The 144179-nt window shown below is 41.7% G+C and overlaps 8 protein-coding genes and 1 long non-coding RNA gene across 13 annotated transcripts; 3 read left to right on the top strand and 6 right to left on the bottom strand.

Annotated features, from left to right (window-relative positions):
- Positions 1 to 3102: 3102 nt before the first annotated feature.
- Positions 3103 to 7116, bottom strand: LOC308324029 (ADP-ribosylation factor-like protein 4D). The gene is made up of 3 exons (XM_080775931.1): positions 6946 to 7116; positions 5198 to 6090; positions 3103 to 4222 (listed from the first exon to the last, which is right to left on the bottom strand). Exons 2-3 carry the CDS (start codon positions 5639 to 5641, stop codon positions 4058 to 4060), a joined length of 609 nt encoding a protein of 202 aa, XP_080632057.1. The 5' UTR covers positions 5642 to 6090; positions 6946 to 7116; the 3' UTR covers positions 3103 to 4057.
- Positions 7117 to 21219: 14103 nt separating this feature from the next.
- Positions 21220 to 34291, bottom strand: LOC308323926 (transmembrane protein 106B-like). The gene is made up of 8 exons (XM_080775790.1): positions 34035 to 34291; positions 33182 to 33367; positions 32452 to 32515; positions 31883 to 32042; positions 31203 to 31343; positions 30447 to 30490; positions 28829 to 28882; positions 21220 to 24226 (listed from the first exon to the last, which is right to left on the bottom strand). Exons 2-8 carry the CDS (start codon positions 33360 to 33362, stop codon positions 24094 to 24096), a joined length of 777 nt encoding a protein of 258 aa, XP_080631916.1. The 5' UTR covers positions 33363 to 33367; positions 34035 to 34291; the 3' UTR covers positions 21220 to 24093.
- Positions 34292 to 35785: 1494 nt separating this feature from the next.
- On the bottom strand, positions 35786 to 60661 carry nbr1b (NBR1 autophagy cargo receptor b). 3 transcript variants are annotated; one of them, XM_080775342.1, is made up of 21 exons: positions 60412 to 60661; positions 57011 to 57073; positions 56184 to 56202; positions 56028 to 56050; positions 55473 to 55682; positions 54228 to 54305; positions 53688 to 53962; positions 50547 to 50672; positions 49503 to 49709; positions 48685 to 48844; positions 48247 to 48378; positions 47248 to 47433; positions 46346 to 46468; positions 46099 to 46174; positions 44601 to 44777; positions 43827 to 44265; positions 42576 to 42818; positions 42200 to 42273; positions 41104 to 41182; positions 40870 to 40963; positions 35786 to 39629 (listed from the first exon to the last, which is right to left on the bottom strand). In XM_080775342.1, the coding sequence occupies exons 1-21, from the start codon at positions 60511 to 60513 to the stop codon at positions 39456 to 39458; spliced, it is 3060 nt and encodes a 1019-aa protein (XP_080631468.1). In that variant the 5' UTR covers positions 60514 to 60661; the 3' UTR covers positions 35786 to 39455. The 3 variants fall into 3 exon arrangements, with proteins under 3 accessions (XP_080631468.1, XP_080631469.1, XP_080631470.1); XM_080775343.1 differs by having other exon boundaries at positions 48295 to 48378; XM_080775344.1 differs by lacking the exons at positions 35786 to 39629; positions 40870 to 40963; positions 41104 to 41182; positions 42200 to 42273 and having other exon boundaries at positions 42630 to 42813.
- Positions 60662 to 68157: 7496 nt separating this feature from the next.
- Positions 68158 to 69579, top strand: LOC308323985. The gene is made up of 3 exons (XR_013964860.1): positions 68158 to 68290; positions 68970 to 69088; positions 69495 to 69579. It is a non-coding gene; the product is annotated as an uncharacterized lncRNA (long non-coding RNA).
- Positions 69580 to 82436: 12857 nt separating this feature from the next.
- Positions 82437 to 89825, top strand: aoc2 (amine oxidase copper containing 2). The gene is made up of 6 exons (XM_080774973.1): positions 82437 to 83854; positions 84474 to 84655; positions 84987 to 85105; positions 86184 to 86350; positions 86508 to 86640; positions 87662 to 89825. The coding sequence occupies exons 1-6, from the start codon at positions 82455 to 82457 to the stop codon at positions 87944 to 87946; spliced, it is 2286 nt and encodes a 761-aa protein (XP_080631099.1). The 5' UTR covers positions 82437 to 82454; the 3' UTR covers positions 87947 to 89825.
- A 7493-nt stretch (positions 89826 to 97318) lies between these two features.
- LOC308324462 (uncharacterized protein) lies at positions 97319 to 112908 on the bottom strand (the record flags this gene model as incomplete). The annotated part of the gene is made up of 12 exons (XM_080776506.1): positions 97319 to 97660; positions 98017 to 98149; positions 98246 to 98412; positions 98832 to 98950; positions 100057 to 101689; positions 101795 to 101855; positions 107384 to 107387; positions 109201 to 109471; positions 110518 to 110650; positions 110741 to 110907; positions 111043 to 111161; positions 111309 to 112908. 12 exons carry the CDS (start codon positions 112906 to 112908, stop codon positions 97385 to 97387), a joined length of 4683 nt encoding a protein of 1560 aa, XP_080632632.1. The 3' UTR covers positions 97319 to 97384.
- On the bottom strand, positions 105481 to 107504 carry LOC308323599 (uncharacterized protein). Of its 2 annotated transcripts, XM_080775348.1 has the most exons (5): positions 107384 to 107504; positions 107126 to 107262; positions 106372 to 106435; positions 105828 to 105972; positions 105481 to 105761 (listed from the first exon to the last, which is right to left on the bottom strand). In XM_080775348.1, exons 2-5 carry the CDS (start codon positions 107259 to 107261, stop codon positions 105684 to 105686), a joined length of 423 nt encoding a protein of 140 aa, XP_080631474.1. In that variant the 5' UTR covers position 107262; positions 107384 to 107504; the 3' UTR covers positions 105481 to 105683. The 2 variants fall into 2 exon arrangements, with proteins under 2 accessions (XP_080631474.1, XP_080631473.1); XM_080775347.1 differs by having other exon boundaries at positions 105481 to 105972.
- A 2093-nt stretch (positions 112909 to 115001) lies between the features above and the next one.
- LOC308323193 (proteasome activator complex subunit 3-like) lies at positions 115002 to 123182 on the bottom strand. Of its 2 annotated transcripts, none has more exons than XM_080774860.1 (10): positions 123013 to 123182; positions 122099 to 122131; positions 121779 to 121841; positions 121165 to 121269; positions 119034 to 119088; positions 118334 to 118452; positions 117958 to 118026; positions 117494 to 117616; positions 116849 to 116935; positions 115002 to 116422 (listed from the first exon to the last, which is right to left on the bottom strand). In XM_080774860.1, the coding sequence occupies exons 1-10, from the start codon at positions 123052 to 123054 to the stop codon at positions 116342 to 116344; spliced, it is 777 nt and encodes a 258-aa protein (XP_080630986.1). In that variant the 5' UTR covers positions 123055 to 123182; the 3' UTR covers positions 115002 to 116341. The 2 variants fall into 2 exon arrangements, with proteins under 2 accessions (XP_080630986.1, XP_080630987.1); XM_080774861.1 differs by having other exon boundaries at positions 119034 to 119085.
- Positions 123183 to 124283: 1101 nt separating this feature from the next.
- Positions 124284 to 131568, top strand: LOC308324795 (apoptosis regulator BAX-like). The gene is made up of 6 exons (XM_080777090.1): positions 124284 to 124477; positions 124612 to 124642; positions 125302 to 125463; positions 126852 to 126993; positions 127269 to 127373; positions 129049 to 131568. The coding sequence occupies exons 1-6, from the start codon at positions 124450 to 124452 to the stop codon at positions 129187 to 129189; spliced, it is 609 nt and encodes a 202-aa protein (XP_080633216.1). The 5' UTR covers positions 124284 to 124449; the 3' UTR covers positions 129190 to 131568.
- The last annotated feature ends 12611 nt before the right edge of the window (positions 131569 to 144179 follow it).

Below are 144179 nucleotides of genomic sequence, written 5' to 3'. Positions count from 1 at the left end.
GTGGTTCAATAGGTAGCATAGCCATTTATCATGCTGGCCATCTTCATCAGTTAGATTATAGTTTTGCGATTCTAGCCCAAGAGGAAGCCATTGTCCTCACTGGCAGGAACGACACCTTAACATATGGCTGTTGGTATAATTGGGGATAAGGCTGCAGGATTTAACATAATGGTTTATGGTGGGAGTGATAAGGCCACTGAGCTAGCTCGTGGGGGGATGGTATCTGATTCTGACTAAACGTTCTTATATCTGAATTTTATTGAGGGATTTGCCAATACTGACATCTAGCTATATGCTCTATGGATTAGGCTGCCAGTAGAATAGGTGGTTGTGGGTGGTGAGGCACTGGTGAAATAGTTTGGATTCCACAGGCTCAAGGGTGGAATTCCAATCCTGTCTTCAGGAGGCAGAGCCTAACATGGAGGAAAAAATGTGTTATCTGTCTGGCTTTAAGCTGATTGTGTAAAACTTGACTTGAAAACTGATCTAAGTTGCTTACAATTACATCACTGTGGGAGGCCTCCAGCCAGCGGGCGGGGGCCGCACAGACAAGTAGCTGACTGATACTGGTATCAGTGGAGAGGAGGTTAAGAGTAGGGGGGTTTGGTATCAGAAAGCAGCCCGAGTTAGGTCGTTGGGGGCAGGGCCAGTATTGGTTGGCAGATCAGATTCCTCTGAGGCTGGCCCTTGATACCTGAGGGCCAGACCTGAATATAATAGCCAGCTGGTATTGTGACGTGGATGCAGCCCACAGTCACATTCATTGTTTCCTGTGTACATGTGTAGGTCACTCCCCAATCCCATAATCATTTTGGTTATGGGAGCAGGATTTGGGGCATTGGTTTGTTAGCATGCTGATGATACTGTTTCTCTACCAGTCACGCTTGCAACATGTGTCGACTTGTAGATCAGCTATTACATTTTTTAATGTATTAATTCAAAATATATGTATGTATGTATTCATTAATTTATTGTTGTAGAGAGATGGGGTGGTGTGCTGCTTGAAAAGGGTCTATTGAGCTTGTAGTACAAAAGACTACAGTGGAAATAATGTATGCTCCTGTACAATAATATTGTACAGGAGCATACATTATTTCCACCTTATATGGCAGGAATGTTGTTTTTACGAGCTTACAGTATGTGAGTGTGTGTGTTTCTTATTTATAATGTCTGTTTGAAGTATTCTCTGCCCACAGCCTTGCTTTCAAATATCCTTTAAATATTCATGAAAGCACCAAGTCTCTGCGATCGTAGTTTTTCTTTCTAACCATAAATCCTCCAAACTACTACCTAGGACCCTAAGGTTGGCCAGAATACACAGAATATAACAATATGCCCTGATGACTACCACCAGCACTGGATGAGTAATTACTAGAGAGCAGCCAGGAGGCATGGTTACGTTGGCTGTACTCCACTGCGGCTTACGGATTCCGTTTTCCAAATTTGTCTCTCTGTCAGTTTGCTACCAAGAATACTTGGCTAAGGATTATGTTAACTTGAAACCGTTTCATGTGCAATGGGCAGTAGTGGGTACATCATTCAAGGGAATATGTATTTGAGGCCAACCACTCCAACTGAAGATTTTCTTCTGAGAAGGAGCAACAAATGTCTAAGCAATATTAGCTAAACCATCATTAGGTGACATTTTAAACTAATTAAGTGTATTTTTTTCCAAGGCACAGCCGTTTCTAGATCAATGGTTCCGGATATACAGTTTACTTTCACTATGAAGTTATGATGCATTCTTCCATAAAGGGTGTTTAGTCTGTGACCCAGTCAACTTTTTGTTCATGACCCACTGGCACAGAAACCCTCATCCAGATTGACGGATGAGGGTTTCTGTGCCAGTGGGTCATGCGGAGGGCGATCACAATAGAGAAGACAGGAAATATGAGAAGCAGTTGGGGCAGAAAAACAGGAATGTATATTTACTTTAAGGGTTTTGGTATCAAAATTCTTTGGAATCAATATTCACGTGCAGCATGTTGACCTCCGCCTCTGGTGACATGAAAGTTGATATTCCAAGATCACAGATCTTCTTTGTCACTCCAAGACTGTTCATGGATTAGACACTTCAGGGCAAAGCCACCACAAAAGGGGAAGTAATGTGAAGGAGGCCCTTTACACTCTGTATCGTATGACAAGAGGTGGTGAGGGAAAGTAGAGCAGTGGTTCCCAAACTATGGGCTGTGACCCATTATTATTATATATAGGCTACAGCTGTATAAATATGGCATTTCCTAAAATAATTTTTAATTAAAACGCTTCAAAGGCATTTTGGGAAGGAAAAAAATCTTTATTAAATAGGGCTTATGTGGTTCATTCTATCTAGTTTGGGTGCCGGGGAAACACTATGGGCCCTATATCCATCACTGCCTTACCCCTTATCCTAAACTTTTTCCTTTTTAAACTATTTTGGAAAACATTTTTGAAAAGTTCAAATAGCCGATCTACAAGCTCACAACGTGTCGATAAAAAGTAATTACCGGTAGTAAAAAGTTAAAGAAGTTTAGGGATAATGGTTGGTTATAGGCAGTGACGAAAATAGTGCCATGTATTTCTACAGGAGTAGAGGACAGTGAGACCTATTCCATCCTACACTGATGAAATGATTTAATCTGAGCTGTAATTTGTGTGAAACTGAATTTGATACACATGTGATGAAATACTGTATATGGGCTACTACACAAGTGACAGGTCCTATTAGTTACTCATCCAAGTAGCTCAGCCTGCTAGTGTGAATCATGCAACTTCAGCTCATACCGAAACCATGAGCATTTTCAGAGAATTTGTCATAGCTCTCTGTATGACTATGACATAGATAACTTCAAGGCCAGTGTATGCCAACTGTGGATACAGCCAATAATTTTTTCCCCTTCTCCCACAGAGACCCTTGTGTATTAAAATCCTTGCTGACAACACGTGTTGCTTCTGAAAAGGCAACGTGACATTCGACAGGATAATGCAAAAGTTATTCAATAATTTATTCATTTATACAAGTAGGCCTATTACAAAAACAACATTATGTACAGAATGTAAAAACAACTTTTTGTAGCAACGGCTTCACCAAGCAAACCTTAAGCCCCCCCACCCTCCCTCAAAGAACACTGAACTGTATCAACCCAACAACTGCGGTCAGTGAGAGCAAAAACAATATGAAATCTCAAAAACTTGCATTGTTAGAAGTAGAAGCCTCAGTCCAGAGGTTGCTTGTCCCAGGTTATGACAGAGCAGGTTTTTCAACTTTTAGATTATTGGCACTTCTCCATTCGGATCTCAATGCTATAGATAAACCATACACCAGGGTGTTTTTGCTACTCATAACAATAATTATAACAGTATAATAGTCCTCTTTTGATCAACAAAAGGATCGTCTTAACACTCCCAAGCAGGTGTTTGGGCGAACGTCCATGCAACACAGTGAACTATAACAAAGCGTTAACAACAAAACGAAGTAAAAGGAACCGCCATATGCCGTAGGGACAGGAACAATGTTCAGGGGCCAGGCCTAGTTTTACATTGGCACTACAGTCAGTTATATGAAATTACGTGTTGCAAAAAGGGTACCACGTGGTACAACATATCCTTCAAAATAGGAGTGAGTGCATCAGTCTTCAACATATTGCACAGAAGTGTCCGGTCTTTGCGTTTGAATCGTCCTTCTGGAACTATCCCCTCACACCACATTCTTCAGCAGGATAGGGGAGATGAGAAGAAATAGGAAGGTTGTCAAAAATACAGAGACAATCCCAAAGGAAGTAGGGCCATTCAAGTGTGGAAAGGGTGCAGGCAAGTTCTTTAGCATAGTAGCCAAGCTCCAAAGTGGAACGTAAAAACCATGGCATTGAACACGTAGCCTGAAGTTGGAACTGTGTGGAAACGTCCAAACTTACAGTCTGAGGGGGAAAACGTTCCTCCGAAACAAACCCCTCGTGCTTAAAATGTCACCCTTCCGTAGTCCCCGATAGTGTCATTAACAGGACTGTGTTTAGTCCCCTGAGACAAGTAAGTGTGTGTGGGGAGGACCCACTAACCCCTCCGTCCATCATCATCCACTTCATCTCTTCTTCTTGCTGTGTCGGAGCATCTTCTTCCTCTTGAGGATCATCTCGTGGAGTTTCTCCAGGCCAGGCTGTAGCCCCTGTCCATCCAACGCCGAGCATCCCTGTGTGTGATGGAGCGTGGAAGAGCTCAGCTCGTGGAGTGCCAAGACTTTTTCCACCTGAAAACAGAGTACACAGGAAAATTAGAATGCAAATCTAATTATATTCTTGAAAAGATTGCACTGAAAATGTTTTGCCCCTAAAGCTGGCATCATACAATACAGCAGTTACCATTCTAGACACATAGACCAGTGTTTTCCTACGATCGTATATGGCCACCCATATACCCATCACAAGGAGATTCAAATTTTAATTTGTCCGGCCCAGTCATTTGTCAATTTGTGCTTCATGAGTTTACACAAAAGTTATTATTTCAATGTCAAATGTCAAAGTCAATGTTTTTGTAAACCAACTGTGGTAAGAACTAAGAAGACAAAAACTTTACCAATACATAGCACGTAAATAATTCTTAATGAGCTTTAGAAAACCGTATTGATAAATCACTGCTAGCCCATATAGTGGACACAGCTGAACTGTGCTTCTTTTGCAACCCGATACCCCCAAATGTATGTTGTTCTGTAAAGAAAGGTCACTGATGGCAATAAATCACAGACAGCACCCTGTAAACAAGACGCTGATAAAGGTTGCTTCATCAGCACATCCTACATGACGTTTCCCATAAACGGTCACATAATTTATTACCGACACTGCCCTGTAATGCTGACATGGCAAAAATGTGCTTGATTACTCTGTCCCAATACCACAAAATAAAATTAACCGTTCCCTGTTGTTACAATCCCTTTGTATGGACAGTAGTTCAACATCTGCTGGGTTCTGCCCCCTCCCCAGTCCCCTTTATAAATCACATCTTCAGCTTACGGTGCAGAATTTTGCCTAGGCAATGTAGATTTCCATGTAAACATATTTTTTAATTGACAGTGAGAAATCACTGATGAATCACGACCAGCAGCTCTCACCTACAGCACCGACAAAGTACCTATATCATCTGCCTAGCCTACACAATGTGGGCTCATTTTATAATAATAAAAAAAGTTAAAATAAAATAACTGATTATCACCCTCATCAATCCTCACCTCTAAAGCAGACATGGCTCCGTCCAGGTCTTGTTTGTTGGCCAGAACCAGCACCGGGATGCCCTGGTTCTCCGTTGACCGTGTGATCCGGTGGAGCTCCACCTTGGCCTCCTCCATGCGCTCCGCCTCCGCCGCATCCACCACGAACACCAGCCCGTCAGTCCGCCGGGTGTACGACTTCCACAGGGGCCTCAGCTTCTCCTGGCCACCCACGTCCCACACCTGGAAGGTGGTGCTGTTGGCCTTGGAGCTGCCCATGGACACCTTGATCCGCTCCATGTTGAAGCCTTTGGTGGGGATCGTCTCCACGAACTCCGTGAGCTTGAGCCTGTACAGGAGGGAGGTTTTCCCCGCTGAGTCCAGTCCGATCACAACCACATGCAAGGGCTGGAAGTTGGGGAGGAAAGGCGTGTTGGGGGCAATTTCTGTCAGGTGGTTGCCCATGTTTGTTTGCTGTTGTTCTTGTTTGGTAAGCTGCCACAGAATCACCTTGGCTGAGGATGTATTAAGCTAAATCCCTTTGACAGGATATGGCTTTGAAGTCCCCTTTTGGCTGTTTGGCAGGATAGACTGATGCCTTCTTGGCAGCAGAGGCACTCGGTTCTGGAAAAAGTTGTGGTAAAGCAGGGAGTGGACAAATGTATGTTTGTGCAAGTCTTCAGCCTTGAAACCGGTCAATTAGCCTTTTTGGGTCTTTGGTTTGTAGCTTTTTTCCTCCTCCTGAGAGCTGGTTAAATGGGGTTTCTGCAGCAAATTAATGGCTGAATTTTGAAGACAGTGTAGGTAATGATAGGTGGGAAGGGCGTCTCTTGGGTGGAGAGCATTCACACCTCTGCCCACACTTCAAAGGCTGAGGCTGGAGAGTAGTCAGTAGGGAGACACGCTGACTGCAGCTGAAGGATGGCGAAAAAAGGAAAACATTAGTCGGCTATTTTAACAAGAGCACTAGGCTGGCAGTAATGAGCTGTGACATTTAAGTGCAATAGAGTCCAGACAGCAGCAGCCACAGTTCAACCTAATTTCAGAGAGACCATATGGCATTTTTCGTAAGGGCGAGAAAATAACTAATACACAAAAAGTAATCTTAATAAATAAATAAACGGTTCTGATCATTTTGTCTACAGCATGATGGCAATTAGATTAGCTGCGCGTCGAAAAGCAAGGATGAACCATTCAAGCCGTAGTCATGGACGAGCTTTTGTCCAAAACTACCGGGCGGTGTTGTCAGATAGTTGAAGCTGTTTCTAGGTGCATCCCGTGCGTAGCCTACCCACCACCACAGTAGCCTACTAGAAGCAAACAATCACCATGCTACAACCTCTATTCTGGAAATAACGCACACAAACACCGCTGAGACTGTTTTGCACGTCGTAACGTTAACGTCTATGATACTAGTAGTAGTCGACAACATAGCCTACAAGACTTCCTACAGATACAAGATCAAATTTCGAATACTGATTATTTTCAAACAAAAATGCATTCAGCTTAGTTTGCGCCGTTGCAGTTCGCAAACAACCTCTTCTCTTTTTACAGCAAGCAGCTCAGGATTTGACCAAACAAACCAGCATTTCATTGAGTTTAAAGAATGGCTCGAGCTTTTGACTATGTTGTTATTCCAGTCTTTGGATGATCGCCCCGCAGGGAGTTGAGTCTCCTTGATCACAACACCCCCCCACCCACAGACATTGTACACCACCACCAAGTCGCAAAACTAAATCCCCCCCAAAATAGCAAAATCTGCATCTCACCTTTCAGCGCTTCCGTGGTCCAAAAAGGATTAACATTATTCCGGGTATGTAGTGGGCGGAAAAAATAAGTTGTGTAAATGAAATAGTCCTGGTAGAAAGCGTTGGTATCCGCGGCGTTTGTAATGTGTAGCCTACTCTCTGTGAAGACTTTTTCCAGCTGCGACTGACTGAACAAACAGCAGAGTGAGGAGGAGACAACTTGAGTTGAAAGCACCCTCGGCTCACACACCACGCCCCCTTGCGTCACGCCCTCTAAGCCACGCCCCGGTTCTACAGCCAGAGCATCTCCAAAGTAAACTACCAAAGAATCAAGAGAGCATGAGCCAAGAGCTACCAAACATTGTTTTTTTAAATTAAACATTACATTAAAATGATTTTCATGTACTTAATCATTTACTTACGTAAAATGATGATCATGTAACATCTACCTTGATATAACAACATATTATGCATTTTCTATTTTATTTATTTTATACAATACTAGGCATACCTATGTTCTACATTTCATCATAGTATGACAGACATAGCTGGAATGCTTTGTTTTTGTTTGTTTTTGGTTGTTCTCATCTTGAACAGCGACGAGAATGCAAAGACAAACAACGCTCACAGGCAAGATTGCGGTGTCAGAAATGTGTTAATTCTGGGTCAGATATTCAGGTCATTTTCTTCACAAGGCTCTCTTTATGTTTTACAAACAAACACTGCTCTAGGCCAGGCCACGTTTCTCCCCGGGCCACAACCTAAATAAATAGTAGTAGGCCTAGTAGTAATATGAGATGGAGAAGAAGAAAGGAACAGTGGAAGAAGGATGACGAGAGACTTTAACCCTGACAGTAAAAATACAGCACGTTATGGGTCTATTTGGTACCATTTCTACACTCTCATTAAATGAACACACTGTCCGAACTCACACACCTGACTCAGAGTTCGGACAAAAGAGAGGGATACACTGATATCTTAAAATGTCTGTCACGGTAGTCTTTATTTTTATTATTTTTAATCGCTGATGCCCATGCACCGTGTCAACCTCTCTGCATAAAAAAGGACATGTCTGTTAAACAGCGGGCATGTCAGGGCAACAGGTCAGCTCGGGACAACATGGGACTATTATGACATAATGGGACAACGGTGCTGATTTGCATGGCAATGGACTCTGGTCCTTTCCTTGAACACCGCCACTCATCATCATGAATGACCGTAACTGTGTGTGTGTGTGTGTGTGTGTTACAGGAGCCAGGCTGACTGACTGCTCTCTCCATTGATCTGATCCGGTATTACTATTGCCCCCCCCCCCCTTCCCTCCTTGGGTGAGCATCGAATCTCAAAGCATTTTTTATTCCATTATTATTTGACATAACAGTGACAGATGGCAGGTTGTATTTTGTACAAGGACAGGTGGGTGGTACACTGTCGAACCACTTTTCCACAGTAGGATAAAATGTGTTGGCATCTGAGATACCGGGCGGTAGGTTAAAACATGTGCTGTGTTACCATACAGACTGAGTCAATGCAAACTGTATAAACCTCAGTCCAACTTTAATAGAATGTCCGCCATCTCCATTTGTAAAAGTTTATTTTATGCATTTAGCTGACGCTCTTATACAGAGCGTTATGCTGGACATGTTCGTAGAGACACATGGTATAATATACCATGTGTCTCTACGAACATGATCAGATCAGTCACAGGTTCAGTCTCCACACAGATACCATATTATGGTATCATCTGTGTGACATATTGTGTGACATACAGATGATACCATATTATGGTATCATCTGTGTGACATATAGAGTGTGTGACATACATATGATACCATATTATGGTATCATCTGTGTGGAGACTGAACCTGTGACTGATCTGTCACAGGAGGACAGAAAAACCCTAGATAGACATTATTGATCCCACAGGGTCCTAATACTCCTCAGTGTTAATTTATGTTTGTAACTCTGGAGACCGATTTATGCTTAGTGTACATTGTGTCTCGCACATTAAAATGGCAGTTCTACATTGATTGATTGAATTGTATTGACCCATTAAGGCCTGAGGCCGATTCTACAAATGCCTTCTGAATCAGTTCTAGTTCTCAAACCTTTTTCCAAGGACCCCCAAAATGACATGTATTTGGTCGTGGGCGGACCACCCACACCCATCTGAAAAGGTTTTGTGCCGGTGGTGACCCCCCAGAAGAGACGTTTTGTGTTAAAAATGTTAAAAATGAGCAAGAATAGTAGATGAATAGCCAATGCTAAAAACTAAAATGTCACAGATGCTTTCCCAGTAAGACACTAGACAGTAGACACCGAAACACTACAAAGTATGAATCAGACTTAAAGAGTCAGTGTACATAACCATTTGTATGTAACCATACATTGTCAGAATTAAATTAACACTGGTGGATGCTGCCACCACTGAGAGAAATGCTGCCTTAATGACAACTGATTGCCATTTAGTGACTATAGTGTACAGCTGTTCTGCTTATGAAACTGTTCTGATTATATCATAGCATGGAACGTTCAGAGCACAGATAGAGGACAGCCTGTCATTCTCAGTGAGCGATGTGTGTGTGTGTGTGTGTGTGTGTGTGTGTGTGTGTGTGTGTGTGTGTGTGTGTGTGTGTGTGTGTGTGTGTGTGTGTGTGTGTGTGTGTGTGTGTGTGTGTGTGTGTGTGTGTGTGTGTGTGTGTTCAAATTGCATTACATCAGCTGACATTTGTGCTTTGCATGTACTGTATGAGGAATGTAGCCTATATTATGAAGTATCAATCTATCATGCTGTCAACTCAGGGCAGTTTCTGTGTGTCACCATGGGGGGGGGGGGGAGAGACAGAGTGAGTGAGTGAGTGAGAGAGAGTGAGTGAGAGAAAGTCATGATGGAAAATAAAGTGCAGTAGTCAAATCAATAGTTTGTTATCAACTGGGACCAAGAAAAGATAGGACTCGGAGCATAGACTTTCCCTCTCTCTTTCTTTCTCTCTTTCACACACATGTGTCTGCTTCATTCTCTCCGTTTCCAACAGCTAGCAGTTTTCCAATAACACTCACACAGTTCACAAGGGCTTTGTTGCCTGGGGGCAGCACAGAATTAGAATTAATGAGACAGGCAAAATTACCACATCCATCTGGCTGTTTTCATAAGATACTGAAAAGGGCATTTTTAACTTCACACATTGGCAGGAGACTGCTCTGCAATAGTTGTCTTGGTTAACACAGGTTGTAAAAAAGCTCAGAGAAACAGGAATCTTTTTCAGTCACAGTATCCATAAAACCAACCAGGCCTGATTTTACATGTTGTACAACAGTGTATTAAGCATTATCTGTACCAAAAACCTTTATAACTATAATACACCACAATGTGCAACAGGTGAACATGTGGGAAAATGTCTTGTTTTAGAATACAATTATAGCAGGGAGAATAGAATACAACCCTGATTCTATCAGTTTACTTGTATCAAAGTCACTTTACTTGCCTTTCCCTCTTCTACAGGATATGAGCTCCCTCTACTGTCTGAAGGGAGGAATGACAGTATCATGAAGTTCTGGAAACTTGGTTTGTGATCAGTTTCCTCAAAGCAATTCAATGGACCTTCATGTGAGTTTATTACAGTGGCACATCTGTTGTGGTTTAGATGTTGCTTAAGGCTTTCTCTAATATTAGTTTATTTACATTGTCAGTTTGCCAGGTTTAAATATTCCACAACATCAACTAAAAGCTCACCTTTAGATAAAAACCATACCAGCAGTGGTTATGATGAAGTACTTTTTACACTATTAAATAGAATAGATTTCAATGGTTAGCTGAGATGGGTTTTCTCTGCTTGAGGTGCATTTATGGTGTTATGCACTAGTGTTAATTAAATAGAGTTAACTTTGAGAATGATGTGTCCTGAACTAATATATTACTCAGATCAGATCTGGTAGCATCTGTTAGCCTCTAAATATCCTATTTCAAACACACTGTTGGAATCATTGTTAGCAATCCGCAGGGGGTGCTAAGCAATGATTTAACCATCTCTTTTGTCTGACGACACCAGTGACTGTCTGCAGCCCCGGGGAGCTTTATGTTGCCTGGTTACTCTTAACAAGGTCAGAGATACCTGGGAGAGAGAGGGAGTGGGAGGAGAGACCAGTCCCAGGAGAATAGATATAGAGGAAGGGATAGAGGTAAACACAGAGTCTGCTGAGTTACCTGTGAACGTACTGGAATCGTCTAAGGGAGCTGCAAGACTCTTCTGTTCTCCTGGGAGGAACTGACGTAAGTACCATTCTTTTTGCATCAACTTCTTTTGCCAGGAGACCTTTTAGTCGTTTTAAAAATAAGTCTGCATGCACTGTCATTCTGTGAAGAACAAAAGGGAAAGATTGTTAAAAAAAAATCTCTGGGTTTGATTGTGGACACAAGCCTATACCTTAACTTAGCAAAAGAGTTTAATCTCGTCCAATGTGAGTTCCTGCAGTCTGTATGTACTTAATGCTGTTAAACACATTCTGCACCGATGTCAAAGCAAGTTCCTGTACAGCTGCTATAACATGATACTGTGTCTGATAGTGGTAACTGTAGGCAGACCGCCTTCTTACGGGTCAGTACCAAGGTGAACTTCATGGATCCTATCATTTAGTTAGTTCATTCTTACAATGAGCGAGCAGATTCTTTGTTCTGCACAATTCATAATATACCGTACTGATGCTGCACACACGCCAGTTTGTAATATCTACCATTGGAAAGAGAGCTTCACTGCTTTTAATCATAATAGTTCACAACATTATTCATAACATACTGTGATTCTGTGACTGTGACACTACTTTAACTCGAGAAGAGGAATCAGAAGAGGTGATAGCCTGCAGTGATATGTGGTCATACTGAGGATCAGGTGGCATGCACGTTGGTTCACTCCCAGGAGTCATTTTACAGGCTGGTCCTTTTTGATGGACAGGAACGGAAAGGATGTAAGTGTCAAACAATGCAAGCTGTCATTGTTTTGTCCACGGCTATGTAATGACCCGGATAATGACGGATTCAAACCCCAGACTCCAACACGGGAGACCAAACATCTAACAAAAGGAAATATCCCTGTGGCTGAGTGAGACAGATTGTGCTTCAGGGCAGGAGGGCAAGAGGTAATGGTAGTTTAACTCTAATCTAAACTAATAGGTGTGAATTGGTTAATTAGGCAAAGCACATAATGCATGGCGTTTACAAATAAACACTATGCAAGGTTCAAACCTGCACAGGGAAACCGCTCAGGTCACGTGTGATTGAGAATGCCACATGCCTCATTGAGAATACTATACTTCTAGCTAGCACATAGATAGAGATGAAGAGTGTGCATCATGTTTTTAAGATACAAAGATGTTTCTATAAACAGCTTTTGTCCCCACGCGTCTCAAGATTTGACAATGAAAGGGGAATTCCGGTCTCAATATTTGCCATTGACAATGAACGGAGAAATAATATAATGATATAATGATAATATAAATTAAACATCAAAACATTAACATTGACATTGAAGGGAAAACTTACGTCATATGTAAACGAGCAAATCGGCTAACCAATCACATGTTGGAAAGAGCGCTAACTAAACACTAACACCTACCTAACCTAAACTTAACCACTCGGTCATCACAGCTGTCTCTGAATGAATACAGGCAGGCTCATTCCCAATACTACAGACAGCCTATTACACAGGTACAAATTAAGTAGCTGAAATTTGTGCAATGAAGCCACTGGGAGCAGAGTTCAAACCTGCACAGGGAAACATTTATTTGATTCAAGTCCAATGCCTTATCCTCTTGGTAATCATATAATCAATATTTACACTACCAAGTTTAGCTATAGATAGCCATACAGATGAAGAGGGTGCATTATGCTTTTGACTAAATACTGTAGTAGATACTTTAGCAACTCGCTGTGAGCAGGGTTCGAACCTGCGCAGGGAAACGCGATTAGATTTCGAGTCTAACGCCTTAACCACGTACTCGGCCATCACAGCTGCTTCCATACAACATTGTTTGAATAATATGTAAATTTTGATCACAGAAGGGAATCACAGTTCAACGATCCATGACAGCATTGAGCATTTACTGCTTTCTTGAGAAATGAGGAACTTATAAGCTTTTACAGTGAGCAGGGTTTGAATCTACATAAGAAGTCCCATTGGAACTCGATATTCCTGATGCCTTAACCATCACATCTTGCACTCACGTGGATTGAATGATACGTAAACTAGGATTAAATGCATTGGTGAAATGGCAGAGATTGGGATTATGAAACATTGCAGGGGAGGGTTGAACCTGCACACATTTAAACTCCTTTAGCTTTCACGGTCACCAACACCTTAACGAGCGAACATCACCACATATGCTATACAAATTCAAATGGAAGAAGATTGCATATTATGAATGTTCAGCTATACTGCTACAGCATTCACAGTCTTGAAAAATGAGGCACTCAGAGTTAAACAAACGCAGGGAAACCACATTGGATTTCATGTGAACTGTCTAGTCTTCTAGTTAACTGTTGCAATTCATAATGGAGAAAGAGATGACACAAGTAACAGATAAGCACTCACAGCTGCTTTTCAGTTTGCATATAACAAATTACATGTAAATTACCATTAACTGCGTTAGCAAATGGTGTATTGGAGATGGTGAAACTCACACATAAGCAATGAATCTCATTACCTATTGTCTTGAGGAGTGAGGCTCGGATTTTCATTGCAACAATCTCTGTGAGCAAGATCTGAACCTATAATAATATTTAGTGAGACGCACTGAAACAGCTACCTCATAACATGTCAAGTTCTAATGGCATAGATGAGTGGTTTTCAACCTTTTACATATCATTATTTATTCTGCATTTCAGCCACGGACCACCATTTGATGAAATTTAGCCTCGGAACCAAAACATTTAATATTTTGTTGTCATTGGATATTTTGTCCACAATTCCATGCTGTATTGATGTGGTACCATAGATAGGAGAGATAAAAGGCAAATGTTGATCAAAATAACATTCTCTAATAGTGTAGACTTCTTGTAAATTAAGTAATGCAGATGTTTTGAGAGCGTAAAATGAAACCAAATGGACCCGTACAGGTCCATTTGGTTTCATTTTATGCTCTCAAGAGATCTAATAAGGGTCCATTTGGTTACCAACTCTCCATCATTTAGCTGAGGAACACCTGGAACCTCAAGGACCACTGGTGGTCCCCGGACCACTGGTTGAAAACCACTGGCATAGATTGATTTGGCTTTTATTGCGTTCCACTCAGCTGTCATTCTGTAGTTTGAGTGCATTCTATGCATTGTATGTTTACAGTATCAGATGTCTTCTTGTGTAATTCCTGCTCTCTCTAGCGCTGTACAGCAGGATGGCAGCTATGCACTGGGAGGCCAGGCGTCGACAGGGAATGGTGGACAGGATGACCAGGGAAAAAAACCAGGTGAAACAACAGCGTATCTGCAGTCTGAAAGCTCTGGTGTGATCACTCAATTTTTTTGAGAGTTTCAGTTTAACCGTGTGTGGTTTGTGTATTTTCAGAGTTACGTTAAATGAGCACCGTACTGTTGTAAGACATATTTTTGTTTAGGTGGCCAGCTAGCCTGATCATCATAGAGATGAGTGTCGTTCCATTATTGAACAGTAGTGAACAGGGTGATTAGAAACCAAGCAGTAAAATGTGACACCCCTGTGTGGGGTCAAGCCCATTTCCTGTGCTAATTTGACAGGTTGTGTCAGCTTGTGTCCTGTTGCTGGCACATTCCAATCCTGACAGGAGAGATCTTGTTTTGTCATATAAGACATGCTATAGGATTCATAAATACAGGAAAACATCTACAATGCATTACCCTATCCTATTGGCCTGAATATAAGACTACCGGTACGTTTTGATCCAATGAAAATATCCTAAAAAATGGGGTCGTATTATAATCGTGGACTAGTGATGCGTCGTTATAGTTCAATAGTTATCCAGTTAGAGATAGTCCAATAAACAGGCCGTAAACATAACTGATGGAATCATAAGAACTGGCATATTTTAATGATTGCCCGGGATACTTAATCCAAAATGAATGGTCCATGCATATAAACAGCAAATGCGACCCGTTATATCACGAATCAGATTGTTCGATCATATCAGTCTGTTGGTCGGGCGCCCCTTAACTGAAGCGCAGGCCAGAGGGGTCGTCTGTCCTGATCCTGGAGAGCTCCGTGTCTCACTTTTTCAGACACCTATAGAAAACTTTCTGTCTCTCTGTGACCTTGCTTGAGCACAGCTAGGGTGTAAGTAATAAGTATAAGTAATGGTAACTGCTTAATAGGTCTACTTTATCCCATCACTAGACTATTTGACATTCAATGTTCCTTTTCCACAAATTAGTCTTGAAAAATGGGGGTCGTCTTATAATCAGAGTCGTCTTATATTTGGCACAATACGGGTAATTACAAGGCAGACAAATCCAGGAAAACGTTAACCTTCATAAGAAATCAATGGGATTAATAAGAAACCATGAAAAAGCTTAATCTAGTACTGTAGTTGTATGATCATGGGTTGAATTTTAAGCACAGAAAAGGGCCAAGAAACGGCACGTCTCCCATTCACAGTAGAGAGGCCACAACACACTCCATTATCACACACTAATGACCCAACAAATGATAGTGGCTAGCGCTCAAGAGAACTAGAGGCCAGTGTCTTAACTCTCCACAATTCCTCCTTATTTAAACATGGAGTTTGGAGATCTCGTGCCTCAATGCTCAAATATTCAGGAAATGGCACATCTCTGACACTTGGTGTTAGGTGTGAACATGCTTGTAAAAGTGACCTGTTCCTACTTCCTACCAGCTTAAACTTTATCCACCCAACTCCATCTTGTGAAAGGAAACACCCTTGTTAGTTTTGAAAGAAGAATCATCTTATCCTTCAAGTGTCCACCTGCTGTTCAGGAGTATCCCGACACTCTGTCTTTAGTGAGAAGAGGACAGTAATGAGTATAAGAGGTTTCCGGTTCCGGAGGCTACTTGTAGATAAGTGTTTGCTTCTACAAACAAATTGAGAATCATCTGCAAACAATTTCCAAACAACCTCAAGCTGTAAGAAGATTCTATAGGGCATGAAGACACTGATATGATTCAGTCACTCTGAATGTGTAGGTTTGTGGACTGGACAGGCCTACAGTTATAGTGGCGTTTAAATATACAGTATAGTGAAAAGGGTGTACAACTGAGAATTACTCATTAGGTTGTCTGTGTTGTATTAATGGAAACTGCATCCGTATCATCTCATCATTCTCATGTCACTCCATTATGAGTCCTACAATCCAAGTCAACAATTCTGACATTTTTTTAATATACTGAAAACCAGTACTGGCACAAATGGAAATGGACACATTGAACTTAAGTTAATCATTCGATATAAACCGTAAAGAGTTCAGAGACAATTCACTATAGGTCAACTGATCTAAGGTCAGCAGCAAACCATACACCTGACCACACCATGTTTGAAGATCAAATGTCCGGATTGAATGACAGTCAGTAGGACACTGGTTCTCAAAGCTGGGACCAGGGACTTTTCTTAAAACTACTGTAATCCTGTATACATCGTCTATTTTAAAAAAGTGATAATATATTCATATTAATCCCTATAACACAAATCTTGTATGGTGGTCCCTAGCCCAAAATGTTTTAAAATGGGGTCCGTGACCAAATATATATTTGGGGGCCCCTTCACATGAAAAAGTTTGAGAACTACTGCCTCAAAACATGAGAAGAGAGTGGACAGCAGAAGGAAAACCGAGCAGCAAAGAGCGTAAAGTTAAGTAACATAACGTTAATTCATTATTAATTGATAATTAATTGCACTTAAATCTTTGATAATCTGTGACACTACACCCACAACATGTGTTAGTTGTGGTTCCATCTGTTTCTTCCTCTGCCTGGGTAAACAGTGCTTTGGTGGAGTCTGTGTGTGTGTGTGCGCGAGTACACGCACGTGCGTGGACATGTAAGCTTGTAAAATGAGGCTGTTTGAGATAAACTGGCCTTTGTCTCGTTGAGTGTTTGTTTGTGTGTGTGTGTGCTGGGTAAATTGTTCTCAGAGTAGTATTGCTTGTGTTTTGTCTGTCTGTTTGAAGTCCATAAAACACTAAGGATTGTGCTAGTTGCAAGTACAGTGTTTGAACATTTGTTGGTAGGCTACAATGTGGTGGATGTGGAGTGTTTGTTCATTGTTTCTGAGACAGTCTAAACGTTTGCTTGTCTCTTTCCCACAGCCGTTACGGGTTGCTCCAGAGTCCAAAGGAACAGAAGAACTAAAGACAGCAGACCAGAAACAAGGTACAGTATGTACTTGTAATTGTATCAGTATTCACCGACTGTACAGCTCATAGCATCCTTCAGCATACAGTACATTTTATAGCATAAATGACAAAATACTGAGTGTTAATTTAATCCGATACTGTATAATATACTCGTTTATACTATCAGAGTTAAATGAACACTCGTACTCAGTGACTTGCGTAACACCATACACTTGGTTGAAGCTCAAATGTACAGAATGACAGTCCTTAGGATATTGATGTAATTGGTTCAAAGAAATGAGAAGAAAGTGGAGGGAGCCAAAGGAAATCGAGCAAGAAAGAACATATAAAGGTAGAATTATCTAAATGTCCCATATTGCATTGGTTCTCAAGGTGGGGTACGGGGACCCCCTGGGGGTCCCCAGCAAAAGTAGTTAATATAGCATCACAATCCATTTATATGTTGGCCATTCAAAAACAGCAGATCTACAAGCTCACAGCACGTCACTTAGTGCCACGCTGCGAGCATGTAGGCTACATCTTCTATTTTAGATTTTTGGACTCTACTCCGAGTCTTCCCACCCATGACTCGCGTGACTGAACTTCTCACCCTATCTCTAAGCCACCTGTCGAAGAAAACTAATTCGGCCACTTGTATTCACAGCCTTATGTCTTTCAAATGTTTCTGATGGTCCTTGACATGACAAAGTTTGAGAACCACTGCCATATTGCCACGTTACAAGCAACCAGTAGTAAGCCTAGACTAGAGAATGTTCAAAATTGGAGCACCAAAACAGGCACTTTTTTTGTACTGTAGTGACAAGTTGCATTAGGTGTAGAAATAAGAACTAATCCAGACTGGAAAATCTAATGCTCGGAGAGTATAGAGGGTATGTGTGAGTCCAAGAATGCCCTTTTAGGGGTTTTTATTCACCTTTCCAGTCCCGTGCAGATTATGGGCGGCCTCGGCAAAGACAATGACGAAAAACAAGATTTGGCCAAAATAACAGACATCAACAAACATGAACACACTTGAAGACAACACTACTGAACAACACCTAAAACAAGGAGAAGCTGTAACAGGCCATACCCTTACTTTCCAAAGGGCCCTGGCAGCTCTCACTTAGGCTGTTACCTGTGTGTCAACCAAGGTCTAACTAACACACATCAGCTGCGGTCTCCCCTTTATAGGAGAGAGACATACCAAACTGTATCACAGCAAATTGGCAATTCAATTAACTCACCATAAGCATACAAAGGCCAATGAGTTAACACACCATTACTGAAGGTTTTAACCTGAACTTAAACATGAAATTCCGGACGTCCATTCATACACAAACTATAGTTTGGTTTTAAATAAGATTGCTCTCGAATCAAACACCCCTCCTCCTCTGCAGCACTTGGCACCTTCCCAGTCAACAGGAATGCCACTGCAGAGGGAGAGGTGACTCACAATCAATTCAACTTCAAATCAATAAATACATTTAAAACAATTAGTATCCTTCAGCAATGCATTTTCAGTTACAGTATCAATAAATAGAACATACACTTTACAACTTGAACCGCCACTTCCAAGCCGGCTAATTGATGATAATTAATTGGAAGCAGGTGTAAAGTTTATGCCATGTCCCCAATCATTGTCTGTGCATAGGGCACGGGCTGCCCCGTGACAGTATGCATCATCATAATACCCAGAAGTTATGAGAGAACGCCTACTGAGTGGCAAAATGACAGCCCATACATCCAAACAGAACATTCTGATTGCATTAAAACGACGTTAAACGATGTTAAACTCACTTTGCTATTAAATCTGCTAAATCTAACTAACTAAACCAGTCGAGAAAAAGGCCACTTTTGAGAAATGGGTGCTACAGCCATTTCACGCCAAAGCTGTTTGTAAATCTGTTTACTTTACAGTACAAATACAAATTCCCATTAGATCATGATTGATTGATTCTTTATTTAAGTGTCATCGGAAGAAGCCCAGCCCGTATGGACTTCCAGGACACTTTTTACAGTTTACATGAGCAATGACAATAAACCAACATGATAGTTCGCAAACAATGATCAAGTGAATACTAAACTAACTAATACACCCAAGATTCATGTCTGAACATGACTGGCTAAAATGAACGACACAAACACCCGGTTGCACTCACAAAGTGAAACCAATCAGTTAACACACCTCCCACTGACCCCATCTGGGAGAGAACAATAGTCATCCTGTTGTCTCTGTGATGAGCTCATGAATATCAGTGTGACATCAGCAGCATGACCCTAACTGACCCTCATTAGGTCAGTCATCAGCCAATGTCTTACCATTTCAACAACACATTGCTGATTTGCATGTGTCAGTTAATGAACGCAACGTTAACTCATGAATGCATGCACAGCACACACTTGCGCCTGCATGCACATACAGGTGAGCACAGACGCAAACAAACTAATGGATGCTCCTGGACTACTATAAGCACAAGGCCGTCATTGGTGGCTTCAACAGTCTCTCACACACGCACACGCACACACACACACACACACACACACACACACACACACACACACACACACACACACACACACACACACACACACACACACACACACACACACACACACACACACACACACACACACACACACACACACACACACACACACACACACACACACACACACACACACACACACACACACACACACACACACACACACACACACACACACAGCTGTTACGCTCCAGAGTGTTCCCATTAAGGAGTCCTGCTGAATAATTGACAGCGCCACACTCGGTGGCTTTTGCAAGCTGTCACCAGACTCTCTGTCTCTGCTGCTCTGGACCAACCAGCAGTGTGACTGGAAACCTGAGGTTTTTACTGGAATAAATAAACTGGGTCATATTCTGCAAACGAACAGAATGAGCAAACGGGAAGAACATCTTTGTCATCATCTCTGTCTGCCAAAGTCAAAGATGAAATTGACATAAACACAGTTTCCAGGCTATATTTGTGCTGTATTCACATTTCGACCACTTGCTTCTATATCCAAAGAAATGAGCGAGTGAGATGGCTTCAAGTGGGGGTGTCAAATTTGGGATATTTTTGTTTTGGAATAGCCACCCAGTCTGCCAGAGGACTATATATCCGTTGGTGTGTCATTCTTTCTTTTCCAACATATTTGATTCAGACAAAGCTTTCTGATCAAGCATGGAGTGTTTTCACCCTACAGCCCAGAGCCACTGTCCACACTGTCACGCCAGCCTGCAGCAGACGGCTCCTGTCCAATACAGTGCAAGGATCCCCAACAGATACAATGTAAGTGCGGTTGATGATCAACCTCGCCTTGAGGTCCACGACTCCCCTACGAGGTTGGTTTCATCACTTACAATTTCACTTGTATATAGGCCTACAGTGTATCCCAACATGAACATGTACAGTAGCCTATTTGCTATTTACTAAAAAGCTTGAGAGGCGGGTAGGCCGGTGACCAATAGCAATGATTACTAAATGATTACAGAGCTATTAACACTTAACAAAAATGTAAATTACACCTCATTTAACTCTGATATTATACAAAGAGTCTTCATACTTTATACAGACACATTTGTACATTTCAAATTCTATGGTGGACTGGAATATAAAATGGTACCTGCTCTTGTTTTCAGTCGATACAGTACAATCAGCAGTGGTGAGGAACAGAAGGCCAGGAGGAAAGGGAAGAGGATCAAGTTTTGTCTCTGGAGATAGAGGGAAAACTAAATTCAAGCAGTAATGGACAACAACACTAATCTCTAAGCCCTATTGCTAAACCAATTGCTAGTTAAAGCAATCACAAGAAGAATTACATCCAAAACATACCCATCGTCAATCATGCAGTAATTGAGCTATATTGGAATCAGTGGTCAACTTTCATAATCCATGATTAATGGCAAATAGACGACTAGGCTAGGCAGCTAGGCCAACAAAGTGATGTAAATCTGAGAACTGCATTGAAAATAAAGTTTTTTTATTGAAATGTATCTCCACAAGCAAGAGGCTTGTGTAGATTAAGTGGACATTAAAGGTTAGAAGGCTAAGGGAAGGAAAGTTAACAGGCAGCAAACCTGAAATACACTGGCGCCATCTGTTGGAGAGATGTATAGTACAGCGTCAGAAAATATATATATGCGCAATTTACATCGGTTTTATTTTTTTACTGGTAAGTAAGAGTTGAGTTATACAGCCTAACTAGGCCTAATTGAACAACAGACACAACCAGGATGTTATGAAATGTTGGTTTCATTGACTTTACAGTAATCCCGATCCCTACAGTTTCATTTGCAATATTCACATTATCAGATGGGATGGACCAAAACCAACACGTTCCCGATCTTGATGAATACAACAAAATCTTGTGGGTGTGTGTTAAAAATGTACAATAAATAACAACAAACGTAATTTAACTAATAAACCAACTAAGTGGAAAATGCAGCACTCCAGAATAAAAGATGCAAGAGCGGCTCAGGTTTATTTGAGAACACTGGCGCATTTCGGCAAACAGCCTTCTTCAGAGCAGACTAAAATGTGATACTGGGGAATGGGGATGTGGGTCCCCCTTTTAACACCCACTGCCTTAACCAAGGGTGGTTTCCAGAGGAAGCACACCTGCTTTTCTTTCTTAACCACTAAAGCAATATTTCATACATCGTAATTTCCTCCAATTTTATACTACAACGGTATTGTGCAAAAATAGCTCATCTAAAAGCTCACAACACACCACATTGTGACATGTTATGAGCTCGTAGATGTTTTTTGAGCTATTTTAGAACGTTTCTTTTTTTCTTTTTTCTTTTTTTTAGTGTTCACCTATGACATGCCCAAAATAGAGATGCCAAGTCTAAAGTGGTTGAAGGGTAATATTTTCTTAAAGTTTTGACATCAGGATCACATTTTTTATCAATCGTGAGTGACAATAATAAATCATTATATTTATTATTAGCCTTTGGGCAATATATTTGCCTTACATCAACATTTTTAACTACCGGTACACAAGTTTCAAATGAAAACTAGGTTAGAACATTTTTTCGTGACTACACTATACCCCAGGCCTTCAGCCATCAAATAACCCATAACCACATTATCCTGGTATCCCTATTTATAGCAAGTATTCTAAAAACGTAATTTTTAAAAACATTTCATTTTATTTTATTCCAAGCTTGTGGGTCAGCAATTTTTTGATATTTGTGAAGTATATATGGCTCCAGTGGTTAAGAGTCCATGAGAACGCTGCTTAGACAAACAGACACACACAACAAGGTTGGAAAAACAAAACCCTCCACAGAAATCCATCAACTATATTAAGACATGGGAGTCAGTCACAAGATGCCTTAAAGTGAAACAGAGACACTAACGGAACAGCTACCAGCACTGTAAATTACACCGTACAATCCTCAGGGCTCATTTATCCATTTGAGTGTACAAATGTAACCACATGGATCCTTACGGGTCCTAACACTGGATTTTACTGTTTGTACCTTCTTTGAAATGTCCCCCCAATTCCACACCTTACACTTGCTACTTGCAGATTTATAATTTTACAAAAAGATCATTGAATCCTTAAGGGGGTGCCAGGTGGGGGGCTTGCCATCACTCATCACCTGGGGGTGGGGGACATTCAAACAAATTCAGAAAAAGGTGTAGTGAGTTCATGAAACTCATAACCTATGCTTTCTCTGGCTTATGATTTACAAGGTTTGTGTAAGAACACATGACCATCAGGATGTTTTGAGCCATCCCATGACTTGTTTTTCCATTTCGAGGGAAAAGGAATGGGGTTATTATTAAAACATTTAACCCCCATACATAGACATTAACCGAGTGGTTTTGTGAATTTACTGTTACATACAGTATAAATGTTACATTGAGACGGTTTCATGAATAAAAATACAAATCTAATATAACATGGAAAACAAGGTCACAGAAAGTGAGAGACTATTGTGGACGCAGGCACTTGCTTGCCTAGAGTCTCGCTCGCCAGAGCTGGCAAGCCATGGTGGACGGAATAGGTCCGTTTCAAAATTGCACGTGAAACGGAACAAGTGCTCCCTCGTCCTCGACATACGCAGGATGTGGAGTAAAAACAAACAAGCACTCACTCGGACTGCTGGCTCATACATAACATCAGCAGGGTCGTGATACTGTGGGTAGATCGGACCGGGCTCCAGGTCCGCAGACACCCCAACCCGCTGTACCTTCTTCATGGCAAATTTATGAAATGCAAACGTTAAGAAAAATTTGTTGAGGAATCCCTCAACCATACTCCCCGTCTATATTTCCATTAGATTAGGCACAAGGGTTTTCTTATTAAAACTGGACGTCTCCTGTGATTCAGAGCAGTGCCCGTTTCCTTTGTCGTTGTTGTGATGCCGTTTAATGCATTCTACATCCAGATGTCGAAACAAGACAGAAACGTGCAGCAATGAATAGTGGTGTGTGCTTATCCATTCGTCCTTCCTTCAACCCAGCCATCCCTTTCCCTCCAGTGTCACATAACTGGATCTATTTGGACTTTTGGACTTTAGTATAACAGAAGACGGGGTGGGTAGTATCTGGCTCTTCACTTGATCATTTGATCAATCCATCAAGCTCCATCAGGTCAATCTATCCATTCAACTGTCTCTATACATCCAACCATTCGATAGGACAAGAGAAGGTGTCGTCCATCCATATAACATGTTAACACCGACTATGAAATACGTTGTGGAACTTGTGGTCTGCCAATGTAAAAAAATAAGGAAAAAAAAGATTACAATGGAAACAATGCATGAATGCATCCACCTGTCCACCCCTCCGTCCTACCATGGGTCCAACCATCTCTCTAGCCAGCCATCAGTCCTCCCATCGAGGGGGAGCAGGGTTGACACTGTGGGGCACGGTGGTGTTGGTTCCACAGTCAATGTACTCGTACGACTCCAGGGAGAGCTGCTCAAAGTGAGCCAGGTAGTACACGGTCATGGACATCCTGCAGAGGACAGACACAGCACAGCACATATGAAAAATAATTAGAATGATATGACAAAATCCTTTTTCTTACATTTCTGAATGAATGAATGGACTTACAAGAAAATACTCACACAATTAAAAAAACCTTAAATATTCAAATATTTCTGCTTCATTACTGTACAGTGTGTGTGTGTGTGTGTGTGTGTGTGTGTGTGTGTGTGTGTGTGTGTGTCATCCAGGTAATCTGTGGGAAACAGCTAACTCCACCTATACCTCTAGAGATAGGGATTAAGACTGGCTGCCCTTGGAGCGCAGTTAATTTTATAATTGCCCTCAACCAGTGGTTAAAGTGGTTATGTCTGTGTGCCCCCCACGGTGTGATTTCACCTAACCCAGTACAGGGCTACGCAGATGATGTCCAGTTGGCCTCCAGGGAGGAAGGAGTCATTAAAAACATGCTCGCCAGGACAGATTCATTTCTGGAATGGTCAGGCCTGGAAGTCAAGGACATTAAATGTGCTGTACTGTATGAGAGAAGGAGCGGAGGAAATAGGTGGTACCACTCTAACACCGACACATGCCCTGACTTCAGAATAGCCACCAAACCCATACGTGTGTTCTCCCTTCATGAGACATACTCCTACCTAGGGCATAGGTTTAACATTGCAGGTGAATGGAAGGAACAAGTTAATCTCATCTTGTCCGAGTTCACATCAAGGTTGGATCTTATTGACAGATGCTCTCTACCATTAACAATGAAGCTAGAGGCCATTAGACCAATAGCACTGTCTAAAGTCCAACACTTTTTCTCCAATGTTCACCTTATGCAGAAGGTACTAAGCGAAATGAACAACAAAACAGTGAGCTTAGTACGTAAGTGGTTTTCCCTGAACACACACAGCACCCGTGACATTATTCACCATCCTCAGTGGGGGGGCGGGCTGGGTGTACCGAATGTGTCATGGATCTATATCAGCATGCGCATAGCTCATCTATTAAGCATGCTGAATAATGATGATAAGGATGTTAGGGAGCTAGCCAGATCTTCCCTGTTCCTCGATATGAGGAGACGCAAGGTCCCCTTAGCCAGGGAGCCACAGCCGCACTTCCTTGGGTTCAAAAGGAAACCCAGTGGGAAACTGGACACTCGCTCCCCAGGCTTCGGTGTCTCGTCAGATTGGCCGGATCTGAACGACCTCTGCATCCAAGCCGGTGTGTCCCTGGAGTGGGCGCGGCCTGACTCTGACTGTGGAGGTCTCTGAGGACATAATAACTGACCTTCTCACCTCTGTTAGAGCAACAGTGACCTACAGCGGACACACCCACCTGTTGACACCTAAGGGTGCCCGGCGGACCCTGTTGGATATGTTCCAACATCGGCAACAACAACACTGGACTGGACTCAAACTCCAGGGGAAACTGGCTTGTCTTCCCCATGCTGACCACTCTGTTTCCCATTCATTCATAAGGAACACTGCTCTCAATGAGGACATTATCACCTTTACAGTAAAAGCCAGGCTACAGATCCTTCCCACCAAACTCAACCTCTCCCTCTGGTTTCCCTCCACCCATGCACCTCATTGCTTGCATCACACCACAGGGCTTGTTACAGAAACCATGTCACACATTCTGAATGGCTGTTTTGCCTATAAAGGGCTTTACATAGCACGCCACGACAGAATAGTTGATCTCATAACTAAGGACATATCCAAACATTTTGCACTGTCTGTGAGAATGTACAAACATTCCTGTGTCAAACCTTCCATGTTTCAACTCTGTACTGAAAATACTGACATTTTTGCACATCTCTCTGCTAACACACCAGATGTTGTTGTGGTTAATGAAGAGAACAAATCAGTTTTCATTCTTGAAATGGCCTGCACCTTTGACTCTAGCTTAGAGGAAGCCTTTATGACTAAGGTCATTAAGTACCAGCCGCTCCTCCAGTCCATCATTGAACTAGGCTATAGGTGCAATCTATATGTGTTTATCTTCGGCAGCCTAGGACATGTACACAGTTTGGTCGTAAGAGGCTTCCAACAACTTGGGATGCCGAAAAAAGCAGCCAAACGGCTTGCGAAATTCTGTGCAATATCTTCCACTATCGGTAGCCGCCAAATATGGCGAAGACGCTGTTACCTGTACCCCTGAAGGGTGTGTGGGTATTTATTTGTTCGGGATTTGCTGACTGCATTCTGTGCGGCACCTTGTAAATATTTGTGTCCTTGTATTTGTATCTCTTATGTGGACATAAATAAATGATTAAAATGTGTGTGTGTGTGTGTGTGTTTGAGAGAGAGATAGGAAAGGCACGAGGCCTTTCCTATATACTGTATCTAGGGAATGACATGCAGCAAAATGGGGTCAGACTTGAACCTAGGCCAGCTGCAGGAACAACCATAGCCTTATTTGTGTGGTAGGGGCAGTCTTACCAGACGAGAGCCACCCGGGCGCCATATTAATTACATGCATGCATGGTACATTGTTTACAGGCCAAGAAAAACTTCTGAGAATCATGTGAGGTCAAGTGAGGCTTTTGTGCCTGCAGGGGCCATTGTGTGGGTTGTGCTTTTGGCATAGAAACAAAGGAATATAATCACAAGCGGTGTTCCTTGCAGGAGGAAACAAGGTTATTATAACCAACTGAAACTAATCAAATAAAGTTAGATGTGAAGGGGGGGGAAGAAACATTTTAGGTGAAAGAGGCTTTACAGGATATAAAATGGGGTGGGGTAGCCTAGTGGATATGAAATGAAATCTTAAAATCTTATATTGTGAGTTTTTATTAAACTCAAATATTTTTATTTTGAATGTCACTCTTGAAAAATACTAGTATAAAGAGCAGGTGGCTAGCGCACATCCAGTTCCTGTCTGGTGCTGGACTAAGGTCAGTACAGTGAAGAGAAGAGACGTTCGGCCGCAGGCGGCCGAAACTTATATATTATTATATATACTTATAAACACCATTGGAGCAAACCTGTGTGCGGACTCTCTTCTCTTCACTCTTGAAAAATACACCATATAACACCACATAATTTAAAATAAATTAAAAATAACTAAATGAGCAAACCCACTTTTTTAATATCATGATTTTGAAAACAAAAATAAATAAGAATATGCAAAGAAATATAATAACCTAGTGTACTAATCAGATAAAGTTTGACATTATACACCATTCATTGTCTTTGTTGCATTAGCTTTAACCACTTAAATCCTAAACATTTTCTTGCCCAGAGGTAGGGATGGGTTCATGTGGTTAATCAGCATGGCGGAATGCACAATCCCTCTCACACAGTGAGTCATGTGAGTCGATGTTCAAGTCACGATGAAAACTTGGCTAGGAGTCAACAGGCAGATAAAAGACTACTCTACCTCTTGTCTCTACTCTGAGATCTCAGTTTCTCTCGACTGTTACCAGATCTCTAGTACCAAATACTTGACACGGTTTGACAACACGGTTCCACAGCTAAACATTGTGTAATAGCAGATCGGCTATTACACAATAGCCGATCTGCTATTGCTATCACAATCGGCTTTTTTTTTTTTAAAGCTTCGTTCTTATATCATTTGACAATTTGGCTAATGTCTGACCAGTTTTTATAGTATCTCTGTATATTATAGTAACGGTCCGTTTTGTTTTATTAGTCAATGGGCCTCATTTACTAAGCTTGTTCACGCACATATTTTGTATCTGCATTTAAACACCTTTCCACATTAAGTCTTACCATCTGATGAGGATAGTGTCCATTACCCCATTTCCGATGTAGGACAGTTGAGGATATGTTCCTCTCAGTAATCAATTTATATGTTGGCATAGGATATGTTCCTCTCAGTAATCAATTTATATGTCCAGCATCCTCTTTTTACCCCGACAAAGGTAATGAGCAAGTAGAAAGGACAATATGATCCATTCCAAGTTTGATTAGCCTTTTGTCATGACTTGTGAGGTTAAACATTGTAAACTAACTTCTTATTCTCATTACCAGTGAGAGTAGGCTATTAACTTAATTAACGTTCAGTGTCGTAAAGGAATATGTATCCCTACTCTCCTTCAAAACTGCTCTCAAAGAGCACTTACGGGTGGCTGCAATTCGAAACTGTCCCCAATAAAAAGTCAAAGCTTAGTTACAGTAGATGGCTAAGGAGCCTTTCTCGCAACACTTGTAGAGAGTTAATTCATAATTAACTTAAAAAGCACATGTGATAAAATCCCACCCTGTCTAACTCACTTTGTCACTAGGAATGGTACGGCTGTATCATCACCAAATCTAACTTGCGTGGTTTGATGAGAGTATAATCAGAAATGTAAAACACGTATTAAGTAGGAAGGAAACCTCTCACTCTCGTAGTTTTGCAAACAGTTTACCATGGTCAATGTGGCCAACGGTTTAAGAGGGTTTAAGTGGTTATGGTTAACGGTGTAATTAACAGTGCTTAATGACACATTTGTTAAACATATGTCAACGATATGTCAAGAGGCTAGCAGTCTGTGTGTTTCTTCCCATGTTTTATAGATAGTTTAATGTATCATGGAAGTCCATGGGGTTGAGATCAGGCTGAAACCTTACCCAAATTTAGAGTCATACGTCACAAGCCTGCAGGTATACCGGGTGATACTTACTGTAGGTGTATAAACAGAGTGTGGATCTGGATGGAGGTTTGCCTGCAGTAGTTACTGGAAGAGACAAAACAGGGGTAAAAAGTATTAATGAGGGATGTTGTTCAAAGGAAAGGAGTACATTAATGAAGATGATTAATTTAACACTAGATTATTCTGCATCAATATAGAGCGCCGTCGTCCTGACGTCACTCGCTCATCCCTCATAATTTCTCTATGGAGAATAACATGGGGTCATCTTCAAATCGTCTCGTATAAGCATTGTGGTCCAAAAATAAACATGCTGTCTCAGCGATATTGTCAGGGAGGTCTCTCTGTATCGTTTATGACAGTCAGTCACTCATATTTGATACTACCGATACTACTCATATTTGATACTACCGAAAATCGAACTAATTCAGTAGCAGTAACATTAGCATTTTCTCTGTCAGTTGATTCTTCATATCCATACGAGTGAAACAGCCGGGATGACATGTGCATTTTTCAAGCACAGGTCTTATATGAGACGATCTAAAATCCCCCTATGGGGATTACAATGCAAAGAAAAAAGTGCATGAACCCATAGACTTGCGCCATCTACTGATATTGACGTCAGACTTCGGTGCTCTATAGACACTGTAAGACAAGATCATTTTCAGGTAGATAGATCAATCAATTGAGAAAGTATTTAAATGCATTCCATTCAGGGTTGCTTAAATCCAATTTGATTCAATAATTTTAAAATAGGTTCATGTCGCTCCCTGTTTGTGTTCTATGTGCGGTTCTCTGCCTATATATATATATAAACTTTCAAAAGACTACTTTTGCAAAACTCACTTCTCCTTTTTGTATATTTAGACCACTAAAACCAACTGAAGAAAAAGCTTTCATCATAAACGTCTGTAAATACAACATAACAAAACACTGTAATGTAACAACAAGTCACACCAAACAGCACCATCAAAGGAAAACGATGTGCTGCACATATTTTACTCAAATACATTCAATTATTTAGAACTGGAGTAACTCCAGAGCAATCCGATCAAAGGTGGACATGGATTTTTGTCCATGTATACAAGTATACGATAATTATAGCTTCATAACAGAGAAAGTATCTCCCATCATAAAGAACAGGAAAGATTTGTGTTGCATTTTCTAAATTCTTCAGTATTATGTGCTTTAAATCTGCCATTGTAATGAATAAAATGATGTTTTGCTCTGCATGGTAGAATATGTTAATACAATATAGCTAGCACATCTGCAGTGGCTGCAGGTGGTCTCCCTACTCATCCATTGAGACATTTAGACCCTGTGTCTTGACAAAGTGGTACTGGATAATTGATCATTACTTAGGGGCATACAAGTTATGCAATGCAGCTTTAAAAGATTTCAAGTTCCCAGGGAACCACCACCCTCACTCCATATATAAACACCCAATTCAAGTAAGGAAAAGATAACTCCACAATAAATAAAACAACATGCCTGTCGACACATGCTTCATTTTGACAAGACACACATTAACTGTTAACAGCGTTGGCTAAAATATGACTCCAAAACACCTTCCCACATACACTATGAATGACACATCTGTACCCACTAAGGGTTTTTCCCATCAGGCAAATCAGCAACAGTGGCCACTCACTTAAGTCCCGGGTCTGTCAGTTTGATAGGGATCTCAAAGGAGTACTGTAGAGGAGAGAGAGAGACAGAGAGAGAGAGTGTCACACGCAGTCTGTCAGTCGAAAACAAACATTACCTCCGGGTTATAATTCACCTTATCCGATAAGTGAAGTTTACCAAGGCGTGACTCGTAGGAAGCGCTTACAACACAAACGTCCTTTATGTGGGGCAAACAAATGAAGCTGTATAGTGTGGGCTTTATAAGGCATGGTAACGGCGAAGCTATGGTTGAGAAGAACGGTACAGAAAGTCAAGCATCATCTTCACAGAAAAGACCTTCTTGACTTATTTTCATCTCAGAATGATTCTGTAGTTTTGCAGGTTCCTCAAAGAATATAGTACTTTTTTACTTTCCTTTTTTACTGCTGCTGAGACTTATTGTCCTAGCCACGGACACGTGTCTGAGTCCGATACACATACCAGGAAGGTGGTAACGCATGTAGAAGAACATGCTATCCTTTCCAGTTCAGTTTCCCACTGAACAGGTGCATGAATCAGCCCGCGGGAATGCCTAGTGCAACAACAGAGCGCCCTCGCCAATTGTCTTTCCACCCACAAGTACAGTCAATTGTGTTGGGGCGCCCTGGTCAAGGCTTTGAACCCCATTCTCCAATGTGGTGGGCAGAACTTTAACTTTAAGTGCATAAAAAAAACAGAGATTTCAATAACAGACACAAATACAGATATTTAAATCATTTAAAATGGAAGGAGCTCTCACTATATTATCAGACAGTGGTTTGACAGTGGTGACGTTCTTGATGAAGACCGTTCCCACCACCGTCTCGAAGTTCAGAGCCTGGACCGTCAGGTTGGAGGCCTTCACCTCGAAAAAGTTCTGATTGGTTATGTTCAGGACATTCTACACAGGAGAGATGAGATATGATTGGTTAACAATAACATTTTATCCATCCATGATCCTTCCATAGATCCCTCTATCTGGATCTCTCCCACTCTCCCTATATCCTCTCCCTATATCCATTCCTTTCTCCATGCTTCGCTTCTTCATACATCCATCACATCTGTTTTTCTTCTAGGGTTGGGTGATATAACTTCAAAATCCAAACCACAACTATTTCTTGTTTGCCTCGATTACCGGTATGTTTTTTGTTTTTTTTGAGGGGCGCTAGAGTCTCCTATGTCCAGCTTTGACGGTTTGTGTAAACACATTAATCAGACTAATCTACATCTTTATTATTAAGTCACAAGTGGTTATTGGTTCCAAATATCAGTTTCTGTATATATTTGGTTCATTTCCCAGACCTAGTTTCTTCATTTTTTTCCTCTCCGTCCCTCACACCCTTCATCCTCTAACCCTCCCACCAGTCTCCTGTCTTTCCTTCACTCATTTCTTCCCCCTCCATCCCTCTTTTGCCTCGCCTCTTCCTCTCTCCTACTCACAGTTACATGCATCTCAACCGTATCGTCCTCGTCCATGAAGAAAACAAAGACGGACTTCACGGCCACTGGCGACAGGATGACAGAACGAGGAAACAGGAAGAACAACACCAAGGTGCTAACCAATAGGCACAAGGCCACAGACACCGCCACATAGAACTTCCTGTTGAAAAACAGAGAACAGGTGACACCTCAGAGAGCTGCAGAATTTCATAACCGTTTCATCATCTAAAGACAGACAGACGCACGCACGCACGCACGCACGCACGCACGCACGCACGCACGCACGCACACACACACACACACACACACACACACACACACACACACACACACACACACACACACACACACACACACACACACACACACACACACACACACACACACACACACACACACACACACACACACACACACACACACACACACACACACACACACACACACACACACACACACACACACACACACACACACAGAATTGACAGGGCACTTTTATGACAGCCATCAAAACATCTATTCTGTACAATGTTGTGAAGTCACAACTGACTGAAACAATGATCCCTTACGTGTGTCTGGGTCTCAACCTCTGGTCATTACAGGGAATAACAGCCACCAGCTTGCTCTCCTGACCTGGAATACAAACAACTGATTAAAACAACGCTGGGCGTTTCCTGCACGATATCAACACACCTGTGACATTGCTTGAATGCTTACAACAACGTTTTTAATATACTGGCAATGAAGCCTGCATGTCCGTGTAGGGCAGGCTATAGCTGCCAGAACACGTTATGCTAGAGCAGGAAGCTGTTTGGCACATTTGTCCTTCCTTAAAAACTACACACAGTAAAATACCAAGTCAAGAGTTTACTTCTGGCCTGGGACAGTGCACTTTTACATTCCTGGAGTAATTATAATGAACACTCCCTCACGATTATATACTGCGAATATATGCAGTATGATAATGTCTTTCTTTAGCTTATGGTTTGGCTTTAATTGTTTGATAGTCTCCCGATAAAAATACTGGCCACGCTTTCACAATTATTATGAGGTTATTATGGATGTGGTGTATTGGTGGTGTGCGCAAGTGACCAACGTTGTGCAAGTTTGCGTTTGTGTCAGTGTGTGCATGAGTGTTACATTGCGTGTCGCATTATTACAGAGTTTTGCGGCGTAACAGTGATAGACAAATGTTGCAACGTCTCTCTCTCAACTTGCCTGAGATTGCGTTTCAAGAACTTTCAACCCATCTATGCATGAGTGCTGTGCTGTGCTGCTGTGCGTGCGTGTGTGTGTTACCTCTGGGTATCCGTCCAGTGCCCTGGCAGGTGGGACAGTCCAGGGTCTCCGCTGAGCTGTGCCTTCTGCTGCTGCTCCGTCTGGGTTTGACATCCACAATGATCGGTGCCTTGTCGTCCCCGCTGTCAATTCCTGCCGCCTCGCTGTGGCTGCTGGACAACCTGCTGGCAAGAGTCCCCATAATACCTGACAATAGAACAGAACACAGAATAGAATAGCGTGGTGGAGCAACGTTATAGTTATCAGATGATGCACATATTTGTGTGAAGCCTCCCATGCACTACAAGGTTTTGACAAGATTTTTAAAAGATTTTTAAAAGACTGCATTCTAGTGTCTAATGTAGTCTTTTAAAAATCTATTAAAAATCTTCAAAACTCTTAATGTATGGGACGCATAATGCTGTTGACTTAATGTTAATTATAAATTACAGCCGGCTACAGTTCAGACTTTGAACAGCCCATGACTTAATTTAACACATGAAACAGATAATGATATGCCTATATATAAAACAGGCCTAGATAGAGAGGTTATACTGTTGTATAACATGGAGTCTCTACTCTCTTTATGACACAATAACATAATGGGAGGCTGGGAGCAGAAGTGTGTTGGCCTATGGACCAACATAAATCGAATTCAAGTTTTGTTATGACGATCCATACAAGTGAGTTTAGTGCAAAACACATTATTATAAAACACAAAAACACACAAATCCGCTCACAACGCCATACTGTACTCATAATTTATTATAGTAGGCCTATAGTGGACGATGACCCAGTTTCTTTTCGTCTCAAACAACAAAGCTTCCTCCAAAACAAACGTGTTGCTGCGCGACAGCTAGCTTCTTAATCTTACCTGGTAATGATGTTGGATTAATATGGCGTTGACAGCAGCGTCTTCATCATCGACACGCTGCTTTCCTGCGTTCGGAATACAGGGTAGACATTTTATGTTCAGCTCCGACACAAGCAGACTTTGATTATGGTTACATACGGAGCGCAGTGTTTTGTTTTCCTCCTCTTTGGTCTACTGTAGTCAGTAGTGTGGAATGAACCCTGTGCTCTGATTCGACTCGCGTCACCCGTGGAAAGCCTGCCCTAGTGCCCTCGTTTCAGATCTACGCAAACTGCGTTCACTTCATGGGGCCAGTCCAATGGCGGACATGGACAACCAAAAGGGACAAGTCCTGGACGAGAAGTAGGCAGAAATGCATTGGACTCGGGCAACAGCCCAGCTTTATAATGAATGATCTATTAAATCCCTTTATTTTAGATTGTTTTGTAGTAATAGTAAAACATAAAGATTAAAGACACTTTAGTTGTTACTGTACAATACTTTTAAACAGTTGTCATGTTGCACACGTGCTTAAAATAGCTCTTGTTTGCGCCGCCCTCGCTGTAAACAATGTACAACTCCAGCTTGGCTCAGTTCAGGCTGCGTGAACAGCGCTCGAGCGCTCGGTTTCTGCCCCCTCAATATCGCAACTCTTCTATTAGATGGCGCTGGGCTTCATATCTATGCTGGGTTTACCCATTGAGTTTTTATAACTTTTAACAACTCAATCCGTTGTCGTTGTGTTGTGTACGTAGGCAATCGAGTCTTTCCCACACTGTTGACTAGCTCTGGTCAAGGCTGGTGGGCGAGGTTATGGTTAATGGACCAGAGCTAACTGTTGACATGACACAGCAGAAATTGTGAAATAGGCTTGAATTTGCTGCCTCCCTCAGGGCAGGAGGTTGGAAGAGTATTAATAATTCATGTATTGTTTTGTTATTGTGTTAAACATGTTTATTTCTTCAGTAATAATAATAATAATAATGTGTGTGTGTGTGTGTGTGTGTGTGTGTGTGTGTGTGTGTGTGTATAAATGGTGTGTATATATAGTGCCTTTATCCAAGGCGCTTTACATAGACTGCATTACATTGGCACATACACAAACCGCCGCGTGTGTGTGTGTGTGTGTGTGTGTGTGTGTGTGTGTGTGTCACACTTGTGTTGAGGAATGTGGTTATTGTGGTATAAAGCAATACTGTCCGGATGAATATGAGAAGAACTATTTTGTTGGGTGGACCGTGGACATATGGTCTATGGGTCAGTACCGTAGAGCTAACTGTTGACATGACACAGCAGAAATTGTGAAATAGGCTTGAATTTGCTGCCTCCACAGGAGGTTGTTTCATGTATGTTTTGTTATTGTGTTAAACATGTTTTTTTTCTTCAGTAAAATTGTATTAGTTTACTGTTCACTGTTATAACGTGTAAAAAAGCGTGTGTTGTGTGTTTGTAACTTCGTGCATATATGTGTGTGTGTGTGTGTGTGTGTGTAAATGGTTCATATAGTGCCTTTATCCAAGGCGCTTTACATAGACTGCATTACATTCTCTCTCTCACACACACACACACACACACACACACACACACACACACACACACACACACACACACACACACACACCTTGAGGAATGTGGTGTAAAGCAATACTGTCCGGATGAATATGAGATACTATTTTGTTGGGTGGACTGACCCGACCCCGTCGTACTAAGGGGGATCCTTGAAATGTTCATCTACCTGCCAACAACCCGTTTACTTTGCTCACCATAAAGTTAATGAGAAAACAAGTCGTACTCGTAAGTGTAGTGACTTTTTATTACAGACAGATTTGTACATCACATACCATGTTCATAAAGTGCAACACAGACATAAAAGCTTACATCTCCCCCCACACACAAATACTTCACTTTGTATACAGACACTGTAGGAAAATAGCTCTGACCTGCCCAGCCCTACCCTTATTGAAAGCATACAGTACATGGACTGAATACACTGAAGCTATGCATTTTCCCCATTCTGTTAAATGTAGAACAAGTGACCAGTTTGAAACCCATGGTTATGCATTTGACGTGCAAGGATTCTTTAAACAAATGGTCAATTTATGTTTAGTGGGTTTCCCAATGACAATAGAAGGAGGAAAATAACGGAACTGGGTCCTTGTTCATTATTGTTTAAGAAAACCCTCTTTGACATCATGACAATAAAACCATTTTTTTACTCTTGTAAATGTTAATAGACCAAAGATGCACTAATATGGCGATGCAACGCTAAACCTTACCATTGAAAGCAATATAAAGTTTGTAGAGGGTAACTTATAGTTGACTATTCAATGAGAAACACAGCTGAGACCTCAAATAAGTTAAAACATAAATAAAAAATAAAAGGGGAGGGGGGAATTGGGAGGGGTAGGGGCATTTTAAAATACTGGTCCAAATCCTCACTTAGAATCTATGAGAAATATACATAATCTTATAAAAACGAATTCAGAAACAATCAAATGATTTATCTGCTAATCCTAGACTTTCCGGTCAATGGCCATCAGGACTGCACATTGGAACAGTGATCTCAAGTGTTTTCGTATATGGTGGGTCTTGAACCAAAACTGGGACGCAGGACGTTCTGAGAGGGTCATAGATGAAACCTAAAACTAGCTGTAATAGAGGAATATTGTGTTATATAGTGGGTTTGCTCTTGACTTCACAGAGAAGGTAAAATTAGGGTAAATCCAGTTTAGATCCATCAATCGTAATCTATTCCTTCAACTCTACCCTCAACTCACCGCCTCAAAATCCCAGTATTGTTTGAGTGCAAAAACAATCTTTTCTTGGTAACATTCGCACCAATTGCACACCGGTCCTAAATTCTGAATCATTACTATTAACTTAACACATTCACATATTTTCCATATGGAAAATTCTTATATGCTCATACATAAAAATAAACCATTAAATAAAACCAAACAACAAACAATCTTCAATCTTGATACATATCATTTGACTTCCAGTGTTACAAGTTTGGAATGCACTCACTACTAGTCATGTACCCACTGACTGTACATTATTCACTCTTAAATAGAATATGTCATTTTCAAATATAATTAGTTTTGTGACTCATAACAACAATTTGCCTTACTTGTCAGTACAATGTATGTTACAACACACACTGAAACAATGCAAAGAAAATTGAAAATTGAGCATCTTTTTAGCATTAATTCATCCCAATATCGTCCATGACGAACTATTTATTTTCAGGGAGAACTGTCCCTCTATCCGTTGAATGGACAAACTCAAGTGAATTCACTGATTAACCTGTGGAATCCATTCAGTCATGAAGTCCATATTGATGTGTTCCTAATGTCTTGAGGTGTAGATTTTAGGAAGGAAGGATTGACTGTAATTGAGTAGCTTTTATGCAAACGTGTACGGTACTTACGTAAATGTTTTGACAAAGTATTGTACACAACTACTTTGGTAAAGGCAAGACTCATAGAGCAGCCTATAGTTCTGCTTTAAACTCCCTCTGTCTCGTAAGTCAATCTTTCAGAAAGCTTTTTGATAAAGAAGCTAGACTAAGCGCTTTAGAGAACGTCATCAGAGATTGGTTGGTAGGACATAGTTAGTCATAGTGAAATGATGACCGTCAGGATGCCACATTGGTCCTTTCAAAGTGACCATTACTGTATGCAACTAACAGTTACTCTGAATGTTCAAAAGTGTACAAAAGACTTGTATTATACTTGTATTGTACTTTTACTTGGGTAGTTTTCAACACAATTAATCATACTTCTACCTGAGTAAAATTTAAGTCAAGTAATTGTAGTAGTTCTACTAGAGTTTGATATTCTAGTATTCTTTCCACTCCTGTTGCCGATATTGTTCACGGTCCTACAGTCTTTTCCCCGTAAGTCTATATAGAAGAATAGAATAAGAGCCTGATTCACACTTTGTCATACGACAGTGTCAAAACCCCAAAGTAGCCTATCTACAAGCTCACCACATGACACATTTTGTCTATAATCTGCAATTTTTGGCGTGCAACCCTGTTGTACGACAGTGTATAAATGTAGTGTAAACTGTTAAGAATGTGTTGTTTGTATACAAATCTTTCAACTAAGATTCTCCACACAAATGATGTTGAGGAGTACATTTTCTCTCATAAGCAATGCATCTGTGGGGATGTTTTTGTACTCTGAATATTCATACATACACAGCAGAATATGAGTAAGGTAGGCCTACATAGATACTTTGTGTGTTTGTGCGTACGTTATTTGATTCTCCGATTTAAGTTCCAGTGATACAGACATAAACCAATGATGAATCCTCCGTTAGAAAAGAAAACACTAAAATGCTGCCCAGGCACAGAGACTCTGTACCGGCCTCTACCCGTTTCCAAACGTCTGGTCCAGGGCCGACCAATGAGTAACCGTGAGCGGGTACATTTCTCTTCATTTTTGAGAACCCCGAACTACACTGTATAATTCTCAGTGGTAAACTCAACCATGGAACAAACATTTTGTTCCATTTGTACACTCGCAGTTACAGACCATTTGGATAGTGGGTTACCCTGACCCGACATCAAGAACCAGTGGACTATAGCACAATTCAGTGTGGATATTCAGTCCCAATCTAATCACATTTGAACAACCTAGGGCTGGGGTGTTTGGCGATCGTAAAAAGAGACACCTTTATTTTGCCTACACTTTTACTGGCTTCCTGTAGATATGAACATTTAAATTATTTGAATAACAGTTCTCTCTTTCGCCTATCTCTGTGTTTGTCCGTGTCCTATGCAAAGCAACTGATCTACCACTATGAAGGCCTACGCTGAATGTACAGTAAGACTATATAACATGGCGGTCTTTATCCCAGAGAGCTCACCGGAATGTCTCTTGTCTTCATTATGGTCATAGAGGAGCTCGCTTACAGACAAGTCAACTTGGTCCAATCAGAGGAAAGTTGGGCAAAGAACAAGGGAAAAAAGACAGTTTTTGTTTAATCATTTGACAGGATATATCGTCCTCTGCTTCTTTCTCACCTTGTTCTTCTTCCTAACCTTCTGTCCCCTTCCTCCCTCAGATGCTGGAGGTGATGTTTCACCTCCCTCTCCTCTCTTCTCCTCTTTTAATTATGCCTCTTTCTCATTGATAAAGGGTGGATTGTCAGTCATTTGGTCTCCTCTCCTTAACTCCTCTCTCCTCTCCTCAGTAGTGTGGGGTTAGTTATTCCGGTCACTGTCTATCATCGGAATGACTCTGCTGACCACGTCAATTAGACAGTAGTTGTGTGTTTCTCTTCTCCTCTTCATTCCTCTTGTCTTGTCTCCTTCATCAGTAGCATGTGCAACAAGCTTAAATACCTCATTGATTGTAGTTATACGTCTCTTCCTTCCCTCCTTCCTCTCCTCCCCTCCCCTCCCCTCCTTCCTCCTCTCCCCTGCTCTTCTCCTCAGTAGCGTGTGGAGTACCAGTCGTTGTCCGTCATCTGAACAAGTTCATTGACCACGTCCAGCAGGTTGTAGTTGTGTTTCTTCAGGAGTCGCTGGTTCAGCGGCCGGTCGCTGAAGCCCATCTCCACCAGCACCGCCATCATGGTGTCCTGGGTGGACGCATCAACGGGAGGCTGGACGGGACAGAAGAGCAAAACTTCATCAAGCTGGCCACACATACTTCAAGCACACTTTGTGCGGCATAATGCAAGTTAACCCATTCTGAACGGGAACCCATTTTGGCGTTAGCATCACGTCGTGCTTTAGCTATTGAAAAATAGCAGATCTACAAGCTCATAGCGCGCCACCGAGTGGCGCGCTACGAGCTTGTAGGTCTGCTATTTTTGAAAAATCGAAGAACGACTGACATTTTTAGAATCTGATCTCAGGTCAGAATGGGTTAATCAGACCAGTGTGTGTGTCCACAGTGGAAACCTCGTATGTGAATCTGATCTCAGGTCAGAATGGGTTAAGGGGCCATGTCTGCAGAAAGCCTTTTATGAGCGGAGGATTGCTTTGGATATTGTCTCTTTCGGGTGGAAACATTTCAGGATTCAAATTTCCAAAATAGCAGATCGACAAGCTCCAGTTATTTTGTACACGTTTGTGTGATGCTGTAGTATGATCAAGTAGGGTGTTAATTTAGGAAAAAAAAACACACAAAAAGCGGTTTCTGCCCGATATAAACAAGATCATGTCCAGAGCGCTCAGCGCCCGCATGAAGTGTTTGTTGATGCGCCCAGCGCTTGAACCTGTAGTTGCTGTGCTCGAGCGTTGTGTCATCTGCACTATTAGCCCAAATAACCTAGCTGAAACAACGGTAAACATCAATGTAATAAAGCTGTATTATTTAAAACCAAGATTTACCCTGTTCTACAATGAAGAGTGAAATTAAATTATTAGGGAGGATATACAAAATTAAAGACATTAGGGAAACATGTCCGTTGTACGGTGAATATTTATGGGACAGTTGTTTTAAGCAAGCGAGACCGCCACGGTCGCACTACTAAATTAGGTGTAAGCAGGGATCATCGTCATGCTGGCTTGTGGTGGACAATTTTGTCAAGATTCCATTTTGGACACAGACATACTCTTTCAGAGCTAAGGGGGACCTTGCAAATAAAACAGTTGAGAACCACTAGTAGTAGTTTATAGTAAATACTAAATAGTGTCATAGTAAATAAGTGTCATACATATTCTGAAGAAAGCCTGGAGAATTGTCATTCAGTAATTGGGTCTTATGATCAAAGTAAGATTATAATATTATAATGGTGTGTAAAAAGTATTTGCCACAGACACATTTGTCCGTGTATGGACACATTGTTGACCCCTGTGCGTAACACCTGATCAAAAGCTGGGGAATATCTTACTGACCTGTGTGGGACCTTGACCAGTGAACAGGGCCTTGTAGGCGGACGCTGCTACTGACAGGGCTCCTTTAACAAGACCTCCTGTTATACCTGGATGTCTGGAGAGATATAGCACAGGCTCATTACAAATACATTATCCTCTTATACCTGATTGTTCAACGTTCAATGTGTGTGTGTGTGTGTGTGTGTGTGTGTGTGTGTGTGTGTGTGTGTGTGTGTGTGTGTGTGCGGGTGAGACCTGGGGTCCTCAGGGTTCTCGTCCTCAGCGTCTTCATCAGCTGGTGTCTTGTCTGTCAACGGCTGTTTAGAACTGGACCCTGGGATCCAACACACACATGTTGAGTGGTAATTAAGTGAGTTGCGATCCAGCGAGAGCACCACTACATCGAGCGACTCAAGGCAGCACGGCTGCACCCCGTCAGCGGAGCTCTCAGCAGGGAGACAACTTTCATCATTCTTTCTTCATTCAGAACAGGTCAGCTCCATATATGGAGATCTAAGGGTGGCAGCGGGGGCAGTGTCTTGAGTGTACATGGTTTGATGAGGGCCCCAGGTTTATTTTCGGGCCTGTTGAGAACTCTAGTTTTCTCCGGCTGCCGGGCACAGCTGCACTAATAACTTTGGGACGGGCCCGTCTAGAGTTTGAATGGACAGGTATCAGTCAAAAGGGAGACATCGAAGAGGAAGGACGGTTGGGGAAGGATCAACATAATGGAATGTCTGAACAGGTCAGCTCCATATATGGAGATCTAAGGGTTTGAGGTCAGATGTTGAGTTGCTGGCCGGCCCCATATATGCAGATCTAGGTGATGATCCAGTCTTCTCCATGTATGGCTATCCAGGGTTTGATGAGGTCGGTGTCGTGACCTTCATATATGGAGACGGCCATATATGGAGTGTCGACCATATGTGATGTTATGACGTGTCACGAGGCGTGAAGTCACGAGGTGTGATATGGGCTGACAACTATATATGGAGGCGTGACCTGACAGAAGGACGGACGGGTTTTGCAGGCTTTCATAGTAATCTGCGACCTATGGTCGCAATTAATATTAATATTACTGGCTCCTTCTCCTGCCGCATTGGGGGAAGTCGTTTCTTTCCATTAAACAATGCATTGAACTTTGACTCTTTCTGAGAATGCCACGATCACAGCTAAACTTGGTACAGTATCTTCCCAATATAAAATTCGATGAATCCATTATATCCAAATCCATATACATATAGTGGGAGTGTTATAACCAACTTTAACTAAATGAGGCATACTGTTTGTGTGTGTGTGTGTGTGTGTGTGTGTGTGTGTGTGTGTGTGTGTGTGTGTGGGGGGGGCTCACCCTCCTCTGTCTCAATTCCTCCCTCAGCGGTGGCAGCTGTAGGGTCACTGTCAGTTTGTCCTGTACTCTCTGGACTGAACAACAGAAAAGTGATATATCATACTGTCAATACCACAACATAAATATACAACCTTTGTTTTGTTTATTTTACATACTGTATCAACAATTCTAACTTACTAAATCAAATAATTAGTCTTATTAACCACTTTAGCTATAGTTGTCACATAAATAACCAATCTACAATGTCAGAATGTGTCACATCACCACGTGGGTTAGGTTTGTATATATATATATATATATATATAATTTCAGTATTTTTGAACACAACGAACTGGAATGCACACTAACAGCGAGCGTCTTCTCCTCATCGGCATACCTGGGTGTGAGGAAGGCTGTGGGCGGAGCCACCACCTCTGGCGTGAGGGGCTCATCGTCCAGAGTCTGAGAGGTACACAGCATGTCGTTGGCACTGCTAGTCTCCGACACCCCCGAGTGTTCGGCCCCCGCAGCCTCCCCCCGCTCCCCGTCCGGCGTGGCAGGGTCTGTGCCGTCAGAGGAGGGGGTGTCAGGGTCAGTGGGGGTCTCGGCAAGGATGTCTCCTGGTTGGGAGAGGGCTGAACTGGTGGAGGAAGAGGAATATTAGGAAGAGAGATGGGGTGTTTAAGCAAGTCTGTGTGTGTGTGTGTGTGTGTGTGTGTGTGTGTGTGTGTGTGTGTGTGTGTGTGTGTGTGTGTGTGTGTGTGTGTGCGTGCGTGCGTGCGTTTTCCTGGGCTTAAATAGAAATAGATTTTTTTTGTGGACCCCAGGAAGAATAGCTGCTACTTCGGTGGCAGCTAATGGGGATCCATATGAAAGAATAAAGAATAAATTGAGTGGAAAATTGGACAGTTACTCTGCTGGCTTTGGGGTGTGGTCAGACCTGTCCGACATGAACATGGCTGGGTTAAAAAAATACTCTAGTCGAAAGTGTCAAACACTAGGGGCGACTGTGGCTCAAGAGGTAGAGCAGGTCGTCCAATGATCCATGGGTCGGCGGTTCGAATCCCGGCTCCTCCTGTCTACATGTCGAAGTGTCCTTGGGCAAGACACTGAACCCCAAATTGCTCCCGATGTGCTGGTTGGTACCTTGCATGGCTTCCGCCGCAATCGGTGTATGAATGTGTGGGTGAATGTAATGCACAATGCCTTGGATAAAGGCGCTATATAAATGCACCATTTACTTGACAGGGTCCCCCAAGTGTCTATACTTGTCCCTCTACACCACATCTGTTCGCCTATCATGACATGCCCAAAATGTGGTTAATGTTGGAGGAATGTTGGAGAAACAGAACACAAATGCCCACGGTCACCTCTTGAGGGCGCATCAACGTCATTGGACTGCGTTGAAACTACAAGGGAAGTTAGCATGCCTCCCTGCAGTAGAGAAGATCACTCTGTCTACCATGCAGTTTTTAAAAGTGGAGGTATATGAGAGCATTGTCATCTTCACGATCAAAGCAAGATTACAGGTTGTTAACTAAGCTTAATCTTTCCATTTGGCTTCATACAAGTCATGCTCCTCACTGTATATTTATAAATGTGTACGTTTGAATATTGATGTACTGTATGTGCGTGCATGCGTGCGTACCTGTACATGGAATCCCCCAGTGGCCTGCTGGTGTCGAAGCAGTCAGGGAGGATGATGATGTAATCCTCCGAAGAGGCAGAGGAAGAGCGACTCCTCACCCCGTCTATCTTCCCCTCTTTCTCCTTCTTCCCATCCATCTCCTCCTCCTCTCCCTCCTTGGCCCCGGGGTCCACGCCGATGCACTCCGTGCACAGTTCCAGGTCCGAGGCCCTTGGGGGGGCGGAGAGAGGAGCGGCCGCAGAGTTGGGGCCCGGGGTCGCCGAAAGGGGCATGGGCAGAGATGCTTTGAGGTAGACTGGCAGGGAGGCCTTCAGGGCAGCGGGTGGTTTCAGCGGGGAGTCGGGGCTGGTAGGGCTGGTCTCCGGGCTCTGCGCCGTCTTCAACGCTTTGCTTTTCCCACAGGAAGAGGCGGAGCCACCCTGGACAGCCGGACGCACCACTAAGAGGAAGTTCAAAGAATGGTTTGTTTTGCAGTATTATAGTTGTGTGTCATTTAAAGTTTCTGTCACGTCAAGGCATGACATTCAGGGGATTTATAGGGTTCACCTTATATGGAAAACATTCCGTAATGATACAGCGTTTCCATCTAGTCATTCCTGCATTCACGTTGGCTGAATATATTAATAACAGCTGTAAATCTGTGCAGGAATTCCCCACACTATGAGTGATAGATTTGCAGGAATCAATTAACATTTGCAATTCCCGCAATCCTCTATGGAGACTACAGACATCCACAATGCCTTCATATATCATCATCGTCCATGTCCAACTCACCTTTACCTGGTGCTGGGCGTGTCCCTCGGAGGGGGGTGGGGTCAGGGCCCTCCTCCAGGGTCAGGGAGCGAATCACAGTCTCACAGACAAACTGGGTCCCACTGATGTCATCCTCACCTTCTTCCTGTGCTGGGACTCCACCCCCTTCTGTTCCAGGAGCCGCCCCCTGGGGCACATCTGAAGAAATTGATCATAGCATGATGATGTTCATAATAATTATAATAATGACATGCAACTTTATTTGGATTGATGAGTTTCAAATGTAGTCCCACACCTGCCATGTTGGGGACCAACACAGGTGTTTCAATTTGTCTTATTGGCATAGAACTAATGTTCTACAACAGAGACTCTCTTTTTTCTGTTGAGATATTTGGTGTTTACAGTACGTCGTCATAGAACGAAATATTCTGTGGTTCTTGAAAGAGTTACTAAATGCTCAAAAACACTGACAGTGGCTGAAGACTGTTGTACAGAAACTCCTGCAGTAAATGAGTTAAGACCTGAGGCCGATTCTACAAATGCCTTCTAAATCATTAGTTCTCACACAATTCAAAAATAGCAGATGTACAAGCTGTCAGCGATAGCCAATGCAAAAATCTAAAATGGCACAGATGCAGATCCCGGTTTTAAGGAGTTAGTGTAAAATCAATTCTAAAACAAACATGCAACCTGTGAAGATAGGTGGCTAATTGTTGTGAAGAAAAAAACAGATTGATTGAAATAGGCTTGAACTTCAACCTCTCTTGATTAACAAACTACTAATATAACTCCACAGCAGAATGGCATCAAGGAAAAACGTTACCCATAAATGCTATAGTGACGACCTCTGCCTCTTCCAGAGGATCAGACCTAGAGAGGGCCTTTGTCGTGCATGTGGGTTTCATGGCGAAAAGGGGACATGCAGGGATCGACTCATGTCTGGATGAAAGTATGCATGGAGGGATAGACGAATGGAAGGAGGGATGGATAGATGAACCCAAGACAATGATGCATTCTATCGGTTCATCTATCCATCCCTGCCAATAACGAAGGAACGGAGAGAAGGAGCAAGGAGAGGGAGGGAGTGAGGACCATAGAAATGAGAGAGTCTGCAAAATTGAAAGATGCGTAGCTGTAGAATCAACCAGACTATATACAGTAATGTTGCACGTTTCCTGTTCAATAACTTTATGTTACCAGGATACAGATCTGATTCAAGTAGGTGAGTACAGTTTTAAGCATATGACTCTTTTGGTAATACTCATGAATGATGATTCCATTTCAGTTCTTGGGGTTACGATCTGATTCAAAAACGATTCCCGGTTGAAAATTGATTCAGTAGTCAGTACACAGGGGTATTTCAGGGTCTACTCTGTATAGTAGGGTCAGGGTCACTGAGCACAAGCTCAGTGGGTGGATCCCTCAGGCACCTATAAGGCACAATCTGGGATTCCAAGTGGTGAAAGCAGCCAACAAGTTTAATCAGAAATCGGTGGGTACTGATGTGAGGTGGCCTTACCAGCTGGGGTGTCGTTAGGGACACACTCCAGTTCCTGGACGATATTGATGTCCAACAACTCAAAGGACAGCAGATCCTAAGAAAGACAGAGATGCACTTCAAGATATTTCCCCGGACCAGGGCTTCACACAGAATGAATTATATATAATGGAAAAAAAATGCTATGCAACCTATTCTTGGTTCTGATTCATGCTTGAAATGCCCTTCCTGGCCCAGTATAGTGTAATAGCAGAGGTAGCAGTAATACCTGTGCAGTGAGCAGGTCCACTGATGGAATGTAGTACTCCTCCTGGTCTACTGACATCAGAGGTTGGTCCCTGGAGGAGGTGCACGACTTACTGTCCTTGGATGCCCCCAGCGGAATCTTACCCTACAGAACACAACACAACAGAATAGATTACTACAACATACAGTAAAATAGAACAGATTACAACTACTAGGGGTGAACACAAAAAAAACATTGGTCCACTCAAATATCACGATTTTTAATGATTATTAAAATTATTATAAATTGTTTTATGTCAGAATGACTGACTTTATCTGGTGCATTGGATTGATGATTCAACTTTTCATGGTGTATATTGTCTTATTTTCTTTTTTTTGTAGTATAAAAAAGGAAAGTAACTTGGGGGAACAACATCCTAATATAGAAATGCAACAATCGCTGAATCTCAATATAAATTGAATCAGTACCCTAGGTATCGCGAAGTGTTTCGGCACCTATGCATTATGCAATCTCATTTTGTGAAGAACCGTGAAGCATCGTGCAGCAGGAGTTGGCTGTCCAATTCATTTTAGTTACTCTTATGTTTTTGTTTATACGTTTTTTTAAATAAATATTTTCATGGAAAAAATGAGAATCGTGTGAGAATCGGGATCTCTGTTCTTGTGGAGGAAAATCGAGGTTCACATTTGAGCAAGAATCGTGCAGCACAATCGAAGTGGGAGGGTAAGTGAATCGTCCCACCACTAATTACATAGAATAGAATAGAATAATTATAGATTACAACACAACATAACAAAACAGAATAGTAAGAACAGAATAGCACAGAACAGAGCAGAATAGATAAACAAACCGCCCTTAAATCAAAGACACTGTAAATATAAATCTTTCCTCCGTCCTTTCATATATTCCTCCCTCCATCCTACCTGTGGCGTGACGCAGGGCGACACCAGTATCCCATCAGCCATCATGGCAGCCGGCGCCAGGGGATCGACCACGATGCTGCACCACACTCTGGGTCCAAACTGCTCTCCGCCGTGGGCCAGGCGCCAGTGAGAGGTGTAGGAGCCCTCCACACTGGGGGCACACAATGCTACACTCACCACTCCGACCTGGACACACACACACACACACACGCACACACGCACACACACACACACACACACACACACACACACACACGTTCCTATTCTAGTTTTATATGTCTGCCACTGTTACTGTGTAAAAGGTTTTTAAACTAACATTGATCATTTTGATCCAATTTTGAATATTGTGGGAGTCTGTGATGTTACCAGCGTCAAGTTGGATTGAATATCAAATGGATGGCACATTTCATGCTAGCAGAAACTACATTTGCACCAGAAGAATACAGCAGAAATACCCCAAAACTCGAAACACATATTTATTACATACAAAAATAGTAGTAAAGTAAAAGTTGGGATATGTGTTACCTGAATTACGAGCATGGCCGTTTGAAAAACAACAATCGAAAAACTTGAGGGAGTAGCATTTTCATAGCATAGCAGTGAACTACTCTGGGAACTCGATGAATATGCCAGCTCCAGTTTAATTTGTTATTGGAGGACTAGCAGTACACTGTGTGTGTGTGTGTGTGTGTGTGTGTGTGTGTGTGTGTGTGTGTGTGTGTGTGTGTGTGTGCGTGCGTGCGTGCGTGCGTCGTGCTTGCGTGCGTGCGTGTCTGTAGAAGATGACAAATGTAACCATATATATTATCTATCATGTATCCCACCCCCATATCCTTTTATGTTGGCTCATCTTATTGGCACTCCTCTCATGTCCTATTCTCGACTCCATCTCCTATTTCCTCCCCTTTGCATCTCCTCTGCTCTGCTGTCAGATTCATTATTCTCCTCTCTTCTCAACTGTCCTGGCTGTAGGAAGGGAACAGCCACCTCTCTCCTCACCTGTCCTGGCTGTAGGAAGGGAACAGCCACCTCTCTCTCTCTTCTCACCTGTCCTGGCTGTAGGAAGGGAACAGCCACCTCTCTCCATCGCTCTCCAGAGCCCACCGCCAGGTTACCCCACATGAACTTCAACTGGAGGGAGAGGCAAAGAAACAAGGTCAACTATCAGCTCTGACCACATCCGTTAACCATATGAACCCTAGCGTCCCTATTCTGGTGTGAACATTTGGCAAAAATAGCAGATCTACAAGCTTGCAGACTGGCTTTAAATCGAAGATATTATTTAGTGCAGTGGGGCCTCTTACAGAGTGGTTAACACATTCCCTCCCATCACCATAGGCGGTAACGTGAGGCCAGTGCCAACAGAATGAACGATATAAGCAGAGAAGAAGAAGCATTATCCGGCTGACCTGGAAGTGATTGTAGATTAAAGTATACCTTGGTTTCGGCGCCCCAGCTGACCGTTCCAGTGTTCCTCATCTTCCAATACTTGATGAACTTGGTTCCAGGTCGGAGTCGGGTCCCATCTGGAAGGTTCTCGTCCAGGAACAGAGCCGTCATGGCCGGGACCACCAGGGGACAGGGGCGCTTTGGACGCCTGGGCCGCAAGAAAAACACGCTTTAAATTAGAATTAGAATATAATTTAAAATCACAGTTTTTCCTGTACCAGGTTCCAGTTAAAGCCCCCCGTGCCCCTTCCCCTTCCACTGTTTTGAGGTGACGGCTAATCAATGATAGGCGTGAGTCACAATGAGAATGAGAGGGGTGAGGCTGTTTTGGAACTGGAACCAGAATAGGAAATACAGCGATGCCTGTTGGACTGTTGTGAAAGACATGCCAAGTCAGTTACACAAAGTCAACTCATTGAACAAAAGGAAAAAAACTGAACCCACCCTTGAGAATTGTTGATTTGAAACCAGTGGTTTCTTTTATCTATGAAGTCGTGACACAAAACACTAACACACACTGATAGCCCGGCTTCAGCCCCTGAATCGCTAGCCCATTGAAAAAAATATGTTCTGGAGGTGAAACGAAATTCAGGCTAACATGCTGACCTCAATATTCCCCTATCTAAGGTATTTACAGTCAGTGGCCCACTGAGAATGAGTCACCATCCACTTCTGGCCTGAGACCGACCAAAGTCTGAGTCAGAGTTAGTAACTTTTACTGTATGTCACACATAATCACTGTCAGGGTTGCAGTACATTCTCACTGATGCATAATGACCATTTTCCTCTCTTATCTGCTAACGTACTCAGGGCTGTGGTGCTGCGTGGCCCGCGGCTGCAAGAGAACGGGGGAGGAGCTCCCGTCTCGGTGGGCGGAGCTCCACTGTAAGCCCCGCCTCTCCATCCTCAGCTGCTTCCTGATCTCCTTGACCTCGGCCTTCAGCTGCCGCTTCTCCGCTTTGAGGCGCTGTTTCTCCGCTTTGCGGAAGCTGCGGTCCCCCCGCCTGTAGAACCTGGATTCACACACAAACACAAATACAGATGAAGCTATGGTCCCCACGCCTGTAGAACCTGGATTCACACACACACACACACACACACACACACACATACAGATGAAGCTATGGTCCCCACGCCTGTAGAACCTGGATTCACACACACACACACAAATACAGATGAAGCTATGGTCCCCACGCCTGTAGAACCTGGATTCACACACACACACACACACACACACACACACACACACAAATACAGATGAAGCTACGGTCCCCACGCCTGTAGAACCTGGATTCACACACACACACACACACACACACACACACACACACACACAAATACAGATGAAGCTATGGTCCCCACGCCTGTAGAACCTGGATTCACACACACACACACACACACACACACACAAATACAGATGAAGCTACGGTCCCCACGCCTGTAGAACCTGGATTCACACACACACACAAATACAGATGAAGCTACGGTCCCCACACCTGTAGAACCTGGATTCACACACACATACAGATGAAGCGTCAAATAGACTAATAGAGAAGCATAATTTAAATAAACAAAACAAACACACTTCAAAATTGCAAGAATATTCCTTATATCAAGAATCCACCTCAACATTGCTAGTTGTGTACTGTACTGTAACAATTTTAACAATAACTCTAAAATGAGTAACTGTTTCATTTATTTCAATACTCTCAGAAAACGTGCAACTTGGTGAGACTGAATAGCATGGGTTTATTTTTATTATTATTTTTAGGTCAAGACCATAACATCTATGTTCAGGGATAGATAGAGGTGTCATGGACACAACCAGATAATGACAAATGTTTTCCTACCTGCTGTGGTCCGGAGCTGGAGAGCCGTGCTCGGGGATGGACAGAGGAGTCCTGGCCCTCACCAGGTTGTGACTGGGGTCATGAGAGAAGCTACAGGGTTCACAGAGAGTACAGGACGTACACACACTGGAGAGAGACAGAAAGAGAGAGAGACAGAGAGACAGAGAAGGGAGGAAAATATGTATTAGTTTAGCCATCATACACAAAAATGCCATTAGAGAAACTGATCTAAATGATGCGTGAAATACAGCATCAAGCTACCTTCACAGGGCAGATGATCTTTAAACACCACAGAGAAACATAAACTCCTAACTCAGAAATGTACCAAGCCTTCCTCCAATGGAGTACTCTCTTTATAAAGAGACAGAAGGTGATCACCGTACGATTAAGGTTCTGGGCAACAGCGCCTGGCTTTAAATACCCATATGGAAAAAAAATTACTAAATTTGTATATGTTTTACATGAAACTTGTAGTTAATATATATGACAGTCAAAGCAGATATAAGATCCATAGTATTTTTTTGTAAAGTGAAACTTATATAATTTTGTCATTTATATGAACTATATAAAACAGTCAAAGCACATATAAGATCCATAGTATTTTTTTGTAAAGTGAAACTTATATAATTTTGTCATTTATAGGAACTATATAAAACAGTCAAAGCACATATAAGAGCCATAGTATTTTTTTGTAAAGTGAAACTTATATAATTTTGTCATTTATAGGAACTATATAAAACAGTCAAAGCACATATAAGAGCCATAATACGTTTTTGTAAAGTGAAACTTATATAATTTTGTCATTTATAGGAACTATATAAAACAGTCAAAGCACATATAAGAGCCATAGTAAGTTTTTGTAAAGTGAAACTTATATAATTTTGTCATTTATAGGAACTATATATAACAGTCAAAGCACATATAAGAGCCATAGTAAGTTTTTGTAAAGTGAAACCTATATAATTTTGTAACTTATAAGACCTATATGTGACGGTAAATCCACATACAATATTATTAGTAAATTAGTATAAATTGAAATACATATGAACTTATAAATAATTACTGCAGTAAATCCACATACAAAATCCTTAGTAATTGTGTGTTGTCAAACTTGTAGAGTTGGGCAAACATCAGTGAAACCAAAATCTGATAGGATATTGTATAGAAACCATACAATACAGGCCATGTATGTCACAGAGACATCCAAATTAAACAAAACCTAATCTTACAATGAAATAACATGAGATGACAAAATAATGAGTTGTATTCCCTTTTACATTTTATGACTCCTACATTATTTAAGATCCCCCCACCCAGTGCCCCCCCCAGCCAGTGTCCTCCCCAGCCAGTGACCCCCCAGTGTGACACCCCCCACCCAGTGCCCCCCAGCCAGTGTCCCCCCAGTGTGATGCCCCCCCCCCCCCCCCAGCCAGTGTCCTCCCCAGCCAGTGTCCCCCCAGTGTGACACAAGCCCCCAGTGTCCTCCCCAGCCAGTGTCCCCCCTGCAGTGTGACACAAGCCCCCAGTGCCCCCCCAACCAGTGCCCCCCCTGCCAGTGCCCCCCCAGCCAGTGTCACCACCATTGTCCCCCCATGTACCTCCCAATGCATTTTATTTTATACTGCTATGGTAACTTATAAGAATCTTCTAAAAAAACCAAAAAACATAAAGAGAGCATATCAAACACTTCACATATGTCAGGATGTGTCTGGGTAGCTCAGTCGGTAGAGCTCTCGCCTTAAGACCACAAGTTTGTGGGTTCGATCCTGGGCACTGGCAACTCAGCGTATGAGTAGCACAGCTTGGGTGCGGCAAGTGATGCGGGAAGAATTGGGAGTTGATGGTATAGTAGGTGTGGTGCTCTTTCTCAGCAACCATCTCCCAGGGGTCTATAGCGCATATGTTTTTTATACCTATCATACACTTCACATATAAAAACGTATATATAGTCATAGATAAAACATATGTTTTTTTTATAACTATAAGGTATAATGTATTGGCTGACATATAACAATGTTATAAAAATCATATAAAAGAAGCATACTTTTCTTGTAAATTAAATGGTTACAAACTATAAAATACATACTATAATGGTATTTTTTTTATATATGGAAAGGATATATCTCATATAATTTAAAACTACAAACATTGTATGGAACATGTAAGGAAAATACAGTTTGCCATGTACTTACCTCATAGATCACATACATGTTGTTTACTTGATTCATACATGATTCACTTTATTGTCTTATATGAGGATTGTATGAAAGGTGCCACTTTCAAGAGTTCACATATAAAATCTAGTATGTACTTTACATGACATACATGTAAATGACATACATAAAAAATGTAAATACTTACTATTGGAGGCAACAGGACAACATATATGTTTCTTCTACTTTTTTTTCCATATGGGTAGGACCAGAAAGGGAAAGTACATGGGGTTGGAGTGAGTCGGGGTGTTGCCATGAACAGAAACTTAGCACTAGTGTTAGGTTTCGAATTCCAGTTCAAGTAAACAAACACGATGTCAGCGTCTTGTGTTTACTTCTACTAAATTCCCCTTCGTTTCCCTTCTCTTGCATCAACATCCCGCTCTCTCCTTCCCTCCTGTACTCTCTCTTCCATTACATCTTTCGTTTTCACCATTACAGGTAACCCCCCCATTTTATGAAACATGCAGACTCCACAACCACCAATCAGAAGATCATTTTGGGGACTCCGGACCCCACTTTGAGAATAAATAGGGTATATGTACAGCAGCCATTTTGGAAAATACTCTTCCTAGCTACATCAGGGCCACTTCCCTACTTCCTTCAAAAGGTGTTTGCCGATGATACTAATTGAGGCTCCATTTAGTGTACAGTGGTTATCAAACGTTTTAATTTCAAGGACCCTCATAACTCTGAGAGTTACACACCCTCACAGGGCCATGTGGAACCCACTCAAGCACACTTTGGGACACACTGGTGTAGCAGAGTGTTTCCAGTGAGCAACACGCAGTAGCAGCACCCAGACTCCGTTTGACCAAAATGGAACAGAGCCTTAATTAGTATCCTCGGTAAGAGGTCCGGAAGTAGAAAGAGTTATTCTGCGCGCATAATAAATACACCCCATGTGTGGTGCTCAACCTCGCCTCACCTGCACTGGTATCCTCCTCCGGTGGTCTGCCCCCGGCAGGAGGAGCAGGGAGGGGTGGAGGACGAGGAGGAGGGCGCGCCCGGCAGCGTCGAGGAGGACACCTCGGGGACCTGCTGGGCCTCGTCTGGGCCTCCTGCCGCCGCTCCTCCACCGCCCCCCGCTCCTCCTCCTCCTCCTCCTCCTCCTCCGCCACCCAGGGGCTTGTGGATGCAGCACTGGCCAGAGAACTCCCTGCAGATCTTCTCCACCGCCTCACGCACCACCTGGTCCTTGAACTGGAGGACAGAGAGAGAGAGAGAGAGAGAGAGAGAGAGAGAGAGAGAGAGAGAGAGAGAGAGATGTAGATAGTAGGGTGGAGGTAGAGACAGATTTTGTATGAGAGAAGAGGAGGAAAGTAAAGTGTCAAGAATGGAGAAATACACAGAGATGGATAAAGTAATTGCATCCGTTCATTATTATCATTATTATGTTATTATTATTCCAGAAATGGTTCCATTTTTGTAAAGACACTGCATAGTTTGTCCTGTAGAGTGCACAGACCTTCTCCATGTAGGAAGTGAACCAGGCCGGAGGAGTCTTGTCTTCTTCTTTGGTGCCCTTTAGTTCCTTCAGAATCACCTTGGGAAGAGAAGACAAGAGTTCATCAGGTACGTCAACAGATTCTACAAAATGTCTTCCAAATCCTGACCGTTTTCTGAAATACCTATGTTTCTATGTCAGTGCTGGTAACTCAATGTTTCCATTTCATGTTGGTGCATGACCTCGCACGCAACAGTCTACCACACCACTATCACCACCACAGGTGTTGTGCAACATCCCTAGCAGTGAGCTCCTCGCTGCACGGCCCACTGGGGGAGACCCCCTGGCAGACCAAGGACCAGATGGGAGGATTATATCTCCACACTGGCACTGGAACGCCTCGGGATCCCCCAGGGGGAAGTTGCTAATGTTGCTCTGGAAAGGGAAGTCTGGAGCTCTACTGTTGGAATTGTTAACCCCTTATTTGGAAACTAAAAGATGTGTGTCCCTTTGTTCCTTATTGTTGGGAATCAATGACACACAAAGTTCAATCAGATCATACACATATGCTATAATACAGGTTGTAAATATAATATACAAAACATTGCACATACTGTGTGTGTATACTGTATACAGTGAGATTTTGTCCAACTCCAGGGAGTTGACAACCCCTAGAAGTGAAGTAGGTCGGGAGTGGCTTATTGTCGGCATCAGCCGGTAACACGCAGGAGTCTACTGTATACCCGTTACAATGCACTAGCTCCCAGTACTTCCCGCACAACTTGCTGCACCAAGCCGTGCTACTCATTCGCTGAGTTGGCGGTGCCCGGGATCGAACCCATGAACTTGTGGTCCAAAGGCGAGAGCTCTACCGACTGAGCTACCCAGACACTAGACAACCCCTAGCAACATGTTTAAAATCTTGCTAGGGCCCCAGACCCTAGCAAGTCTGGCATGGCCAGACTAATATCACTGCATAGACATTAGTCTGGAACTTCGGTGTGGAAGATTTATTTACAAACCGATTCTAAACACAGCAAAAAAGTCTCACTTTGAATAGTGGCTGATTGGTCACCCACAACTATGGGGTGAGCGAAATGTAATTAAAACCGAGGAGTGCCAGACCAATCTCCCCAGGGAATGTTCTTTTCCTGTGGCAGATTTTTGTCTGGTTTCCACTAGGCTACCCAGACTGGGAAACACTGGACTATACAAGCAAAAACCAAGAAGTGTATATTCATTAATGGATACAATGAGCTTTCTTACCATGCCCTGTTCGGGGACAGCGGCCTGGATCTTGCGGCTCACCACCTGGGCCAGGGCGGGGCAGTGCTGGGGCGGTCTGAAGCCTCTCTTGGGCTCCGCTCCACTGGACTTGGTGGTGGTGGTGGTGGTGGTGGTGGTGGGGACGCGCGCTGGCTGGCCTCGCGTCTCATACACGTTCATGTGCAGACGGTTGCCTTGCCTCGACGCACTCTACGGAAAGAGAGAACACGACAACCAGTTAGATTCACTGGTCAGATGTGCAGCCCCCGTTTGAGCTGAACTGAATACATGACGTTGCACTAATTGAATTTGATCAATTTGATTTGGTTTGTTTCAATTTCAAATTTTCAATGCATTTAATTAAACAAGCAAAAAATGTGTTGCATCACATTGTGACGCCTACTGTATACTGCCTTGTGGGGAGAGTGCTAATACTGGGCACTGTGAATGAACCAATATGTAATATATTAACAGACTAAAATAGATAACATAAAGGCATAGACATAGTACTATAGAACTATGGAAATGTAAACAAAATACAACTTTACAACTTACTTTCAATGCCTCCTCATACTCAGCTGTACAGAGAGCAGAAACCATGTTAATAATGTTATTGAACATCACATATTCATAACAGTAACTTTTATATTAATTCATGGTTGTGTTATTTGTGTGCGTGTGTGCGTGTGTGCATGTGTGTACTTTGCATACCTTGGCTGTTTATGGACACCTGTAACAACAAAATAACAAATATGTAAATTATATTATCCATTCAATTGCTTACCAATTTGTCATTTTTTGGGCGTGTTTTTCTTTTCTATTCTTTATGAATTAATTTAGCTTTTATAAGAACATTTCTGCATTTGTATGGATAATCGGCATCAAAACATGATTTGACACGTGTCTCAACTACACAAAATACTGAAATTGCAACTGCTTCAACTTTATTGCCATTGTATAAGGACATTTCATTCAGAAGATAACAAGCTGCAAATGAGACTACCATGTGGATTAATTACTAAATTGTCAAACTGTATGAAAATACTGTTCACAGATCTCAACTGTGGAATGACAGCAATGAAAGCCTATTAGAGGATGTCACCAAAGTATATTAGAGACATGTCACCACGTTGGAAGAGTCATATCAGAACGAGGCGTGGCTGGTAATGTTTAAGCATGGGTTTGGTGTGGTTTCATTCATTCACGTTAATTAGGTTAGGCACTGTTTGTTAAGCACTTAACTGGCCCAATATACTTTGTCTTATGATGAATAGTTAAAATAGCCGATCAACAAGCTCTGCTATCTACAATAAAAATATAATGTACAGTATATATAACCAGCAGGTCATGTGTTTTCTTATATGTCTACGGTTATGGTGCAGATCTGGGCAGGGCATTCACGAAACAGTGTGAGAGAGGTTTGCGTTTCTACCGTTTCTACATTTCTTTTACTGCATGACGGATGGATATCCACCACCCCTGTGTTAAAACAGGTTGTCACATCTCCAATATGGTGATGTGTTCATTCATTGACTCACCTCCTCGCTCTCCTCGTCAAAATAGGTCACCTGCAGATTACACAGGCCAAAGGAACGCTTTACCTGTACAGGAAACACACACACACACACACACACACACACACACACACACAGTTAAAGACAGAGCATCGATGAGACGGTTTGTCCTAAAGGGCAACAAAGGAGGAGAGATAGAAAAGGCAAGGTGGGAGATAGAGAGAGTGTGAGAGAAAAAGCTAAATGACAGAGAGAGAAGGGATGGAGATTGTGGACAGGACAGAAAGCGACCTGGATTTCAGACAAAACAATCATTTCAATGAGGGTGAACTCAGTGACTCAGCCTGTTCGACACTAACTCTGGGGGAGCCGGGTTCGAACTGGCAACCTTGCGGTTACCATCCAGCCACTCTACCCCTGTGGCTCTATAGTCTATATAGTAGTATATAGTTATTTATATAGTTGCATAAAATGAAGTTCAGTTAATGAATACGTCATATTTACAGAATATTTAAGTTTTTATACCTAATTCTGTGTATAATTAAATTACTTCTATTCTCCTCTTCCCCTTTTTTCATCTCTCTATCTCTCTCTCCTTCTCTCCATTTCTTCCTCTCTCTCCATCCCTACAGTCTAGCAGTGGAACTACAACTCAACAGCCTGACATCTGCAACTCAGCAGCACTCAGAGAAATTAACTTCTCCCTGTTATAAATACGAATGGACCATAAATCCAGCAGTCCATGTACGCCAGTGAGATGTATTTCAGCCTAGTTCCCGTTAGCCTCCTCAACAACAGCCACACATTAGAAAAATAATATAAAAGAGTATGTGGAGTTTTCCCCTTGGTTGCAGTTTTTGCGAGGTGCTTGAAAAGCATCCTGGCCTACATTCACTACTACCTCTAGTAGCGACCGTAGTAGACACTTTTTTTATGATTGGCTGCCTGAGCCTAAGCCAATGGGAGAATTACACAAACCAATAGTCTAAATGGCATTAAACCCATACCAAACGCCGCAGCGTGAAGCTGTGAGCTGATAGGTAGAGGCTGTGGCACACACACTGATTATAGATGTTCATAAACGAGAGCTTTCTGCACCTGGCAGTTATGACTCGTCATTCTTGTTTTTCTATGACAGCCATGTTGGCAATTAGCAGTCCAGGCGTGTTGCTAAGTAACTGCTGATTCTAAGGTGGCTCTTGTTTTAAAAAAAACTGTGTTCTTGTCTGGTGAACAGTTGGGAGTTGGTGAACAGTTATATTCTCCTAATGCTATACATACACCCGACCCAGCCAGGCTTTTTATTAAGCCTATTTGACGTTTTCTCGTTCAAGATCTAAATTATTGATGAGTCCATCTGAAAGTCTCACCTTTATCATTGCATGTCATCTGTCTCCTCATATGCCTGCAGGCTAGCCTCTGTCTCAGATATCTTAACTACTTTGTTGAACGGGAGGCCCCCAGGGTCTATACTTGGTCCCCTCCTTTTAGCCGATGTAAAAGCTCACAGCGTGTCACAGACAGGAGTTTATAGCTATGTTCACTATTATGACATGCCCTGAACAGGGATGCTATAGGAGTATAGGGTTATCATCTCAGTTAGGGTTTATCAGGATTGGACCCATCAGTCTAGCGCAATGTTTGCATGTGCCGACACAGGCAACCTGTTCTGTAACACTTTACATAAAGGTCGGTTCTATAATGCCTTACAATCGCATTTATAATGCGCTTATAAGTTATAACAAGGCATTCTAGCAACTGTTATAAAATATAAACCTTTATAAGCATGTATGACAACTTATAATTACGTTTATAATGTATTATAAGTGCTGGTACATTATAAAGCTCAGTGGAACAGCATTATTATAAACATTTATAAGAGTTATAATGCCTTATAATTGCATGCATTACAATGAGGTTATAATGCATTATAGACACAAAACTTAATAGAAATTCTTACCACAAATTCTACTGCTTTAATGGGACAAAATAAAGCTAAGCTTAACTATCACCTTCAAATCATCATTTTGTCATAACATCTTTTTTTAAATTCTTGTTTTGGAAATGATAGGTGACATGGCTGGTCATCTTCGTCTCTCCCTCTCACTCCCTCTATCCCCTCCTTTCTATCCATCTCTGCCCTCATCACGTTACAAATAAACTAATTAAATTAAGTGAATAATGAATGAATGAATGGATGGATGGCTGGATGGATGAAACGTGAAAGTACCCATAGTCCATAGGCAGCACAGCTATAGGCTATTACTCAACATGTTGTTTCCTACGTTTGGTTAATTCCGTTTTCTCCACTCAGCCCTGAAGTCCCAGCCAACAGCTTTGTGCCAACTCAACACTAGAGTCCAGCTGCTGCTGAGAATGTGATTTGCACTTCATGACTCATTTGAATGCAACCACAGTGAGTGTGTGTGTGTGTGTGTGTGTGTGTGTGTGTGTGTGTGTGTGTGTGTGTCCACTGTCTGTTTGAAAGAGTGCTGTACAGCTGATTTGTTGCGGGCGAGCAACAAATCGTTTTTGGTGAGCTACAAATCCAGAATCAAAAGCAAAATTTTCCTTCTTCTTTTTTTAAGATGCAGCAATTGTTCACCGCTGAGCTTGGCTATAGTGAACCAATTGTATTTAAATAAATACAAGAATGACACTTTTTGATGAATGGCCTTGTCACTTAGTTGGTATATCTGGGTGATATAATGTAACGTTGTTAATTATGTTGCTATAGCAACACTATGATTGTGTGATTTTCTGTGTGTCATCTAATTGTGTGACACAATTGCACAGTGTATCCTGCTTGTCTGTCTGTCTGCTACCAGGCAAGACACACACACACACACACACACACACACACACACACACACACACACACACACACACACTCCAAAGTTCTGCAGTAAGGGCCTACATGCTTGTCAATGTATAGTGCTTATCAGGGGAAACCTTAACTCTATTTCCAGCAGTGGAATAATAAATAGACTGTAAATAGTCTGTCAGACTGATGCAGCCTTGCTGGCCTGCATGTGCACCTCTACAGTCCAGGTGTAGACAAAGAGGAAAAAGATAGTAGGGTGGCTTTCACTTGCCGAAATATAGTCTACAATGTAGATCCATTAGATTTATCCACACAGCACTGACTTAAAATGTGTATTCTACACGGATTCTGTCTTTCAGTTGTGAGGTTTGCGTCCAAGATGTTGATCATCAACATTCGCTGCCTGATGATATTACAAAATCACACATCACGACTCACATAAACACGACATGGATGACAGCAGGTTTAAATGACGGTAAATTATGGTGCGGCCCTGCTCTTATAGCTTGGTGACACTCTGTCGTGTCGTCCATGTGTCCTCTCATGATGAATGATGACATATACTGTCTCTCTGTCCGTCTGTCGTTCATCCGTCTCTTACCATGGCCTCCATCGACTCCCAGCTCTTGGTCTCGGAGCCCGACAGGAGAAAATTCTTCGCATTCCCCCGAAAATTCACCTTCAGATTGATGTAGAAGTCCATGGCTGCGCCTGTCTCTGATCCTGCGCGTTACCACATATTACAAACGATGACAATGTATCGTTTGGGGGTTTATTTCAGTTTTTAAGGGCGAATAATTGAGGTTAATCTCGCCGATTCTCTCTGTACTGTGACTTATCTGTGGGATGAGATGAGACGTATTTTCTGTTTACATCAGAGCCCTGGCCCCGCCCACAAAGCGACCACATGTCCGGAAAAAGGAGCTCCGTCTTCTGTAGTATCATCGCTGCGCAAAGACGCGCAACCACGGTACCACCACTCTGCGCGCAACCAGTGCTAACGTTTGACACTTGACTACACTAGATGGCAGTATTGGGTAAATGATGGAACTTAAACTCAATCTTACTGTCCAATACTTGGATAGCGAGGGGGGGTGAGATTTTGACAGGTAGTTGCTGCTGTCAAAATATGACTCCCCAGTTAAAAAACACACTCTAAGGTGTGATTTGGGGCCCTAAAGACGAATATCAACATCTTAATACTGTCCAATAATTTGATACAGGGGGTGTAATTATGATAGGCAAAATATTACTAAGGGTTAAGGTTAGGTCTAACAAAAACTGAGTTCTCGGTTAGCGGTAAGGTTAAGTTTAGGTATAGTTTTACTGAAGTTAGGTTAGGGTTAGCTATTTAAAATTATCATTTGTTAATTGTATGGTCTTCTTTCTCTCAAGTTTAGTATTCTATGTTTCTTGTGGCTTATTGTGGCTTATGGATTTCTGTCTGTCTGTCTGTCTGTCTGTCTGTCTGTCTGTCTGTCTGTCTGTCTGTCTGTCTGTCTGTCTGTCTGTCTGTCTGTCTGTCTGTCTGTCTGTCTGTCTGTCTGCCTGACTGCCTGCCTGCCTGCCTGCCTCGCAGCTATATTTGTATATATTTTTGAGGGGTGCTAGCCACTCCTATAAACAGCTAGTGTTTAATGTTTGTTTCAACCATTAAAAATGCCATTGACAATGAATGGAGAATTTACGTCATGTGTGTCTGAACAAAACGGCTGGTATGTCGGTGACCCTTGGCCAATAAGGGACCACCATTCTTGAAGATGAGGTACAATGATTTGAGTGCCCCTCACACGGTTGTGAGGGGCCTACATATGTTTTGTTATACTAAGCCTGAATTCCAGGAACCATATACGTCTCACTGGAATGCTATGTTCTGAGAATTCTTGAGAATTCAACAGTTTCCTCCTCTCTCTATCTCTCTCTCTCTCTCTCTCTCTCTCTCTCATTATCCCCACTTTTTCTCTCCCTTTAACCCAGTCACTTTCTCTCCCTTTTTGTCTTTCCTCTCTCTCCCTCTCCCTCATGCTGTCCTATACTCCCTGATTTCCACTACGAATGCAGTAATACTTCAAACAAGAGATGGTGCAGCCTCCATCCAGGAAAAGCATGCTCGCTCTCTGACCCGAGGATTATTTAAAGCATGGCTTTGATTACGTTCTCACTGTCCAGGGAGTTGTGGGAACCACCATACTGCAGTCTTTACAATAATGTACAGTTACAATATATACAATACATTGCCATTCATTTTATTGTCAGTGGAAGGGGTCTGTATAATTATAACATTACGGACACCTTATGAAGAAGAGGTTTGTCCCGGCAGCTGTCAGAGCTGTAAACAAACACATGGACACAGGGGGGAAATGAGGAAAAACAAAATAGCCTAACAAATGTGTCTGCATTCGGAACATATTACTGTACAGATTGCTCAAAGCGATATTGCACAATCATTGTATTGTTATACCTCACTGAACTTTTGGTCATCGCCATGCTGGCTTGTGGTGGACGTTTTTGTCAAAATTAAATTTTTGCCACGGACATAAGCAGACAATCACAATATTATGGGGTGGTCCTTGCAAGTAAATCATTTGAGAACCGTCTGGACTCCTCATATGCCATATAGTGTTATACTAAATAAGTGTCATTCTTCAGAAAATCATTCAGTAATTGGGTCTTATGATCAAAATAAGAACATTATAATGGTGTGTAAAATTTGCCACAGACAAGACCAGGTCTCACTCCAGTCAAAAATGTACATTAAAATGTACAAATATAAATTGAGCTACCGGTATATTAAAATCATCAGACTATTAAATGTCATCTTCAATGTTGTAGTTGCAGACAGATAGACAGACAGACAGACAGACAGACAGAAGAGCTTGAGGGAAGGAGATACAGAGGGAGAGGACATAGGTCAGTGTTGCACTGACCTATGACCCCAGCGATGACCTGGTGAGGGAAGTGAGCAGCCAGGAATACCCTGGAGAGGCCCACACACACCTGAACGCACAAAAACACCATCCACATGGATAGAGTCATACTGTTTTACACGCACGCACGCACACACACACACACACACACACACACACACACACACACACACACACACACGCACACACACACACACACACACACACACACACACACACACACACACACACACACACACACACCTGAACACACCAAAACACCATCCACATGGACCCGCACACACACCTGGCGGGAGAGAGATAAACAGGGCTAGAGTCATACTGTTTTACACGCACACACCCACGCACACACACACACACACACACACACACACACACACACACACACACACACACACACACACACACACCCACACACACACACACACACACACACACACACACACACACACACACACACACACACACACACAGAAAATACTGTTCAATTGTTACTACTCGCAAGTCCAACACTGTCACAGAGTTTGACCTCACCACTTCCTGACGCGAGTTCCTTGTTCCTTCAATGCTGTGGCGAGGAGTGATGACATCATGGCGTAGTAAACCCCTGCAGCCCCCATGGCGTGACCTGACGGACTTCCTGTCAGAAGAGGACGTTTGTCTCATGACATGTCCTACGTTACAGTAGACCTTCACCACAGGCCATATGCCTATACTGTCAATTTGATGCTGAGATTTACAAACATCTTCTTCACATCCAGCAACACAGTGAAATGTATCTTAGTTTAACTTTGTGTTAATTTGTCAACCTACACTCTTAAAAAAAAATATATATAAATATAATTTTTATCCCACGATTTTGTAACCCATTTTTCACCCCGTGTATACTGTATATGTGCATGCCAAATAACTGGCAAAGCACTACATTTTGATTGATAATATAACAAAATGTGTTTACATTGTACTGTATATATAGTTCCATTCATCCAAGCCGGAACTCAATCATTAAAATAAACATGCTTAACACGACAGCCGTGTTAAGTGGTCAGATGGGTCGTGTCAAATGGGCCCTCATGTCTTGGTCCAAAAAAGGTTGGGAACTGCTGACCTATAGTGTTTCACGGCCCTTTAAGTCCCACCGGCCCACCAGTGGCGTCATCGATGGGGTATCCAAGCTCATAGAAACTGCAGGCTTTCTATTCCTGAAAGGTTGCAATGAGATAATGGAAGCCACCGTTCTTATGATAATAAAAATTGAGGGAAAAAATAAAAGAAATAAAATAAATCTGCCTAACGATGATGTCACTGGTGGATGGGTTTCTGAACTGCCCACATTCGCCCTATATGAGATACAGACTGAGTAGATTTTTATTTTATTTTTTTTTGAAAAGTGAGGACCAATTATATGAAGACAGGTTGAAAAGTGATGAAGTGGTCCTTAAACCCTTTATCTTAAAACACACTATTATATTTGATGGCAGACTTTTTAAACGAAACATGCATTTACTTTTTATTTCATTCTTTGTGTGGCATTTGTTTCACTATGTGCATTGTCATTCAAAACAAGCTTCTGCCAAACCTCTGTGGACATTCCCTTTGTTATGTTTGTGTGCACACATTCCTTTTGTATTCTTGGTACACACTCTGAACAATTATTGACACCCTTTACAGCCACTTTCGTCCCCACTGAGCCCACTCTGGTCTGAGTCCTTGTATATATATATGGAAATGACTGCACTGCAGACTGAGATAACTCTCATATACTGGGAAGTAGATTTAACTCCAGGCCAGGTGTTTCCTGGCATATAGAGGGGCGTATCAAACTAGCACTGGAAACAAATGTCGGCTCCTAGCCTCCCTATCTGTTCATGAACCCAAGTGCCCGCCTCCCCTACCCCCCCCCCCCCCCCCCCCCTTGAAGCGACACCCTCTGCACTTATTGGTTAGCGCTCCTATGCCACATTTCCTGATGCGTTCGCCCAGGCTTTTTTATTTTGAAAACAAAATGCCTGCGGTCCCGAGGCTAGGCCAGGTGTGTCTGATCCATGCTCCAGGTCCACAGTGAGGTAATGGTGTCTCTGTCCTTGGAGCTGACCTGTCTCTGTCCTTGGTGCTGAAGCCATGCATGCAACACACACGTGCACGTGCACACACACACACACACACACACACACACACACACACACACACACACACACACACACACACACACACATCTTCTCCAGCTGTCCATCACCAACATACTCCTCTTTTATTTATTTTTAAATTTGAGTTTTGGCTTTTCTCTGATATAGTTTCAAGTGAAGACGGAGAGGAAAGAGGGAGAGAGACATGCAGCAAATGTCGTCACGAACAGGACTCGAACACGCACACGTTGTCAGGCTAGAGCCTACACTGTAACCTATAACTGTAAAATTAGGGTGGATTTGCAACAGTATCTTACTGTTTTTCACCAAATTGTAAAATACTGTTAAATTGTCATCTCTTTCCTGTAAATTAACATTATATTCTGTAAATTAACATTCTATGCTGTAATTGAACTAATAACAGTAGAACCTGTTATGTAGCAGTACAATACTGTTAAATAGTCATCCCTTTCCTGTAAATTAGCATTGTATGCTGTTATTTAACTAATATGAGTAGAACCTGTTATGTAGTAGTACAATACTGTTAAATAGTCATCCCTTTCCTGTAAATTAGCATTGTATGCTGTTATTTAACTAATATGAGTAGAACCTGTTATGTAGCAGTACAATACTGTTAAATCAACAGCCTACAATGGTATAGAAGAGGAGACTGACTGGCTTGCTGGCTGACTGACTGACTGACTGACTGACTGACTGACTGACTGACTGGCTGGCTGGCTGGCTGGCTTGCTGGCTGGCTGACTGACTGTTAGACTCATATAGGTTGGAAGGAGATGGATTTTAAACTTTGTCATAGAACATCAAAGCCTTGATTGATTGATTGAAATATGTATTAACACTTTAACAGTTTGCAGAATTACAGTACATTTCAAACACAAACTCAATACAAAGACTTTAAGCAATTAAGCATTACACTTGTTTACAAGAGGGTCCACCTGTGTGTGTGTGTGTGTGTGTCAAGACATTTGATTAGCAACTACACACACCTGTTGCAAGGTGTCACTGTGAGCTCCTCTCCTCTCCTCTCCTCTCCTCTCCTCTCCTCTCCTCTCCACAAACAGACCTTTAAAACATGTTTTTTAATGTTTTTCTACGTACACTAGACGTATTCTTCATATTTGGAGCATGCCGAATTCAATGGCGGCGGTCTCAAATTTCCACGACGTTTGCAAAGGTCAAAGGTCAGCCAAAAGACTGCAAAATCTGACCATTTTCTGGAATTAATCGCTCAAGATATTTTTTTAAAATCTGAAACTTCACTCAATCCATATTGAGAGTAAGCCGGATGTAATGGCACCGGGCCTGATTTTTTAGGCCACTGATAAAGGTCAAAGATCAGCAAAAAGACTGCAAAAGCGGGCAATCTTTCCCTCTCAATAACTCCACAACGATAAGGACTTGGGGTCTAATTTTTATATATGTTGTTCAGTTTTTCGAGACGATCAAGTGGATATCTTGTTTGTCCTGGTACGACACTTTTCAAAATTTCAGATCTTCCTTCAGTATGGTGTTAGGTTGTACACCTATATGTACCTTCCGAAAGTGGAGGAAGCCAACTTAGGAGTGGCGTACCGGGACAAACAAGATATCCCCTTGTTCGTCTCAAAAAACTGAACAACATATCTCGAAATCGGAATCCAACTTCTTATCGTTTTCGAGTTATTAAGCGAGATAGCGAACCTGTAACCCTAATCAATTAAGAGAACCGTATGTCCGTGTGGTAGGAAACTTATATTGGTGTTTTCAGAGCAACGAGCTGATCAAGAATCTGGTCTCGGTTTTGCTCTACGACCTCGGCAACCCTAACCCTAACCCTAGCACGTTTTGGTGGCTGGGTTAGGGTTAGAGAACAGTAAGTCTGTGTGTGAGGAGATTTATATTGATGCGTTCAGGGCGACACGCTGATCAATAATCTGGTGTTTGATTTAGTTTTCGACCATTACTTTTCCCTGTAGATACATATTTATGATTATCTCTAAGACGATTTGACAAAACTTTACAATTCTGACATATGTCAGTCTACCCTCATAATTTATGAGTCTGTCAAAAAAGAAAGTAAGTCTCTAGCACATTCCTGTCAAAAGTTATGATTTTTTAAAGAAATATAAACCAAAATACTCATTCCCAGTTCTGAGCTAGTCTGATTGCTGTCAGCTGTGCTCAATTCAATGGATTGAATGGTGACGCATGTCCCCCCCCCTCTCTCTCTGCTGTTGCATGTCAGAGTACTATATACTTCTCCAGTACAAGGGTCTATAGCCGAGGGACCATTCAGTTCACAGCTTATGCCGTTATTTTACTAGAGACTGTAATTTAACAGTAGAATGCAGTATTTTATGCAAAGCCACATGGAAATATAGGCCACACCCAGGTTTTCCCTTCAAAGTTCGTCAGTTGATTGTTGTTGGCCATGCAGTGAAGGAGCCTTGTATAATCTTTTTAGCCAACAGTTTTTTGCCAAGCAAACTAACAAAACAACACAAAAGAACAAAAGAAGAAGCATAAAGAAGACTGAGAAGAAAAGGAGACTAAGGTAAGAACGTTTCCTACAGTCTATATTTTTAAACAACATCTGCTAGCTGCTAGCAACATTGCTCAAGCTACACAACTTACTTTGCCCACTTTGGCAAATCTAACCAACTTTAACAATTTCTGAAACATCAATACATGAGCAAGATGATATCATGTGATATGTGTACATATTCTTGCTTTGATATGTTAACGTGAGGCACATGAGGACCCACAGTTGCACACCCAATGCTTCTTTTAAGTGTGTTCATCCTGCAGATGTCAAAGATTTCCAAACATACAGAACATTTAAAGTGTATAATTTTTCCCAGGGCTTGGATGGGGATTTGACTCTTGTAATTCAGCTTCTTACAACCCATTTAGGAGAAAGCCAAGATGGACTGCTGATTTTGGCTAATGTGAGTATTGATCAATTATTGTTCAATATTGTGATTGTACACATGCTACAACATTATTATATATATATTATATTATATTATATATTATATTGTATTATATTATATATATACATGAAAACTGAAACTGAAATGAAAAGTAGGGAGAGTCTTCTGTTCCATATGTATTTCCTGCCCTTCTACAGATCCACCTTGCAATCCAAGCAACTGCCATTTCTCATGTTTTTGAGAAATATTAAAATGGAATCAAATGAATGTTCATGATAGTAACTACTTCTGTAGTCTCAATCTAATTTCAAACTCTGTTTGTCATGGACTCATTCCCTGTAAATAGTAAATACAGCCAGTGGATGATCAGCGTTGAGGGGCACGTGATCTGTGAGGGCATTCGGGTCAGGAGTTGCTGCACTGTTTGCGGTGTTCTACATTTTCAACCTCAAGTACCAAGACGAGGCCTCCAGAACCCTGGAATTCATTCAAAGGTATCTATTGCTGGTGTAAACATCATAGGTAATCCAAGCTCAGATATATTGTATATATCTCTGCTGCCGGGAGGAAACCTCATAATAAAATGTTCATTTTTCAGGAAATGGAAATTAAGAAAACCTTATATTTTTTAAACTAAGCAATACAGCCTCATCAAAGTTGGTGTTGTAACTGTATGTCAATTACTTCCATGAGAGGGGGAGAGGTGGTGGAGTTAGTTGCTTTAGCAGACATTTTGAGGGTCCAAAGAAGTTGTCCAAAGCACTTTTTACTACTAAACCTCAAAAATGGAGTTATGAGGTTTCCTCCCAACAGCAGTGGTAATGGTAAAGATTAGGGCTCTTCAATGATTTTCAGGCTAACAAAGGACCCGTAGCTGAGAGAGATGCAGGTACCCACGCACACTACATAAACTTCATTGAATAATATTGTGTTTCAGATTAAACCTTTATAGGTAGATTCATAGACTTGTTTCACAGCAGTATCATCAGTGTTGTGTAAAATGTTGTTTGTTTGTCTTTTTTTTATACCAAACCTCTAATGCATATATCCAATCTACACACTGACAGTACAAAACGCCACAGTGTGATGCATTGTAAGCTTGTAGATCTGCTATTTTCTGTAGTACACCTATAGTATTTTGGACAAATCATTTTCCTTATTCCTTTCCCATAGATGGTTCATCCGTATTCACCCTGAAAGAGGTACCAAGGCCACCACTGGAACGGTTGTCTCCAAGAAGATGGTAGCCACACTGCTGAAAAAACTGGTTGATTTTGAGTTGGAATTCATTGGTAGGTCACAGCTACTACTGTAGCAGCACTGTAGCACATTACCAGTCTACTGATGTATGTTAATGTTAATGTAAATGTACCATTTTCAAAGCATACTTATTTACACGCACATCGATGGTGGGTGCTGGGCCAATAGTCTAGTCTAGTAGAGCTTTCACACAGGTTTCAGGCAAAGGATTTACCTTATTATTGCAACAACATTTCAATCTCCCAGGATCTTCATCAGGTCATTCATTCTAAAATATGCACACCTGTTCCATTATTTTTAACCCTTGTCCCCCAAATGTTTTATGTTTTTGAGAAATATTTTGTTCATCTATTAAAATGGAGTCAAATGTATGTGTATGATAGTAAATACTTCTGTAGTCTCAATCTAATTTCAAACTTTGTATTTACTATTTAACAGGGAATGAGTCCATGACAAACAGCCAGTGGATGATCAGTGTTGAGGGACACGTGATCTATGAGGGCATTCGGGTCAGGAGTTGCTGTTTTTGGTGTTTTCAACTTCAAGTACCAAGACGAGGCCTTCAGAACCCTGGAATTCATTCAAAGGTATGTATTGCTGGTGTAAACATCATAGGTAATCCAAGCTCAGATATATTATATATATATCTGCTGCCGGGAGGAAACCACATAACTTCTAAATGAAAAATATCCATTTTATAAATATTTAAAATATTATTTATCAATATACACCCAAATTGTGTACCTCCCCTACTGTGTACCACCCACACAAACAGCAGGTGAGTCTCATCACTCTTGAGGAGCTGGGAATTTGACATTCTAGAATATACAAGTATACCAGAATACACAATAGCCTTTTTAAAACCAGATGAATGGCCCTTTTAGATCTATAGGTTGGCACTTGTTACCTGACTGCAACATTGTCTGTAACTCTACACTACTGGTGTGCAACCTCTATTATATACCTCCTTTCAAAGTTTTTCATTTTGAACCTTTTTAAATGTATTTAGCAGCTACATTGTTTTGCTCAATATTTTTTGATTTTATTTTACAGGCACTCCTGATTGAGCCACGCGATGCAAACCAAGCCAAGGCCTCTTCCTTTCTCCATCGCTTCCCAATGTCTCCCTTTCATGTTAAGTATTTGCACTTCAACTGTGATGCACTGCTGTTAAAATGATTGTATTGATGCTGCATATTAATATTGCGTATGACGCAGATGATGCTGTTACCTCTCATGTTAAGTATTTTGCATGTTGGCTAGACTGATACAATGCTGTTAAAAGATTGTTCTTGATGCTGCTGTATTAATATTGCATTATAATGCAGATGCCGTTTTTGCCATGTCCTGTCATTCAGGATTTTAAATGACAGTTTGTTAATTTAAACTGTTTATCTTTTATTTATTGTTTTTTTGGGGGGTTAATTGAGACTGTTTGCTCATTGTCTACCCATGCATGAGTCTGTCAGTCAGTCTGTCATTTATTATTGATTGCATTTAAAATAATAGAAAAAAGTTTTAATGGAGACTATTGTTGAATAGCAGCTTTAATAATAAACCAACTGTGTTGAATATCTATACCTGTGTGTTTTGTATTAGTTGTATATCAATAATTTAATTTTTATTACATTTTATTGAAAACATGCATACTGGAACATACTGTAAAATTACAGTAAAACCCATAGTTATACTGTATTTTTACTGCATTTCAAAATACTGTATGCTGTTAAATTACCATGAACCCACATTTAATTTAAAGTTATATACTGTAATTGAACAGATGATATGCTGTTAAATTACCATGAACAGACATTTAATTTACAGTTATATACTGTAATTGAAAAAAAAGTATGCTGTTTAATTACCATGAACCCACATTTAATTTACAGTTATGTACTGTAATTGAAAAACGGTATGCTGTTAAATTACCATAGGCCCACATTTAATTTACAGTTATATACTGTAATGGAAAAAAAAGTATGCTGTTTAATTACCATGAACCCACATTTAATTTACAGTTATGTACTGTAATTGAAAAACGGTATGCTGTTAAATTACCATAGGCCCACATTTAATTTACAGTTATATACTGTAATTGAAAAAACTGTATATCTACTGTAAAATGAATTACAGTAGATGTACTGTAAAATAACAGTAAATTGCGGGCGTCAGTGCTGCCAGTAATTTACTGTAATAGTACAGTGAAATCTCTTACAGTGTATATATATGTGATATGTGCCTGGACCGCTAGGCCAGCGGGTGCCCCGCAACATACATCCTCTAATCATCACTCAATTTTTGTCTCTGTCCTTTTAACACGAATCTTCCAAGTAAACGTACAATCCTTCCATGCCTCTCCAACACCATATTACAGTATACAGTAACTAACCTCTCTCCCTATTTATCCCATTGTTCATTGTCATAAACTTCAACCTCTCCGTCCGTCCGTCCGTCCGTCCGTCCGTCCGTCCCTTCCTTCCATCCTTCCTTCCTTCCCCCCATTTCTTTTCGTCTCCCACCCCTATATCACATGGTTAGAATGAACTATAATAGCAAACGGCTCATTCATCTAATGCTTGTGTGTACACTGGCCTGTCTCACAGAGAGGAACCAGGTCATTCACAGTACACACATGCACACACACACGAACACGAGCACGCACGCACGCACGCACGCACACACACACACGCACGCACGCACGCACGCACGCACGCACGCACGCACGCACGCACGCACGCACACATACACACACACACACACACACACACACACACACACACACACACACACACACACACACACACAGCATAGCACATGCAGTGACCCATCATGTATACAAACATAAACATACAGACACCTCGACCTCCTTCTCCCTCCCTTTCTCAGCCCTGGCCTCATGACATAATTGCCCCTTTCCCTTTAATCTGTCCTTTGAATCTTTTGTCCATTTCACCTCATCTTATTCATAAATTCTTCCCACCATCCCTGGGCAAGTTGTTGCAAGAGAAAATCTTACACAATTTGTTCACACAGAGCCGGGAGCCAATCCCAGGAACTGGAGGAATAAAGAGGTTGATTCTTTTAGAGCCTTGCTCAAGGGCAGCTCACCATTCTCCCCCAGCTGCAACAACTTTCCCAATTGGAATTTAAACTGGTGAACATCCTAGCACAAACATATGCCCCTTCCTGTCCCCCCATCAGGCAGTTAGCATGATTGAAGCCCCCTCTCCCATGCACTATGCGGTTAGCATGAAGCCCCCTCTCCCATGCACTATGCGGTTAGCATGAAGCCCCCTCTCCCATGCATGTATTATATGTGGTTAGCATGAAGCCTGCCTCTCCCATGCCCTATGCGGTTAGCATGAAGCCCCCCCTGTGTTGCTGTGCAGCAATGGTTCATTACTCTAATAGCTACACTGGGTTGTCTCCACTGAGAAATCATGTTATATACACACAGCTGCTGGGAACCAGTTACGAAAATAATCTCTTGCTTTTATTTATTTAGGTATTTATTTATTTAAGTTTAGAACGAGAGGGAAAGGAATCGATTGGGAACCTCCAGAGATGGGTTTTTGGAAGTCTGTGCACCAAGAAATAAACCATGATGACACAAACCTACTCATAACAGGTGGTGAAAATGATATCTACTCCACAGTAAGTTTCTTGTCCGAATGCTGTGTTCTTTTGGGATACCACGGGACAGACATAGACACTTATGGCAAGAGAAGAGCAGAAAACTAAAACAGAAAACAAAATAATATAATAAAATGTGGCTTATATTTGAAACACTAATGACCACCATGCAGTCATAACTGGGGGGTTGTACAGAAGGACAAATACAAGTACAACAGCACTCTCTAGCAGATTTCAGCGAGTACTACTGTGCTACAAAGCAAGAGAACAGTATAGCTAACAAACGTGTGTGTGCGTGCGTGCGTGCGTGCGTGTGTGCGTCTGGAGGGAGGGAGGGAGCTAGGGAACCAACCCTGAGTATGATGTCTCAGGCTGACATGAATAATGTAAACTGGCAAGGTTCACGTACAAACCCTTGTTTTCTCTTCCAAGGTGAGGCCTTCAGCCCAGTGACTTATGAGAAACAGGAGTTCAAAAAATGTGTGATTGTCAAGGCAAGGAAAGTATAATGCATTTCAACAACAAGTCAAATCAAAGTGCTTTGCATTAACGATAAGGCAACCATAAGACATTAAAAAGGACATTTGAATAAATTAAAAAAATAGTGAAAATAGAACAGAAAAACAAGAGAAATTAATCATGAATCATTCACATAATTATTTGATTTCACTACTCTGCTAGTGTCCAAAGGCACAGTGGCATGAACAGAGGGTGATATGTGAGAAGGCTATTTTCACTGTTTTCATATGAAATGCTATTGTGTCTTCTTCAGTCATCATGATAATGATAAAACTCATCATCTTTTCTTGCCATTATCTTATGGTACGTGAACTAAGTACTAACTTTGCACTGCAGAGGAGGACCTGGACTGTGTCACCAAAGCCGTGCTTCCCAGCACCAGTGTGTACAGGCAGAGCATTGGAGACCTGCTGCTACTACTAGCTGCTGTCAAACACCCACGAGGACCCACCCAGCAGCTCCATACATAGACCTGGATGTTTCTGTGTACAGTGCTACTGTCTCTGTTTAAACTAAGAGACGTTTTACTGTCAAAACACTAGACAACCGAGTGGGGAACAATGGAGATTGTCAGGGTAAATTCTAACGGTTAAATTCAGACTGAGGAATTCACCGTGTGACAAACGTAAATGTTTACCGTACATATACCTACAAGTCAACAATCAATTAATGTTCAATATTGATATCCATATGTCATATGGAGAGGAACAGGAAGTACATGGAGAGGAACTACACACACGAAACGTACGTTCCTCTTGGAGGCATGACCAGCAGATAGTTACACTCAAACACTATCACAGCAGTGACTCTCAACCTATCAAAGGACACACAGTAATACTGTGTGCATTATAGGCTATATGGACCCCATTTGATATTGTTTTATTTATTTATGGCATATCTCTAAAATCCTCTGTGATATTTGTACTCTGAGAATGTACAAATGGAACATTTGGTGGCATTAGTAGGCTATACACTCTTTGAGTTATACAGACCTGTCGGGTGTTGGGTCAAAGAGTCATTTTAAAAACGTTGCACATTAGTTTCATCCACTGTCTGCCTGCATGTTATCAATGTGATATCAGTCCAACGTCATGCAGAATATATTATGTTGTAACTTTAAAAGGATCCCTGGCTAATAAGACAAATATGCCTTAAAACATTATACTTGCCCTCTATAACTAAAAATAAAAACTAAAAACACCTTAAATATTATATTATCAGCTTCACGAGAGAGCAAGCCTGTCCTGGGCTAGGTGAGTGGACAGGGTCCCCTGCTAGGTCCAAAACTCATGGTGGCATATATAATATAATACTATTATTAAATTGTTGGGATAGATATAAGGCCTGGGTACTATATATATTGTATATAATCCTCCACAAACACCTCACTTGATTACTTTGACACCTCTGTGTGGTCATTGTACACTTGATATGCACTGCCCTCTTAATTGGAACAGACCTGAGTGTTGATAGTAGATGTAGATGGTCTCGTTTTAAGATGTTATGGAATTTGCTATTGAGTTTCCAGTAAGTGTCATATTGGACCTGACTCAATTAACCACTTAAACTATATATACTTTGTTTATGAGTCTCCCAGGGTTCTATCCACACTTTTCCTGGGCTGTGTGTGCTCCAGTTCCTGTCGATTTGATCCAATGAAAGCCAATGAAACTGGTCAGATGACCAATGATATTCAATGAAATCAACAGGAACTGGAGCACACACAGCCCAGGAAAAGTGTGGATACAAGGCCTGCTCTTTTTGTTTCCACTACAATAAATATTTTGGAGACAATATAGCCGATCGACAAGTGTGAACATGTAGGTTTAGTTTAGTTTATTTGCACAATAAAACAGTACAAAGAAGAAGAAAAAATGGTAACATCAATAAAAGAGAAGTGTGTGCAGGTGAGAAAATAAACTCAGGGAGGGCTATGTGGTTCTCACCAAAGATAATATACAAATAGTAAGGAGACAAAGTAATCAAACATAGGTATGGAAAATAACAAAAACAAAAACAACAAATACATTATTTACACTTGTGTGTGTGGTGTGTGTGAGAGAGAGAGAGTGCGCGAGTGCACGCGTGCATGCATGCCCGCACGCACACACGCGCAAGCCTGAGTGTGCCTAGCCTAGTGTACATGCATGTCTGTCTGTGTCTGAGTATGCACAATAAAGCTTATTACGTTAGAATCAAGTGGAGAGGGTTGCTCTCCTCAAACTATGTTTAAAGTGTAGTGTATGTAGATCAGCTCTCTTGGCCCAAGATTCACCCAGAATAGGGTTGCTATGGTTCATGTTTGCAAAGCAATTGTTATGGAAGGTTCCCAGATAACTCCAGTGACATTTTGTCATTTATCCTCCTAAGTTTATATATCCGTATTTGGCAACACAGCAGTGCCAGGAAACAGTATGATACTGATACTGACAGGGTCAAGAGAAAAAACAAACATGATCTTACCTCAAAGCTGTCAGTCCATATTCTGATTTAGTTAAGTATTAACGTACAATTCCGACTTTTATTTCTAAGATTCTTTGACTTTTTACTTGGACAAACATCAAATGCTTACACCGTTGTTTTAGATCACCACAATTGAGATCGAGCCCTAAACCTCAAATATTGGCTAATGCAGATCTCAAATGATGAAAGAACGTTTTTGCAACTCACCAAAACAAAGTCGGTTGTGTCATTAGAAAGCCTACTTTCCTTAGTGGACGCACTCTGAGCCCCCCACCACACTTTTTGGCCAGAAAGGGATTTATTTTCACCAGAGGAAAAATATTCTCTATGAGGCAATTCTCTGGGAAATATCGGTAGAGGGCGCAGCGGAGTAACTAAAAGTTATTTTTTCCCGGTGGAAAAAAGTACCGTTTATACGTGTGGTGGGGGGCTCAGAGTGCGTCCACTAAGGAAAGTAGGCTTTCTATTGACACAACCCGTCTTTTTATTGATGAGTAGGTCAAACGTTTGTGAGATTTCCACTAAAGAGGAGAGGCTGGTCTGATTTCGATTTGAGATTTTGTCACGCCCCACTCCTCTGCCTTTGTATTTGAGCCGTGACTATGGCTCCAGACCCTGAACTCTTATTATGGCATTTATGACATGAGCATTTTGTGTTTAGTTCATGTTCTGTAAGGCCTTGAATGTATTGCCTTGAATGTTAAAGAAAGCGCTTGTCATGTGTGTTGCCTTTGAACACTTATGACAGTCCTAAATCCTAATTAGGTTTTGGACTTATTCTGTATGTTCTGTATTTTGTTTGGTTTACTGTTACTCTGTTGTTGTTTTGGTTGTGTCTGGTTTTGTAGTATTGTTCTGTGCTTTCCTGCCTCCTCTTGTTGGTGTTTCCTGTTCTGTCTTACCTACCTGATGATTATTGTATCCTAGTCACCTGTGTTCTGTTTGCCTGTTAGCCTATCCTGTGTTTGATTGTATTTTGAGTTCACCTGTGTCCTGTGTCCTGTTACCCCTGTCTATTTAAGCCCTTTGTTTGCAGTGTGTCCTTGTTGGTCCGTAGACCTTTGTCGAGTGAGTTTTGTGTCTGATGTTGCCTATGTTTTGCTTTTGGAATACCCCTGATTTATAGTCAAATAAACACCTTGAAGATAATCTACTCTGCATCTGGTTGCCTGCTTTTGGGTCCTACTCTGTAACTCATTCCTGACAGATTTAAAACCGAAAGTCCCATAGCCTTATACTGCAGGGCAGAATCGTAGAAGCAGTAGAAGATAGACCAGAGCTACCGTTATACTGGTAGAACTCAAAACTGGTAGAATTGAAAACTAAACTATATTGACAGTTACTGGTCTGAGGGGTACATTGTTTGCACAAAACAAAGATCAGCTTCCTTGTAATCTTATCTCCTTTCTCTCTGTGCAACACAAAGAAGAAAAACTAATTTATTTCCTCACGTCCTTGTGATTAGAGATACTTTCCTGTAACAGGGATGTCACCGGTTTGGCCTGCACAAAAGTGTGTTTCGCACACACACACACACACACACACACACACACACACACACACACACACACACACACACACACACACACACACACACACACACACACACACACACACACACACACACACACACACACACACACACACACACACACACACACACACACACACACACACACACACACACACACACACACACACACACACACACACAACCCTCTCCTTGAAATTAAAAATGTTGAGAATCCCTGGAGAAGTCAGGTCCTCAGGACAAGAGTTGAGGACCCTCCCAGCTAATCCATTAGAACTGTTCAACAGCGCTGTAATAGCCCCCCCAGGTCAGCCATAGCGTGTGACTCCTAGTTTAAATTGGTAGTCAGCCAGAGCCCGGGATAAGGATAGAGGCCTCTATAACCACTTAAACCCTCCAGTCTTAGTAAAACGGACATCAACTACAAAATGTACTGTACTTTCAAAAACAGCTGATCTACAAGCTCACAACACGCTGCAACGCGAGGCGCTGTGAGATATGTATGCTGGAGTTCACGTGGTTAAAGTAGACAGATAATCTAAAGCAGGAATAGTGAATGAGAGGAAATGAGATACAGGTCTTGAGAATAATTTAAAAAACATGTGATTAATTGAATTAATAAAGTTCTGATAGGCCTATCTGTTTCTGATTTCCTGTGAAACCGCACTTGTGGAATAAATATAAACTAATAAGAGTTATAATAGCTTTAACCCTTTGTGATCTGTGTACGGTTCTTTGTTGTGTACTGTTTATTACTTGCTTGTTTTGATTTTCCATTTGAAAGCTTTTCTAAGGTATAAAGTATACAAATAAAGTTATTTGCTAGATTTGACATTACATGATTCTATCAATAAAGAGGATTCTATTTGCTCTCTTTGTTTGACTACATTTGTGAATTCATTGAGACTATTAAGGTATAGGATTCATACATTTGTTTAAATTATTAAAATAACAAAACAACACTTGTTTTTCTAATATTAATTTCCAAAACCAACATGATAGAAGTAAAGAACATAACGAGACTTATTTTCCAATTTCCTACTTTGTGCTCTGAATTAAAAAAGAATATCTCCCATTGCCTGTACATAGCCACATGTATTGTATATGTTCTAGCATGTACAACTTGTGGTAGTAGGCCCACAGGATGTGATGTAATGATGATCCATCTGGGTGGTCCAGTCAGGAGACTGTTACATAAGAATAAAGGTCAGGGGTCATCGCCATGCTGGCTTGTGGTCAAAATTATTACTTTTTGCCACGAACATACCAAATGAGTGGACAACACTATTACCAGAAACATAATATAAAGAATGACCTGAATGACCATAACATGCAGGTCTGTAACTCTGAGAGGGTTCAATGGAACCAAATGCACCCTGGTTCCAATTGTACACTCTCAGAGCTATGGTGGTGGTCCTTGCAAATATAACATTTGAGAACCACTAGTACAGTAATGGACTCCTTGTGCCTAGTGTTGTACTAAATCACATTCTGAAGAAAAACTGGAGACGTAGACATTCAGTAATTGGTTGATCAAAATAAGAACATTATACTACACTAGTGTGTAAAAAAGAAAATCAAACATTTGCCACAAACATGACAAGTCTTTGCCACGGACACATTTGTCCGTGTATGGAGTTGGACATATTGATGAGGGAGTCATCAATGTGTCTAGAAAACATTATGATTGGAATATGCTTACTAAAAAAATGCCTCTCAAATGCCACTAAAACTAAGCTTCAGACCTCCCATGACCCACCTAATTCCAACACACTTTGCTAGTCTGGGATGGCTCAGGGTAGAATGCAGGATTATAAGCAATTTTAAATAGGATTGATATTGAAAGGGGCAGTTCCCTCAATACCCTCATAGATGGCTAACTACCCAAATATAGAACAACATGGGAAAATACTCATTCTACTACTCTGAGGTCACATTCTCACCTAATACTTCGGTAGACTCAATGCGTATGGGCGGAGAATTTGGGATTCTTGCATATTTAATTTGCTGAGGTTTGCCTTCACACTAGCGAAAACAATTCTTGTACAACAATGTAGTACAACAACACAGCAGCAATATTTGTGAGCTGCTGTGATAGGAGAAGGATACCAAATAGAACGCAACCACCTTAAAGACATAGAAATGGATTTCTTGGATTTCATCAGTCTATACTTTAGAGTCTAAAGTATAGACTGATGCTTTAGACTGATGATAGGTTATTGGTTTACCTGTGATCCTAGATTTCTATACATTGGATGTATTACCTTGTGTTTTCCTTGCTTACTGTAAGCAAGGAAAACACAAGGTGGATTAAGAGCGTCTGCTAAATGCCTAAATTGCAAATTGTAACACTGTACATGAAAACAGTCTATGAGCAGCTGGTCATGCGGCTGACACTGCAGTCATCCCAGAACCTCTGGAATGTATGAGAGGTCAATGTAAACAGTCATTTATAAAGCTTATAGTGAGCCCAGACATGGTCTGTGTGTGCGTGCGTGCTTCAGTGCATGCGTGTTTGTGAAGAACTTCCTGTAAACACAATGTGCAGGTCCTCGTTGCTGTGTACGCATGTGGTGTGTATATTGGACACAAAAATACTGGAGAGTTAACAGCCCTCTTCTACCTCTCAACTCACTTTCAAATATTTACAACAGACAACCAGGTCGGTCATTATCAGGTCACCTTACATCACCCAAGCAATAGGAGAGACATTGTCAATTCCAAGAAAAAAGATAATCTGCTATTTCCCCCTCAGATATGCCTTTTGCTCCAACAGGAAGGCACCTCCCCATGCAAGACAGAAACAAATGCTTAATATAACAAACAATTGCCCGGTAACCAACCCTACAATGTTAACAACATGTGTGCACTTAATATAAACAATGCAAGTTTCAAAGCAAATGTTCCAAATCAAGCAGTGTGATGTTAATTGTTTAGGTGTGGTTGACAGCAAATTAAATGAACCTGTAGAGGTCACAAGCTAACTTTCATCCAGATGTTATTGTGGGCCTTTTATAGGTTATTCGTAAACTGCATTGATTGATTGATTGATTGAAATATTTATTAACAGTTTGCAGAATTACAGTACATTTCAAGCACAACTCAATACAAAGAGTGTTAACTGTGAGTGGATGTGTGAGATGAACACCTGATTAAGTGTTTTGTTCCCTACTAAGTCTGGCAAAAACTCCCATGGCTACTCACTTACATCAAAACCTCACAGAGAGAATGCTGGCCCTACGCCTGAACTGGGGAAAGGAAAAAAGATACTCCCAGCTGTGAACAATTAAAGGACACAGTGGGCGACAGCATCCCAATCAAGATAACTATTGTTTTCCCTGCAACCTCACAGAACAGTAGCCTACCCTAGAGAACATCAACAACAACATCCATCAGACTTCAGTTGATTCAGAACGCTGCTGAGCTTACATCTTTACACGGCTTCCTGTGTGTCAAAGAATTGATTTCAAAATACTATACTGTTTGTTTATAAAGCATTAAATTGTTTACTGTGACACTGTCGGTTTATAAAGCATTGAATGGTTTGGTGATCTTGTGCTACAGTTACATCATGAACTGTATCCAGACCTTTCAGGTGAAAGAAATGTGTACATCAAAAACAATTACATCCATGAGCCAGTGAATATTGAAGAGACATGGATTTTCAGAGAAAGGCAAGGAATGCATGTCATGGATGCTTTCAGGTAACACCACCACTTTGCTTTAAACAGCAGACATAAGCAGAAGTACAGTATAATACCATTATTGGTTTACGAAAACAAAATGTTCGTGGTAGAGAGATAATTTTCCATTTAGGCACAAAGGCCTTTTTTCTGCAATTTTGCAGTGATAGACCACAGGAGGAAGATGAAGCTTATACATGGAGACTGGAGTTTACTCACTGCTAGGCCCCCAGTGCTGCTCGTAGCTATATTGTAGCCTTCTGTAACTTTGAAATTGTAAATATAGGCCAGTGTCACAGGGCAACCCGTGCCCTATATATATATATATATATATATATATATATATATATATACACACACACACACAAAACGGCTTTCTATAACATGCAAGGACTAATATTAAACTGGTGTATTGAAAACTGATTCTTTGCTTTGTCTCTCCTGCACTGCTGGTGGCATTTCCCTTGATTTAGGAAGGGGCCAAGTGCTATGCAGGAGAGGGGTGTTTCTTATGCTGTCTTATTATTGTCTGAGTTTACATGCTGATTTATACTTGTTTAATTGTAACACATTATTGAGAATGTTTAGGTTACTTGTATTCAAGGTGTTATTTATGGAAGTATTTATATTGAAAGTATTTATTGAGAAGAAATGGTGCTAATTGATTCTGCGTCCTGTGGTAGGATCCACTCTTATGTAAGAGATAGGCTGCAGGGACAGACTACTGTAGTCAGTTGGATGTGGGCTTCGACACAAATCCCTGAGGGAGAGCTACAGGGCCTTGTGTGATCAAGGTACAGCCTGAAGAGAGCTCTCATCCTGGTTGGGTTTTGTTAAGGAGTGTTGCCCAAGTATTTCTTTATCTTTTGGTAATTTCTTTATTTTGTTGCCGGTATTCTAGTTTGTTATTGAGGATTATTGCACTGAACAAGTGTCTGGATTTTGGGGAAAAATAAAGACCCTTAAACTGCATTACTGACTGTTCTTGGAGCCTTGGCCGTTCGGGCAACTTTACAGCCGGCATAAGTAATTTCTTACACTTACACATTGGCTGTGTATAACCTAGGCAGCCTACACTTTTGTTTGTTAAGATTTCTAACAAAACAGTGACTCATATCACTCTGCATATGGCAGAAATGGATTCAGCACATAAAAGTCATGTAGAAAAAACACATTAAGCACAATTATTTATAAGAATTATAGCCAATGTCCAGTTTTTAGTGATGCATTATGCTAACAAAACATTGACTCATGGCATATGGCAGAAGTGGATTCAGCACATAAAAATCATAGAAACAACACAAGTAGCCTACTTTTCTGCAATAATGCCTACAGGCTTCATGCAGGCTTTTGGCATCTGGGGACTAGTCTATCATGATTTTTTTGTTGCTCAGTTGGTTTCAAATAGGCCTACTGGGAAAATGTATTTTTGGGAGGCGTTGAGAGGTTTAGTATTAACAGATGTGGAGACTTTGGGGTGGGTCCCTTGCTCTCTTCCCAAATCATTTTGACCACTGGCGTGTGGCTTGGGCGCATCTCTCTCACCCTCTCCTCTGTGTTCAGTGTGGAATGGTAGCACAGGGCCAGGGGATGAATTCTTCTCTGAAATGGGCGCTCATTCTGATCGTCCTCTGCTCTGTAATACTCAATATAGTCCTGATCTGCATGAGCTCAAGCAAGGTTCCCAAATGCTTTGGCCAGTCGCATCCCCCGTCGGGGAAACATGACGAGCGTAGCCGGGTCTTCGCTGACCTCACCCGGGAGGAGTACTTGCAAGTCCGCGACTACATGCTCAGTCAGAGAGACCTGGATATAACCAGCAATCCGCTCGCAAAACCCTCGGATAACTTTTTGTTCCTGATCGACCTCTCTCTGCCAAAGAAGGCCGAGGCTCTGCGCTACCTGGACGTTAAAAACAGCCCCAAGCCGAAGAGAGAGGCGACCGCGGTGGTCTTCTACGGCTCCAAGGGTCGCATTAAGGAGTATGTGGTGGGACCTCTTCCCAACCCGTCCTACTACAGAGATGTCACCCAGGAGAGGTACGGCATTATTGATCTGCCCATCTCCGCGCGCACGGTCACAATCGGGGAATACGCGCAGATGTTCGTCTTTCTGGAAATCGAGGTGTTTTCGAATCTCGGCAAACTATTAAAGGAAAGTTTCGACGTGGACGAGAACAAGAAGCTGGCTCCATTTGAGCAGATGCCCCGCGGCGTGAAATCGGGAGACAGGACGACGTGGGTCTCTTTCTTCAGAGATATGAGCGGGATGTACATTCACCCGGTTGGATTGGAAGTGCTGGTTAACCACCAAAGCCCCAATACGTCCCACTGGAGCGTGGAGAGGGTGATGTATAATGGCATATACTTCGATTCGATAGAGGACCTAAGGCGACAGTATGACAACGGCACGGTGGAGAAAATCACTTACGTGGAAACGCACAATTACGCATCGCTGAAACCGCGCCGCAAACCACTGCAGCTGGGTCCCCAGCAGCATTATGTGGAGGGGAAACGATTCAGCGTCAAGAACAACCAGGTGCTCTACCTCGACTGGAGCTTCGCCTTCGGCCTGAGCTCTCTCACCGGCATGAGGGTGTTCGACGTGCGCTTCAGGGACGAGAGGATCGCGTACGAGCTGAGCGTGCAGGAGGCCATGTCGGTGTACGGCTCGGCGACGCCCGGCATGATGATGACCAAGTTCTTGGACACGAGCATCGGCGTTGGCCGCTTTGCGCACGAACTTGTCCGCGGGGTGGACTGCCCCTACGCGGCGACCTACGTCGACACGTACCGCTACATCGACATCCACGAGCCCGTCAGGTTCAAGAACTCCATCTGCATCTTCGAGCACAACATTGGCCAGCCTCTCCGCAGGCACTACGCCGACTTTTTCCACAACAGCTACGGAGGCATGGTGAACAGCGCCCTGGTGTTCAGGACCATCACTGCCATCGGGAACTATGACTAGTTAGTTAGTTACTTTATTGACACAAATGTATAAAACATTGGGTCCAAACAATAATCAAAAACCCATGAATCAAAAACTTAAAGGTACAATACATTAAAATATACAATACACAATACAGAATCCCTTTACAACAGGAGCTTTCTATTGCTCCACAAGTGACAGGCAGTGAGGCAGGCATGTAGCATTATGCAAAGTCTCTCTGTTAGTGCCCACAAAGAGTGAGCTCAAATCAATACCCTCATGTCCATATTTCACTCTGATATCTTGTGTGAGGGGACAAAGCAGTAGGCTATATGTGCTGTTCGTTTTGTATACCAGTCTCACATTGGCAAAACCACTGTTCAGGTGGTATCTTTCCACACGCAGTCTATGAGCGGACAACCGAAACCGTGTAAAGGTTATCCTCAAATAGTCCTCAATGTAAGGTGTACTGCTGGTGCTGGTATAGAGTGGGTGAACAGATACTAGATCTGGGTTGATGGCTTGGTATGTCTTATATCTTGTTCCCTCTTTGGATTGTAATTTATGAATCATGTCCCTTCGGTCACCCTCAATATGATCTTGTTTTTCCATTATTTCAGATAAATGAGAATACATGACTTGGTTCTCCTTTTTCAGCATGTGGGATTTCATCTTCTATCAGAGCGGCTCTGTGGAGGCCAAGGTGCACGCCACCGGCTACATCTCTTCCTCCTACCTGGTGGCCGGCAGCTATAAGTATGGACACCAGGTGGCGAAGAATGTCCTGGGGAATATCCATACCCACTTCATTAACTTCAAAGTGGATCTGGACGTGTTGGGTGAGTAGCTTATAAAGACAAACGTGAAATTCATATGGGTTGAATGAATAGTGTTTTACACACACACGCACGCACGCACGCACGCACGCACACACACACACACACACACACACACACGCGCACACACACACACACACACACACACACACACACACACACACACACACACACACACACACACACACACACACCTCTGTAACTGTGTCCTGGATGGAAGGAACTCAACTTTTTCAGCCACAACCATCTTGGTTAAAATTATGCACCACAGCTAACCTTTAATGTAGGCCTACACATAAATGACAGCGGCATTTTTGTATTTGGTGTCCTCTAGGAGTGAAGAATGTGTTCCAGACCAAAGACATGCAGTATGTCAACACGTCTCTGCCCTACATGCCTGGACGCTATGCCATGGTGCCCCAGCTGGTAGAGAACCAGATCAACACAGAACAGGTCAGCTGCCACTGTTAACTCAAACAGCACATAATGCTGCTTTTTCACAGCACATAATGCTCATGCCTTCATTAGATTGTGTGGCATTGAATGGGAAATACAGGAGATGTAGGTTTCAATGACTGTGCTGGTTCTTGTTGTTGAAAATTCTAACATGTATAATATTCCATAATGATTATTCATCTTCATTGACAAGTAAATGACACAGCTCAAACATTTACAGTAGAAAGGTCTTGCATACATACCTGTCACTGTTGAGTTAATTGCATTTGCATGGTCTGGGCACTATAGTATACACGTGTCAACTTACTAATTATACTAGATTATGTGTGGGTATATACATTGTGGAACATTTAATGCAATGCACTCAAGTCTATATGTGTTAGTGGTGGCCAGGCATTTGTGGCACTTACACAATATCACACTGTCAAATACCCAAATTATCACAATATTGGGTTAGTGGCCACTTTTCAATGGGAATGGCACGGCTTGTTGCCATTTGCAAATTTCTGCAAAGGAAACCTCAGTTCCCATTGAAAAGCATCCGCACTCCACATCAGCTTCCTCCACATCCCACGTTCTGAGGACATCCCCAACACGGTAACCGTGGGCAGAATTAAAGTTTGGTGACCACACCCACAACGGATGCCGGCAGCATTTTTCAAAATATAAGCGATTGAGTGCCCGCAGATATGGCAGATTTTACTCTGAAAGGTCCCCCCCTTCCGTTCCCCACCAAAACCATGAGGCATAATGTGCCCTTCTTTCCTCGCACTGGTCACAGTAAAGGCTCTCTAGAAGCGTTCATTTTCCAAACGAGAGGCATTTTGAAGTCAGGAATGAAGACAGAACATTGCCCATCTGGTCAAAGCCTTTCTTTTTGAGCCACAAAAGGAAGTGAACGGCAGTGCGCATGCGCAAATCAACAAGGAGTACATTGCACAACCAAAAGCAAAATACAGACCTATAAAAAAGACCTAAAGACGCCTATACACATCCAAGGCACCCCATGGTTTTGATATAAAAACTTGTGTTAAAAGCGATTTAACCCCATTCCTGACCTTGACTCATTTCACAGGAAGCAGCCCTGCGTTACGGCACCAAGACCCCTCGCTACCTCCACATAGCCAGCGACCAGACCAACCGCTGGGGACACAAGCGCTCCTATCGGCTCCAAGTGATAAGCTTCACCGGAGACCACCTGCCAGAGAGTGAGCCTGAGGAGAGGTCTATGTCCTGGGCTAGGTGAGCTGACATGGTCCCGTGTTAGGTCCAAAACTCATAGTGGAAATGTAAATCTCTCTCAAATTGACACTGTGTAAATAGTGTACTACAGTATTGTACTTTCTTTTTCCTTTATTGGAGCTGAAAATGAACATAACCAGTCTCTATCTCTCTTCAGGTATAAGGTAGCCATCACTAAACATAAGGACTGGGAGCAGACCAGCAGCAGTCTTTACAATCAAAACAACATGTGGACACCTGCTGTGGACTTCAGCAAGTACATTGAAGACAATGAAAGCATTAACAATGAGGTCAGTTTGTGTGTGTGTGTGTGTGTGTGTGTGTGTGTGTGTGTGTGTGTGTGTGTGTGTGTGTGCGTGCGTGCGTGCGTGCGTGCGTGCGTGCGTGCGTGCGTGCGTGCGTGCGTGAGTGAGAAAGTCCCAATTGAGTCATGGTCCTCACTATTACACTTTTTTTTTGTGGCTTTCGCCTTTATTTAATATTTCTTATGGAGGGACAGACAGTAGACTGACAGGAAATGGGGAGAGAGATGGGGGGATGACATGCAGCAAGGGCCCACGGCACACTGCCAGGCTGGGTTACCAGCCAAGGTGCCTGGACCACTGAGGCACGGCCCAGGCCAAAACTCCCAAACAATTTTGAGTTTTCTTGACTTTCAATCAGCAGCACCATGGACAGCAGTGTGTGAGTGCTGCTCAGCTCATGATGTAAAAATCGAATCATGCAGATCTCGGTGGAATGGCATGGCTCCAATCACATTCATATGATGATGATGACTCCAAATTTGGGCAATTTCCCAATCAGAGCCTTCCTTTATAAAAATCAAAGTTGCATATTTAAAAGAATATATATATAAAACATACAGAATATAGAAAGTATAATATAATAATAAACAAAAAAGGTGCAATTCTGGGAGAATTGCAAGTGTGGTTGCGGATGTATAATGATGAAGTATTGACCTACTGTACATGATCACAAAAAGTTCATACGGAATGTTTATCTCTAATGAATTTGGGCAATAACTGTAGTCTGGTTGCCTCAGGCAACCACACTCAAAAACATTTATGGCATGGCTCTACATATCTAGTCTACATATTTTATATAGTTTTATACTTTTACACTACTAAAAATGTAACTTAAATGTTATAATGGAAGTCTTTGATTTGATTTATGGCCTACTGGCAGCATACACAACACATTTGGCTCTGATCGGGACAGTGGTTTGCGACAGACACACAAACAGGGCGAAAACATAACCCCGGAAATCATTCAACACGATCTTGGTATTTATGCTGCATGTTCCTTTCTCAGGACCTGGTTGCCTGGATAACCACTGGCTTCCTCCACATCCCACATGCGGAGGACATCCCCAACACGGTAACCGTGGGCAACGGGGGCGGGGTCATCCTGCGCCCACACAACTACTTTGACGAGGACCCGTCCATCCATTCTCCTGATTCGGTGTACATCGGCCCCGGGACCGAGCAGAGCTGTGACAATAACAGGATGGCATGCCTTGCTAAAGAGACCTGTGGCCCCGTGCTCGAACCCTTCACCTATGATGGCTTTGCGGGAGCCATGAAGTTTGAGGAGTGATTATTCTCCTTTGTTTTGTCAAATAGACTACTAGTATATCCCAACTTCCCAAGCACTGGTTCGGGACCTATTGTTGGGTCGCGGACTCGCGGACCACTGTTCATGGGTCCTGGGTATACTGTTTTGCCTTTCTTGCCATTCATTTTCATTATTATTTCAAAAGGTTTTCAGAAAACAATATATTAAATCAGAATTTGCAAAAAAAAAAAGAAGAAAGGCAATTAATTTCTAAAGAATGTCATAATTCCTTACAGTATTTTCACTGTTGCAACAAAGAGGAAATTCCTAACTAAACTTCCAGACAGCAGTAGAACAGCTATATTATTTATCTCGATATTCAGCTAAGATACATGTTCAAAAGTGTTTAAAATGGGTTGCTGTTAAGGCAACCAGCCATTGAATATTGACTAAGACTTCATAGAAAACGTTTCTATCACCATGGTTGGTATATCCTCTTAAATATCAAGCACTGATGAACATTAGGACAGTGGTTCCCGACATTATCTGGATCAGGGCTCACTTGTAAATCTTGAAAGAGTTCATGGCCCACCCATCTGGCCAGTGACCACTCATTTTTATTTTAATGATCAATCAATCAATTGTATTCCAGCTTTCAATTAAACTAACGTCACAATGGAAAATATATTTTCAAAGATTTAAAGAAAAAATACCACTATTTTTAGATTAACTTTTTTATATAATGTGTATGTAAAGATAATAACGTGAATAATATGAAATTATCAATACAATCTTTAATTATTTATATTGGATATTCCACACGGCACACAGGAATCGTTGAGCTATAGGACTTTAATGCCATGCTTTCAAATCCATTCTCAAACATAATGCATCATGAAATGTTGAGATTCTGATTATTGTGACATCTGACCCATCTAAAAAAATTAAACATGGGTCTACCTAATAAACAAGTCACATAAATTCCATACATTTTAATATTACGAATAAGGTTTGTAAGGAGTCAGCAATGTCACATAAATCAAATGTCCATGTAATAATAGTGTGTTAATGTATTTAGCTTTGGCTAATGTTAATACCGGTAAGTAAAGACGGTGGACATCTTTCCATCTTCTTGTTCTTCACAAGGAAAGAAGCACTGAGAAGAGTTATTATTTGCTTGTTTTGGTCCAATATGTCCCATGAGAACGCCTCCCCCATGAATTTCTCATAACTCATGTATTGTCAAGAATAAGGTTTTTGGCAATGCTCATGCAGCCAAAAACAAAATGTCCTGTCACTTATATTTCAGCTGGACATTGCAGAAGTACATCCAAATATTCAGACTATATGTTTGTCAACAACCCAACATTGTTTGAGTGTACAGTTAAGCCCGATTTGCCTCACAGTAGACATATAGGCTATTTATGATGCACAACACCATCATACTGTATGACTTAGCATGAATTAGGCATTAGCCTCCTTCACACTGCTGCACTGATAAGTTGGACCATTGCTCTACCCCTTTCTGATGCGGGATGATGACAGCAATCTCATTCTGGGATGAACATTTCGAGAAAATAGCAGATCTACAAGCTCACAACACCTCGCAGACAAACAAATACAAAGTATAGGATTTTAATGGTTAACTATGGGTAAATGAGCACTGAGTATTTCACTGTGTTGAATGTCTGGGTATTGTTTTTTTATATATTTTTTTTTTGGGGGGGGGCCTTTATTTCCTTTATTGGGATAGTACAGTGAGGAGTGACAGGAAACAGGGAGAGAGAGACAGAGTGATACGCAGCAAAGTAGGTTGTCATGCTCTGGAATCTAACTTAACCACTCAGCCCCCAATTGTTTCTCATTACTTGTATATTTTTCTACAAAATACTTGTATGTGTTCTCTTTAAATAAAAGAAGAAACCGTTTGCTGCAGAAAGATGTGTTGGTCATGTGTGTATACTACACAGAAACACACAAATGCTTGATGATTAAGGCATGTACAATTTATGCATTTATTTAGGAACATTGGGATGGATTGCTAAGGCACTGTTTCCACAGAAACACATACACACACAAAACACTTGTAAAAGTCCTACATGTATGCATTCCCGCGAACAAGAAGGCACTGGAGCAGCTCAGACGATTTAGGCCCTTAGTTTATTATAACAGGGTGCAGGTAAATAGTGATAACGTTTCGATGTGTAATTACATCTTCGTCAGGTCATGTAATAATAAACTAAGGGCCTAAATCGTCTGAGCTGCTCGAGTGCCTTTTTGTTCGCATGTTATCTGTCCTGTTATCTGTTCGCATGTTATCTGTCCTGCTCCTGAGTGGCCTGCTATAGAGGCGCGGCTGGAAGTCCCTTCTACATGTGGGAAGACATTTGTGTGTCCAGGAAGTACGAAATTGAAACCACATCAGAGGGAGCCAAGCACACTCGTACGCACCCGCCCGCACACGCGCGCACACACACACACACACACACACACACACACACACACACACACACACACACACACACACACACACACACACACTCCTCTCTGTATGCTTCATGGGAACGGAACAAGAAGAAGTGGTCCCGCTGCTTTTTAAAGATCAGCAATTGTGTGCTCATATGCACATTTCCATGTACTGTAAGCTTGTATATTTACATGTGTGTGTTTGTAGATGTCTCCCCTGACATTATAAAAAATAAATAAAGGTATTTACATTGTGCAACTTTTACAAACATACAGGTTTCACAAAAACTCAAGTACGCACGCTCTCTCACTCGCACGAATGCACACACGTAGGTTACACTGCACAACATGCTTGATGATGATTAAGGCTTCATGTATGCATTTATATCTAGGAATGGAAGGCACTGTTTCCACACATACATAGTGTATTGCACAAACACAAAGCATACCTGTGTCAATAGAAAAAAGCGGAGATCCGGGCACACTTAATAGTTAAAAAGGAGGAAAACTTTATTCAACCGACATGTTTCGACCTATAGGCCTACGGTCTTCATCAGGGCTGAAATATATACCTGTGTGAAATAGTGAAATTGTTGGTTTTAACTTTCCTGGAATTCTTGCTTGTAAAGTTGTAACATATCCGTATTGTCTGGCATTAAACCATTGAGACCTGGAACGCATCTGTGTCACCTTTATAGCTCTTAACCACTTTAACCAATTATTTTAACTTTATTTAAACTTTAACTTTAGCTATTTTTGAAAAAAATCCGTGAATATAATGTGCCGCAAATCTTTGAATTTTATATTCTTTCACAGCGAACGTTTTTAACTCAAATCTTTGCTTCTGGGGTGAAGAGGGTCCCTGCAGGTCAGGAACAACATATTTTGAGATGGGGGTCGGCGGATAATTTTTACATATAATTTTTTGGGGGTCCTTGACATGAACTATATAGTTTGAGCACCAGTGTCAGGATTTAGAAGACATCTTGTAGAATCGGCAGCCTCAGTCCTAAATGTCTTAACCCATTTAGACGTGAGAACGATTCTACAAAATGTCTTCTAAATCATGACAGTTTTCTGAAAAACCCTATGTTTCTATGTCAGTGGTTCTCAAAAACGCGCGGGCTCTTTAAAGGGCTTTGGTTATTCCCCCCCCCCCCCCCCCCCCCCCCCCCCACACACACACACCTGAAACTGACGAGTGTTTCTTTGACTCAAACTCCTTCGTGTTTGTTATTGTTAGTAAAACAGGGAAATAAACAAGTTTAAACGTACCAACTTCCACCTCATGGAAGATGAGGAGACTTGTCAGTGTTGTCAGGGACTGGGAGTGGAAACTGCCCAGAGACATGACGGTGACAGCAGGAGGAGAAGTTTAATTATCGTCCTTGGAAAAAAAGGGAGTCCATTCCCCAAGCAGGTGCGTTAGCTTACCTAGCTACTACAGTTAATTAGCTGCTTTAGCATTCATGGTTAATAGAGGTGAATTGTTTGTTTGTGTGTAATGTCATGTCACTAATTATATTTACAAAAAGTAAAATGTAAGAACTAGTCAGGATATAAAGCATTGTTTGTGTGCTGTGCCTGTGAAGTGAATAATATTGTGTTTGTTTGCTGTTAAGCAGAAATATCATATCCCTAATTTAGGCCTGAAATTTAAAAAATATTTTTTTTTCTGAAAAACCTCATGTTTCCAGTGGTTCTCAATATTTCATGTCAAGGACCCCAAAAATGATATGTAATATGCCACGACCCCCATTGAAAATATGTTGTTCCAGGGACCCCCCAGAAGCAAAGATTTGAACTGAAACTCTGAAAGAATATATATTCAAAGATTTGAGGCAAATTTTCACTATTCTTTTCAAAAATAGCAGACCTACAAGTTTATAGCGCGCTATGAGCTTGTAGATCTGCTATTTTAAAGTATAACGCCCCAAAATGGCTTAATGCCCTATACTTCTTCATACAAGACTGTCACACTAAAGTATGAGAATAGGCATTTCTACAAGCTATGTGCAAATGTTTCTTTTTAAATACTAAAATAACAATAACTGAACAAGTAGATTCAACTATAATTATTATTATAAGTCAATGTCAAACAATTTACAGTAATAAAACCATACAATGTAAAAAAGAATACTCTACTATAGTATATTCATGAAAAAAATAGCATGTTTTTGTTGATGTAAAGTGTGTTTTTTAAGGTGTTATATAAATTCAAGTTATTATTATTTATGATTTATGAACCCCTAATGGCACCTGATGTGCAGGTTGGTGCCTTGCATGGTTTCCGCCGCCATCTGTGTATGAATGTATGTGTAAATGGGTGAATGTAATGCACAATCTATGTAAGGCGCCTTGGATAAAGGCGCTATATAAATGCACCATTTACCATTCATGATGTCCGCTCTCCTATATAGCTGTGAATGCTGGACCCTGAAGCCTGCTCTACCGTCCCTGGCCCCACTGTGCTACACCAGAATGCTACGTGCAGTGCTAAACATCAACCAGGATGAACACGTTACCAACATGCATCTGTATGGAGTGATACCGAGGGTGGGTGAGAGAAGATGGCCTCCAGGAGGAGGAGAATGAGGCTGGTCGGTGCCATTGACACTGGGATTAAATGGTAAACGGTGCCATTTATATAGCGCCTTTATCCAAGGCGCTTTACATATGCATTACATTCACACACACACACACACACACACACACACACACACACACACACACACACACACACACACACACACACACACACACACACACACACATTCATACACTGATTGCGGCGGAAGCCATGCAAGGTACCAACCTGCACATCTGGAGCAATTTTGCCCAAGGACCTGCTCTACCTCCTGAGCCACAGTCGCCACAGTCGGGATGTATGGAGGATGGAGAGGACTGGAGACCCCGCTGGAGGGCTCATCTGAGGACCAACTAAAAGAGGACTGCTCTATCTCTCTCTATCCATTGGTGGGTTCCAAACTTTGACCCTGCTGGCCGCCATCCCTTCTTCTACAACTGAAGTAGAAGACAGCTCAAGGTACGAACCCTTTTCCCCATCTTTGCTGCTGCTGCTGCTGCTTGTGTTGTAAGCAAATTAAGATGTGTGTACACTTCAAGCTGTTGCTGTGATTTTAGGACGCAATGATTGGGTGGCAATTAATGAAACATGTTCAGTCAGTGACTGTTTGTGTCTCTGGGATTGGATGCTGCAGTCTGTGTTGTGTTGTGTTTCTGCTCTGGGATTGGACGCTGCAGTCTGTGTTGTGTCTGCTCTGGGATTGGGTGGATGCTGCAGTCTGTGTTGTGTCTGCTCTGGGATTGGGTGGATGCTGCAGTCTGTGTTGTGTCTGCTCTGGGATTGGGTGGATGCTGCAGTCTGTGTTGTGTCTGCTCTGGGATTGGGTGGATGCTGCAGTCTGTGCTGTGTTGTGTTTGCCACTGAACAAACTGAGTTGTTGTAACAGAGAATAGTATTATCATGTGGATCTTGGCCACTTCAATTAGCCTTTTAAGTTCAAGCTAGAGGTTTTGGGCTTTCACATCATTTAAAAATGAAGACTGATGTTCATCTACACTACAGTTAGTAGATAGTTAGTTAGTGTTACTAAGTGTGCGGCTGCTGTGTTGTGGGTGTGTTGAAGATTGTGTGTTGTGACGGCTATTGTTTAATGACTGGCTTGACTGCAAAACTTATCTCTATGTACTGGTCAATTCCTCATGGCCCGCCGTGGCCATAATTATTTCTTTCTTTCTTTCTTTCTTTTCTTGCTCTCGCTCTCTCTCTGGTTGGTTCATATGACGCTGGCTTGTGTCAACACCTCTGTCAATGTAGGCCTTTTCTTAAGTCCTGCCAAGCATGTAGCCTCATCCTTCTCTCTCTCTCTCTCTCTCTCTCTCTGCATGTAGCCTCATCCTTCTCTCTCTCTCTCTCTCTCTCTCTCTCTCTCTCTCTCTCTCTCTCTCTGTGAGAGAGGGACACTTCCTTTGTCTTGTATGTGTAGGACATAGTGATGCGTGAGTTCATACATGTCCAAGCACCCAATTATGTGTGACAATTAATCATAAACTTATATTTGTAATCGTTACAGCCCTACCATTTGGTGTAAGAGCGTGTGTCCTTATTATGGAGGGAAAGTGTGGGTACCTGAGGAATAAAAAATAACATACAAAACATAGCGGCAATACAAAATGCCATCCTACAATATTTAATACAATTAAGTTTCAAAATACATTTTAAACCCATGTCCTGCTTTCCTTTTTAAATATGCTTTATTTAAATTATTCATGGCACTCATATTACATTGAGTTTGGCAGTACAGTAGTAAGGAATTGTAATACACACACAGAGTATTGGTATCAGTTTTTCTGTCTTGAGTCCAGGGTTCTCTGTCTTTTCAGTTCAGTTACTATTTGTATGAAGACCACCTCTCCAGAGATGGCCCTCCTGATCACTCCTGGTGTTCCAGATCTTATTGACCACAGTGCAAACCACAGCCCAATAAAAGTCTTGTTCCATAGCAGACATGTTTTTCATCAAAGACTCCATAGCCTACAATACTGCATTATAAGTATAACGTTAATGTTAAAAACCGATCTGTGGCATTTTCCCCCATACATCTCTAGACCTCTGACAATCCACTAGCAGGTTCTCTATTGTTTCATCTGGGTTACAGTTTGCATCCGGGCATTTAACAGTTTTTACAGTTTTTACAAAACAACTCCATTTGACCACCTCCCTTACTCCCTTAATGACATCCCTCTTTTTTATGGATATACTTTTACTACCAATGTTCTTTAAACATACCTGTTTTTGTTTTTCATCAAGATTTCTTTTTTTTCTAACTTGTATATATATATATTGCCATTATAAGCTCATTTACAGGCAATTTGTTTAATTTTATAAGACATTATTCTTCAGTGTGAAAGCAAAATAAGTGACATTACACTTTAACCCATTTTGTTATACGTTAGCTATTGAAAAATAGTAGATATACAAGCTCATACCTTGTAGAACTTGTAGGTCTGCTATTTTTGAAAAATCGTAAAAATGCGGCACAAATCTTTGAATAGGTATATCTTTCAGAAAGTTTTTTTTATTTCGACGTCAGGCCTGAATGGGTTAAGTGTAATATTTCAGTGACTGGAGCCTTCAAGCTTTTTGGCAACACCCAGCCCTGCCCATTGCAGCAATAGGAGAAGCTGAAAAATATACTTTTAATAGTGTATCTGTAGGCTTAAGTTTGCTGTAAAGCATAAAGATCATGTGCATTTCATTGCTAGTTTTGAGCTCTAAAAGATGACAAAGAGGATAGCCAAACAGATGAACATATAGACTACTGAAAGATACTGGTACATAGCTGATTGTCCAATTTTTGATAGTTGGTATTTAATCTCCTGCACATGAAAGTTGGGAAGGGATAATGGATATTAGTCTAAAACAAAACTCATAGGGAGTTAAAGAAAATGTTTATAATTCTCCATGATCTTGAGAGAGCGCATCAGCTTGCAGGTGCTGCCAATCTAGGTAGGTAGGTACTTCAGTCATCCCTCACGCACATAGACTAGGGTATGTGCGTGACATCATTATTATACCCGGAAGTTATGCAGGAACTACTCGCCTACTGAGTGGCAAAACACTTTCTGGTCTTGATAGCCCGTACATCCAAACAGAAAAGTCTTATCTGATTGTATTAAACAATGTTAAAATGAAGTCTGAAGAGGTGGGTTTTCAGACTACGGTGGAAGATTGGGAGTAGACTGTGTAGTACAGTGGCTGACCGGCTCCATATATGCAGATCTAGGTGATGATCTATTGATCCAGTCTTCTCCATGTATGGATATCCAGGGTTTGAGTAATTAAAAAGCACTTTGTGGGTAAATCACTTCAGCTGCTGCTTGCTGAAGGTTCACAGGCCACCAGAGCTTCTCCCACACACAGCTGATGACTTCCAGATGTTCCTACTTTGTTACAAAACCACTGCTCAGAAAGGAACGTTTCATAAGTGGGTTTTTGTCAGCAGCGACTGATACCAATTACAAGAATCACAAATGATATTGATAGTTAGTTAGTTATATAGCACTTTCCCAACATTAAATCAACAATAAAAAAAAAACTAATAACACAAAAACTGAAAGAGGCATAACCACTTAGAAAAGTTTATTCATGTCATTACATCACCAATACAAAATCCACAGATATCAAGTAGTTTTGGTAGCAAATTGGCGGTAGCAAATTGTATGTTATTTATGCTTGTCTTCAGCAGTTATTAGAGATTATGAAAGGCATTTGATACAAACATTTCCTTTTCTATCGAATCGAACCCTACAAACCCTCCCGCTCACTCAGATCAGCCAACGCAGGGAAGCTGGAAGTACCCTCACTAAAAACGCCGGGACAACGCTCCACACGTCCCAAACTCTTCTCCCTTCTGGCTCCAAAACTGTGGAATGCACTTCCCATTGCAGTCAGAACTGCAGCATCACTCCCAATCTTCCGCCGTAGTCTGAAAACCCACCTTTTCAGACTCCATCATGGCCCATAGCACTTACCCCACCCCCTTAGATAGCAATTCTAGTAGTCATAGCACGTCATAGTACATATGTGTAGCATAGTAGTATAGATGTATAGCTTATATGTATAGTTTCATTATAGATATTCCACTGTTACTTTCTTAGCTACGCATGTTTCATGATAAATGTCTTTATGTGATGTATTCCCATGCTTTTGTTCTTGCTTAATGTAAGTCGCTCTGGATTAAGAGCGTCTGCTAAATGCCTAAATTGTAAATTGTAAATTGTCTATCAGCACACACAAGACAGCAAGGCAACAAACGACAAACAAACAAATACGGTAAACAAACACATCCTGCTGTTTGGTCATAAAGAAAAGTGATTATAGATTCTATGTGGAAAATCACCTGTTTATAAACCTATATGGAAAGTACTGTAACAACATACAAACATACAGTAGTCACTTAATGATGATTTCCTTCAAAACACCTGCCCTTAACTCTCATCATAAAGGAAGCCCTCATAGGTGAAGGGTTTGAGCGCTGGCCTACATGCCTCTTTATGAAGGCAAGCCATCTTGTTGTTGTCACAGCTCTGCTCGGTCCCGGGGGCGATGTACACCCCGTCAGGAGAATGGATGGACGGGTCCTCGTCAAAGTAGTTGTGAGGGCGCAGGATGACCCCGCCCCCGTTGCCCACGGTTACCGTGTTGGGGATGTCTTCTGCATGGGGAATGTGGAGGAAGCCAGTGGTTACCCAGGCAACCAGGTCCTGAGAAATGAAAGGGGGAAAGGATACATCAGTGGTTCTCAAATTGGACCCACATATCTATCAGAGTTACAGACCTATAAGGGTCCATTTAGAAAATCTACTTTGAGGACCACTCGAATAGATTAATCGAGTGTGAGAATGTGTTTGTGTCTATAACTTTTGGTGACAACGTTTTTTTTTTCTCTCCTATATGAAATGTCTGTACAAGCTTTTCTCTTTAGAATGCAGGTCATTATACATGTACCCATTGTTTGCTTCAAAACACGCATACACACATTATAAATGCATTACAGCATGGCTATACAGTATACACAAAGCTGTACACATCCAATACACACCTATATGCACATACACACCTCATTAACAATACTTTCGTTGTCCTGAATGTACTTGCTGAAGTCGACTGCTGGAGTCCAGGGGTTGTTCATGTTGTAAAGACTGCTGCTGGTCTGTTCCAAGTCCTTATGTTTAGTGATGGCTACCTTATACCTGGACAACGAGAGGTGGGGGGTGGTGGTTTGGGTATAACATAAGTCATATATTGAGAGTTTGAGACCTCCTGAAGGTACCCTGACTTCCTCTCACCTAGCCCAGGACATAGACCTCTCCTCAGGCTGGCTCTCTGGCAGGTGGTCTCCGGTGAAGCTGAACACTTGAAGCCGATAGGAGCGCTTGTGTCCCCAGCGGTTGGTCTGGTTGCTGGCTATGTGGAGGTAGCGAGGGGTCTTGGTGTCGTAACGCAGGCCTGCTTCCTATGAAGTGAGAAGTGTTAGAGTTTGAAGGAGGAGTTTAGGTTAGGTACAGTGGCTAATATTGGCATTACAAGGAACGTAAGGGACCAGCTCAGTGGCCTTGTGGTTAGACTAGAGTGTCCGCTCTGAGACTGGGAGGTCGGGGTTCGATACCAAAGACTCTGAAAAGTGGGACCTATAGTGCCTTCCTGCTTGGCACTCAGCATCAATGTTGGATTGGGATAAGTAAGTCCCTGCGACATACTATACTAGCGTCATCATGTCCAGGGGGTGTACTTGTACATCAAGCTGCCTCACACTACAGAAACAGGAGATAGGCTTCTGCCCTATGGGCCTCATGGCTCACCAAGGCTTATACTTAGTTTTTTAAGGGACATAATTAATAACTAGTATTTGAGATAATGTTAAAATGACTGTACCTGTTCTGTGTTGATCTGGTTCTCTACCAGCTGAGGCACCATGGCATAGCGTTCTGGCATCCAGGGCAGAGACACGTTCACAAACTCCATGTCTTTGGTCTGGAAAACATTCTTCACTCCTAGAGGAAGAATGAAAGCACACACACACACACACACACACACACACACACACACACACACACACACACACACACACACACACACACACACACACACACACACACACACACACACACACATGCAGGGGGAAATGAACAGATAACCACAGTGGTTCGCAATGCATGTGAAAAAAGGCTGCATTGTTTCGTTTGTTCACAGCCCAGTCGAGTGACTTACATTTAGCTACACTTCAAGAGACTATGATACAATTGTTGTAATGTGATGCATCTGCATGTAAATATAATATAATATATATAATATATATGCAACTCTCACCACTGCACCAATGTGTGTCACAATAACAACACTGTTGATGTAATTTTAGGCCTGACTACCAGGCGGCCAGGCCTGGAATTTCATCCTTTTAGGGGCAAGGCCACTTGGCCTTTAGTGTGGTCAACGTTTTGAGGGCACAAGGCCAAGTGCCAGGGCATGAAGGCCATCAATTAAAACAAAGATTTTAAGTCCCTGGTCATCATTATTTTAGCTTAAAGGTTAAGGATGATTACATTTTTCTTATTTCAAGGCGAACATTGGTTCAGAACAGTGCTTCTTAAATAAATAATCACAGCTATAAATAACAAAATATAAGTAGCTACTGTTATAATAATGAAATGGCCTAGGACCCTGTCACCCTAGGCTAATTCATATGCATTTAATTTGGGGGTCCTTGAAATTAAAATGGCTGCGGATGTTGTTGAAATAAAGTTGGGTATCATCGGTGTAACAATGATAGGATACACCTTCAAAACTATTCATAAGCACACCAAGTGGCAACATATAAAGGGAGAAAAGGATTGGTCCTAAGATGGAGCCCTGGGGGACCCCAGAGGTCAGAGGAGCTGAGGAGGAAACATAGCTGTCGACAGCGACTGACACACCATTCCAAGGCCAAACCACTTATAGACCTACCCACTGTTTGAGCTGCCAAGAAGGATGGAGTGGTCAATTGTATCAAAAGCAGCACTTATAAATCAAGCAAGAGCAGCACCGAGCACTCACCGGCATCAGCCTTCATAATAATATCACTAGAAACTTTAAGAAGCGCGGCCTGACTACTACTCACCTAACACATCCAGATCCACTTTAAAGTGAATGAAGTGGGTATGGATGTTCCCCAGGATGTTTTCTGCCACCTGGTGTCCATACTTATTGCTGCCGGCCACCAGGTAGGAAGTGGTGATGTAGCCGGTGGCGTGCACCTTGGCTTCCACAGAGCCACTCTGATAGAAGATGAAATCCCACATGTAGTCATAGTTCCCGATGGCCGTGATAGTCCTGAACACCAGTACACTGTTTGACAACCCTCCGTAGCTCTGATAGAATATCTCATTGAAGTGCCTCCTCAGGGGACGCCCCGTGTCATGCTCAAAGACACAAATAGAATTTTTGAACCGGCGCGGGGCATCATTGTCCACGTAGTGGTAGGTGTCAATGTATGCAGCCGAGTATGGGCAGTCAACCCCACGGACCAATTCATTGGCCATGCGTCCAATACCAATGCTGGAGTCGATGAACTTGGTGAGCATCATGTGCGGTGTGTTTGAGCCGTAAACTGACATGGTTTCTTGGACACTGAGTTCATAGATGATCCTCTCCCCATTAAAACGCACATCAAAAACTCTCATTCCCGTGAGGGCACTAAGACCGAAGGCAAAGCTCCAGCCGAGGTACACAACATGGTTGCCCTTTATACTGAAGCGGTTTTCCTGAGTATAATACTGCTGGGGTCCGACACCTGTGGGTTTCTGCTTGGGTTTGAGAGAGGCGTAATTTGGTGTACTTTTGTAGACGATTTTCTTCACAGTTCCTGCCTCGTATTGGTCATTAAGTTCCTTTACGCTGTTGAAATACTGCCCATTGTATAACAGTTTGTCAATGTGCCAAAATGAAGAATTGGTATCCCGGTGGTCAACTAGCACCTCAAACCCCACAGGATGGATGAAGAACCCCTCAACATTGCGACAATAGCCTGCCCATGACATCCTGTCCCCTGACTTGACCCCCCTGGGCATGCCCTCATAAAAGCTCAGGTTTGAAGCTGCCCCAGGACCAAAGCTCTCATCCACTAGCTTACTGAGTGGGTCAATAACATTGGACAGAAGAAATGGTATTAATACAGAGTATTCCCCTGAATGTGTGGGACGCGCTGTGATCGGTATCTCCATTTGGTACCTCTCAGAGGTGACATCCCGATGGCGGGTTGGGTTGGGGAGAGGTCCGACCACGTATTCCTTTATGTAGCCCGTCGTGCCATGAAAAACCACTGCGGTCGCCTCTCTCTTTGGCTTGGGCCCGTCGGCATCCAAATACTGCAAGACTTCGCCTTTCTTCGGCATGGAAAGTTCGATCAAGTAGAGGTAATCCTTCGACGGAGGTGTTAATGGATCAATCGATATGTCCATCCCAGGGATTTTGGACACATAGTCACGAACCTGGGTGAGCTCTTCCCTTGAGAGGTCAGCAAAGACATGGCTGCGTTCATTGTGCACCCCAGGTGAGATCGGTGGCAGCTGGTGCGCAGGGCACTCTGCCGTACTTTGGCTGTTGACACTGTTGAGCCATATCAAGACACAGTTACCGATCAACGAGGCAGTAACGACTAAAACCAGGAGGATTGTGCAGGTTGCATCTTTGGAGACCATCTCTCCAAAGTGTTTGTCGTTGGTGTTGCAGCCAAGATACGATTGAAGTCTGTTCTAGTTACACAAAACAAGAAATTAATTTAATTGAATGCTTTGACAGTAAAAACTGAAGATTCAAATAATATTAAACAATACAGTATGTTTTAATTCTGGACTCACTTGCTTTGACTCAAGCCAAAGTTCCACCAGTGCCTTAATTGTGCCTTTGCACGGTCTCCCTCTCCGTTGTGCAGTAATGAATAATAGGACGGGCTAGCTCCCCACTCTCCTTTAATTTTAAAAGATAATCTGTACACTGTAATATCCCCAGTATTAATTCAACTCTGAGAGTATACACATTTCATTCTCAGAGTTACAAGTGGATAAATTAACACTGGGGATTTTCTTGTGTGATGGTTCACATGACATGACAAGGACAAGGACATGGCAATTTGAGTCCGGTGACTTCAAACCCTGTCTTTACAACCTCATGTCTTTTGATAAGTGAAGGTTATGGTTATTGGTTATTTTCCAGGTGCCCTGCACCTTAAGCAAACTACAATTACAATGGAATGAATTTCTTTCAAGTTTATTACTTTATCTAACTATTATCAGATATTAGGCAGGCTTGTGTGTTTTATTGCTGCACTGTTGTAAACCTTGTAGCCTAGGTAAAATACCTTTGTTCTTGCAGGATCATTTCAGTATTATAGGCCATATAGCAAAAACAAAGTCCACTCATTTGTTCTGTGCAAGACATTTGTTTTATTTTTGGTTTTATTTTATTCTATTGGCCTTGCCTAACAAAAGGGAGGATACATTATAATATACCATGAAATTGGACTGATTAGACTTTAGTAGTTGGTCACTCACTGCCATTGACATTAATTAATTAGATCGAGCCCTAACTATACTCAGTATACTGTATACTAGTAGAGTCCAAATGTCCATAGTGTCTAGACTGGATATCTACTTGATATGTATACGTGTTGCATATAAAAAAATCACACACGTGTGAACTGAGTGGTGCAATCCCCCCCCCCCCCCCCCCCTCTCTCTCTCTCTCTCTCTCATTAGAGACACAGCACTACCCCTCTCTCTGTTTCTGGCGCCCCCTACTGCTATTAAGTCACATACTCGTGCTCATACAGGTACACAAACAAACAGGTACACACACAAACAAACAGGTATACAAACAGGTACACGGACATTGCTGGTTGTAGGAGTGGTTGCACCACTCAAAAATAGCCAATCTACAAGCTCACAACTCGATATGACATGTTGAGCCTTTATATCTATAGCTTTTTTCGAAGCAAAATGCCAGTATGTGCAAGTATAAATCAGGCTTAATGCCGGTGTAGTGCACACTACACACATGAGCCACTAACTCTAATACATGTCACAATTTTGATATTTTTTGTAGATAGTAGGTACAATTACTATGCAGACAGCATATTGGCCTTACAATAAACCTTGTACGCAAAAGGGTAAAATAAGCCCTCAATGGCTTCTGACAGAAATATGGGGAGGGAAGCCAGCCTCTATGGGGCTAACCCCTCCTCTACTGGAGGGGAAACTCTTAATTCTGGGCCACCTAGCCAAAAACAAAACCTAAGGTTTTTTGATCCCCATGGGTTAACTCTATAGCACACTCTATAGTGTAGTAGGGAGGATTATCACATCAACAAAAAAAGTGACATTTGAATGAAGTGAAATCACTGAATCACCTTTAACTGATTTTCATTCATTTCATTGGGATCTGAGTAAAGATTAAATGTTTTCAAATTTCTGGGTGTCCACTGCCGGGGAGCAGCTTAACCGCCACTGCATTATGGCCAAAGAAGTTTGCAGCCTTCTTAGCCTACAGCTAAGAAGTTATACTTTTCTTTCTTACTGTTCCCTCTTCCAGTTTCAGTATAGTGTCACAATGCGGTGAATAGGTCTGCTTGGAAGCAATAGAGAGTGATGCTACAGTTTGTGTCTTTATGTTTTACTGTATGTTATACTGCCAAGTTGGCTTCATGTCTTTAAATAAATACATTCTGAAATTCTATGGGGGGAAATGAATGGGAAATTATCTTCCGGGCCGCTCTAATTTGAATTTCTTCACCTACAGTATAATGGGATGTCCAAAATAGTAAATACCAGGTGTGGTTGATTATATTGTTTCTCTCATGGTAGGCAACAACATAAGCTATTGATCTGAGCTTCAGACAATTCCGCCACATGCAGTCACCATGACTTCTTGATTTTGTTGATTGAAAATGATGGTGCAAGATGTTGATGTTATCAGCTGTTGTTGAAGCAAAAGTATTGTGAAAGAGGTAACGTTTTTTTTTAAAGGTTTTGAAATAAGACCTGACCATGACAATCAGAATATAGGCCTAACAAGAAGAAACAAGACGTTGTCTATACTAGACGTAATATATGCACACAAAATAAATAAATACATAATAATTCAACAGGAGTATCAGGCAGAAAAAGTATAATAAATACATGTCCTGTTGCTACAGTGGTGGCTCTAAATGGCACTTCTGGAGGGAATGTGTTCCTTGTTATTGTCCCTGATGATATCTCCAGCATCTCAGGGCCTCTGGACCCGCAAATGACAAACCTTCTAAAAGTCCCGTCTGAATCTTGCCTTGCATGCCTACAAGCTTATTATATCCCTCTGGTTTTCCGCAATTAAATTAAGAATTATTGCTAAAATCATGTGTCCAGTGTATTCGGTAGATAATTATTCCTGCTTGTGTGTCAAACAGCTGTTTCCTTAATATATACCTTGCTTAAAATTTAGGCATTTAGCAGACGCTCTTAATCATTAAGAAAGAACAAAAAGCATGGCAATACATCACATACATAAAAAGTAGTTATCATGAAACATGCGTAAGCTTGAACGTAACAGTGGAATATCTATATAATGAAACAATATAGGCCTACTATAAAGTGCTATGTCTCCATAAAATGCTATTCTAGTGCTGTCATTTAATGTAGACATATCACTTTATAGTATATATACATTGTTTCATTATATAGATATTCCACTGTTATGTTCTTAGCTTACGCATGTTTCATAATAACTACTTTTTATGTATGTGATGTATTGCCATATTTTTTTTCTTTGTTCTGTAAATCGCTCTGGATTAAGAGCGTCGGCTAAATGCCAAAAATTGTAAATTGTAAGCAAGGTAAAAGAAAACAGAGCTGTTTGACACAAAAGCAGGAATAACTTTCTACCTAATACACTGGACACATGATTTTAGCAATAATTCTTAATTTACAGGTATATACACAGCTGTACGTACATCTTGATTCAGGATCTTTGGAGTCATTCGTATATACAGTAACACTGAGTCTGTGTAATTCTGTTCACAATATCTCTGGACTGATCGAGTCCCACTGGATTAACTTTGGCTTGTTCTTTATTTCTTGCTGTCCCCCAAGATCTACACACAGCCATGGGGCTATAGGAGGGAGAGTCACTGTGGGACTAAATTGTTATTTGTAACTTCTGGTTATTTCAGTAACCTCAGTTGTACAAGTTGACTCGAAGAACAGAGTCTATGTGGTTCCACACATCTTGCGACACAATCAAACGAAAACAAACTGTTCAACAGAGGACTGAGGCAGCACAGACTGGGGCCTGCCTGTCAGAAAATCAAATAGTCAGTTACAGATGGAGCTGCCCAGACCAAGACCTCTCTGAGTTTCAACACTAATTTAGATGGAACAATAGTGTTGAATGCGGAACTATAATCTATGAACAATAGTCTGACATACCGGTAAGAGTGCGCTGTTGCGTATAGTTGCACTCATTTGGGGAAACGAGGAAAAGCAGTAAAGATGAATTCAGACACAGAATTAGATTATAGACTTAAACACTTCTTTATTGAAAACTATACGGACTAATACATTGACAAGGCATCTCTAACGCTTGGGACAGCAGGGTATAAGCATCGTATACATTGCATTCGTACATGTTCTGTTCTACAGTATGAGCAAGTGTCCGTCCATGTATGCCCAGGTGAATTAAGCCTTGACTCTCGTATGGTTGAAAATGTCATCTAATCTAATCAAATCTCATACGCTGGACATTGTTGATGCGCATGCGCTCTATGCGGAGTCCAGCACTGCCATTCTGACGACGCATCATGAGGTTCTTGCTGTTCAGACGACGGGCACGGCGGAGTCGAGCCCAGCGACTCAGACGACGGGCTCGGCGGAGTCGAGCCCAGCGTTTCACATAGCGGGCTATGCGCGGTCCAGCCCGGCCATTCTTAAGGTCGGCAGCTAGGTGTCCACCCTGACGACGAAGGAGCTTGCCTGCCATGTAATCTGGGATAGGGAGTATGTTGTACCTGAGGAAGAGGCCATGCACATTGAGGACTTTTATTTGACATGACAACAAAAGCATGATAAAGTCAATGATTGCTTCTTATGAGTTTAATACCTGTATTTATGTTTTATAATGGCTCTAGTATTTACATATACTGTAACGCGCCATTCACACTGAGTAATTTAGATGTTATTTTGACAGATGCCAGGTTCATTTGTTGACCTGGCATCCTATTGACTATATTCACACAGCGGCCAATTTGCTAACATCATGTGCAGGTTGTGAAGAAATGTCAGCCCAACGGGGTGTCATTTCATTAAACAAAATGGCTGCCTTGCGATGGCGAATAGTTTGTACAGATGATAATACTGATTAGAATGATGGTTTATGCATTATTGTACTTGCACTAGTAGAGTCTTACCTCTTTTTAGAGAGTTCCAACTTGCGAATGGCTGAACGGCTTAGTATCTGAATGTCACATCTCTCTACAACACAAGACAAAACAAAATGTGATATCATTCTCAACAAAGCACAGTTATTCTCAACAAAGCAAAGTACTATTATCATAATCTGTTTACTTATGTAAAATGCAACAGGTTTGAATGTATCAATACATTATAATTAATTAGCTGTATAATTTACAACTAACTTCATGCTGTATGGAGAGTGTATAAAGTACTCATGAGTAGACTTAACTACTAAATACTAAATAGTGATACATTATGAAAGCAAGGCATGTACATTATACACAATAATATGCTACTGTATGTCCATAATATCCATAGATCTATATGGTAACATATTGTATTTGAAATAAACTAAACTAAATTCAACAATGTTTACTACAGTCTGTCCAGTGCAGTACCTTCTAACATTCTACATTCTAGGTACAGTAGATCTCAGCCATCTCAGTAGACATGCAGCAAAGGTCGTCATGAATGGGACCCCAGAGATGGGCCAGAGCCTATATGTGGCTTGCGCCTGGACCGCTAGGCCAGCGGGCGCCCCATCTCAGTAGTTTTTGAGATGAGATGAGATTCAAGTTTTAAGGTCAACCGCACCAATGAAACTCCTTGCAACTGCCATTAGGGATATTAGTTGCAAGGAGTTGCATGTTGCGAATTGTTGGTACGGTTTGGGCTTTAAGCCCCATTACATGTTTGTGGGTGATTTACCTTTAAACGGGTTGCACATTGCAGGTTTAGGTGATGCATTCCGACCTGCAGGGAGCACACCCTTAATCCCGGCCGCTGCATCAGGCATCAATACACCCAGCAGCAACATTAGTACGAGAGTCCCAAGGCCCTTCATCCTGGAATCAGACAAATAATGTTAGTTGTCATGCAAATCATCACATATCAGTTCAGTGCCCTTCAGTATCTCTCTCTAGCATTAATGAATAGTACGAGTATTATTGCAAAAATCTACCATACCTTTCTGCAGACCCAAAGTTGTGTAGAGTGTAAGGTCTACAAGATGAATGTATTGTGTCTTAACGGTTGAGGGGTCATCTGCCTTTATATTGGCTTGGGAAGAGTGTATTTCTAAATGTTGTGTAACAGACAGTTGAACATGAATCATGCCTTGTCATTGCATTTTGTAATGTACGGCATGTGGACACGCATAATCTCTAATCTCAAAGTTGAAATCTGTTTCCCCGATGCAGTTCACAAAGTGCTTCCTCCTTTTATAAATTCAATTCAAAGGAGCTTTATTTGTATGAGAAAACATTGCCAAAACAAGTATCAAAATATAATAAAAACAGTTGAAAATGGGGAAAGTATATACAGTTGCAGGGGGTACAGCATGTTTTTTTTTTTATCACTTTCCAGTTCTTCTGTCCAAAAAGCTAAGAAAGAATGCACTTAGCAATCGTCTGGGTATCTTTATAATTAATTTGAAAAATAATATCTACTTTTGGTTTAGCAACTGGTCTGGTTCTCTAACTCTATCCATCATTAATTTGTTTTAAGTGATCGTACCATTGAAATGTAAACAGCACAAGGTACAGTCATACATAGGGGTGGGACGATATGGGTACCTCACGATACGATATATATAGCGATATTAGGCCCTCGATAACGATAATATCACGATATTTGGTATATTGCGATATTTGCGATATAGCGATATATTGTATGCAATTTCATCAACGATATCTGCAACTACAAAATACAAATACATAGCTGTCTATAGGAGTGGTTCCTCCTTTTCTAAACATGTTGTTGACTCAGTTCAGAACTGTGAGCTTCCTCAACTTGCATATTTTGTCCTCGCTCGAAGCCAGGAGTGCTGAGTCATCAGCGAACAAGAACAACAATTACAGACTGCTTTCATGTCATATAGAAGGAACAATAACTGTCCTTGGTGCGCCCGCTGGCCAAGTGGGCCAGGCGTTTGCTACATATAGGTTTTGGCCTGACAGCGTGTCGTGTGTTCGAGTCCCGTTCATGACGACCTTTTCTGCGTGTCGTGTGTAACCAATTGAAGTGCCATTTACTGTGCACTATTTTGATGGCATATGTTGTATCCACTATATAGAAATAAGGGCTAAAACTGAAACAAACCAAGACTTTTACTTACACACACAAGAAGAGAGAAGCCACTAACATAGTACACACGCACACAGTACACGCACGCACACGCACACACACACACACACACGCACACGCACACGCACACGCACACGCACACACACACACACATGCACAATATCATTTTAGCGAATTGTGCTGAATATACGACCACTCTTATAGCCTATTATAAGACTCCCTCATTTATAATACACCCTGTGAAATGGTATAGTCCAGGCTCATTATCTCCAGCTGGGTATAAAAGGCTGCCATTTTGCCTTTCTGTATTTATGTCAGTTGGTATTTTTCTGTAAATAAATATACCAGTCATTCTCACACTGGGCAAAGGATATATAGCTTTGTTTTATTCATGTCATTAGGTTATTTATGCTTTAGTTATTCTGCAGTGTGTTCAGCAGTTATTAGAGTTTACAAAAGGCATTTGATACAAACATTTCCTTTTTTTTCAGCACACACAAATACAGCAAGGCAATAAAACAAAAAAACATCCCAATTCTCACAAAGAATTACAAGTGATTATAGATCCAGTGTGACAAAAGTACAAAATCACAAATCGCAAGAACAAAATGTTCACCTGTTTAACCGATGAAAAGTATGTAAACATACCATAGGTACAGTATCTAATGATGTTTTCCTTCAAAACACCTGCCCTTAACTCTCATCATAAAGGAAGCCCTCATAGGTGAAGGGTTTGAGCGCTGGCCTACATGCCTCTTTATGAAGGCAAGCCATCTTGTTGTTGTCACAGCTCTGCTCGGTCCCGGGGGCGATGTACACCCCGTCAAGAGAATGGATGGACGGGTCCTCGTCAAAGTAGTTGTGAGGGCGCAGGATGACCCCGCCCCCGTTGCCCACGGTTACCGTGTTGGGGATGTCTTCTGCATGGGGAATGTGGAGGAAGCCAGTGGTTACCCAGGCAACCAGGTCCTGAGAAATGAAAGGGGGAAAGGGATAGCTGAGATGGCCAATCTACTGTATAAGGGTCCATTTTGATTGATTGATTGATTGATTGATTGTTTTATTCACTGTTTGTAGAATGGGTGCAGTTCAAACAAAATACAGGTACAAAAACTATCTACACTATCTGAACATTAAAGATGCATCAAATATACTCTTATATATCAAATCATCATATGTACAGTGACAAAGTAAAAATGGGAAAACATGTACAGTATGGAAAACACCTTTTGGCATAGGAGTGAAATGAATTTAATCCCTTGTTTGAGGCGAATCTAGGTTGGACGTGGTTTGTTGAACTCCCTTAGTGTTGTGATTGTGGACTTCGTTGACATTGTATTTTGACAGGTACGGTACATGGGTATCTTAGTGGTATAGCAAATCTCGCAGACCAGTTTGTTTTGGGAAGTCTCCAGCCTTGTTTTCAGGGCCTTTGAGGTGTTGTGGTACCAAGATATTCATCGTGCATGCATAGTCGAAGAAACCTTGTACTAGGGCTCCTGTTAGAGTCTGTTCTTTGGTTGACTATTTTGATTACATTGGTGGCCATTTTATCACAGGAAAGATTTGCCTCCAGGATGGAACCTAGGTACGTAATTTCATCTTTTCGTGTGATAATATTGTCACCTAGCTGTCAGCCTTGCTTAGATTACCATTTGATCCAAAGAGAATGGATTCAGTTTGTTAACAGCGAGCCAGGTGCAGATTCTACCCATTTCAGAGCTGAGGGCCTTTTCAACCTGCAGTTTGTTCCTGTCTGAGACCAGCAGTGCAGAGTCATTCGTGAACAGGAACAAATTGCAGTCACAAGCTGATGTCACGTTTGAACATGTTAGAATAGAACCCCAACTTTGAGAGCCACTGGAATAGATTAATCAACGAGTGTCAGAATATGTGTTTGATAACGTTTGCTGACAACAATGGTTTTATTTTATTTTATATATATTAGCTCTGCACACATGCACACACACTCTTTAGTGCGCAGGTCATCTGAAGTATTACACACATAGACACACCTCATTATCGATGCTTTCGTTGTCTTGAATGTACTTGCTGAAGTCGACTGCTGGAGTCCACATGTCATTCTGATTGTAAAGACTGCTGCTGGTCTGCTCCAAGTCCTTATGTTTAGTGATGGCTACCTTATACCTGGACAACGAGAGGTGGGTAAGAGTGGGGTAGAGAGAGAGAGAGGGGGGGGGGGGGGGTGGTCATGGTCATACCCTGACTTCCTCTCACCTAGCCCAGGACATAGACCTCTCCTCAGGCTGGCTCTCTGGCAGGTGGTCTCCGGTGAAGCTGATCACTTGGAGCCGATAGGAGCGCTTGTGTCCCCAGCGGTTGGTCTGGTTGCTGGCTATGTGGAGGTAGCGAGGGGTCTTGGTGCCGTAACGCAGGGCTGCTTCCTTTGAAGTGAGAAGTGTTAGAGTTTATTCACTAGCAGCCTTAGGTTGAGTGGCTAATATTGGCATTACAGTGCACCTTTATAACGGGACATAATGAATGATAAAACATTTGAGATGATGTTAAAATGACTGTACCTGTTCTGTGTTGATCTGGTTCTCTACCAGCTGAGGCACCATGGCATAGCGTTCTGGCATCCAGGGCAGAGACACGTTCACAAACTCCATGTCTTTGGTCTGGAAAACATTCTTCACTCCTAGAGGAAGAATGAAAGCAAAATGCACACACAGACAAAATATAACCACAGTGGAGATTCTTTCCCCCCAAATCTATTAAAAGTTAAGTCAAATCAAATCAAATCAAATCAAATCAAATCAAATCAACAAATGTTTTGACTACTCACCTAACACATCCAGATCCACTTTGAAGTGCATGAAGTGGGTATGGATGTTCCCCAGGACATTCTTCGCCACCTGGTGTCCATACTTATAGCTGCCTGCCACTAGGTAGGAGGAAGAGATGTAGCCGGTGGCGTGCACCTTGGCCTCCACAGAGCCACTCTGATAGAACTTGAAATCCCACAGGTAATCATAGTTCCCGAGGGCCGTAATAGTCCTGAACACTAGTACACTGTTTGACAACCCTCCGTAGCTCTGATAGAATATCTCATTGAAGTGCCTCCTCAGGGGACGCCCCGTGTCATGCTCAAAGACACAAATAGAATTTTTGAACCGGCGCGGGGCATCATTGTCCACGTAGTGGTAGGTGTCAATGTATGCAGCCGAGTATGGGCAGTCAACCCCACGGACCAATTCATAGGCCATGCGTCCAATACCAAGGCCGGAGTCGAGGTACTTGGTGAGCATCATGTGTGCTGTGTTTGAGCCGTAAACAGACATGGCTTCTTGGACACTGAGTTCATAGATGATCCTCTCCCCATTAAAACGTACATCAAAAACTCTCATTCCCGTGAGGGCACTAAGACCGAAGGCAAAGCTCCAGCCGAGGTACACAACATGGTTGCCCTTTATACTGAAGCGGTTTTCCTGAGTATAATACTGCTGGGGTCCGACACCTGTGGGTTTCTGCTTGGGTTTGAGAGAGGCGTAATTTGGTGTACTTTTGTAGACGATTTTCTCCACTGTTCCTGCCTCGTATTGGTCTTTAAGTTCTTTCACGCTGTTGAAATACTGCCCATTGTATACCACTTTGTCAATATGCCAAAACTTAATACTGGTATTCTGGTGGTCAATTAGCACCTCAAACCCCACAGGATGGATGAAGAACCCCTCAACATTGCGACAATAGCTCCACCATGACATCCTGTCCCCTGACTTGACCCCCCTGGGCATGGCCTCATGAAAGCTCAGGTTTGAAGCTGCCCCAGGACCAAAACTCTCACTCAATAGCTTTCTGAGTGGGAACATCACACTGACCTGAACAAATGGTGTTAATAGCATGTATTCCCCTGAATGTGTGGGACGCGCTGTGATCGGTATCATCTCCATTTGGTACCTCTCAGAGGTGACATCCCGATGGCGGGTTGGGTTGGGGAGAGGTCCAACCACGTATTCCTTTATGTAGCCCGTCGTGCCATGAAAAACCACTGCGGTTGCCTCTCTCTTTGGCTTGGGCCCGCCGGCATCCAAATACTGCAAGACTTCGCCTTTCTTCGGCATGGAAAGTTCAATCAGGTAGAGGTAATTAACGGTAATCGACGGAGGTGTTAATGGATCAATCGATATGTTCATCCCAGGGATTTTGGACACATAGTCACGAACCTGGGTGAGCTCTTCCCTTGAGAGGTCAGCAAAGACATGGCTGCGTTCATTGTGCACCCCAGGTGAGATCGGTGGCAGCTGGTGCGCAGGGCACTGTGCCACTGTACGTTGGCTGTTGACACTGTAGAGCCATATCAAGACACAGTTACCAATCAACGAGGCAGGAATGATTAAAACCAGGAGATATCTGAGGATTGTGCGAGTTATGTCTTTGGAGACCATCTCTCTGGTCGTTGGTGTTGCAGCCAAGACACAATTGCAGTCTGTTTTTAAACACAAAACAAGAAATTAAATTAAGTTGTGCTTTGTCAAAAAGAAAATACACACACACACACACACACACACACACACACACACACACACACACACACACACACACACACACACACACACACACATGAAACAATATGTTTTAATTCTAGACTCACGTGTATGTTAAGTTGACCCAGGCCAAAATTCCACCAGCGCCTACTTCCTTGCCTCTCAGTAATGAATAATAGGACAAGTTCCCCACTCGCCGTTATAGATATATCTGTACACTGTAAAATCCACAGTATTAATTTAAATCTGAGAGTATAAATGTTCATTCTCAGAGTTACAAATGGATAAATGAACACTGAGGATTTTACTGAGTGATAAGACAGTATAGAGGCCATAGCAGATTGTGTCCGGTGAGGTTACTTCAAACCCCTTTACAACCTCAGCGGTCTTGTGAAGGTTATAGTTAACCTATTTTCCAGGTGCAGGGTTTGAACTTAAGCAAACTCAAATTACAATAGACCTACAATGAAATTCTTTCAAGTTTATTACTTTACACAACTGTTATCAGATTTTAGGCACTTCATTGCTTTACTAGTCTATTGCTATAGGGCCTATGTCAAGTTAGCCATGGCCATATACCCAGTTGTGTTCTTGCAGGATCATTACATTATTGTAGTCCACTATTTTGTTCTGTGCAAGGAAATTTGTCCAACTGGAGGGAGGAGACATTTAGAAAAAGCCATGAAATTGTTCTCATTAGATTTTTATATTGTTGGTCAATCACTACTGGTTTCATTACTCTGTTCAAAGAATAGAGGGTATGCGCATGACATCATCATCAAACCCGGAAGTTACACAAGAATGCCTACTGAGTCGCAAAAAACTACTTTCTGGCCTTGACAACCCATGAATCCAAACAGAAAAGTCCTATCTGGTTGCATTAAACAACGTTAAACAACGTTAAACTCACTTTGCATGTTGCTTTGCCACCCGATTTGCCATTCACTTTAAGCATGCGCATACCCTCTATAAACATCACAAGGAACAATTAGCTTTGAATTCTACGGTTTGTTGCTCTAAACTCGGACATGACAGATTTGCCAGGCGTGTTTTCCGGGACCCCAATCTACAATCCTCATTGTTTTGATTACATTTGTACACTAAGAGTTACAGATGGAAACATTAACTTAACACTGAGGATTTTACTGTGTTGTCATTGTTTCAGAGGAATACCAGACGACTCGCCCGTTTACCAACTCGCCCCCACAAAATGTGTTAATGTAACAGTTAATTTAGTATTTCCCTCCCTCTCTGAAATTATCTTGTATACAGATTTATTTGATTGTACAGTATAGTAGTCGACCTCTATACTATTAAGAAAGAATAACATGAGACAGAGACGGTGACCTTTCAGCAGTTAATTTCGTTTTATTAAACACATTTCTTTCATGTAGCCCATGTTTTGTAATGGCATCATCATGCCCGTGGATATACAGAGTGAACTTAATGATAAATTAATATTATAATACCTTTTATATAATCACCAACATGAATTATGTTTGTTATTTACAGGTAGAGTAGTGGGGCGCGATGGAAAATGGGCGACCGTACCAGTTACCTTTCAGAGTTACAGACCTAAGAGTCCATTCAGCTGCTAGACAGCAATCTAATTCAAAGAAACACAACCATATCACACCCATGTTGGCTGATCCTAACTACAGTAGTTAGGCCTGCCTGAATTTCAGTATAGATTTTAAGATTGTACCGATTATCGTCTCACAAATGTCTAAAGAATGGGATTTACTTTCGCCCAGTGTTGTACATTGAAAATGCCCAATCTACAAGCTCACAATACCATTCGTTGAGCTTGTAGATCTATTTGCGGTGCATACCAGTAGCTACAACTAAGAATAAATTGGCACACATGAGCCAACTCCAATTCTGCACATTACAATTTAGATATTTTTGTAGATACTGTAGGAGGAACTACTGCGTGTAGAACTTCGTTAGACATCATATTGGCCAAAAACAAATGCAAAAACTCATGGTCAATAAATATTTCCAAAATAAGTTTTATTAAGTAAAATAATCATTCTTAAAATAAAAAGAGAGGGACAAAACAAAATAAGAGAATGTGTATTATACACCATTTGAAACAAGTGTTTCCTCTTCAAATAATGACTTCCTTTCCTACCTATTTGATATTCAGATGATCCTTTGGCAATGGGAAGACAATACACCTTACAAATGCTATACTTTTTTTCTCTTTTTGGAATAAAATAAAGCTAATAAACTGACCTGTGTTCTGACTTGACCAAGTGCAGAGCTGCTGAAACATGCAATTCAAATTCACTATTCTCATAACTCTCAATATGGTTAATCTGTTTGTAGGCAGAATTGTACCGCAAGACCATAGAACCATCTGAATATCAGTTAAGAAATGTTGGAACACAGACCGGGTCATGTAACAACAAAATGGCAAAAAGGCCAAGAGAATTTATTGAAGTGCCATTTACTGTGGACAGCTGGTTCCATTTGGAGGCATATATTGTCTCTACTATACTAACAGAATTAAGCGCGACACACACACACACACACACACACACACACACACACACACACACACACACACCCCTCCAGCATCTCAAAAACACAAGGAAACTAAACATACCTTAAAACAAAAACATCCAAGTGTCAATGCCTATCAAGGCACATTTAGCCTTTCATCCATTACAAACTGGAGAAAGGCCTTAAAAAACAACCACGAGAATGTCTAATTCCTGGAAAAAAGCAAGCCAAATATCATGAACGTTACAGGTATGTCATGCGAAGTCATTGTTGTCATCAACTCATTGTTTCCGTTTCAGAGTTCCACATCACGGACCCCGTGCTCTGGCCTCCATGCAGAGCAGGCAGGTGACAAGAGAAGCTTTTCACCAGACAGGGTTGTCCTAACTAGAAGAAAAACTGGAATTCCTCAACATGAAATTAATGGGTGTCACTAGATAATTTTATATCCCCAAAATCCACAGCAGAAGTAAAAAAGAAAAGGAAACGCCCTAAAAAAAAAAACATTCCAATTCGTGGGAATTCGGGGAAGAAATAGAAAACTCAGCTGTACGACTCTCTTGTGAGTCTTTAGAACAGAGTTGACGTGTGGTACATCTTGCTGGCTTTGACCACCTTTGTTAAGGATGCGCTTTATAAGGATACTTTTGACTGAGTGATGGTTTGTCTAGAACTGAATTTGGATATGGTCCGATTTGGATTGTCACAGCTGTAATACAGTAGTGCATTGAGTGTATATACTGCTCACGAAAACTGCTGAAAAAATACATTTAAGTGATCCCTTAATTCTAAATTTAATCCAAGACACCTGTCTACTAACAGTGTTTTAGTAAAGAGCTTCCGAGTTGCAGCTTCGTGGTTTCTTAATCTTCTCGATGTTCTTCAGAATCATGTCGTGAAGAGTCACCTGAAAATGAGGAAAGTGGCATTTATTAACACCGTCCAAGATACTATTTAGTACTTTAGTATTAAGTGCCATACAGGACTTTTGTAAACTAGTAGCCTCGTTTCAAGCCTTTTCTCATCTCCAAATTCATTAATGGACGCAGAATGTAAACAGATTTGTAAAGCCTCAAACATCATTTCCTTGGGCGGTACTTTCAGCAAATTCCAGTACTTTCGTTTATACACTCAACCAGCTAGGTCTTGACCAGCATGTCAGCTAGAGACATACTGGCAACAAAACCAAACACATTTCAGCTAACATCTTAGCTATCTAAACTAGTTAACCAATAGAAATATATATTTTTCTCATGCCAGTTGCCATGGTTGTTCACAAGTTCAACCCAGTTGAACCGTGTGATAGATGTCAAGCTAATGAGTCAACACTCACATATTGGTTCCTGAGCTCCGAGACGATGATCTTCAGACTGATGTACTCCTTCTCATCAATCTCTGTTACGGTCATCCTGTAGTCCTCCTGAGAGACAGGGAGAAAGATGGATAACGTAACCTCTGAAACCGTGTCATGTCTTGTCTATTCTGGGACTGACAATATAAATATGCTCACAACGCCATGCATTCACTTAAGTCAGGGGTTCTCAACGTTTTTGGCTGGGGACCCCCGGAAATGCTTTGGCAATGTCTCGGGACCCACCCCCCCCCCCCCCCCCCCGATCCCTAATATAAATTGACTGCTACAATAACCTTAATAATAGATACAATACACCATAAATAAATACTGAAACCAGATATAATCATTAGGGAAGGTTTATGCATGTACTATGTGTACTATATGTAAACTCTTCATTTCCTTTTTTCCAGCCATTCAGTTGCAAAAAATAAAAATGAAAGAAATCTCTGAACCAATTGGGACTCTAAACAAATTTCACGGTTCCATTAGGGTTTACTTTGGGTCCATCATTTTGGACCTGTGAAGAGCTTCTCGTGTCTAGCACATGCACACAGAGAAACCCATCACAAGTGGGTGCATTGCTATCTTGATGACCAGCTGGACTCACACACACAGACAACTCACCACATGAGGGTATTTGGCTATCTTGGAGACCAGCTTGGCTCTGGTGATGTAGTATCTGGAGATCTGATCGAGATAAGACGCTGCATCTCCTTCAACCTGCCTCAGCTCTGCTACCGTCTCCTCCTACACACCCACACACACACACACGCAAACATAGAAAGTGATCATTTTCAACTACATATTCTGGCTCATGATCTTGGCAGATCATCTGCCAACAACTTAGTTATTAGTTAAATGTCACAAAATAAGTTTTTTACTTTAGTTTTTCTAAGAGACTTCCGCACAGCACACTTCTCCCTTTCAAGCAGATGCATGGGTGATAACATGTAGAAGACAACAGACCCGCACACTGCCACTTGGTGGTTCAAGAGAAAGGTTTTTTAGAAGTAAATTTATAAAGACACACTTTCTCTTGAACCATTAGTCAACACAGAATGTGTATTAATGTATGAACAAATACTGACCTGTATGGAGACTCCAAAGTTGTTCCCATCTTCAATTCTGGGAATGAGAAGCAAGACCCACATCTTCACCTGGAAGACACAGAGATGAGGATTATATCACAATGTAGACTACCACAAACAATGTGAAAGGAATATATAAGCAGGTGTTGTAAGCCTTTCAGTAGCTGAAGTTATCTATATTTGTTTTTATCATTACCACTCTTATTTTAATTTTATTTTCAAATATCTTATTATTTGGAAGCACTGATATATGCAACATATTTCTTTGGGGTGGATTTGTGGGGTTATGTGATACTGACTGACCGTTTCTTTGTTTGTATCCATGTATACAATTGGACATGAAGTTGCGTAATGTGCGTGTGTCTCCAGGACTCACTGTGTTACATTTCTCGATGAGTGTTCTGATCTCTGGTTTGACTCTTTCTATCAGGGCCACCAGCTGTGCATTGCTTTTCATCATCCCCTCTGGCAGCATCACCACCACTTTGTTTCCACCTGGAACCCCAAAGACAACCACCACAGTAAAGAATGGAAAAACAGATCCTAAAATTCATACAATCATAAACAAACGCTGTTAAACTGGACTCTAAAAATAAACAATTCCTAAGAGTGAAATTCATGATGGGTGTACAGTAGGCTACTCTAGCACTGCAGAAATGAATAGGTCACCCATATCAGTGTAACACGAGCACTGCCACCAGTACGATATACCTGTATGCAAAAACTGAATTTAATGTATTTACTGGCGTACTCCGTTTGCATTTGCTTATGTGCTAAAAGTATGGTTTTAAGACCTTTTGCCATGAAATTAATGGAAATGGGGTATGGAAGCAACAGATAAAGATGATCGACAACTTTTTGACTTGAAAATTAGATGGTCTAATCTCAATGGGTTATTCCCAATAAAATAATTTCAGACATATATCATGCCCAGGTAGCTAAAGATGTATACATCCCAGGATTCTACCAAAGTTGAATATGACAATATAAAAAACAACATTATTATTAGTTGCATAGGTCTAGGTGACCAACAGATTAAACAACTTTGCTGTGAATTCCCCAGATTTTTCAATTACCTTGGCAATTTTCATCACCCAGCCCATCTTCCAGTTTCCGCTTTTTGGCATTCTGCTGTGGAGATCAGATACAAGGCAAGCCAAGTTAAATGTGTTGCCATTAGAAAGAGGTGATCGGGAAAGTACAGTACAGTGCATATTTCAATAGGACAGACCTATCGACTAACCAAATGGAATAAAACTTTCAGGGCACAGAGAACCCAGATATACCAAATTGTATTTTTAAGGTCATATCTCTCCAGCAGTGCTGCTGCAGAGGAAACAATCAGCCTCCACTTCCCGATAACACGGCAGGGACTCTGTGAACCGTGTTGTTTATACTTCATTATTCTCTAAAACCCGGTGGCAACATACCACTGTCAAGAGATATGAGTGTCTTTAGCAATGCATTAATGTGAAAGTTGATTTGAGGTTATTCAACAGCATGAGTTGTTGTTACAGTCCAAACCAGACCACGGACAGGGTTGTTTTTCATCTCCACAGAGCCAGGGGGGAATGGAACTCAGGAATCTAACTAATGAGCCACATCATGGTAGGAAAAAGAAAAAGAAAAAAGACAAATCCGGCTGTTATTAGTGCTACCTACTGTAGAAGACTGGTTTCCACTTCCCAACTAGTGGGCCGGGGCCCACTGGTGGGCCACGAGGGTATTGCAAGTGGCTTTTTCAAATAATTGGCAAAACACTATGATATGAATTAATGATAATATAACATTAATAAAACAATAATAATGTAAACAAAAACTATAGAGACAGACTATAGTATATAGACTCACCATGTTCAGACAGACTAGGGGTGCAACATTATAAAAAATAAATACAATCGATAATAGATCATTTGATAAAGAATTAATAATAGATCCCTATTTTGGGCAAGTCATATAGGTGAACATTTTCAAAACATTTCAAAAGATAGTTAATATATCAAATCTACAAGCTCATGACAACGCGTTGAGCTCTCTATTTTTCAGTATAAAAGCATAACATAAGGGCTTAAGTGGCAAACAATTGTTGCCACTATGTGTGTGTGACTGTGTGTGTGTGTGTATATATATATATATATATATAATTTTTTTAGAGATGCTCCGATAATCGGCCACCGATCAGAGATCGGCCGATATTCACTCTGATCGGTGATTTACCCTATATGTGATCGGCAATTTACCCTGTCTAGAGAAACCGATCTTTTACACTATTTAAGTGGTATAAATGTCAATCAGATATATAGTGTAATATCATTTTGCATTTTTGTGAAAGGCCTAAACATTCTCCCCCGTGTGTGGGGAGGAACAGTTTTGACGTGGGCTTTGACATAATTATAATAATTTTGGAAATATTCAAATTTGCCTCTTACGCACAAGATCGGTATCGGCCGATCATGAGAAAAACAATCGGGGATCGGCCGCAAAAAACCTGTTTCGGGTCTACCAACATCATACCCCTCACTCAGGCGACCCAACTGGGGTGATCAAGTCCCGACTTACGTCCCAGTAGCTACCCTCAATCAGTCCCACTAGGGCAAAACCAGGGCCACACAATCCGTTCGAACTACTCTGCCAGGGCTGGGAGGTACACTTCTGGCGCATGGAAGGACTTGGCTCTGTGGGTCGTCTCCTGTCCGGGCCCCTCCTACGTCTCACCAGGTCCACTCCTGCTCTCACCAGGCCCAGCACCAGATACTTCATTCAGGAGTGGTGGGCAATGGTGCTGCAGTTCCGCTTGCTGCTTACATGGCCCTCCTAAAGGCCTCACCGAGGGTTGTTAGGCTTCCTCCTCACAGAGGACACAGGCTGGGGCACTAACCCATACTGCTCACCCGGGTGCCGTCTATATTCCGGCTGTCACCAGTCTCTCCGGTGGTCACCAGAATATACTAGTCTATTCCTATGAGTCACTATAAATAGAACTATAACTAAAAAAATACATGCATGGATGCACCTGGGACGTATCCTCAGTGATGTATCCTGAGGTCAACGGGGTTTCGGGTCTACCAACATCATACCCCTCACTCAGTCGACCCAGTAAATATATATACTGGCTTCTCAATTTTTGATTAATCAAAAAGATTGTTGATAGAATAATCGCTAATAAAATAATAGTAGTTGCAGGCTGCAGCCTTAATACAGACTCACCAAGTCCAAGACGTCATGACTATTAGTGAAGAGGATGGGCTCTGGGACTTTAAAGTTGAGCTCTGCATGGATCTCCTTCAGGTCAGTCACATTCAGAATGGGTTCCTGAAGGGAGGAAAGATCATCATGGCGTTTTTAAAAACTGGGAAGCATTCTCAGTTCTAATTATCTATTTACAAATCAGATTTTATATCTTGTATCTACTTTGTATCTTGGTCACTCGTTCTCATGTTTAGTTTCTTAGGTTTTATTTCTTGACCACAAATGTTGATGTAACTTAGACAGATGCCTGCTTCATCGTTTACTTGGTGTCCTATAGTTGTAAATTTGCACAAGCAAAAATGTATAGTTGTTTTGAAGTCTGATGATATTATACTTGATCAATTCAATTCCCAAAATGGAAATTCCCATTTATTACAAGCATAATAAAACATCAAAATTATATTAAAATGACCCATGATAATATGGGTGGATGCCCTGTGTTTGAAAAAGAAAAGCACAAGTGCCTGATCAGGATAGTGCCAGGTCAGGATAAGTAGGTACGCCACTCATTAAAGTGTTTGCAGCAACATTGTCTGACATCACGTGAAAGCTAAAATGACCACTATCCTTACCTTCAGGAAGCTATCCAACTCCAGAAGCTTCTGAGGAAAGAAACTCGCCACCAGGTGCTCAGCCTAGTAAACATCAATTGATCAAATGATGAGTCGTGATAAACTTTGACAGCAAAGGTCTAGTTTCCCAGTAAGGTATACTGTACATTAGAATTAACAATACAAAAAGCAACATTGTTATATTGAGTTCATCAAACATATTTTTGGTGTAATGTCTTTCAACGTTGTAAGGGAAAAATAAGTCCAAGTCTGTTATTCAGAAGTATATTTGTATTCATCTTACTGCAGGTCCATAAATGTCATATCTCATAGACACTTACCTCACTGGTAATCTGGGCCCTAAATGCATCCACCTGTCAAGAGATAATACAAAACAATGCCATTAGAGTTATTTATTCAAATGCCAGTACCCCACAACTCTGCCAATTAGCTATAATCCCACAATCAGCTTCCGTGTTGCTTGTGTACAGACACAGGAGGCACAGTTGCTACCTGGTACTGTATCATTAACTTTGCTGTAGAAAAAGGCATTAGGGTGTTTAATAATAACCTAAAATACATCAAACTTAAAAATCTAACAGCCACTGAAGCACTATTAGGAAATAAATTGGGGGAAAATACGTCCATTGTCCAAACAAGCGTGACAGTTTATTATAATTTTCGACAAGCAAACAGGACAGAACAGGTATAGCTGCTTCTTGGGCCCTATAGCTGGAATATATTCACCTGTGCAGTTTGCACTCACTGCAGTACAGTATCTTAAAACATATACCTATAGTGATACTAACTTTCTAAATCAAAATAATACTATAAAACCAAACGGCAACACAATGAATATTATAAACAATGAATAGCTGCAGGCACTGTAGTAATAGAGACTAAACGGGAAATCTATCCAAAGAAACATGATAATGACACTTTCTCCAAGTTATACACAGTAAAAACATGCTATTATCTTATCCATCTGTACCTCGATGGACACACATGGACACTCAAGCGTGAAGTGAACACTGGGTTTAGAGTTCCTGCAGTACTGTGAGTGACTGTCACAATCAATGTATTTACTTTAATAATCATGAGTCTAGATGTCAAACTAGCTTGCCTGTCGGGAATCATAGTTAATACAATGTATAAAAAAGAGGTAAATGTGAATAGATGGGGGAGCCTGGGAGCCACACACATGAGGCCGTGGCTTCTCTCATCATCATTACATAAAGGCTGGAAACAGACTTACCTTTGTTTTGAGTCCACTGTCTACCTTCAAAAGTTTTGACATGGTCTGGGGTTGAGTAGGGAAAAACAAGCAGGTGATAAAATGTATTATTAGTATTTAAAAAATAGGCACAACTGTTGCTAAAGTCACAAACGCACGGTGAAAAAACTCGCTAGCGACCGCTTCCCAAATCAATTTGTGACGTAGAAATGAAGCGACAGCTGCGGAAAAGCCCCACGTGGACTGGGTGCGCTTGTTTCGCATGTTATTTGGTCACCCCCGGGCGGAGGGTTCGTTTGGTTCATAGGGTTCTGTCCTTAGAGTTATGGGTTCGGTTCGCTCGGTTCGTGCCATTACAATAACGGTTCGTTCCCCTTGGTGTATGGATGGAATTGGAAACCACGGAGAACCTATAGCAACACATCGATGATCGATCTAATCCAGTGGTGATTCTGGACATAGATCCTGGATCTCAAACATTTGGTCAGGACCCCCAAAATAATATATTTCTGAAATTTGTTTTTGTGCGAGGGAGCCATATTCAAGAATTGTGTTCAATGGTACGAATATATATACTATATAATATAGGCCTATATAATTCAAATTTCTAAATGTTATTAGCCTATTTTTCCTCTAATTCATCCTCTGGTTATGTATTTATTACAATTTAAGTTGAATATAATTAATATACAATGTCATATTCTTAAACGCGAATGTAGAAATATATTTTTGTTTGTTCTTTGTTTGTACATTGAAGGAAAGATAGAGGAAACACTAACAACACAAGTCAATGTTTCTAGACGGAAGTATTTACAGTAACATGAGCTGTGTTGCCATGTTTCCTTGTTATAAGCGACTTTGGGCATGTCTTTCTCCAAAATTGCTTGTAAATATTGGTAGGCCTAGTTGCAATTGATTGATTGATTGATTGATTGATTGATTGAAGTATTTATTAACAGTTTTCAGAATTACAGTACATTTCAAGCACAACTCAATACAAAAACGGTTGACTGTGAGTGGACGACACCATAAAAGCATTACACTTGTTTTTTCATCTTTTCATGTGATAATATTGATTGATTGATTTGTACTGTAGCCTAAGCCTATAGTTAGCTCTGGTCCATAGCTCTAATCATAGACAGTAAAGGCTCTAATCTAATCTAATGCGTTGCATTTGCGTTGCATAATGTTTGGGCTTGTTTTCATAGACCTGGTTGCTTGTTCCTCTCGCAGAAAACTGGCAACACTGTCCCCCCGCCTCCAATCATAACTAAGTTCCTGTACATACCTCAGCTCACCGCGGCGTGGACATGTTTCAACACAAACTACACTTCCTATGAAAACAGTGATTTTATTACGGTATGCCAAATTAACCCACTATCACATTCGATAAATAATTTAATTTACAACGACGAGAACTTCACAAGAACGTCGAGAAAGGGAGAAAGTTTTGTCACCATGGCGTGTGAAGGAAATGGGAGTTCAGGTAGGACTCGACTTTTTCAGAACTCACTAACATTTCCAATGGGATTTTGGTCAAGATTTTCAGGTCACAGACCGCAAAAGTAATAGTTTAATGTAGTTTTAGTTCAACAGTTGTGTTCTGCTTATTCCCCACAGATGAAAGGATAGGAGAAGCCCTCATTAAAGAGTAAGTAAAGTAAAATTAAGACATAAAAACAAAGGGTTTCACTTCACACTACCATGTTATCTGCAAAGCAGGTCAGATTGAAACTGAAACCACTAGAATAAAAAAACCTACAGAGCATTTTGGGTCATTTAGAACCACTTAACTTAAACTTAATTCTGATTATATTTGTATACAATCAATGATTTTATATAATATACACAATATAAATAATTCAAAAACGTTAACAAAGTGCTATTATTCAGTGTGCCTGTGGGTGGGGCTCCTGCAGAAATTATCTTATGATGAGGTCATCCAAAACACATTCTGGTTTCTTGTTTCCTGCTTGATTTTAATTATTCGTTATGGAATCATTTGATTTAAGTCCCTGGATATTATTTTGACCTATTGTCAGTTATTTTCTCTCAAACACCAGAGGCTAACGTTTGATAATGTTTCAGAGAAAGGAATGTAGGAAAGAAAGAAAGGAAAAAAAAATATATATAGTTTATTATTGTTATTATTATAACAAAACATTATGTCTTTTTATTCATCAATCCATTTGTGGGTTTGTCCTCTAGTCTAGTAGTTCACTAATCTTATTTTATAGCACCACCACTCAAGGTCCATCCTGTGTCTTTCCGCCATGCCTACGTCCTATTCCCTCACGTTCCCGCCGGCAGGGTGATAGAGTGGCAGCTGAAGGAAGTTCCCTCAGAGGATGTCCCGCCCTTCACGCCGGGCTCCGGGCTGCAGACGGAGCAGGAGAAGAACATGGTCACACAACTCGGCATCATGGTACGAGTCGTGGGCGACTCCATGAAGGACCATAAGCCCTTCCAAGAGTGAGTTTAATATGCTTCACTGTGTCTAACACTCTTGTTTATGTACAGTATATGTGCTAATACAGTGGTTCTCAAAGTGTGGTCCGGGGACCCCTGGGGGTCCTCAGATAAATTAGCATCTCTTTAACATTTTCTATTTCCAAGAAACTTGGGAGAAAAAACACACATTTTAACACAAATCCTTTTTATGGAAACCTGGCACAACATATTATTGAATCCGGTTCCTAGGCCAAATCCATATTCATTTGGGAGTCTTTTGTCATTGTCAAAAAGTTTGAGAACCGTTGTGTGCATGTCTGTCTATCATCATGGCTCTGTCTATCCCACTGTCACCTCCACCCAATTCATTCTTGTAAACAACCTACTAATTTCTAATTAATTTCTAATAATACATAGTATAATATGACTTCACCTAAATCCAGCTCAAGTGGAGATAGGAGGGTTTTCTACGTCATTTTCCGTCATTGATAAGAACAGCTGACAATGGATCTCCAAGCTCACTCAATGCACATCCCACCACGTGAAACAATGGCATGCTTCATGACACTGCTTCATAATATATGCCTACAATAATAAGCAAGATTTTAAATAGTACAACAATGACGTTAGCAAAGGGATTCGTGGAGGCGGTGGCTCAGGGTTAGAGTGGCTGGATGGGAACCGCAAGGTTTCCAGTTCAAACCCGGGCTCCCCCAGAGTTAGTGTCGAAGTGTCCTTGAGCAAAACACTGAACCCCTAATTGCTCCTGATGTGCTGGCTGGTGCCTTGCATGGTTTCTGCCGCCATCGGTGTATGAATGTGTGTGTGAATTGATGCACAATCTATGTAAAGCGCCTTGGATAAAGGTGCTATATAAATGCACCATTTACCATTGACGGAGTTGCAGTCTCAGTAAACTAGTGAGAGAAAAGCTGTATGGACTCATTTCTTGTCACATTGCTCTCCTCAGAAAACACTACATATATTTTAGAAATGTAATTGTTTTCACATTAGCGTCGGTGCTAAGTTTCATAAACGGCTACACTGCATAGTTACTTTTAACAGACTATGGGGAAAAAAATCCCTGCCTTGCTAAAGTCTGTTTATCTTCTGCTTCGTGACTTGAGTCTGATTGTAGTAGCAGCCCTGTGGCACACAGGGGAGAGGGAGTGGAGTTAAGTGCTTTCACAGACCGCTCGAGGAGGCAATGGAGTTGAGAGGTTCTTTCCAAAGCGTTTTTTTTATACTTTTCATAGGTTCAATATTTTTGAAACGACACATAAAGGGTGTTTAATAGCGTTGACACCGTATATGGACTACTATTTAACTATCAGAACTAAGTTGTCCCTTATCGGTTGCCCTATAATTTATTAATAATAACTTTAAGTTTGCATCATTGTGTCTCTCAGTGCTATAGATGGGATGGCAAGGAGCCCTGGTCCAGTGTCCGAGAAGTTCAAGAAGCTGGTCATCATGGTGACGAACGGTGGGAAGATCACCTGGGAGGTGATCGCTGTGCTGTTCTATGTAGCGGGAAGACTGTGCGTCAAGGTGAGGAGGACACGCAACCAAAACATCGATATATACCAGGATTATGGTCTTTCTAGAAAGTCATAACCATTATGTCAACTTATATTGTCCAATAATAATAATGCATTTTATTTATAAAGCGCTTTACATTCTTACGAATCTCAAAGTGCTACAGAGATTAAAAGCACAGCAAAAAATAAAAAATACAATTTGTCCAGTGTCTTGATGAAGGAAACACAGTACTACTCTGTGACTTAATTCATTAATTATGTCTGTCTGTCTGTCTGTCTTTTTAGATGGTTGAGGCCCATTTTCCCCAGTGTGTGTTGGACATCCTGAGGTGTACCCTGAACTACTTTAGAGACACTCTCCTGAGCTGGGTCACAAGACATGGAGGATGGGTATGTTATTCAAAATAAACACCTCTCGTTACATTTTTGTCATTCCCAGAGGAGGCCGGCCTATAATAAGTCAATGTAGGTAACAGACTGACTGACTTTGCATTGTTAAACATGCATGCACAGCTCTAGGTTTATTACTGTACAATAACCCAGCATATTTATGCAGTTGTCCAAGTCAATAGTTTTTTCCATCTGCGTTGTCCCTGTGTCACGTTACGTATCGGCGTGAGAAATGGATTGGGTGAAACACACCGATGCACTGTAGCAAAAAAGGAACTCACCGTACTCACATTTCCACTTTGTTTTTACTGGCAAACACACACACACCAAGAAATGAACGTTTCATTAGAGCACATGACGGACTGTATTCTAGCTAACGCATCTAATTATTAATGCTGCAATCCGGGATTTATTTGAATGAAAAAAACAAATTTTAATATAACTAGCACAGCTGTTGTTGGAGGTGGTCTTTCTAGTTTAACACATTTAGCCTTAGGCCAATTCTTTTTTAGACGCCTTCTAAAACACAACCTAAGTTTTCTGGAAAAAACGTGTTAAAATAAATCTAAAAAAATCTTGTTGCTATATACATAGCAACATAAAATGACACAGATGCTTTTCCGCTTTAAAGGTTACAAGGTATAACAACGTATAGGCTTTTGAGGTCTTAATAATTGGTAGATTTTGATGGCATCAGGTAAGAAACCTAGTGGTTGACTTTGTCATATTTATTTGAAGCTAGACGGATGCAATTTATAATTAGCAGACGCTCTTAACACTCTGATTATTTAATCCATTAAATCATATAGTGCCCAAGCGATTTATTGCAGCAGAGCACTTTTACCGACGGACCGGATGTTTTCCCGGATGTGGATGTAGCAGCCAAATGTAGCCAAAACACTCTAGAGCCAATCGACAATAACGGGAGGTAAATCTACCGCGACTAGCGACTGGACTGCGGTGGGCCGTCTAACACAGGATCTTTTCTTAGGATTGGACGGGATGATTTAGATCGAGTTATTAACATTTTAAGATTTTTGTTCTCGTCGGCTAAAACTTCGTCCTGGGTGTTACTAATAGAAAGGACGGTGAACCTAACATCCGTCTAACAGTAGAATATCTGTACAATGAAACCGAGTATACTATACACTAGAGTTCTATGTCTACAATTTAGATTATGCTATCTAAATTACATAAGTTTAGCCTTTGCCTGTAAGGTCGTCTAGTACTACGTCAAGTGCTGCAGGCTAAGAGTCTGGTAAAACAACATTGTGTCTAGGTGAAAATATTTAACATAAGCACCACCACTCGAAAGAGTCCAGACCCCTACAGCACATCAGATACCGGTTCTGCTAGTACTGTATGTGAGTTTATTACACCAGCAAAATTGCAAACAAACAAAAGACCGGTATGTGGCTTTGCACTGTATGTTTGGTTTTATTGAGAGCATGCTACTCATGCTGATTGTTTTATTGATTTGGATTGTTGAACTCATTTGTTTTACTTTAGTGAGGCATACATTAGGAAGGATAGAGATTGACAGAGCGTATGCGTAAGGGAGGATCGTTTCTGTCTCTCCTTCTTTCTCTGGCCCTCAATCTCATCTATTTCTATCCTCCTCTACCTCCACATCTCACTCTCTCTTGTCTTTTGCCTCTCTCTCTCCCTCTGTCAGATCAACAGTTTTTCAGAGCTGGCTCGTGTGCCGATGCGTAGCTTGTCTCCAGTGAGCCCTCACTCAAGTATGGTTGCTGGTCTGATTGCTGGTCTGATCCTGGGCAGCATCATCACCTGGAAGCTGACCAGAAACAGCTGATACTACTACCTCTCTCCCCTCTCTTTCTCTGTCTCTCGTTTCCTTCTCTCTCTCTTTCACGTGTTCTCTGTAATTCCCTCCTTCCGGTTGCACACCATTAGAGAGGCAAACAAGTTCAGCTGAACATCACTCTTTCTCTTTGAAATGTACTGTAACTAATTTCTTCTAGAACTGGTGTTTTCAAAGTCTGAGACACTGCCCCCGTCCAAACTAACGGTTTGGTCATTTTGTGACCATGCAATCATAGTTAATTAGTTATCATACTTGGCTTTTTGACAAAGCAAATGTCCTAAGCAAGTCATACTGTTGGATCTTTTTTGTAGGCTATAAGATTTGTTTCTGATAGTTACTCCTAGCCCGAGAAATAAATCGAAAACATTTGCAGCACTTGGATCCTGTAGCTCGAGTGGACATGGTGAACTTGATTGAAAATAATTTGACTTTGTTTTCAGTCACGCCGACGTGCACTACTATTCTGTCCCATGATGTGGAGGTTGGTGATAGTCCTCCTATTAAGCAGCACGCTTACAGGGTGAATCCCACTAAGCGTGCGTTGTTTAAGAAGGAGGTGGACTATCTGTTGGAACATGGTCTTGCTGTTCCTAGTTGTAGCACGTGGAGTTCACCTTGTATACTCGTGCCAAAGGCTGATGGCAGTCAACGTTTTTGTACTGATTTTAGAGTTTTAGTGTTTGAACATAACAAACTTGACACATTCCCAAAGTCCCACTTTTGGTATGTGGCATGTCACACACTGGGGACCTTATTATTTATTTTAGATGGAAACTTTGCAGTTGCTCTTTCAGAACTGTCTAGTAGATCCCCCCCCCCCCCCACCCCATTTTATAATTATTGACTGAGGTATTATTTATCTTTGGGGAAAGTAGTGTTACTTACTTACGCCTATTACCCCTTCTGGGGTTTAGGCCGTCGACAAGAGTTCTCCAAGCAACTCGATCGTAGTGTTATTGGTATCAAACTGTTCTGTGAATCATCGGCCCTAACTATTGGAGGCCATCTGTTCCTTTCAGGCAGCCTCATGCCTCTGCTCTGTGCCTCACCTGCAATGATCTCTCACTTCACACTTTGAAAACCTCTGATTCTAGACATGTCACTTAAAGGAATGAAGGAATTACGAAAGCATAGGGCATTTTACTCATCATGTTTAGAGGACCCAAGAAGGGATTTCAAAATGTCCACTTATAGAGCTCAACAGTGAGTTTCCATGAGTGAAAAGTGTGTTCATATTCCAAATAGAGGATATGATTATTAGCCATAAGGTGGACTTACCACGAGCTATAAGATTGTGAAACAATGGTATGGTGAAACAAGTGTGCTCCTGTACAAGCCTTGTTTTAACCACTTCCCCATTCTGGGAACCCTCTAGAGAGATTAACACTTATACGAGCTCTCAATCGGTACCTCAAGACCTTCAACTTCAAAATGCTGTTCGGACGTTCCATACGTCCGACCGACTGGTTCACGTCGATAGACCTGAAAGACGCCTATTTTCACATTCCCATTTACCCACCTTCAAGGGGAGAGTGTACGAGTACACTGTCCTCCCCTTTGGGATGTCCCTGAGCCCCAGGAGGCCAACATTTGGCAGAAATAGGTGATCTGCAAGCTCACAACTGGTCGCATTGCGATGTGTTTAAAGCTTTTAGAATGGATCTTTTCAGTGAGGAGATTTGGTGTGGAGGGAAATACTAGCAGACCTAGTATAGAGTCGGTGGTCAAGAAAGACAGGTTTTATTCACAGTGTCATGGAGTAATGCTGCACTATATAAAATGAAGGGAAGCCATTGTATAATGCCAATGCAATCATTAAAGATGCAGACCTTTTGTAGGCTTTTAAGTTAAACATGCAACAGTGGCTGGTCACTGTTGAGCTCTACTATTGTTGTTTTATTTCTAATGTAAAACTGCATTTTATGTTAATGTTATTACAAACCAAAAGTGGCGTCGGCTATATTTGTAATTGAGCAATATATTTTCATATATGACGTTTCACAATAAACATGAAAATGAAAAAAAGTCAAATGTCAACATAATACATTTTGTTATACTGTAACTATCATTCTCTCATATACACTACCCCCCATTAAAAATGGATATTGCAATTTTCCTCTCAAGATAAGGATTTGTAACCTAATTGGCTACCTGTAAATGTGTGGCTAATTACAAGTAGTTAGTGGTATAATAAGGTTGAAAATATTGACTGATGAGCGATAATTACTAGAGTTAAAGCATCACTGTAACGATTTTTTAATGAATTCAATGTAATTTTTGTCCAAACTGTATAGTAGAGTTTAATACAATATAACTTATACAATTGTCATGGTTATATTGTGTTTCTCTGTTCTTCTTTTGAGACATTTTGATTGTGTCAAAGGTCATATCCCACCTAGACACAGGATCTGACATGAATTTTGACCTGATAGTCAGCACTTCAAATCCAGGGTAGAAGAGGAAGATTACATAGTGCAGCTTTAAACAACAAGTAGAGTTCTACAACAATGCTGTTGCAATTAAATGACTAAATTTGCCATTTGTTGTACATGTAAATGTATATGCAGTTACAGAACAATGTAAATATTTCTGTAGTTGTTAAGTGAGTGAGGCCCGTCCGAAACTACTAATCTTCAATTTGTAGTAAACTGGCTGCTAAAAGGATCACTAGTATTAATTGGCATTTAAAGATTGCTATTCGTGTCAATCCTTTACCAATTTACCCAATCATTTTCTAGTTAATAATTTACTATGTACAGGTAATGTATTATATAAATATGTTATTGAGCATGCTGTAAAATGTGCCCTTTGGTGAACTAATATCTGGGGCTGCAAAATGGAGTGGAACTACTTTGTTCAAACTGCCCTAACATTAATTTTTATCAGTAAAAAGAAAAACCCACTAATGGTACTATGGCAGTAGGCACAGTAATGGATGAGAGGGTTTACAGTTCAGTGAGCAGAGCATCACTGCTCTTCACAGATGATGTGGTCCTGGTTCTGATGGCATCATCAGCCTGTAACTCCTCACTGGATCAATCCGTATAGTCGAGTGTGAAGCTGCTAGGATGAGGTCACGCAGGATCAGTGTGTCTAAAATTGTGGATTGTCCACTCCGGGAAGGGAAGTCGAGTGAAGGAATTTGAAGTATCTTCAGGTCTTGAGTGAGGGGAAGACGAGTTCAGCCAGAGAACCGGAGCGGTATTTTGTTCGCTGTACCGTTATGACGAAAAGAGAGCTGAGCCTGATCCAGAAGATAAAGCTCTCAATTTAAGAGTCAATGTTTGTTCTAGTCTAGTACCTTTTATAGTGACATATGGTCATGAAATGTGTCTAATGACAGGATCATGGATGCAAGAGGCTGAATGACTCATGAGAGATTCAGAGTAGAAAGGAGCCAGTTGGACTGGTTCTGGCATCTAGTAAGTGTGCCTCCTGGTTACCTCCCTGCAGTGCAGGGGATGTTTTTTTTTTTTCAAATCATGTGACTCCCATTGGAAAAGCATTGTGGTGGCCTAAAAAAACGACCAAACATTTGCTTGATTGGTGTTTGATACGTGTGAATGAGGCCTTGGAATGCCTTGGGGTCCCTCAGTCAGAGCTGGCTGATGTGGTCAGGGATCCTTGAACTGCTGCCTCTAGCCCACTCTGATATAGTGTGTGTTGTATTACTACATTTTAGGGTAGAAGGTCCACTCCATTGTGCAACCTGTTATATTTTACTTGATTTTTATGTATTCATTTATTTATTTATTATTTCATCTTTATTTACCCTGGAATAGTCTAGGCCCGGCCAAGACAACACCATAAAAAGTTGCACATAAAATAATCAACACAACATAAGTCCATAAAAGAAACTTGAAACAATAATAAACGTACATTACAAAGTGATTTAGTGGCGTTCAGTAACAGGATATGACTTAACAGGAACATGTCTTTTTCCTGCTGTCTTTTACATTTTTAAGCTTAAGTGTGCATGCCGGTAGGTGCATTATGTTGTAGTCACAAGTTCACAATGCATTGCAAGACCTTGTGTGTGTAGAGTTTTGGTGGAAACAAACTAGGGAGCCTAGTATAGATATAGGGCTTCGGTGATACCGTGAATAATATGAGACATTGCTTTGTATAATATGAGACATTGACATGTATTTGGGCTTAACACAGACACCTCCTTACTACACAGTACACACCCTCCCTCCCTCACTCCCTCACTCACTCACTCAGTGTCTTACACATGAACTCACTCTTTCTACGTCTCTCAGACACTCACTCTCTCTTTCCCTAGTGTGCAGTAACAGACCTATAAACAGCAGATAATTAGCCAAGAAGGCCAACTGTATTAATTAGCAGGTAACGAGGGATGAGTGAAGGCAGGGACAGAGGAGGGATGAAAGAGGAGAGGGTTTGTGGAGCTACCTTCAAAAAAAGAAATGCTATTTTTGCTATAGTGAGCGCGAGAGAGACTTGAGCTCTTTACTATATTATAAAATCCTGGGAGCACATTGTAACAGTTTGCAAAAAAGGAGAACTCACACATAGGGGGAGGAAGAGATTAAGAATGTACACAGTAAAAATTGTAATGATAAAACGTGTTAATTTATGCAGTTGTAACTCTTTGTTTAAGTTGTAATTTTTACACTTAGTAGTAGACCTACATTTATACACTCTCAGAATTTAATTAAAATTCAGGGTTTTACAGAGTACTTTAATGAAATGGGATATTTATTCTATTATTTCTGTGACGAGGTCTGAGGTGACTGTGCTTATCAGAGGAAAACACCCTACCCCACCCCCTCATGTCATTAATAATTCTATAAAGCTAATTACTTTATATGTTATAGCCTGTATCCCTGTCTTTCTCTTTCACGTGTGTGTGTGTGTGTGTGTGTGTGTGTGTGTGTGTGTGTGTGTGTGTGTGTGTGTGACTGTGTGTGTGTGCGTGTGCGCCTGCCTGCGTGACTGACTGACTGACTGACTTTCAGTCTACCACTTACTTCATTATTCATCCTCGCATGTCGTTAGCATGTCCATGCTTTCCATCATTTATTATGGCTGTGTGCAGTAGAATATGCAGGATATGTCGTGTATGATATGATGATCATCTTGATTTTGGTCTCATTGCACACAGTAGAGCATCCCAGCAGTCATGCTTAGTGTATATGCTGTCATACAAAGCAAAAATCATGCTATTATGTGGCCACAGGCCACTGCACAGCTTGTTTCTCCAAATTTCATATTCTGCTGTGAGCGAATAGCCATTACCTGTATTAAATGTTTTATTGCATTTTATATGCAGAGCACAGGGAAGTCTGGTGTAAAAAAAGAAGAAAAGAAAGAAAAAATAATAATACAAGAGAAAGAACAAAACAACTAAAAATATTTGCAGCAAAGTTTACTGGGCTGTCGGAGACAACGAGAGAGATTCAGACTCTCCTCTCATAGATGATGATGATGAGGGACTCAGGGAGGAATGGGAAAGGTTGAATGGGGGCTGGCTGTAGTGGAGAGTTGGAAGAGAGAGATGTGGAAACAAGGTGACAGAAGGAGAACAGAGAAAGACTGAAGCAAGCGCAAGAAGACAGACAGGGAAATGAAGATGAACAGTGCAAATGACGAGGGGAGGAGGGGACGAGTGATAGAGGGATTATGTACGGTTTTAAACAGTCAGAGAGAGAGAGAGAGAAAAAGAGAGGGAGAGAGAGAGAGAGGCACGTTTGGAGAGGGGAGGGGGGAGGTACTGCAGTATTTCTGCGGGATTGCAATAACTACGATTTGTCCACTAGATGTCTCGTGTGCACTGCACTGCTGCGCTATTAAGACAGCACAGACAGGAGGAGTGACGCCGTAGGAGCTGCACTGCACTGGAGAAACGGAAAGGTTGTGGAGAAAGAGAGAGGGGCAGTGAGGTGAAAGAAAAGAACAGCACAGCACAGCACCTTCCTTACTGAGTGGGATCTCTGCGGTTCTCCTCACTGCATCGTTCACCTCCCATACACCCGGTATCCTTATTTCATACCAGTCTCACCCTTTCCCTTTCGCTTCCTTTCCCCTGTCGTCGAAACGTCGTCCTCACTTTCTCAGTGTCATCCTGAAATGAGCACCCCCCCTCGCTCTCTCTCTCTCTCTCACACGCACACATGCACGCTCACACACACACACACACACACACACACACACACACACACACACACACACACACTCTGTGAATGTTGTATATTGTAGTGTCCCACTGCCTTTTTGCCTTTAGCTTGCTGCATTATGCCATCTTCATCAACATAATCATCATCATCATCATCCTTCGAGTGCCCTCGAGATCTGAGACAAACTGCTTCCACTGGCTTCTGTTCATCTGTTGTCATTGACACACCAAGTCAGTATTGTCAGAACATCTGGAATTGTGAGTGGTTATTATCAGCTTTTGAGCTGAAGATATGAGTCCAGCTGTCTCATGCATTGGTCTGATGTCATCTGTGTATATAGTCTCGGTTGATCAGCCACTTCTGGCTTTGACTATCAGATCTGCCTACATTGAGACCTTTGCTTTGATTTACTCTGCAGCAGGGGTGGATCAAAGTAACGTTTTGATCCATCACTGCTCTTGCTTCCACAATCTCTTCATGGTTTTCCATATGCTATTGAAGAATCTAGAAATATCTCCAAAGCCATACCTTTCTTCATTGATACTGTATAGTATCAATGAAGTATTTAAGTATCTAAGTATCGACTATAGACATAGCATTCTATAGTGTATGCATTTTTCATTGTTTCATTGTACAGATACTGTTAGACGGATGCAATAGCTTACTTATGATTCTAGTTGACTATTCCTTGATGTGTTGTTCTTGCTTCATGTAAATCACTCTGGATTAAGTGTCTCCTGAATGCCTAAATTGTATTCTTAAAACCAGAATCTGCGGTAGGGTGGATCTTTTCTTGTGGAAGCGATTTTGTTTCCTATACGAAGTAGTGGGCCAATGTGAAGTTTCATGCAGTGATGACTTATGAAGTGAATTGTAGAAGCAATAGCTGACAATACTGTATAGTATTGCTGTAGTTACCAGGCTGCAGGAGATTGCCTATTTTGTAGAGGTATGACACCAGTATGGAAAAAGCTGTGGGTTTGTTGCGCCTGTGTATCTCGTTTCACAACATGAGTTCTTCGTCCAATAGTTTGCGTCCAGATTAAGGTGGATACCATCAAATCCAGGAGTTTTTAACTTGGCGTTCATCCATTGAAAAGGGTCCTTCAGGCTGATCTTGATTACCAAGGAGTTATTTTAAGAAACAATTTGTAATTGCGCATTAGGAGAAGCATCTCTGATGCTGATCAGACAGAAAACTCCTTTTCATACACTCACATGACTATTCATAGTCTTGGGCCTTGTGCGTGATGACGTGGCACGCACCCAGCGCCTGGGTACATAAGTGTGGCCAGGCCTCCACGTGCCATTCATCTTTTTTTCTGCATATCAGACAGAACAAGCTGTGTTATCACCGAGAGTATAAGTGCGAGAGCGTGCACGCTGAGGATTTCGGCCGGTTTTAGGTAGATTACATCGGCCATTAGCCAAACAAGCTAAAGGTTGCTACATTTTGCTACATTAAGCCCCCGATTATAGGGAATAAAGTGATTACGTCATTTACGTCATTTTGATTCATTACGTCGGAAATAGCTCCTCTCCTGTACGACCGGCCCTGCCAGCTCCCACTCAGACGGGACCTGCTCACACAGGCGAGGTTAGAGATATTCCATGACGAGGGCCTGCCGAGAATGTGGTTGCCACAATTCAGGGATATAGCATGGAAGGTCTTTGAGCGTTGGTGCGCTGGTCGGCCTGGCCAGGTCGTGCCTTTCCAGGCCTCAAAGAAGGAGGTCCTGACCTTTCTACGGCATTGTCAATAAGGCTCTCTATGAAGGGTGCGCGGAAACTCTCTGAGACCCTGTTGGAACAACTGGAGACAGTAGGTCTGAAAGCCTTGTCCCTGAAGGCCATACTATTGGTGGCCCTCACGACGGCTAAACGAGTCAGTGACTTACAGAGCTCTCTCTGTAAGCCCGGACTGCACAGTGGTTAACGAGGACAAGAGTAGGGTCACGGTTAAACCTAACCCAGCTTTTGTCCACTGTTGTGCCAGTAGACCTGAGGTCCTTTCACCCTCCTCCTTTTGCATCGGCTGAGGATGAGAAGTTGCACAACCTATGCCCAGTCAGGGCCATACGGGGGTACAACTACATGGCCAGGACGGCTTCCATCAGAACAGGAAGCCCGCTGTTTGTGCCATGGGGCACAAATGCCAAAGGGAAGCCGGTGACGAAGGTCAGACTGTCCCAGTGGATCGTGGAAGCCATTCAATTGGCTTACTCCAGCAGAGGTGTTTTGCCACCTGTGGGTTTGAGGGCTCACTCCCCCCGCAGTGTGGCGGCATCCTGGGCTCTATACAAGGGTATTTCAGTACAGGATGTCTGTTTGGCGTTGAACTGGTCGTCACCTTCGACCACGTTGCCCTTCTCGCTTGTGATATAGCAGAAGAAAAGGGTGGGATGGCGCGTGCAGGCGTGGCCACGCTTATGTACCCAGACGCTGGGTGCGTGCCACGACTGCCACGTGATCACGCACAAGGCCCAAGACCATGAATAGTCATGTGAGTGTATGAAAAGGTATTTTCTGTTTGATCAGCATCAGAGATGCTTCTCCTAATGCGTAATTACTCGCTAATGTTGCTTAAATAACCACGGTTATTGCATAACCTCCAGTTTACTGAAGTATTCACACCAGAGTGCAGTTCTATCTTGTTGATCCTTAAGTGTTTTGCTCTGAAGAGCTGCATACACTCCTGTGTTAGTAGCAGTGCCGTCGCTACCTATATGCGCAGTACGTGCTGTGAGTATGGCAACGCGCCGAGGGGGGCAACAAAAACATTTTCTCTGCGGCTCCGCCGCGTATTGACGAGCGGCTGTGTGTGCGTCTTCACAAACAGTGAAAATAGCCGATCTGTATGAGGAATAGCAGTGCTCTCGTCGGGAGGGGGGCAACACAAATATCCTACGAGTAGGGCAACCAAATGGTCAGCTACGGCCCTGGCTAGTAGGGTGAGTAATATGGTTGAGTAATTCAGATAATGTCTTCAGTGCTGAGTCCGCTGACCTATCCTCTGTAATTCCAGGGCTGTCAGAGGTGATTTTCAGTGCGATAGTTTCAGCAGGTAGCTAGGTGGTCATAGTTAGCACTTACATCCGTCTTGTCCTCCATGTTCTTTAGAGCATTGAGTATCTGTTGCGAAGCACTACTGTTTACTGGAATCTATGATGACATACTTCCAATCCATCTTTTCCATTGGGTCTTTTAAAGCAAAGGTACACTTTCATATTCCATAAAAGTCTTGTCATTGACATATACTATATATAAATTATATTTCACAGTAAAACATTTCTGAAACTCACAGATTTTTACACCTGTAACACCAGTTTTTTTTGTTTGTTTTTTTGTCAAATAGGTTTTTTATTAAGAACAGATTTTAAATTATTATATAATAATTGGTATGGCACAGTATACATTTAGTATTTTATGAAAAACGAAAAAGACAAAAGCACAAAAATGAAACCCTCAATCCCTCCCACCCATACTGCTCAGTGACACCGCATACTATAGAATAAAATAGTAAGATGATGAAATACAACAACAACATCTGAAATGAAGATGGTATACAGTCAACCACATCAGTGATATCTTGTCTATTAAAAGCTTCCACTCAAATAACGGACAAGGGGCAGCCAAACCTTATCAAATTGTCTCTCTTTGTTTTTCAAGAAATACCTTATTCTCTCAAGGTGAAGTGTACTAGTCAATTAATTTAGCCAATGTTTAAATGCAGGAGCCTCCACCTTTTTCCAGTGTGTCAATTATTTTGTTTTGTTGCTATAATCAGACCATATGAGAGGACTTGTTTCTGTGCTCTCGTCAAGACGTCAACATATAGAAATGGAGTCTGACAAACCCAGAATAATTAGTACAGAATCGGGGTCAATATGAATATTCAAAATATCAGAGAATGTCTCAAATATCTATTTGTATCCCAGGTCAAAGGGTGAATTTGTCACAGTGCAAAGAAATATCTGAGAATATGTTATGTAATTTTAATGTGGAATAATTTAGTCTATAATAGATATTATATCCTATATATAGCACCTCAGCCGTCCCAAAGAACCACTAAAGAAATGCTGAGGCAGTCCACAACCAACCCAAAGAAAACAAAGAAGTAACAAAGAACTATTGAAGCACCTTTTGTTGTGTGTGTTGGGTGTGTTGTGTGTGTAGCACATAGCCACATACACGTCAAGAACACAATTTGGCCAATTTATAAACCTGAGGGCGAGAGGGCAAAAAATCACACCCGTGTGAAGTGAGGGGTGCTAATATATTAAAGTCTAACTCATGTTGATTAGGTGATGTCATGGTGATGTAAAACAAACGGTGCCAACACATAGGTATTGTAGGCTGGGATTTTACAAAAAAGCCCCCCTTTTACATACATACATACATACGCGGTCTAGTCTAACTTGGACTCAGGGGGGTGGACGCCTCTGCCTTGCATAGTCCCAGTGAATAGGCAGTTTGCCCTTCACTGGTAACCCCATTTTGAATTATTTTTAAATATATGAAGGTATTGCGGGCAGGGATTTTTACAAAAAAGCCCCCCTTTTAAAATACATACACACATACATACCTACATACATACATTTCAGAAGTTTTAGCAGTTTTTAAGGACCCACTTTTAGGCCAGTGCACCAGAGCAAGCTCTTGCCTTTTTTTAAACCCTACCCATTTTAACCAAATGCGGTTGGACTTTATAAGGTATGCCATCTGGTGGCCAATAAACCAAATACAAAACTCAGAATGTTGAAGCAGTTTTTAAGGACCCACTTTTAGGCCAGTGCCTTTTTTAAACCTTACCCATTTTAATCCAATACATACTGTATTATATATTATGTTATACCATGTTTTTCTACTCTGCCTGTGTCTCATAGGAGGGCTATGATTGGACACTCCATAAACCCGCCTACCAGTGGCATCGTCATTAGAAAGGTTATTTTCAAACAAGATTTCACTTTTATTTTTAGAGCAAATGGCTTCATTATAGCATGCTAACTTTCATGAAATAGAAACCCTGCAGTTTCTACCGTAGGTTCACAGACTGAGTAGACAAAAATGGTACCATATATTATTATTATTTCTGAAGCGTTCTCAAATAAACACGAGACATTTCTTTTTCACCCTAAAACATGATCATCAGGTATTATTATATGAGGAAGATTTCTTTCCAAAAAAGTGTATAGGATTTGTTAATATGATTTTTTAATGTTATGTGGCCACACTAGTTCATTTAGTATGCCTCATGGTTTGCCTGGTAAGTGGTGATGGGTGGTGAATGGTGATCCACCTGAACTGAAGCCGTACCGCCAGCTGTTGTATGATAAAGGGGGAGGGGTTAGGGGAGGGGATAATAGTGTGATGTCACTATATCATTTTTTTTTAATCATTGGCACGTTTTACTGTCAATGGTTTCATACAAATAACATTGCACATAACAACCACACCAAGGGGTCGAATGAAGTACTGTCACCTCATAAACACATGCAAAAAATCACGGAACACTATCTTTAAGTACAGGACTCTAATAAATACACTTACTTACTGTCCACCACTGCCTGATAAGGTCGGCTAACAGGTGCTACACCTACACCTTGACCAAGGCTGAAGCACAACTATGGAACTATGTAAGGCTAGGGGAAATCCTCTTCCTGAGGGTTATAACTATGTAAGGCTAGGGGAAATCCGCTTCCTGAGGGTTATAAAAGCCCACATAGCCCACCGAACGCTCACAGCAACCGTGCTAACACACACACACACACACACACACACACACACACACACACACACAAAAACACACAATGGCTATTTTCCTGTTTTTTTTGCCCAGTCAGCACACCAACCAATTTATCACTGTCTCGGTGTCTCCGACTCTCTTTCTCTGTTTCCCCATTTTCCAACCCGTTCTCTCTCTCTCTCTCTCTTGTCCTCTTCTTTTCTGTCTCTCCCTGGCTCTGCTTTCTTTCTGCCTCTCCATCTCTGTCTCTGCTTTTTGCTCAGTCTCCTCTCCTTCACATTCACGTTTTTTGTCTCTGTTTGCTAATTAACACATCCTAATCTCTCTCGCTCTCGCTCTCACTCTCTCTCCAGTCCCCTTCTCTCGTTTTGGTGCAATGTCAGGACAGATATGAGTACAGGTCCACGCAGGATGTCTTTCTATTATCCTGCGTGTGTGTGTGCGTGTGCGTGTGCCCGTGTGTGTGCGTGTGCGTGTGCGTGTGTGTGTGTGTGTGTGTGTGCGTGCGTGCGCGGTCTGCTCCTTTATCATTGTCATACGGGGAAGAGCTCTAGAGCTCCTTAGTCAGCATGTTAACTTAATTAGCTGAGTGTGTGTGTGCTTAAGTCAGAGACTGTGTATTTTTGTGTCAGTGTTGGTGTGTGTGTGTGTGTGTGTGTGTGCGCGCGCGTAACTATTTTGTGTGCACTCAACAAAGCACTACACATGTGTGTGCGGGGGAGTGTGCATGTAACAGCAAGTGTGTGTGTGTGTGTGTGTGTGTGTGTGTGTGTGTGTGTGTGTGCGTGTGTGTGTGTGTGTGTTTCAGAAGATAGAAAACAACCATCAGTGTATGTGCATGCGTGCGTGCTTGTGTGCATGCGTGCGTGCTTGTGTGCATGCATGTGCACATACGCGTGTGCACATACATGTACACAGCACATGTCACAGCTTACAAGAACATCCACTATGAATCCATCAGTCATTCAGGCTTGGTGAGTCTGAAACCCAGTGATCTGTCCATGTTGCTGGCTTCAGCACCATGGACAGCTCTGTAGTGTATAGGAGCCTAGGAGGAAAGACCAGCTAATATAAGAAGGAGTTATTCCAATACAATACCAATACAATAGTACCAATAATACCAATAGTTCCAAATACAACTATTGCACAATAAAAATCTCTGAATGCTATATAGCAGAGGTTCCCAACCACCGGTACGCAGACCGCTGCCGGTCCGCGGGACATGCACTGATACACGAGAATCCCACCTGAGGGACTGGGGGACAGTTTTCCCGACCATCAGCAGTATTTCTGCATTTTCCAAACTGTGGTGAAAAGTTGACTCTGTCCGGTCGAATGAAAATATCATATATATATATAGGATCATATGAGATGAGATGAGATATACTTTATTAGTCTCCACGAGGAAGAAATTTGTCTTAGACAGCTTCGTGTCCGTGTTACGTACTTCCGTGTTTTGCGTTGCATAACGGTGACATCAGCTTTACCGTTACCGTGTGTTCTGAGCAGCAGCGGCAGCAGAACAAAAGCTGCAGCCTATTTTGTCACACTCGCGCTAACGAAACAAAACACTACACGCCTACACGGTGACGGTACAGGATTATGATTTCATGTCAAAACATTCAAGTATCAGAAGATGATGTTACCCAGGGAAAGTAATGCGTCACTTTGCATGTTTAACTAAAGTTTTCCACATATCCAAAGTATTTTCTGAAAAAAAATCATATAATTGTTGATATAATGCCATTTAGCTCAATGATATAACATTATGTTGTGATATAATAAGTATATAGCAGCGGGTAGATGGCCAATATTGATGACATCAGGGATCTCCATATATGGGCTTAATATTACCAGTGTTCTCCAGCCCTGATGATGTCATGCGATGTGACTGACTGACTGACGGGAAATGCACGAAATGTGACCAGCGGTCGCAATAACTATATATATATACAAAATGTAACTATACACACACACACACACACACACACACACAGTATATATTTTTTTTTTTTTGGCTACTTGACCATGAAAAGGTAAAAACCTTTAGTTAAACCGTAGTTAACAATGACATCAACATACGTTTTTAGAGGACAAAGACATGCTGCAGGTACAGTATATATATATACATAAGTGCAGACCAAGATACAAATGAGCCACAGGAATCCTCCTGACACAGGGATTCTCCCTTTTCGACGCTGACTCTTCCACGCCGGAGTTCCGCCGCCATATGGAAATTGCGGAATCAGTCACTTTTCGTTTGACTAGTCAGTAGGTTTACGTGTGCGTGTGTGTGTGTGTGTGTGTTGGGGGGGAGTATTATGCTGGCTAGCTCTGTCCATGGTGCTGGAATCAGTCAAGACTCAAGAGCATCCTCTTCACCCTGCATTGGCATGCTAAATCCACATGTCCCTCTGGTATTTGGAGGTACGGAGAATAGAATACAACAAATAAGTCTGCTGCAGTTTGGATACACATATATCATTGTATAAAGTGACTCAGTGATCTCTCACACACACACACACACACACACACCACACACACACACACACACACACACACACACACACACACACACACACATACACACACACACACACACACACACACACACACTCACACACGCACACCTCCCCCTCCCCCAGTGCTGAAGTCCAGTTTGTGGCAACCTGCCTAGATGTATAAAGCAACAGCATAAGGAGGCAGAACAGCAGAGTGAGAGAGAGGGGGTATCACGATAGATGGCATGATAGATAGATGAGAGAGGGGGGGGGGGGGGGAGCGCAGTTTTAACAGAACAGCTCTACCAGCAAATTGTTTTAAGTGAATGGCCAAGAACTGGGGTCACAGAGGAGAAAGAGAGAGGAGGAGGGAGGGGGGGAGGGAGAGAAAGGAGGGCGTATGGGAAAGATGCAGAGAGAAGAGATGGAGACACTGGGTGTGATGAGTGGGGTGACTGCAAAGGAACACAAGGAATTGGAATGAAAGGATGAGGGAGAATAGAGGAGGGCGAGAGGATAGTAAGTAAAGGAAAACTGAATGTCCCCCCCGTGCAGCGCGAGAGGACGAGAACGTAGGAGAGGAAACGAGGG

The sequence above is a fragment of the Protomyctophum bolini genome (genome assembly GCF_963924005.1).
Source record: "Protomyctophum bolini genome assembly, chromosome: 11".
Taxonomy (NCBI): Eukaryota; Metazoa; Chordata; class Actinopteri; order Myctophiformes; family Myctophidae; genus Protomyctophum; species Protomyctophum bolini.
The sequence above is the reverse complement of the archived record's forward strand: the minus strand, read 5'-3'. Positions and strand labels throughout refer to the sequence as shown.

Coding starts and splice junctions, on each gene's coding strand:
- LOC308324795 (XM_080777090.1), top strand. CDS start 124,450: ATGGCGTGTGAAGGAAATGGGAGTTCAG. Junction 125,464..126,851: donor GACCATAAGCCCTTCCAAGA/GTGAGTTTAATA, acceptor TGTGTCTCTCAG/TGCTATAGATGGGATGGCAA. Junction 127,374..129,048: donor TCACAAGACATGGAGGATGG/GTATGTTATTCA, acceptor TCCCTCTGTCAG/ATCAACAGTTTTTCAGAGCT.
- aoc2 (XM_080774973.1), top strand. CDS start 82,455: ATGGTAGCACAGGGCCAGGGGATGAATTCTTCTCTGAAATGGGCGCTC. Junction 86,351..86,507: donor AGGTCTATGTCCTGGGCTAG/GTGAGCTGACAT, acceptor ATCTCTCTTCAG/GTATAAGGTAGCCATCACTA. Junction 86,641..87,661: donor ATGAAAGCATTAACAATGAG/GTCAGTTTGTGT, acceptor TTCCTTTCTCAG/GACCTGGTTGCCTGGATAAC.
- LOC308323193 (XM_080774860.1), bottom strand. CDS start 123,054: ATGTCAAAACTTTTGAAGGTAGACAGTGGACTCAAAACAAAG. Junction 121,842..122,098: donor GGGCCCAGATTACCAGTGAG/GTAAGTGTCTAT, acceptor GATGTTTACTAG/GCTGAGCACCTGGTGGCGAG. Junction 121,270..121,778: donor AGTTGGATAGCTTCCTGAAG/GTAAGGATAGTG, acceptor TCCTCCCTTCAG/GAACCCATTCTGAATGTGAC.
- LOC308323926 (XM_080775790.1), bottom strand. CDS start 33,362: ATGGGGACTCTTGCCAGCAGGTTGTCCAGCAGCCACAGCGAGGCGGCA. Junction 31,344..31,882: donor CGGTTGAGATGCATGTAACT/GTGAGTAGGAGA, acceptor TCTCCTGTGTAG/AATGTCCTGAACATAACCAA. Junction 24,227..28,828: donor ACTCTGTTTATACACCTACA/GTAAGTATCACC, acceptor TGTCCTCTGCAG/GATGTCCATGACCGTGTACT.
- nbr1b (XM_080775342.1), bottom strand. CDS start 60,513: ATGGACTTCTACATCAATCTGAAGGTGAATTTTCGGGGGAATGCGAAG. Junction 53,963..54,227: donor TCACTTCCTACATGGAGAAG/GTCTGTGCACTC, acceptor TCTGTCCTCCAG/TTCAAGGACCAGGTGGTGCG. Junction 39,630..40,869: donor CTGGTCAAGGTCCCACACAG/GTCAGTAAGATA, acceptor TGTCCCGTCCAG/CCTCCCGTTGATGCGTCCAC.
- LOC308324029 (XM_080775931.1), bottom strand. CDS start 5,641: ATGGGCAACCACCTGACAGAAATTGCCCCCAACACGCCTTTCCTCCCC. Junction 4,223..5,197: donor GAGCCATGTCTGCTTTAGAG/GTGAGGATTGAT, acceptor CTCTGTTTTCAG/GTGGAAAAAGTCTTGGCACT.
- LOC308323599 (XM_080775347.1), bottom strand. CDS start 107,261: ATGAAGGGCCTTGGGACTCTCGTACTAATGTTGCTGCTGGGTGTATTG. Junction 106,436..107,125: donor AATGTGCAACCCGTTTAAAG/GTAAATCACCCA, acceptor CTTGTGTTGTAG/AGAGATGTGACATTCAGATA. Junction 105,973..106,371: donor TTGGAACTCTCTAAAAAGAG/GTAAGACTCTAC, acceptor CCTCTTCCTCAG/GTACAACATACTCCCTATCC.